Source organism: Physella acuta, unplaced genomic scaffold, assembly GCF_028476545.2.
Source record: "Physella acuta isolate Inbredline_101_S28 unplaced genomic scaffold, ASM2847654v3 ptg001978l, whole genome shotgun sequence".
Classification (NCBI taxonomy): Eukaryota; Metazoa; Mollusca; class Gastropoda; family Physidae; genus Physella; species Physella acuta.
In genome coordinates this window covers 106,553-234,346 of record NW_026733483.1, presented here as the reverse complement: position 1 = coordinate 234,346, position 127,794 = coordinate 106,553, and the positions used below count along the sequence as shown (strand labels likewise).

General features: G+C 40.0%; 3 protein-coding genes and 1 long non-coding RNA gene across 4 annotated transcripts; 2 read left to right on the top strand and 2 right to left on the bottom strand.

The window, feature by feature from the left end:
* The first annotated feature begins 6,210 nt into the window (after positions 1-6,210).
* On the top strand, positions 6,211-49,685 carry LOC131931479 (equilibrative nucleobase transporter 1). The gene is made up of 5 exons (XM_059288290.1): positions 6,211-6,658; positions 7,005-7,196; positions 44,685-44,901; positions 48,451-48,655; positions 49,405-49,685. Exons 1-5 carry the CDS (start codon positions 6,300-6,302, stop codon positions 49,683-49,685), a joined length of 1,254 nt encoding a protein of 417 aa, XP_059144273.1. The 5' UTR covers positions 6,211-6,299.
* LOC131931472 (uncharacterized) lies at positions 11,733-15,026 on the bottom strand. Its single transcript, XR_009384299.1, has 3 exons — positions 14,942-15,026; positions 14,446-14,519; positions 11,733-11,859 (listed from the first exon to the last, which is right to left on the bottom strand). It is a non-coding gene; the product is annotated as an uncharacterized LOC131931472 (long non-coding RNA).
* Positions 49,686-51,566: 1,881 nt separating the features above from the next.
* LOC131931471 (equilibrative nucleobase transporter 1-like) lies at positions 51,567-62,599 on the top strand. Its single transcript, XM_059288282.1, has 5 exons — positions 51,567-51,780; positions 57,723-57,909; positions 60,061-60,181; positions 60,459-60,720; positions 61,417-62,599. Exons 2-5 carry the CDS (start codon positions 57,746-57,748, stop codon positions 61,581-61,583), a joined length of 714 nt encoding a protein of 237 aa, XP_059144265.1. The 5' UTR covers positions 51,567-51,780; positions 57,723-57,745; the 3' UTR covers positions 61,584-62,599.
* Positions 62,600-65,766: 3,167 nt separating this feature from the next.
* LOC131931478 (uncharacterized) lies at positions 65,767-123,007 on the bottom strand. The gene is made up of 24 exons (XM_059288289.1): positions 122,793-123,007; positions 116,888-116,989; positions 112,336-112,445; positions 111,255-112,163; positions 106,824-106,895; positions 105,738-105,816; positions 104,130-104,251; positions 102,680-102,755; positions 97,711-97,851; positions 97,180-97,315; positions 93,067-93,137; positions 91,132-92,479; positions 81,384-81,545; positions 80,951-81,037; positions 78,220-78,338; positions 77,912-78,016; positions 77,320-77,400; positions 76,764-76,906; positions 76,523-76,630; positions 72,999-73,173; positions 72,559-72,677; positions 71,410-71,486; positions 69,234-69,284; positions 65,767-68,112 (listed from the first exon to the last, which is right to left on the bottom strand). Exons 4-24 carry the CDS (start codon positions 112,136-112,138, stop codon positions 68,003-68,005), a joined length of 4,266 nt encoding a protein of 1,421 aa, XP_059144272.1. The 5' UTR covers positions 112,139-112,163; positions 112,336-112,445; positions 116,888-116,989; positions 122,793-123,007; the 3' UTR covers positions 65,767-68,002.
* Positions 123,008-127,794: the final 4,787 nt, after the last annotated feature.

Genomic DNA, 127,794 nt, shown 5'->3' with positions numbered 1-127,794 from the left:
AGTTCATCAATAGTAAATGAAGTAGAATTCATCTAATTCAATGACTTTGGCATACAGGAGGATGATGTGGTCAGCGCTTTGCCCAACCGCCTTTGTTTCTTTAATGTGAGCCAGGTACCCATCGGAGCTGAGTTGACTCAGGAAAGTCTATCAGTTTTATGAGAAGAAACTATTAACATTCATCCTCAAAACATCGAAGTTTGACCATAGAGATTAGACACTGAGATTTGCTTTTACTTGATTTTACTTACAGACCTATCCATATGTTCTCGATGTGTTTTGTTACTGTCAAATCAAATTACCAAAACTAAAATTCTGATACTTTTTTTTTATGAAGAGCTTTCCTCCCATCCCTAGGTAGATGGTGAAATATTTGCCCCCCCCCCCCCTATCAATACATTCAACTTTATCCTACAGTAAATCAACATTTTATCAACAAACACATTTATCTTTTGCGAAAATCTCACTTAAGTTATTGAATCTTTAATAGCCGCAAACTCACTAAATGTATCAAATTTATTTTTTTATCAGCCATCCCACTAAATCACACATGACCATCTGTTTAGCAAACACCACCCCCACCCTCCCTCGTCTATCCCCTCCCCATTGAACGCATGCTTTACCTTGACCTTGCCGTAGTTTAATTACTTTCTTGTTTGTTGTCCAATTGGAGCCCCAGCCATTAAGCTTCATCAATATCAGATGAATTGATCTGTGAATGAACTCATCGGATTTCTGCGCGTGTAGCCAGGGCACATCTTGACCCACCAAACACAGGGCCTCGTGTGGGCTCAGTGCACGGGTGGGTGAAGGAGGGGTTTACTGTACCGGGATATAGAAGAACTGTACCGGGGTATAGAAGAACTGTACCGAAGTATAGAAGAACTGTACCGGAGTATAGACCGGAGAATAGAAGAACTGTACCGGGGTATAGAAGACTGTACCGAGGTATAGAAGAACTGTACAGGGGTATAGAAGAACTGTACCGGGGTATAGAAGAACTGTACCGGGTATAGAAGAACTGTACCGGGGTATAGAAGAACTGTACCGGGTATAGAAGAACTGTACCGGGGTATAGAAGAACTGTACAGGGGTATAGAAGAACTGTACCGGGGTACAGAAGAACTGTACCGGGGTATAGAAGAACTGTACCGGAGTATAGAAGAACTGTACCGGGGTATAGAAGAACTGTACCGGGGTACAGAAGAACTGTACCGGGGTATAGAAGAACTGTACCGGAGTATAGAAGAACTGTACCGGGGTATAGAAGAACTATACCGGGGTATAGAAGAACTGTACCGGAGTATAGAAGAACTGTACCGGGGTATAGAAGAACTTACCGGGGTATATAAGAACTGTACCGGAGTATAGAAGAACTGTACCGGAGTATAGAAGAAAAGTACCGGGGTATAGAAGAACTGTACCGGGGTTCACATAGCAAATGTATACATTTGTTAGGTCCACGAAGATAGGTCCCGTAGGTCCCAGAAATATGGTCCCAAAGCGGGTTCCAGAGGTGTGGCGAGGTCCTAGAATGGAGGTGAGGTTTCTTCGTAGAGACGAGGTCAGATAGGTGTTGTTGGTGCCAAGCTTTCAGTAGTATACACCATTGAGCTCTGTTAAAGAGGCACATCCTCGACCAAGTGGAAGTTTTAATAAGGTATTTTTTTAAAATTCAAAACACGAACACATCTTTTAACAAGGTAACTGTGGTTTTTGACCTATGAAAAAAGCTACACATAGCGCAGATTGCGATTGTCATTTCTTCTACCTTATAAAAATAATGATGTAGAAATAAATATACACCAGTAACTCTACCCTTGACAAGACTAGAATCTAGATCCGATTTATTTTAACGAAATGTGGGGCAAACTGATCACTTTGTCAGCGATACTGACAGACACATTACAGTCGTTCTGTTGGTCAACTAAACAGACAGTTTTGAAGACAGTCTACAGACACATGTCTTACAAGACAGACACATTACAGTCGTTCTGTTGGTCAACTATACAAGACAGACAACAATCGGTCGAATGTCATTGATGTTTGTATCACGTGACTTACGATCACGTGCTCATTATTTACTGGCTGTAGCAGCAATGTCAAGGTGCAGGGGTGCTGTCTTTATTTTTGTGTAACCTGTCAGTGTGGGTTATTGAGTGGTGGTAAATCTAATGGTTGGGTCACTGGTATAGTGGTGATAAGGGGGTTAGAACAAAAGGGGGTAGATGGAATATATGGGGGGTCTAGAACAAATGGGGGTTGATGGAATATATGGGGGTCTAGAACAAATGGGGTTGATGGAACATATGGGGGTCTATAACAAAAAGGGGTTGATGGAACATATGGGGGTCTAGAACAAAAGGGGGTAGATGGAACATATGGGGGTCTAGAACAAAAGGGGGTTGATGGAACATATGGGGGTCTAAAACAAAGGGGTTGATGGAACATATGGGGGTCTAAAACAAAAGGGATTAATGGAACTTTGACGATGTAGGGTCTAAAGCAAAAGGGGGTTCATGGAATATAAGGGAGTCTAAAACATAAGGGGTTGATTTAACATTTTATTGAATGGGTGTAAATCTAATGGGTAGGTCACGGGTACACTGGGGGGGGGGGGGAGAGTCTAGAACAGTAGGGGCTGATGGGATATATTGCGGGGGTCCATAACAAAAGGGGTTGATGAAACTGGTGATATGAGGTGGGGTGGGAGGGACGTTTGGGATTAGCCATAAATTACAACGGCGTGTGTGTTGAACATGTTGTAAACATGATGAAACAAAGGAAGTGAGGTGGGGATGGACTCAACATCAGATACGGGGAGGCGTGGCAAACAAGATAGGGGGTGGGGGTTGAGCTTTACTGACATGTAGGGCGAGTCTAATTAGCGAGGGGGCGTATAATACAGCGACCAGACATAAAAAACAGAAATAATGGAATATCAGGTATAATCAGGACACCTCCATGTTTGAAGTGTTGGCTACTGGGGGAGCGGGGGAGGAGGGTGTGGGCAGCTGAGTGAGACCAGGACATTGTAAAAGATTGCGCAACAACCTGAAGGTGTGACATTTAGTGATGACGCCACTTGACATAAGGAGATGACACTAATTGACATGACACTGACCATTGGCACTACCTGACCTGGCACTGTCTGGTAGCCACAATACACGGCTAGACACTGCTTGACGTGACCAGAGTTTCAGGGGGGGGGGGTGGCGAGGGGCATAGCTTTTAACAGTGTCGTCACCCCCCCCCCCCCCCCCCCCGGAAACTTTAGGCCGCCCCCCCCCCCCCCCCCCCAGAAAATTTCAAGTGCCTCCACCGAAGAAAAAAGTCTGGAAAAACACTGGACGTGACACTATCTGTCGTGACGCTGGATAATGTGCACGTCATGACGTGACACTTCCTTGCGTGACAATAGATCACGTTAAACTGAATAAAAGTTCATAACACGTGACAAATCTAAAAATAAAAGTTATCTCCATTTCAGGATACTGCTTTACAAACTTATACAAACTACTGCTTTACAAACTACTGCTATACAAACTTATACAAACTACTGCTTTACAAACTACTGCTTTACAAACTTATACAAACTACTGCTTTACAAACTTATACAAACTACTGCTTTACAAACTTATACAAACTACTGCTTTATAAACTTATATAATCTACTGCTATAAAAACGTATACAAGCTACTGCTTTATAAACTTATACAAAATACTGCTCTACAAACTTATATAATCTACTGCTATAAAAACGTATACAAACTTCTGGTTTATAAACGTAAGGTGTTTGAAAATATCACGTTTTTATAACCAGTGTCAAGGTCAGTAGCAAATCTGTCGCATTGATTTCTGGGATTAAAGCTCAATTCTATTTTTTCTTTCTTCTGTTTCATTTGTGTCGCACACAGTCCCTCTAAGCGGTAAAGGCGCTACGCTTTCTCAAGAGGAAACATGTGTTTTTTTTTTTCTTAATGGCAAAATGTTTTGACACAAACCCGGAAAATTAGTTTTTTTTTTACTTCTGTAGTTTGGAGGAAAAATAATAACAACACAAAAATACTCAACATAACGATTTCAGTAGAAATTTTAAAAAATAAAAACAACAACACTTAGCTCTAATTTTGTGTTGAAGCTGACAGATTGAACGGGATCTGACGTTCAACTACTGCCCGTTATAAATGTCTTCGTTAGCCGCCGCCATCTTTAACCTCACCACGTGACAGTAATTTCCTGCCCGTCACCGCCTCGTTTCTAAATCTAAATCTAAAATCATCCCTCAATCTTCTTGTGTTCATTCTGTTTTTGTGTTTTTGTTTTAGCCCGGATAAATTATCTCCCCTCGCGAGATTTGTAGATTAACGAGGCCACAAGACTAGACGAAGTGAGAAAATCTCATCCAAAATTGATAGATACACACTCTACAAAGTATATTCTCAACCTCACCACTACACTCAACAAGATATATTTTCAACCTCACCACTACACTCAACAAGATATATTTTCAACCTCACCACTACACTCAACAAGATATATTTTCAACCTCACCACTACACTCAACAAGATATATTTTCAACCTCACCACTACACTCAACAAGATATATTTTCAACCTCACCACTACACTCAACAAGATATATTTTCAACCTCACCACTACACTCAACAAGATATATTTTCAACCTCACCACTACACTCAACAAGATATATTTTCAACCTCGCCACTACACTCAACAAGATATATTTTCAACCTCACCACTACACTCAACAAAATATATTCTCAACCTCACCACTACACTCAACAAGATATATTTTCAACCCGACACTACACTCAACAAGATATATTTTCAACCTCACCACTACACTCAACAAAATATATTCTCAACCTCACCACTACACTCAACAAGATATATTTTCAACCTCACCACTACACTCAACAAGATATATTTTCAACCCGACACTACACTCAACAAGATATATTTTCAACCTCACCACTACACTCAACAAGATATATTTTCAACCTCACCACTACACTCAACAAGATATATTTTCAACCCGACACTACACTCAACAAGATATATTTTCAACCTCACCACTACACTCAACAAGATATATTTTCAACCTCACCACTACACTCAACAAGATATATTTTCAACCTCACCACTACACTCAACAAGATATATTTTCAACCTCACCACTACACTCAACAAGATATATTTTCAACCCGACACTACACTCAACAAGATATATTTTCAACCTCACCACTACACTCAACAAGATATATTTTCAACCCGACACTACACTCAACAAGATATATTTTCAACCCGACACTACACTCAACAAGATATATTTTCAACCTCACCACTACACTCAACAAGATATATTTTCAACCTCACCACTACACTCAACAAGATATATTTTCAACCTCACCACTACACTCAACAAGATATATTTTCAACCTCACCACTACACTCAACAAGATATATTTTCAACCCGACACTACACTCAACAAGATATATTTTCAACCTCACCACTACACTCAACAAAATATATTCTCAACCTCGCCACTACACTCAACAAAATATTTTTCTGGAGATATTCTTCTGAACTAATGTGCATTGTTTGTTCAAACTTGTGTTCAATAATTCCTCTTAATTTCCTAACACAATGACTCAGTCACAACTTCTAACCCCGAGTACCGTTCAATTTTTCAGTACACAGGAGAGGCACTCGTGTAACGGAATACTATACATACATACATATATATATATATATATATATATATATATATATATATATATATATATATATATATATATATATATATATATATATATATATATATATATATATTTCACTGCGTATCTCCACTATCCCTGACCACACGCTTCCACCTTCCATTCCATGATTTTTCTAGTTTTCAGAAAACTTTATCACAAAGCCTAAAAAAGGATTTATAAATATTTTCTGACCTCTATTTATACAGATTATTTTCTATTTTTCTACAGAATTCTCAATATTTTCTGACCTCTATTTATACAGATTATTTTTCTATTTTTCTACAGAATTCTCAATATTTTCTGACCTCTATTTATACAGATTATTTTTCTATTTTTCTACAGAATTCTCCATCCCGGAAGTTGTGCACACCACGTCATCAAAACGTCACTAATGGGTTTTCATAAACCGGAGAGGTCCCGGTGTCACGTGACTGCCGGACGAGATCGTCTGCTACCCCATCAACATCCCCTCATATAGCCCTCACCCCCCACCTCCCACACACGTGCACCACTCACCATGACCCGGAAGTGCTCCAAACGTCTAGCCGCCCTGGTCTGGGCGCTGCTAGAATGCATGTTCTTCTCCTCCGTGGTACTAGGCTGGACCTGGCTGTCCATCGTCCTCCAGAAGGACGGCTACTTCCCCGAGTACTGCAACGCCACCGTGACCAACGTGACGTCACTTCCTGTGTCCACAACGGTCAAACCCAAAAGCCCGTGCGTGAGTCGCCGGCCGAGGACCCCAAACGTCAGCCGGAAGTTGGATGTGAGTACCACTACCAGGGCGAGTGATCTGCCCTTTGGTGAACACGGGATTTCGGATTTACGAATAGATTGGGATATGCTAATCCTAAGCGACACCAGGATTCTAAACAGGTAATTAATTATGCAGTTCTTCTATTTTAGAAGGTACTTTTTTTACTTAATCAATGGGCCAAGAAAATTATAATAGTAAGTCGCAGTGTATTGACTGGACCTAAATCTAACCCTTTTATCAATATCTTTTCCCTTCACGCCAAAGACACTTGGTGCAAATGAAGTAGAGTTCATCTGTTTCAGTAAACTTTTTTTCCTAACGTTTCCCTTAAAGTTTGATTACCCAACCATAACACTGAACATACCCGGTACAATAACAATATTTACAAGACACCAACACCACTCTCAAACCCAATCATAAACAAAGTTAATGTGGAATCTTCAATCCAAACTCTTACATCTTCAGATTGAAGCGCGCGGAGCCTGACGCCAACCTGACGTCACTGAGCGCTAATGACGTCATCGATCTCACCGGTCACTGCCGCGAGAAGCTGCGCGTCATGTTTGCTCTGGTGCTCATCATCCGGGACCTGCTCACCTTCCCGCTCGGCATTTTCTACGACAAGTACGGCACGACACGGACACGTCTGCTGACCGTGTGAGTACTGACAACGTCCTAACAACTTGTGCGAGTAGTGACTAGGTCCTTAACAACTTGTGTGAGTAGTGACTAGGTCCTTAACAACGTGTGTGACTAGGTCCTTAACAACTTGTGTGACTAGGTCCTTAACAACTTGTGTGACTAGGTCCTTAACAACTTGTGTGACTAGATCCTTAACAACTTGTGTGAGTAGTGACTAGGTCCTTAACAACTTGTGCTAGTAGTGACTAGGTCCTTAACAACTTGTGCGAGTACTGACTAGGTCCTTAACAACTTGTGCGAGTAGTGACTAGGTCCATAACAGCTTGTGTGAGTAGTGACTAGGTCCTTAACAACTTGTGCGAGTAGTGACTAGGTTCTTAACAACTTGTGTGAGTAGTGACTAGGTCCTTAACAACTTGTGTGAGTAGTGACTAGGTCCTTAACAACTTGTGTGAGTAGTGACTAGGTCCTTAACAACTTGTGTGAGTAGTGACTAGGTCCTTAACAACTTGTGTGACTAGGTCCTTAACAACTTGTGTGACTAGGTCCAACTTGTGTGAGTAGTGACTAGGTCCTTAACAACTTGTGTGAGTAGTGACAAGGTCCTTAACAACTTGTGTGAGTAGTGACTAGGTCCTTAACAACTTGAGGGAGTAGGTCCTTAACAACTTGTGTGAGTAGTGACTAGGTCCTTAACAACTTGTGTGAGTAGTGACTAGGTCCTTAACAACTTGTGTGAGTAGTGACTAGGTCCTTAACAACTTGAGGGAGTAGGTCCTTAACAACTTGTGTGAGTAGTGACTAGGTCCTTAACAACTTGTGTGAGTAGTGACTAGGTCCTTAACAACTTGTGTAAGTAGTGACTAGGTCCTTAACAACTTGTGTGAGTAGGTCCTTCACAACTTGTGTGAGTAGTGACTAGGTCCTTAACAACTTGTGTGAGTAGTGACTAGGTCCTTAACAACTTGTGTGACTAGGTCCTTAACAACTTGTGTGACTAGGTCCTTAACAACTTGTGTGACTAGGTCCTTAACAACTTGTGTGACTAGGTCCTTAACAACTTGTGTGACTAGGTCCTTAACAACTTGTGTGACTAGGTCCTTAACAACTTGTGTGACTAGGTCCTTAACAACTTGTGTGACTAGGTCCTTAACAACGTGTGTGAATAGGTCCTTAACAACTTGTGTGAGTAGTGACTAGGTCCTTAACAACTTGTGTGAGTAGTGACAAGGTCCTTAACAACTTGTGTGAGTAGTTACTAGGTCCTTAACAACTTGAGGGAGTAGGTCCTTAACAACTTGTGTGAGTAGTGACTAGGATCTTAACAACTTGTGTGAGTAGTGACTAGGTCCTTAACAACTTGTGTGAGTAGTGACTAGGTCCTTAACAACTTGAGGGAGTAGGTCCTTAACAACTTGTGTGAGTAGTGACTAGGTCCTTAACAACTTGTGTGAGTAGTGACTAGGTCCTTAACAACTTGTGTGAGTAGTGACTAGGTCCTTAACAACTTGTGTGAGTAGTGACTAGGTCCTTAACAGAGTAGTGACTAGGTCATTAACAGAGTAGTGACTAGGTCCTTAACAGAGTACTGACTAGGTCCTTAACAACTTGAGTGAGTAGTGACTAGGTCCTTAACAACTTGTGTAAGTAGTGACTAGGTCCTTAACAACTTGTGTCAGTAGGTCCTTCACAACTTGTGTGAGTAGTGACTAGGTCCTTAACAACTTGTGTGAGTAGTGACTAGGTCCTTAACAACTTGTGTGACTAGGTCCTTAACAACTTGTGTGACTAGGTCCTTAACAACTTGTGTGACTAGGTCCTTAACAACTTGTGTGACTAGGTCCTTAACAACTTGTGTGACTAGGTCCTTAACAACTTGTGTGACTAGGTCCTTAACAACTTGTGTGACTAGGTCCTTAACAACTTGTGTGACTAGGTCCTTAACAACTTGTGTGACTAGGTCCTTAACAACTTGTGTGAGTAGTGACTAGGTCCTTAACGACTTGTGTGACTAGGTCCTTAACAACTTGTGTGAGTAGTGACTAGGTCCTTAACAACTTGTGTGAGTAGTGACTAGGTCCTTAACAACTTGTGTGAGTAGTGACTAGGTCCTTCACAACATGTGTGATTATGTTTTACCATATGTTTCACCATATGTTTAACAAATACAGATTTAAACTCTGACAGATTAAATACTAAATTTCAAAAACGAAATTTCTTCATAACACTTCCTATTTATTTCTATTGTAAAAAAAAGCCATAAGCCTATGCAAACACATACTCATACACAATTAATGCTACTGCTTATTCTAAGTTCCGAGGTTCGCTTTAAAAATAATACAACATGCATCTGTTATATTGAAGTATCCATCTCGTCATACAGAATATTCCCCTATTCACGTAGCTCCAACATACAACGATACTTCACTCTCTTCAAGATGGCGGGCATTGAATTTATTTCCTCAACACTTACAAAAAATATGAGCGCCATTTTCGATTATAATCAGATTTTTCTGCCATGTCAGGACATGTCAACAATGCTTGACATTTAGGACATCAGAGTGATGCACTCTGGGATAATTTCCTTTTTTAGTGCGGGGAATTTTAAGGAAATAATGAAATAAAATTCCAAGAAATTTATTTTCTGATATTTTGTATTAGACGTGTTACGTTTTTCAATTTATAGCTAGTTAGGAATAGAGGAAAAGTTAGTTAAGATTAGAGAGAAAGTTAGGATTAGAGAGAAAGTTAGAGAGAAAGACATAGTTAGGATTAGAGAGAAAGCTAGTTATGAATAGAGAAAAAGCTACTTCGGATTAGACAGCTACTTAGCTACATTTCATTTTTTATTTAATATCCGTGTCCACTTTAGTCAGAAAGTTAGCCTAGTTTGTACGACGAAGCTAGTGGGGAAACAAACTATGCTTCGACTTGTTTCAGATTTTTTTTTTCACAACCAAACATGTTTTTTTTTAATTACAAACGTATTTTAAAGTTAAACCTTCTGTTTGGGTTATTTGTATGTGGGCGTGTTATTTTGTCGAAATTAACAAACAACTCTATTTTTAAAAAAACGGTGTAAAATGTTATATTGTACTGTTGAAGGCAAAACGACAAGTTTAACAATTTAAAATTTCCTCAAGTTCATTAATTCATATCTTCCCAATGGCGCCTCTGGGTCTATATAAAGTAGCAAAATTATGAGGTTTAAAGAAACCTTATCTCCTTAAATAGGGAAAAAAGCTATACTTGTGTTATTTTCTTATATATATATATATATATATATATATATATATATATATATATATATATATATATATATATATATATATATATATGTGTGTGTGTGTGTGTATATGCGTGCGTGTGTGCATACATGCGTGTGTGCATACATGCGTTCGTGAATGCGTCTCTGAGAATCTTATTTACTTCTTGTTGAATGAGTTTTGAAAAATATTTCTAGCATCTACATATCATCAAGCGACTTGTTCAGTTCAAATTTCCTCAAACTTTTGTTCTTCAGTTTGTATACAAAAAGAACTGCGCACTAAATTCACCACACAATGCGGTATAGATATTCTTTATTTATCAACGCACAGACTGTAGTTCGGCATCAATACAACACCACTTGGGGGTTTCAATGACAAGGCATAAAATATTCGAATTTTCTCGTAACCAAAACCTATTTTGTTATACCGCTGAGCAACGATTAGGGGGAGGGAGAGATGGTATACATATAACAGCGACTTAAAGGTGTATTGAAAAAAAGAATGAACAAAAAATATTTTCCATCGACGGACTCAACATGTTGTGTAGATGAATTCCTACTTATTTTCCACCCACAAGACCACTTCTCCGATAGACTTACTATTTCATCAGTCGGCCATCCCAATTGTCCAAATGTTGTCTCTAAACTACATTTTGATCTGCCCTCCCAATAGTCCAAAAGTTTCGCCAAACTATATTTGGATCATCTACCCACTCACCACTTCATTTAACATCAACTGTTATACATTACCCTCCACCCCCCTCCCCCCCTCCCCCTTTTATCCACGAATGTTGTATTCAGTTCCCTTAATTTCCATAACCCACTATATCCACTACCCTTATAATTAAGTGCTCTTTTAATCCCTTCCTTCGCTAATTCACTATTTTATCCAATATATAACCCACTACCCACCCAGTTATCTATTTTCCGTCTGATCCACTATCTCTCTTATCCACAACTACAGTAATCCCCTACCCCTCTAATCCCCTACCCCTCTAATCCACTAATCCACTACATCTCTAATCCTCTACCCTCAAATCCACTACCCCAATAATCCCCTATCCCACAAAACCCCTACCACTCTAATCCGCTAATCCTCTAATCCACTACCACTCTAATCCACCCCCTCTAATCCTCTAATCCACAACCCCTATATTTCAGTCCCCCTATCCGACGCCCGCTTCTCCGTCTCCTCTGCCTCCCTCTTCCGTCTATCCAGCCTCTTCTGCTCCCTCCTCATCATCTTCAAGCACGTCTTCATTTTCCTCCTGTTAACCAGACAACGCACGTGCTTTATGAATAGGGCGAATGTCCAGATGAGCATGAGCACACACATGAGCATCTCACACCCAAACAGTAGGATGTAGTAGTCGAAGGAGCTCTTGTCTTCCTTGCTCTCCATCACAATAGCTGCAGAGGCATAGGGGGGGGGGGTTAAGGTATACATACATTGATAGACTGAGTTACTTGAACATAGGTAGTGAGGGGGGTGGTTAAGGTATACATACATTGATAGACTGAGTTACTTGAACATAGGTGGTGAGGGGGGTAGTTAATGTATACATACATTGATAGACTTAGTTACTTGAACATAGGTGGTGAGGGGGGTTAGTTAATGTATACATACATTAATAGACTTAGTTACTTGAACATAGGTGGTGAGGGGGGTTAGTTAATGTATACATACATTAATAGACTTAGTTACTTGAACATAGGTGGTGAGGGGGGTGGTTAAGGTATAAATACATTGATAGACTTAGTTACTTGAACATAGGTGGTGAGGGGGGTAGTTAATGTATACATACATTGATAGACTTAGTTACTTGAACATAGGTGGTGAGGGGGGTTAGTTAATGTATACATACATTAATAGACTTAGTTACTTGAACATAGGTGGTGAGGGGGGTTAGTTAATGTATACATACATTAATAGACTTAGTTACTTGAACATAGGTGGTGAGGGGGGTTAGTTAATGTATACATACATTAATAGACTTAGTTACTTGAACATAGGTGGTGAGGGGGGTTAGTTAATGTATACATACATTAATAGACTTAGTTACTTGAACATAGGTGGTGAGGGGGGTAGTTAATGTATACATACATTGATAGACTTAGTTACTTGAACATAGGTGGTGAGGGGGGTTAGTTAATGTATACATACATTAATAGACTTAGTTACTTGAACATAGGTGGTGAGGGGGGTTAGTTAATGTATACATACATTAATAGACTTAGTTACTTGAACATAGGTGGTGAGGGGGGTTAGTTAATGTATACATACATTAATAGACTTAGTTACTTGAACATAGGTGGTGAGGGGGGTAGTTAATGTATACATACATTGATAGACTTAGTTACTTGAACATAGGTGGTGAGGGGGGTTAGTTAATGTATACATACATTAATAGACTTAGTTACTTGAACATAGGTGGTGAGGGGGGTAGTTAATGTATACATACATTAATAGACTTAGTTACTTGAACATAGGTGGTGAGGGGGGTTAGTTAATGTATACATACATTAATAGACTTAGTTACTTGAACATAGGTGGTGAGGGGGGTTAGTTAATGTATACATACATTAATAGACTTAGTTACTTGAACATAGGTGGTGAGGGGGGTTAGTTAATGTATACATACATTGATAGACTTAGTTACTTGAACATAGGTGGTGAGGGGGGTAGTTAATGTATACATACATGAATAGACTTAGTTACTTGAACATAGGTGGTGAGGGGGGTTAGTTAATGTATACATACATTAATAGACTTAGTTACTTGAACATAGGTGGTGAGGGGGGTAGTTAATGTATACATACATTAATAGACTTAGTTACTTGAACATAGGTGGTGAGGGGGGTTAGTTAATGTATACATACATTAATAGACTTAGTTACTTGAACATAGGTGGTGAGGGGGGTAGTTAATGTATACATACATTAATAGACTTAGTTACTTGAACATAGGTGGTGAGGGGGGTTAGTTAATGTATACATACATTAATAGACTTAGTTACTTGAACATAGGTGGTGAGGGGGGTTAGTTAATGTATACATACATTAATAGACTTAGTTACTTGAACATAGGTGGTGAGGGGGGTTAGTTAATGTATACATACATTAATAGACTTAGTTACTTGAACATAGGTGGTGAGGGGGGTTAGTTAATGTATACATACATTAATAGACTTAGTTACTTGAACATAGGTGGTGAGGGGGGTTAGTTAATGTATACATACATTAATAGACTTAGTTACTTGAACATAGGTGGTGAGGGGGGTTAGTTAATGTATACATACATTGATAGACTTAGTTACTTGAACATAGGTGGTGAGGGGGGTTAGTTAATGTATACATACATGAATAGACTTAGTTACTTGAACATAGGTGGTGAGGGGGGTTAGTTAATGTATACATACATTGATAGACTTAGTTACTTGAACATAGGTGGTGAGGGGGGTTAGTTAATGTATACATACATTGATAGACTTAGTTACTTGAACATAGGTGGTGAGGGGGGTAGTTAATGTATACATACATTGATAGACTTAGTTACTTGAACATAGGTGGTGAGGGGGGTTAGTTAATGTATACATACATTGAAAGACTTAGTTACTTGAACATAGGTGGTGAGGGGGGTTAGTTAATGTATACATACATTAATAGACTTAGTTACTTGAACATAGGTGGTGAGGGGGGTTAGTTAATGTATACATACATTAATAGACTTAGTTACTTGAACATAGGTAATGAGGAGTTGCCGACGTATGCATACATGGACAGACTTGGACAATAAAAAGGGCATAATTTGGGTGGGGTGGGGGCGGTAGCTAATGTTTACACAAATGTCAACTCACCTGAATGATTCAGGTACAAATGTCAACTCTACACACGTCAACTCACCTGAATGATTCAGGTACAAATGTCAACTCACCTGAATGATTCAGGTACAAATGTCAACTCACCTGAATGATTCAGGTACAAATGTCAACTCACCTGAATGATTTAGGTACACATGATGTAACCGATTGTCATCCTCCATTACACATCCCAAGGCCGCGCCCTTTATACTGATGATAGGGATGGGTAAACCACCCGAAATAAGGCATTACTTACATTGACGTAGTATATATATATATATATATATATATATATATATATATATATATATATATATATATATATATATACATATATATATATATATATGTGTGTGTGTGTGTGCCTGTGTGTATCTGTGTTTAACTAAATAATTGATGTACTCATCAACTTAAAATAATGTATTTAATGACAAAAAAATCGTATAACACTAAATTAAATATAACACAGCGCAAAGTTTTCCCCTTGAGAAAATTAAATTAAAATCATGCTCTAAGTTTTATAATTTTGTTAAGTATCTCACTTGCCCAAAGAGCTTAGAAATTTTTTTTAATACAGATATATATTTTTAAACTTTGGCCTTTAGCCTTTGAACTTGAGTCTTTGAACTTACCCACAGGAAAAGTTTTGGTTGATTAATCCCCCTATAGGCAGGTAGTAGATCAAGACGGTAGCACCTTGCCTTGTATCCACCACCGACCCAGATTTCTGACGTTAGAAAGTTGCAGCAAATTTAGTTTTACAAGCTTTCACTAACATCACAATGTTTATCTGTTTCTATTTCTTGTGAGGTGTCTATTTTGTTTCAATGTTGGTGTATTCCTACGATAATGATTTATTTCAACATGATATTGCTATCCGTGATAGCCAAGCATTAATATCTAATTTTCAATGTGACTGAAATGAAATTAGGGATTTTAAAAACGAAGGAATTAGCATGTTAAGGTTAGTGTGTATAATGGTAAAAGTGATGTCGGTTAAAATATACTAAATCGAATTAATGAGCGTCTTGTTCCTTTACTGTTAATGCAAAATAAAACGTGTGATTATTTTCTTAATTTACGAAAGCCTGTAATATTATTTTTTAACTAAATTATTAAATCAAAGTAAATCAAAAAAGTTCCATGTGAAGTTAGAAAACCTCCTTTGATCTCAATAACTTTTCCCCGTCTCAATATTTTAACAAGATCTTTATCGCTTCCAACCATATCTTATTTTTATCATCGCCCTTACATTGTCGTCGTCACGTCTTCACAAGTCATCATCAATCGTATCTATTTCCTGTTCCTGCTTAACACAAAGACCTTTGAACCTGTCATCATTTATCATCCATTGTATCCTACACGACATCATAAGTATCTTCGAGAATTATCTGACTAAACTTCCTTGTGGCTTTGTCTAGTTATGTTAAAAATAAGATTATAGCCATATCTGGCTTTGTCTAGTTGTGTAATAAATAAGATTATAACCATATCTAGCTTTGTCTAGTTGTGTTATAAATATGATTATAGCCATATCTGGCTTTGTCTAGCTGTGTTTTAAATAGGATTATAGCCATCTCTACACTTGAAAACAGCTTGCACGTTTGCAGCTGATATTCAAAAATGAAGATTAAAAAGTACTTGTCTAGTTTGTTAATAGCTGATTTTAATAAATACCAAATATCACCTTACCCATATCGTTAAATTGACCAAATACCACCTTACCCATATCATTAAATTGACCAAATACCACCTTACCCATATCGTTAAATTGACCAAATACCACCTTAGCCATATCGTTAAATTGACCAAATACCACCTTACCCATATCGTTAGATTGACCATCGGCTGGCCCAGAAAGGTCGAGTTGTAGAGATAGCACTTGACGATGAGGGTGCCGGAACTCCGGTAGATGGCCGTGATTTTCAGCATCAGCCGCCGTGATGGGGGAACTGTCAACCGGAATAAATGCCGGCAAATGTCAAAGGTCAACGTGTTTATGTGATTGGTCGAGCCGGGTGCACAGAGGTGATGTATCAGTTCTTATCTTGGATTGGATAGGGTAGAAATAGGGCGATAAAAAAACTGGCACAGGCCACGGGGGCGAAGTTTGAATTATGGCAACATCTCAAGGTCCTTTGTGAGAATTGGGTGTAGGAAATGTTCAAACTACTGCGATAGATTTAAAGTGCGTTTTAACATTCTACTGTGCATGCGTGTTTAGTTGCAGATCTACAATGTTTTAGAAGCCATCAGTAGTGTAGCTAGGTCGGGTTTCACCCGGTGCGGTACTTCGTGGTGTCACCCTCCGCCCCCAAGAAACAAAGTATATATAATTATATATATATATATATATATATATATATATATATATATATATATATATATATATATATATATATATATATATATATATATATATATATATATATATATATATATGTGTGTGTGTGTGTGTGTCTGTGTGTACATTCTCCCCCCCCCTCACCAACATAACTCCCACCACCCTCACCAGCCACCTCTAACCCGACTGGTCATCCCCACCCCAAGAACTCACCCCACCCACCGCCATCAATTATCGATAATCTTACCGACTAACCCGACTGTCATTATTTATTGCTCTATTATTATTGTTTCTCCGTTCAGCCTATATTTTTATTTGTCTAAAAGTAATGTTGTTTTTCAAAATAGTATGTTTAGATTTGCCAGGCTAAGGAAACACTATCACTTAGAAATGTTTAAGAATATCTCATTTCTAGTTTACAGTAAACGTCATATGTCTGGTAGTGTGTAAGGTGAGCAAACACGACAAACGAACATGTGACGTACGGACTGACGACACAAAAAGTCATGTGACGTAATGAGTACTGAATGACGACAATTAACATTTGACGGAACGATGTACATACTGACGATACAATAGACAAGACGTAATAATGCACTGACTAACGAAAAAAAAAACGTGACACAATACTGTACTAGCTGGTGAGATGAAATATGACGTAATGATGCACTGACTGATGATGTAAAGGTGTGATGTAATGATGCACTGACTGATGATATAAAGGTGTGATGTAATGATGCACTGACTGATGATATAAAGGTGTGATGTAATGATGCACTGACTGATGATATAAAGGTGTGATGTAATGATGCACTGACTGATGATATAAAGGTTGGATGTAATGATGCACTGACTGATGATATAAAGGTGTGATGTAATGATGCACTGACTGATGACATAAAGGTGTGATGTAATGGTGCACTGACTGATGATATAAAGGTGTGATGTAATGATGCACTGACTGATGATATAAATGTGTGATGTAATGATGCACTGACTGATGATATAAATGTGTGATGTAATGGTGCACTGACTTATAACATAAAGGTGTGATGTAATGGTGCACTGACTGATGATATAAAGGTGTGATGTAATGATGCACTGACTGATGATATAAAGGTGTGATGTAATGGTGCACTGACTTATAACATAAAGGTGTGATGTAATGGTGCACTGACTGATGATATAAATGTGTGATGTAATGATGCACTGACTGATGATATAAAGGTGTGATGTAATGGTGCACTGACTGATGATATAAATGTGTGATGTAATGGTGCACTGACTTATAACATAAAGGTGTGATGTAATGATGCACTGACTGATGATATAAATGTGTGATGTAATGATGCACTGACTGATGATATAAATGTGTGATGTAATGGTGCACTGACTTATAACATAAAGGTGTGATGTAATGGTGCACTGACTGATGATATAAATGTGTGATGTAATGATGCACTGACTGATGACAGAAAGGTGTGATGTAATGGTGCACTGAATCTAATATATAAAGCTCAGTTCTGTAACGTGTGGCAAAAAACAAAAAAGTTTGTCGTTGACACTTCTACGGATTTAAGTGTTAGATTTTTTATCGTGCTCAAAGTCTAAATGTACGAGTCGAAAAATTACCATTGAAAGTCTTTAAAAACAATTTTCATTCTATTTACTTAGAAGAATAATTTTCAATTATGAACGCGACATAAAATTTTTAAAAAGTGTATCGACGTTTATAAAATTTCTAAAATTGTGTCGGAAATGTATTGACTGCAAAGTTACTTCCCTTTAATGAAAAATAAATCCTTAAGAAGAGAGAATTAACATTTTATTACTTTGTTTTTGGTGTTAAGAAAAAAAAAAAAAATTACACAATTAGCGGGGATTGATTAAGTGCAATGTCGTTAGGTATTTTTAACACTGCCTTTTATTTATTCTATACACTGAACATACTGTTCAATAATTATTATTTTTTTTTTAAATCAATAACATTTAATAAGCCAGGTCCTACAAATCATATACGTTTATTTCTTTCCATTTACGGATAAGCTTGGAGTATTATCATTTTTGTTCACTAAATTGAAACAGGCGCGTCCGCCGGCGCCCCTGCACGGTTTGATTTGGCACCCTGGGCTATCATGTGAGCGCTATGCTGCATAATTTTGTTTTAAACAGTGCGATAGACTATGGATAAGAAAGGTTACTATAGTCTTTAAGTGAATCAAATCCGGGCGTCCTCCGGCACCCCGACAGGGTGCTATTTGGCGCCCCGGGCCTTCCGGTGTACGCTATGGTATCTACGTTCGCGTGAGTTCAAAAGACTATAAATAAGTTATGCACTATAGGCGTTTACTAAGTTCAATCAGGCGGTGACGTCATGGTGCGTCCTCTGGCGCCCAGACAGGGTGCTTTTTGGGGTCCCGGGCCTCCCGTGTTCGGTTTCGCGCCTACGTTCATTAAAGTGAGTGCAAAAGACTATGAATAAGTTGGGGTACTATAGTCGTTTATTAAGTTGAAGTAGGCGATTCAGCCCCATGAGCACTTTGCGTTTATATTCGCGTTAGTGTTTTCTTTGTGTTTAGGTTGGGTTTGCGTTAGTGGTTGCGTTTTGATTTGGTTCGTTTTTGTTCTTTCTTTTTTCGTTTTCGTTTGTGTTTTATTTTCATTGGGTTTGTGTTTGTATTTGTGTTTGAGGTTGGTTTTGCGTTTGGATTTGGTTTGTTTTCGTTTGTTTTTTCTTTTGTGTTTTTTTTCTTTGGGTTTGTGGTTGGTTTTGCGTTTGTATTTGGTTTGTTTTCGTTTGCTTTTTCGTTTGTTTTTTTCTTTGGGTTTGTGTTTGTGGTTGGTTTTGTGTTTGGATTTGGTTTGTTTTCGTTTGCTTTTTTCATTGTGTTCGTATTGGTGTTTGTGGTTGTGGTTGGTTTGTTGTAAGTTTTTGTTTTCGTTTGTATTTGTAATTGTGTTAGCGTTATGTTTGCGTTTTGTTGTTTTGGTTTTGGTTGGTTGTGGCTTGGGTGGGCAATGCCGGGTTTATGATGATTACTAAACACACAGGTGATGGTCTTTAACAGAAGGGTTTTTCACAGAAGCCAGAGCAGGGCCTGGCCGGGACGGCTAGTGATGATATAAAGATGTGATGTAATGATGCACTGACTGATGACATATAGGTGTGATGTAATGATGCACTGACTTATAACATAAAGGTGTGAGGCGTCAGTCAGCAGCAACTTCTTGTCATCAAACTGCGTCAACACTGGCCGGATCTCGTCAACAAGTTCCGTCAACTCTGACGCTTCTTCTGTGAAATGCAAGGCAACTTTTCAAAACACAAAGCCCATTGTTAATTTAATCCTAACATAATTGTGTTGCCAAGTCGCTTTCTCGGCGATTTGTTTGCACTACATCGTTCCCCTACCTCACACAAAAGTCATATAATTCCTTCCCTCACACAAAAGTCATATAATTAATTCCCTCACACAAAAGTCATATAATTCCTTCCCTCACACAAGTCATATCATTTCTTACCTCACACAAAAGTCACGTGATCCCCTTACCTCACACAAAAGTCACATAACCCACCACCCCATATAAAAGTCACGTGATCCCCTTACCTCACACAAAAGTCACATAACCCACCACCCCATACAAAAGTCACGTGATCCCCTTACCTCACACAAAAGTCACATAACCCTCACCCCATACAAAAATACCGTGGTACCCTCACCTTTCAATAGACTTATGTTTTCATGTGCCGGTATAATATAGTTGTCACTAATTCTGAAGAGCGTGTCATTCTCTTGCTTCCAGTCATCCAGTTCTAAAAGAAAACATCACTTGTTATTACTGTTACCTATGGGGTAGTTTCTATAGCACCTAACACTTTTCATATCTGGCCATGTGTTTTCTATACTGTAGTACACTTGTGATAGTTTGTACATCAACGTACACCTTTCATATCTAGCCATGTGCTTTCTATACTGTAGTACACTGGTGATAGTTTGTACAGAACCTAACACCTTTCATATCTAGCCATGTGCTTTCTATACTGTAGTACACTGGTGATAGTTTGTACATCAACGTACACCTTTCATATCTAGCCATGTGCTTTCTATACTGTAGTACACTGGTGATAGTTTGTACATCAACGTACACCTTTCATATCTAGCCATGTGCTTTCTATACTGTTGTACACTGGTGATAGTTTGTACATCAACGTACACCTTTCATATCTAGCCATGTGCTTTCTATACTGTAGTACACTGGTGATAGTTTGTACATCAACGTACACCTTTCATATCTAGCCATGTGCTTTCTATACTGTAGTACACTGGTGATAGTTTGTACATCAACGTACACCTTTCATATCTAGCCATGTGCTTTCTATACTGTAGTACACTGGTGATAGTTTGTACATCAACGTACACCTTTCATATCTAGCCATGTGCTTTCTATACTGTAGTACACTGGTGATAGTTTGTACAGAACCTAACACCTTTCATATCTAGCCATGTGCTTTCTATACTGTAGTACACTGGTGATAGTTTGTACATCAACGTACACCTTTCATATCTAGCCATGTGCTTTCTATACTGTTGTACACTGGTGATAGTTTGTACATCAACGTACACCTTTCATATCTAGCCATGTGCTTTCTATACTGTAGTACACTGGTGATAGTTTGTACATCAACGTACACCTTTCATATCTAGCCATGTGCTTTCTATACTGTAGTACACTGGTGATAGTTTGTACATCAACGTACACCTTTCATATCTAGCCATGTGCTTTCTATACTGTAGTACACTGGTGATAGTTTGTACATCAACGTACACCTTTCATATCTAGCCATGTGCTTTCTATACTGTAGTACACTGGTGATAGTTTGTACATCAACGTACACCTTTCATATCTAGCCATGTGCTTTCTATACTGTAGTACACTGGTGATAGTTTGTACATCAACGTACACCTTTCATATCTAGCCATGTGCTTTCTATACTGTAGTACACTGGTGATAGTTTGTACATCAACGTACACCTTTCATATCTAGCCATGTGCTTTCTATACTGTAGTACACTGGTGATAGTTTGTACATCAACGTACACCTTTCATATCTAGCCATGTGCTTTCTATACTGTAGTACACTGGTGATAGTTTGTACATCAACGTACACCTTTCATATCTAGCCATGTGCTTTCTATACTGTAGTACACTGGTGATAGTTTGTACATCAACGTACACCTTTCATATCTAGCCATGTGCTTTCTATACTGTAGTACACTGGTGATAGTTTGTACATCAACGTACACCTTTCATATCTAGCCATGTGCTTTCTATTAAATTCTATGCTGTTGTACACTTGTGGTCGGCTGAAAGTCTCAAGTTCGGTTCTCTGAGCTTGAGGTGGATAAAGAATTCTCTTAGTCCAACTATGACTTTAGCCTGAGTTCACTCAGCAATGACGGGTACCTGACTTTAGCCTTAGTTCAGTAGCGTAGCGAGGGGGGGGGATGGGGAGGTGGGGGGCGGGGGGACATATGTCCCCGGGTGCCGACCTTAGGGGGCGCCAAAATGTGTTGAAAAAATAAAAATGAAAGCTTGAGGGGGTTGCAAATCGAAATCTTGAGGAGGTGTGCAAATCGAAAGTTTGAGGGAGGGGGGGTGCAAATCGAAAGTTTGTCCCCGGGCGCCGGGAAGGGTCGCTACGCCTCTGCCTGAGTTCACCCAACTATGACGAATACCTAACTTTAGCCTGAGTTCACTTAACTATGACGGGTACCTGACTCGAATCATAGTTCACACAGTTCGAGTGAAAGTAAATTCTGGTGGTAATAGTGCCTTACACACACATACGCTAATTTCAAAGAAACTCGACTTAATCTACCAAAAGGTCTTTTCAGTTTGAAATGGAACTTAGAATCTACATAGCAAGCAGTTTAAGTGTCTGATTGTTGGCTTTAGTCTCGGTAAATTTTGCCAGGGATTATCATTCTATGTTTAGGTGAGAATGCTAAATATAGTTGGTGACGATTTATTTTAAATACGCGATTTAAACTGGGCTATCCCACCTTTCTGTACTTAGATACATCAGGAGAATGTCAAAAACAACAAATAAATTCAATAAATTGTTAGCAACAATCTTATACTTTGGCAATTTTTTTTTCACTGACTAGTATTTTTACGAATAAAACTGATGAAAATATAAACCTCTACAGCAAAGTAGGTGTTAGCTGTATTTTAAGCGAACGTCGTATAGCCGTACCTTCATCAAGATCTTCTTCTTTATCGTCGTTATCTACCAGATTAATAGCGTCTTTACGTAGCCTCAGGAGGGGTGTATCATCGTTCTTAGGGTCCTGGGGAGGTGGGATAAAACTACCAGAGGTACGACAACAATACCAACAACTATACCCCTCTCCCACCACTACAATGAAACAAATCCCAACCTTCTATTTTCGTCCAGAGTTCTGTCTATCAGTCCACTTGCCTTACAGCCACTATTAAATCTATCCTAATCCCAACTAAAACCCAACGAATCCGGATTAACAATCGCATGCCTCAGGTGCGATTTTCGTCCCCAGCTTGATGCCCACAAGTAGCACGAACATTAAATATCGCTTTCCATTAATTCCTCGCTACAGCTGGACAGACGGACGCCGAATCAATAGACAACAAGGGGAGCTAACGCAAGGATTAAAAACAACAACAGCTACTAATGGATAACATATTTATCCACAGAAAACGCCTGCGTTCGAGGATAACATTTTCAGGAATAACTAATAAATACGTTCTTAAATTGTATAGCACAAATATTTATCAGATATATTAAATAAATTCTTTTAAAATTCATTACTCCCTCTAAAAATAACAAAAATTGCTTCCCTTTATAATTAACCAAACCATATTTCTCACATTTTCTTAATTCCCCAAACCTCATTAAACACGTCCCAAATAAACAAAAACAATTAACTGTCTGAACTAGTTTGTAATTTTAATTAACGGATTAAAATGTGTTAAAAAATAAGAAATATTTTATTAACGGAGTAAAAAAAATTCATTATTTCTTGCTCCGTCCTTGAAGGGAAAAATTTAATTTGCAAACATGAGACTATTTTTATGAAGAAGCCAAATCGAATACATTAAGCTTGGTATAGTAAGGGGCGCTACTCCAGCTCTCGAGTTAGCTAACCTAATCAAGTGAAGAAAAAATACATTTCGTAAACACATTTTTAAGACAGGGAGGTGCATTAAGACCCATTTTGGCTTTCAGCGCAGGGATTGGGGGTTAAAGGTTGCAGAAAGTTAAAGCAGGTCCTCTTGTCGTTATTCTAACAGTTGGAGCTGGAACTGGCGCTTACGTAGTTACAAAGGCAAATGTAACAATACAAAATACAGGCTATCAGTTGAAGGCAAATTTAACAATACGGGCTATGCTATCAGTTGAAGAAATTGCTAGACACGGGTGTAGTAACTACACGAATTTACACAGTGGTGATGGATGTTGGGACATAAGGTCTTCGTCAGCAAGAAACACTGGCACTTTACATTGACACTTGGCAAAGATGTTTTACGAATATCTTTAACAGACACTTTACCGTAAGACTATACACTTAAGCCTAACTAAAACCTATGTGACATTGAAATGTCAGACACGTCTTACTCGTGTATAGTGTTATTGTATCGTATCTTTGTAAACCTCGGAAAATAAAGGGATGTTTTAGTCAGCATTTTGCCCAGCCGCCTCCTTTTCTTTTACGCTAGCTTGGTACCCATCAGAGCTGGGTGGGCTCAGGGATCTGGTACCCATTAGAGCTGGTTTGACTCAGGGATCTGGTACCCATCAGAGCTGGTTTGACTCAGGGATCTGGGTCTGGTACCCATTAGAGCTGGTTTGACTCAGGGATCTGGTACCCATCAGAGCTGGTTTGACTCAGGGATCTGGTACCCATTAGAGCTGGTTTGACTCAGGGATCTGGGTCTGGTACCCATTAGAGCTGGTTTGACTCAGGGATCTGGTACCCATTAGAGCTGGTTTGACTCAGGGATCTGGGTCTGGTACCCATTAGAGCTGGTTTGACTCAGGGATCTGGTACCCATCAGAGCTGGTTTGACTCAGGGATCTGGTACCCATTAGAGCTGGTTTGACTCAGGGATCTGGGTCTGGTACCCATTAGAGCTGATTTGACTCAGGGATCTGGTACCCATTAGAGCTGGTTTGACTCAGGGATCTGGGTCTGGTACCCATTAGAGATGGTTTGACTCAGGGATCTGGTACCCATTAAAGCTGGTTTGACTCAGGGATCTGGTACCCATCAGAGCTGGGTGGGCTCAAGGGATCGGAACTCGAGCTTTTCGGTTTAGCAGCCGTACGCTCTACGACTCAACCAAGCCGTCACATATTTCCATTTTTAAATAAGGATTCACTGTTATATCTAAATATATCGGTAGTTTCGACATTTTCGAAGCGGTAGTTCATTAACCTACATCGGCAAAAATAACTTCCAAATGAATCCTTCGTTTTCAACCATACCGACTAATTCATGACCCCCATTCATTAACCCGTGGTTCTTAATTGTCATGCATTATCAACAATTTATTAACCCCGATTAATTAACCACAGTTTGAATCCAAACTTTGCCAGGCTCCACCATTAAATTACAACTCCAACAAAATATCGATTCCCTCTGACATAGAATCGAAACGGTCATAGGGCGGTATCGATCGCATTCCGGAAATAGACGGCCGGACGATAATTTACAAGTTTGACCTAGTGAGAAACGATTGGTCAAAAATTTCGGTCTGTCACAAGAATAGAACAATACATTGTTAAGAAGTAATCGACACAAGTATAGAACAATACAAAGGTAGAAAGTAATCGACACAAGAATAGAACAATACAAAGGTAGGAAGTAATCGACACAAGAATAGAACAATACAAAGTGGGAAGTAATCGACACAAGAATAGAACAATACAAAGTGGGAAGTAATCGACACAAGAATAGAACAATACAAAGGTAGGAAGTAATCGACACTAGAATAGAACAATACAAAGGTAGGAAGTAATCGACACTAGAATAGAACAATACAAAGTGGGAAGTAATCGACACAAGAATAGAACAATACAAAGTGGGAAGTAATCGACACAAGAATAGAACAATACAAAGTGGGAAGTAATCGATACAAGAATAGAACAATACAAAGGTAGGAAGTAATCGACACTAGAATAGAACAATATGTGTTGTGTATGTGTATGGTGTGAAAAAATGTTTTGAAGCCAAAATGTCAGAATTTTCGGAATGCCCTACTGTAGCATTAAAATCTATATATATAATTCTCTTCTTCGAGCCGTTAGAAAACAAGCTGCAAACGCTCTCCCTACCTCCCCACCCCTACATGGTTTTAGTGAGCTGTGTTCACTCTAAATGTTTACAAGCAGAGCCAACGATTTTAAACGTAGGGGGGGGGGGGGGGGGGAGGAGGGGGGAGGGAAGGAAGGGGGGGGGGTTATGGTCCTTAACGAGCTACTTATAGTGTTTTAAAGAAATATTTTCAGTGTCAGCGTTGGTACTGTCGAATTCACAAATTATGAATTATTGAAAATTAGAAACAACTAAATAGCGGCGTATGTTATGCCGTGGGCCGGCTCGTATATAATAATTCTCTTCTGGAAGCCGTTAGAAAACAAGCTGCAAGCGAGCGCCTTGCAGTCCCCTCTCTTCCTCTCTATCGCTACCATCCCCCCCCCCCCCCGACCCCCACCCCCCTCACATGGTCAGGTGAGTTGTAGTTCACGCTGTTTACATTTTACAATCGGAGACTGGGTTTGGTGACGGCTATTAGGGGCAGATAAAAATTCAGTTTGAAACTATTTTAAACTTAGAGGAGGTAACTAAGAGGAAGCTGCTTTCACGGGGGGGGGGGGGGGGGGGGAAATGGGGGTTTAGTGTTTTAAAGCAAATATTTTCAGTGGCAGCATTGGTACTGTCGAATTCACAAATTATGAATTACTGAAAAGTAGAAAAAACAACTAAATAGCGGTGTATGATACACCGCGGGTCGGCTCGTTATCCTTAATTAATCTTTCATAAACCTAAACTTTAACATAATTTTTTTTCAAGCTACATTTACCTTAAGCAGACGAATACAACTCGACTTCTAACATTATTGCTTATTGTAAAATGTATTACAACCTATTTAGTGAATGGTGTTCTCAACACATTAAGCAACGACCTTCAACTTTCAAACGACCTCTGTGCTCATCTATCCCGCACAAGGAACACCTCACCACCCCACAATGACGTCAATCCTCCTTCCCTGCAACGTCTTACTCCATCGGCTGATTTACGGCCATATCACGTGCCACGTCTTCGGCCGTCTCATGTGTCCGTCTGTTGCATGTAATGGTGTGTCATGTGTGTGTCTGTCTAATTGTTGCTATATGTGGCGTGTCCGTCTGTTGCTATTTGTGGTGTATCGTGTGTGTCCATCTAATTGTTGCTATATGTGGCGTGTCCGTCTGTTGCTATTTGTGGTGTGTCGTGTGTGTCCATCTAATTGTTGCTATATGTGGTGTGTCCGTCTAATTGTTTCTATTTGTGGTGTGTCGTGTGTGTCCGTCTAATTGTTGCTATATGTGGTGTGTCCGTCTAATTGTTTCTATTTGTGGTGTGTCGTGTGTGTCCATCTAATTGTTGCTATATGTGGTGTGTCCGTCTAATTGTTTCTATTTGTGGTGTGTCGTGTGTGTCCATCTAATTGTTGCTATATGTGGTGTGTCCGTCTAATTGTTGCTATTTGAGTCCGCCTGTCTAAATGTTTAAGGATAAAAAAAACTCAAGAAGAAAATTGCTATTTTAAAAAAAAATTCCGCTAAATTATTTTCTTGGGAATAAAACACGCAAAACCACACTTCTTACTTGAGCGTTGTTCAAATTATTCCACCCCCACCCCCACCCATACCCCACTCGTTTCCCTCTAATTGTGCCCATAAATCGGGCATTTATTTTGGCATTTACGAACCGATTTTTCCATCAGCTATCATGGCCGGAAAAAACATTCTATGATATCTACTCTGTGGACACCCCTCCCCCCACACCATCTACACACAAATCCTTCACCACCACACATACCCCACACACCCCTACACAACCACACACACACACACTCCATAATCATCTGTCCGTGTTGGAAACGATGTCAATAATTTTAAAAATTATCCATACACAAAAAACACAACAAAGCAATTCTTGCCCATATACCAATTGTTTTTTTTAACACAGAGGCGTAGCGACCCTTCCCGGCGCCCGGGGACAAACTTTCGATTTGCCCCCCCCCTCCCACCTCAAACTTTCGATTTGCACCCCCCCCCCCCTCAAACTTTTGATTTGCACCCCCCTCCCTCAAACTTTTGATTTCCACCCCCTCAAACTTTCGATTACTTTTTCCAACCCATTTTGGCGCCACCTAAGGTCTGCGCCCGGGGACATATGTCCCCCCCCCTGCCCCCCCCCCCCCCCATTACTACGCCTCTGCACCGTCCTGAGGTGGACACCAACATTTATCGCCCTTACCTACTTTTCTAGTTAAAGGATCTTAAAATTATAATAAAGAAAACACGCTACCAAAACGTTAACACAATTCAACTTCTAATTTCATTGACGTCAAATGCCGACAGAGAAGCTTCAGAGATCGATTCAATTATTGTGTGCATAGAGCGTTCTTTTGTCTATTCCTAGATTATCTTTCGTGCCTTAAGCGTGCTAGAAATACGGGGTGAATTGTCTCCCTTGCTAATTGCACCACACAATACGATATTGTCATATGTGATAATTGTGTCAATGTTTCAAGTGGTATTGTCACATGGGCTAATTTTGTCAAGGATTTAATTGATATTCTCACTTATGCTAGATTTGCTAATGTTTCTTGTGATATTGTTATATGTGCTAATTTTGTCAATGTTTTAACATAACTATGTATCGTCGTTGAAGCTGTTGGTTGATCCATGCATCAAAACAACCACAGACCTATAAATAGGCTTCTCCAACATGCACCACAGCGTGAAGTGCGGATTGTGTGTAAACAAGAAAATACTCAAAAGTAGATGTTAGATGTCAACATAGAGCTAATTATATTATTTTGGGAAAATGTTAACCTACTGTAAATTCGTGCGTCATCCAAATAGAATAGCGACTAATTATGTCATCTCTATAGTAATATAAATTCAACATTCATCAATACCAAATACGCCAGGCAAGAATAACATAAAAAAACGTAAAAGTTGCCATTGTTTAAGATTTTAAAAATTTCAAATAACAATCATCAGAACAAACGTAAGTGTCAAACATACCTCAGTACTGGCGAGACTACAAGTTAATTGGAAAAACAATTAGCCACCTTATGTGTCAATTATAAACAGTTAAACTATATTGTAGGTATATCCAGCTTTGAGAATTTTAAACATACTTCGACATGTTGATGGATTGTTTTTTTTTTAAATTACAAAATTAATCTCAATCTACGCATCATGACAAATCATGACGCATCATGACAAATTTTGATAGGTGTAGTTTTAATAGAAAATGTAAAAAAGTAAAACATTATGATGCCTTTGTTTTCATACACCCATATTACAGCCTAGAATACTCAAACACACACACAGACACAAACACACACACAGACACACCTCCTATATACACACACCTCCTTCACACACAAACACACATACACAGACACGTACACATACATACATAGCCACACCTCCTGTATACAGACACACCTCCTTTACACACACAAAGTCACACATACACAGACACACACACAGATACACACACATAAAGACACATTCCCGCACACACACACAGACATATACACATACAGACAAACAGACAAACACACCACCTACCCAAACTCCACCTTGATTGAGTACCTCCCTTCAAACGACACCTGCAGATGGCTCACACTCAACTGCGGCAAACTCTCAGTGCGTACGGCGTGCATCTCTTTATGCAGGTTGCTACCAAAGATATCCTGGAACGAAACCAGACCAGACGACTTGACCGAACTCTTTCTTACAATACTCGACCGTTAAATCAGTCTATTAGTAGAACATCAAATCTTTCTGATGAATCAGACGAACATAAAATCTTTTCGATCAATCAGGTGAACATCAATTTTTTTTTATCAAACGTCGAACATCAAATATGTACATATACCACTGTCTAGTTTTTGCATATTTCACTCTCTGTATGATACATATATCACTGTCTATATTTTACACATGTTACTGTATGTATGCTTCATATGTCACTTTCAGTATGTTATAAATGTCATTGTCTGTATGTTGCATATATCACTGCCTGTATATTATATGTATATCACTACCAGTATGTCACATATATCACTATCTGTATGTTACATATATCACTGCCTGTATGTTACATATATCACTCACTGTATGTTCCATACAAGACTTACTGTCTGAAAGTTGTAGACACCAATCAACACATTATTCAGAAACCACCTCACACCCTTCAATGTGTATTTCTCCTAGAGAAATTAATTGAACATAAAATAAATAGCACCGCAGACAATGATTCAAAAATGCTTTAGTTCAAATTTATGAGTGTAGAATTCGTCAATTTAAACTGTACATAACTTTCACACACGTACACGACTGTACAACCTGTAAATAAATATAACACTTCTAAACGTCTGTCACATCTATAAATAACTCTTACACCTGTACATGAGAGTGCGTACCTTAAAGTGACTGTTGACATGTACAAACTGCCAAGCGAAATCAATTTTCCCTCCGTAACATTGAGATATTTTTGGACCCGGCTTTTCAGTAAAAACTGTGGGATAAAACACACATAACAAGAACAAGCAAATTGTTTCATGAAAACAAGGATTTTAAAACTGTTTTACATTTACCTTTGTGACTAAAACCCATCAACCCTACTAAGGCCATTACTGTAATTAGCCTTGATTAAACGCTACGATTCCCGCAAATTAACGACCCATTCCTCACCATCCCCCCCCCCCCCCCATTCCCCCATTTTTGCAAGGTACAATTTCATATCTTATTTGCACCAGAAAATGCCGTATATAATTTTTGTTTCCGTCAACTTTTTATCACAGAACACGCTTTCCATGATTTTATTACAGTTGTTTTAAAACAAACGTATTAAAATTTAATTTAATCTCTTTCAGCAAGCTAAAATTCAATTTTTATGTAACATCGATTGCTTTTCTGTATTCCATACGCTCAAGCGGTCTAAAAATAACATTTTGAAAAATGTAATTCCTTGATCTAAAACCACGTCTTTAAAAAACCAAATATTGGCTTTTCAGTCGCGATAATACTCTCCAAACAAAACGAATTCTAAGCTACTACTCTCTAACCGCCCACCAAGAAATCTCGGGTTAAAGGATAGCCTCGACCACAAAACGTTGCGTAGAGCGGGGCAAACGACGGCATTAGTGAACCTGCCCCGGGGGAAATCAAACTCCCCGTCCCCGATAATGGTTCGCCGTATGCCAGGCTACGTCATACTGAGGGGGGGGGGGGGCGTTAAAACATGTCGGTTGTAATATTGCAATTTTTGAAATTGTCGTACGGCATGTTTTTAGATTAAACAATGGAATCAATGGAACCAATTTTGTGGTAGTGTGTTTGTAGTAAAGTTCCCTGTTCGAGCCTAATGGTCTGCGGTACAGTGAAGTAGAGTTCATCTGTGTCTGTGACCTCGGCATATGAAGGGATAGTATGGTCAGCATTAAGCCCAGCCGCTTTTATTTTCTACTTACTTGAACTCATGTTCTTATATGACACTACGGGGAATGGCAACTCTGGACATAGCAATACTTTTTAATCAATTTTTAAACTTTTTAATATAGAATAGAATCTCATGGAAAAAAGAATTGCACACCTGATGAACTGCAAACAATGCGCGTATAATTGTGCGGGCATTAGTACTTTATAAATTCATATGCATTTTTTGAGAGATCAGAAATAGTGTAAAGTACTACTTTCGGTCACCGGAAATTACTCAAAACTTTACAGAAAACCGAGAATTGGATCTTTTACTTACACTTTAAGTTTCATCTATCTATCAGACACAGTAGGCCTACTGAAGTTATAGGTTTTTGAAAATTGAAAGAAAAATAAGTTACGATTCCGGTTACCAGAAATCGCTGGCAAGTTGAAACAGAACTATGAATTTGATATAATACTTATTTTTGAAATTTCAACATACCAGCTCACAGACACACACACACATACACACACATACACACACACACACATACACACACACATACACACACACAAATAGACATACAGACAAGATTACAAAATTAAGTTTTTCCGACTCAGGGAGATCGAAAAAGTCAATTTGTTTTCACGATTACAATACTTCCTCTATACTCCGTATACGATAAAGTAACAAGCTGAAACAAATCATCGAACTCTAAAACAGATTAAACAAAAGGTCTAAATCTAAATTAAGTGAAACAAAAGGTCTAAATCTAAATTAAGTGAAACAAAAGATCTAAATCTAAAATTAGGTGAAGCAAAAGATGTAAACCAAAAACTACATGGATCAAAAATTTAATTCTAACTCTAGCTGGAGCTAGCTTGACATTTGAACAAAGCCACTACAGCCAGTACTTACCAATCAGCTGGGCTAAGCGACTATCTTCTGTACGGGAATCGATACCACAGCTTAATCGATGCTGAATTCAAATCAAAAGTTAATTAATTAGTGAGGAAAAAAACGAAAAAAAGAAATTGGCAATTGTTCAGCCGTAAGTTTTACACGATCTTTTTACTGTGAGGAAACCTATGGATCACTCACTCTACCCTGTTAATGATATGCGAATCCCCTACCCAGTCATCAACATATGGGGAAGGGAAAAAAATAATAAAATATACTATATCGTACTGTGAACACTGCTGCCCACGGCGCTCAAGGTTCGATTGGGTACTTCACGTTTTCCTAACATTGAAGTCAGTGGTGGCCTACCAAATGTGAATCACCAGAACCGAGCCATTACAGTATGAGACTGTCTTAACTGTGTCCCTGTTAGGTTGCTGTGCCCACACAGTCTGACCAGTAGAGCGGACATTTCCCCACTTAGCCTAGCCAATGACCGACCATGATAGGCTTGAAGTTTAGAATACATGACAAACAAAATGTCTTTCTAGACTTAAAGACAAGTAATTAAAAAAAGTCTAGTGACAATTTTAGCGCAATTTCCTTATGTTATCTTAAAATAGCTCTGTCGTAGCGTAAATCAAGAGCAGGGTTAGTAAAACCATTGGTTAGGTATTAAAACGTTTTTTATTAATTACTTTCTCGTATATACGTAGTATAGAGAAAGTATTGTAATCGTGCAAAAAAAATCGAGATTTTTACAAATCTCGACGTTTTACACCTCACGGATACGGAAAAACATAATTTTGCAATCTTGTCCGTATGTCTGTGTGTGTGTGTGTGTCTGTGTGTGTGTGTGTGTGTGTGTGTGTGTAAACACGATAACTTGAGTACCATTACAGCTAGGTTGATGAAATTTCATATATAAGTATTTTATCAAAATCGTAGATCCGTATCAACTTTTGAGCGATTTCCGATAACCGGAAGTGGTACTTTTTCTACTTTGAATTTTTCAAAAGCCTATAACTTGATTACTATTTCAGATAGAGGAATGAAATTTCACCTGTAAGTAAAAGATCTAATTCTCTACCTTCTGTTAAATTTTGAGTAATTTCCGTTGACGTTAAGTACTAATTTACGCTATTTCCGATTTCTCAAAAACGCATCTAAATTTATAAAGTACTAATAATATTGCGCACCATTATGAACATCTTTATTCGGCGTTCGCTTGGTGCGCAATACTTTTTTCTATGAGATTCTATTCTATTTTAAAAAGTTTAAGTATTTAAAATAGATTAAAAATCATAACTAGATCTATACCCCGAGTTCCCATCCCCTGTTGTTTTATATAAGAATATTCGAAAAAAGTTTAGGGGATATCACTCCCGGTTTATTTTTTTTTCAGTATTTTACATGTTTTATTTACAATAGAGTAACATGACTAAAAACCATTGCGCGCCTAGCTACCGAACGTGATGTCGCAGCCATTGAACGTGATGGCGCAGCTATTGAACGTGATGACGCGTGTGGTGTGGTTGGATACAATGCCTACTAATTCGGTCCAAATTTTAATTAATTCAAAAACATTTTGTGACCGAACGAAAAGATATTTTTGAAAACTCTTCGGCAATATTGTTCTAAATTATGGCAGGAATCGATTGGTACATGTTTCAAGTCGCTAAGTGGTCTGGTTGCCGAGATATGGGCCAAAAGCTGCATTTTTTCGAGGGTTTTTTTTTTGGCTTTTCCGGGAAATCCATGAAAGAAACCCGGAATTTTGTTGGCCTATGTTCATCCTATTAAATTGCTTAACATATTTGCTTTTGGAACTAGTCCTCGATATTGCTTCGTTGAGGAGGAGATACGACTTAAAGCTGCGGACACACATCCATCCATACATTCCCAGAAAAGACGAGTTAATAAACGCAATTCTCCAGAATGGAAATTGCGCTAAAAAAAATTTAATACCTGGGTGTCCCAGAGCTACTAGTATAAAATTAGTTTCATAACCTCAAATTAATGGCATTATGGAGGCACTAATATATTATATCATAAGACACCACATTAAGGGATTTATAAAGGAATGATATAATGTGTCATAAAACACCATTAAAAGACACCGGTATAGTGTATCATAAAACACCAAATTTTAAGGCATTATGAAGGCACTGGTATATTTCATCATAAAACACCACATTAAGGGCATTATAAAGGCACATGTATATCTCATCATACATAGCGTCAGTTTCGAACTCGTGACTTTCAGTTTAGTAGGCACGAGGTCAAGAAATAGACCACGCTTTATACCACGCACTGGCATTGACCACAAGGAGAAAAACTCCAGTCACCACAGGCTGGCGATAGAAAGAGCAGTACATTAGTCTAGTGAAGAACGGCCACTAGGGACGCTAGACGTAGCCGTCACTGATCAGTTAGACGCATCACGTGACTCCCGGTCTGACGTCCCCCATCGTAAACAGCTGCAAGTGGCCAGTGTTTACATTAGCTACATACGTCATCTCTCCCAGGGGAGACCACTCTTGTGATTAGGGCAACTGACCGGATACCAGACGACTCGGGTTCGGGTCTCGTGGGGCTGTAGGGATATCAATATTGATATCTGGCCGTCTCTGTAGACACGATCATATCAGGACTGGTGTCATTACATCAGGACTGGTGTCATTACATCAGGGACTGGTGTCATTACATCAGGGCTGGTGTCATTACATCAGGGCTGGTGTCATTACATCAGGGCTGGTGTCATTACATCAGGGACTGGTGTCATTACATCAGGACTGGTGTCATTACATCAGGAGTGGTGTCATTACATCAGGGCTGGTGTCATTACATCAGGATGGTGTCATTACATCAGTACTGGTGTCATTACATCAGGGACTGGTGTCATTACATCAGGACTGGTGTCATTAGATCAGGGACTGGTGTCATTACATTAGGACAGGCGTCATTACATCAGGACTGGTGTCATTACATCAGGACTGGTGTCATTACATCAGGACTGGTGTCATTACAACAGGGCTGGTGTCATTACATCAGGACTGGTGTCATTACATCAGGACTGGTGTCATTACATCAGGGACTGGTGTCATTACATCAGGAGTGGTGTCATTACATCAGGAGTGGTGTCATTTCATCAGGATGGTGTCATTACATCAGGATGGTGTCGTTACATCAGGAGTGGTGTCATTACATCAGGACTGGTGTCATTACATCAGGACTGGTGTCATTACATCAGGATGGTGTCATTACATCAGTACTGGTGTCATTACATCAGGATGGTGTCATTACATCAGGACTAATGTTATAAGTTCTGGTGTCATTACATCAGGACTGGTGTCATTACATCAGGACTGGTGTCATTACATCAGGATGGTGTCATTACATCAGTACTGGTGTCATTACATCAGGACTGGTGTCATTACATCAGGCGTGGTGTCATTACATCAGGGCTGGTGTCATTACATCAGGGCTGGTGTCATTACATCAGGACTGGTGTCATTACATCAGGACTGTTGTTGTCATTACATCAGGACTGTTGTTGTCATTACATCAGGACTGTTGTTGTCATTACATCAGGGCTGGTATCATTACATCAGGACTGTTGTTGTCATTACATCAGGAGTGGTGTCATTAGAAATGGTGTCATTACATCAGGACTGGTGTCATTACATCGGACTGGTGTCATTATTTCAGAGATTATCTCATTACATCAGAACCTGGTCTTATTACATAAGGACTGGTGTCATTACGTGAGGATATGTGTTCTAATCTAGATTGGTATCATCCCATGATTGACATCATCGTAAGAGGATTAGTATCATTAGAAGATTGGAGTTACCCAATCATGATTGATATTATCATGTCCATCTTCTGTTACTAGATCGTTACTGCGTTAATCTTTGAAATTATTTCCCTTTTGTTTCGTAGACTTGATGTAATTTATGTATAGCAGACTACGAAATAGAGCTGGAAAAACGTTTACCAAAAGGAACGAAGATACACATACATATATATATATATATATATATATATATATATATATATATATATATATATATATATATATATATATATATAAAGAGATTTGCCCTTTGACTTCTCTACTCACACGTTTGTAGGAGGGAAAGCTAGGGAAGCGGTAAATCATTGAGTAAACCGTTTTTTTCCTCGTGTGTTTCATCATACAGCCACACCAGGGGCCAGTTGCCGTCTGCTCTGTCTCAGGACATTCAAACCAATTTTTGATCTGACATTCCTGGAACATGGACATTCATGGATCATGGACATTCAAACCAACTTTTGATCTGACATTCCTGGAACATGGACATTCATGGAACATGGACATTCCTGGAACATGGACATTCAAATAAACTTTTGATCTGACATTCCTGGAACATGGACATTCCTGGAACATGGACATTCAAACCGACTTTTGATCTAACATTCCTGGAACATGGACATTCCTGGAACATGGACATTCAAACCGACTTTTGATCTGACATTCCTGGAACATGGACATTCCTGGAACATGGACATTCAAACCGACTTTTGATCTGACATTCCTGGAACATGGACATTCCTGGAACATGGACATTCCTGGAACATGGACATTCCTGGAACATGGACATTCAAACCAACTTTTGATCTGACATTCCTGGAACATGGACATTCAAACCAACTTTGATCTGACATTCCTGGAACATGGACATTCCTGGAACATGGACATTCCTGGAACATGGACATTCCTGGAACATGGACATGCAAACCAACTTTTGATCTGACTTGTGTGACATATATGTAAACTATGCAACGTTGTGGGAAAACCTAAAACATATATCATATGTTTGACCCAACATTTACTAATTGTTTCAATTACGCGTACATCAATTCCTACAACAGTGACATTGATCAGATTTAAACTTTCTATAGTTCGGAACTACATTTATTGAGCAATCAACGTGTAAATAGCTGATACAGGTGTAAATAACTGATACAGGTAATAGTAGGTAACACAAGTGAAAATAGATAATAAATGTTTATATAGGTATTGCATGTGTAAATAACTTACACGTGTGTAAATAAATAACACAAATGTAAAATAGATAATAGATTTGTAAATAACGAATACATGTGTAAATAGCTAATCCAAGTGTAAATAGGTAAACGATATACCTTTGTATTGGTACCATTGTCTGAGCGAAAGTAAAAAGGTAATTTAATAATCGCTGTGATGTCTTCATTTTCTGGTCTAGGTATGTAGAAGTATGTGGATGGAAACGTTAATATGTTGTCTTAAAGACTGTCTAGTTTTCCCTCTCTCTCTCGATATATATATATATATATATATATATATATATATATATATATATATTAATGTATATATATATATATATATATATATATATATATATATATATATATATATATATATATATATATATATTAATGTATTAATATATATATATATATACATTAATGTATATATATATATATATATATTAATGTATATATATATATATATATATATATATATATATATATATATATATATATATATATATATATATATATATATATATATATATATATATATATATATATATATATATATATATATATATATATATATATATATATATATATACATATATATATATACATATATATATATATACATATATATATGTATAAATAAATATATATATATATGTATAAATAAATATATATATATATATATATATACATATATATATATATATACATATACATATATATATATATATATATGTATAAATAAATAAATAAATATATATATATATATATATATATATATATATATATATATATATATATATATATATATATATATATATATATATATATATATAAATAAATAAATATATATACATATATATATATATATATATATATATATATATATATATATATATATATATATATATATATATATATATATATATATATATATATATATATATATCAAGTACGTTCGCACGAGTTTGTGAGCTAAACTTTATATCAGTGGCGTAGCGGGGGGGGGGGGCGGAGGGGTACATATGTTCCCGGGCGCCGACCTTAGGGGGCGCCAAAATGGGTTGGAAAAAAATTAAAAGCTCATTTTAGCTGCAGTTAAGAAATATGGGGGGAGGGGCAAATTGAAAGTTTGACCCCGGTCGCCGGGAAGGGTCTCTACGCCTCTACTTTATATTGCAATGAACAGCAGATTCCATAAACACACATAAACAGCGTTTCTTGGTGTGTTTTATTTACATTAATAGGGGCACGAACAAAAGCTATAATAACTAAAATTATATCGTTTCTTTCATAACAACTTTAAAGATAAGCCATGTATAAAATATTAAAATGAAACGTATAATATCAGGCTTTAAACACACACAAAATAGAAAATATGTGCCTAACAACAGTGCTATGTCGGGACACTACTAACTATATTTAGTAACTCGGTGAGTTCCATGCTAATTGTAACGAGTTAATTTATTTAGAGTCAACTCCCCTACTAGCTCCGCTCAAGTCGCGACGAATGTTGAAAACAAAATGAAGCCATTTAGTGTGACTCCCCATACAAAAACGTAACTGTTAATCGAATTATGAAATATTCCCATTTAAGTTAATTTAATTTCACGTTCTGAATATTTCTAACCGGAAATTACAATGTATAGAAAGAGGGTGAAGGACGCTGACGACACCTACATAATTTTTGACATTTTTGTTTTTTAATTTATTTTTAAGCGTCGAATTTTAAGTAGGCCTACTTTTATTCAGTTTGTAATAAGTTATTCTTAAAGAAAGATTATTTTTATTATTTTTTAATTGCTAGTTCGTCTACAATACATTACATTATTAAGGTTTATATTTCATACATGGTTTATCTTCTTTACTTTCAAACTTAGCTTTGAAAAAAATGTAGTACAATATATTGTTCAATCCCTCCCCCCCCCCCCACCCCACACCCACACACACCAATCATGATTTAAATACATCGTCGGCTAATCAAAACACCGCTTACATTAGAAATAAAACAAATAGACCAATCAAAACACCGCTTACATTAGAAATAAAACAAATAGACCTATCAAAATACTGCTTGCATTGCATAAAAAAATTGGCAAATCAAAACACTGATTACATAAAAAAATAAAACAAATAGACCAATGAAAACACCGCTTACATCAGATGGCACCAGACGTTGTAAGGCTGCTGGACGATGGGTGTGACGGGGTCCATGCTGACTGTGGCGGAGCTAACACGGTCTGCACCTGGGTTAACCATGGGATACGTTAGTCACCTACAACCCTGAGAGGGGGGGGGGGGTGTTATAGGTGCTGTTGTATAGGATACATAAAGTTTGAACTTGATACATAGCCTACATATGACGCATATTTTTAACACTTTATCTACCTAAAAATTGTTTATATATAAATATATGCGTGTGTATCTGTGTAATGCTTACGTATGTATGTATATACGTATATACGTAGTAAGTTACGAAAACAAACATGAGCACGTTATTAGTTCAGACAATTTTCCCCCACCCCACAACCCTCCCAATCCACCCCCTCCCAATCTCCCCACTCAATCACAGATGCATATTTTTAGCTCCGCCGATTGAGCAGCATTTTATTGCTCCCGTGTGGCTCATGCATCTACGCCTGTGACGGGGATCTAAAAGTGCTGCCACATCGCTGTCGTACTCTTAGCCCAGGGAGCTCAGGTTAAAAGCCAACAACTGGAGCTGACGTGTTAAATGGAGCTTTAAAAAATTGCGCTTGTCCCCGGGAACACAACTTTGTGGCCAGAATATCGGAGAGATTTGCGTGTGATGTTTTTACTGAAGTCGTCTGTAGTAACTTAGTCAAGATAATCGGCGTATGAGAAACGTGGATTATGTGGGATATGAAGTGTTATCTAGAGGGTGCTCTTAAAGGAAATAAAATTAATTTAATTTAACGTAGCAATAAAAACAAAACGAATGTATACGAAATTGTAAGTAAATTAAATCAAAATACATTTGAGTCAAAATTTATTTTGTAACAGCCTAAAAGACATTTCAGTGGAATTTTGATTGTAACAGCGCAGACGTAAAGAAATTTGAGATTGTAAGATTGGTATACAAACGAATAAAAGAACTTAGTTTGGGCACTGACAACTTACCAAAAGGATTTTACAGTAGCGACCTCCAAAGTGACTGTCTTAGAATGAGGCTTAACATACAAAACGCGGAGTCGATTGGATAGTTTTAACTTTCTAAGACCATTCGTGATGGAGCTACATATCAGCTTTGTGTGGTGTGTTGCTTGTGTGTGTTACGCTTGATTTAGTTAAGACATTTTCATGCTAGTGTATAAGTAGTGCTATCTTGGTTGTCACGTGATATTAAGTCACAGAAAGAAGAAAAATAGAAAACTGGCTTATTCCTTTCGAGGGGAAATAATGGCCAAAAAATAAAAAGAAATGGCCCGTGTCTATCTAGCTCTGGCCGATAAAGTAAATGTACATGTTTTGTGGTGGGCACTAAATGTAGTCCCGCCATTTAATCAATGGGTATCACCACCTCTCCCCAATTTAATCAATGTGTATCACCACCTCTCCCCAGTTTAATCAATGGGTATCACCACCTCTCCCCAGTTTAATCAATGGGTATCACCACCTCTTCCCAATTAAATCACTGGGTATCACCACCTCTTCCCAATTAAATCACTGGGTATCACCACCTGTTCCCAATTAAATCACTGGGTATTACCACCTCTTCCCAATTAAATCAATGGGTATCACCACCTCTCCCGTTCATAAAACCAATTTCCAGAACCAACCCAAATTTTAACGTGGATTCACGTCTTCTCGCGTGACTTCTTCTCTCAGCAGATGCACACTATACGTTTATAAATGTGTTTCAGTATAGTGCTAGGAATTTTTGTTTTTCTGCTCTGGATTCATTAGAACCAGGTTTAGCGTTATTATCAAGTAAAATAAAATTACCCATTGGGCAGGCGAAGTAGAGTTGTATCTGTTTCTTTAACATCAGCGTATTAAGAGATAGTGTGATCAAAACCATGCCAAGCCATCTTCACTCTCGCTAACGCGAGTCAGGTACCCATTAGAGCTGTGTGGACTCAGGGACGACCTACGGTCTCAAGCCCCGGAACTCCAGACTTTCGAGCTATGATTATCATTAAGATCAGGATTTTGTTTAGTACAAGGGTGAGGACTCTATTGAAATTGTAATAAAAACAATATGAAAATTCTGCTACTCATAAGTCGAGTGCCATACATGACGCCAAACCTGGCAATGTGGATTCAAGTCGAGGAGCCTAACTTACCCACTGTCCACATTAGTAAAACACAACATCTTTTTATTCTCTCATGCATTTCAAGTGGGGTCGATTCTAGACTTCTATATTCTTTTCTGATGAAAGCTAAAGTAATATTCAAATTGTACTAACGACCAACTCACCATAAAATAGACACAACAAAATTCGTATCAACTGAAACATGACGAATCTGTGTGATGATTGTTTACGTTTGTTGATCGAATAAGCCGCCACAAGACCAACACATCTGATGAATGACAACAATCTCAGTGTTCTTATTGCTAAACATGGCGGAAACGATGCACTTAAAAACTTTAAAGAGCAATTAAAATAGATTACGAAACTATTGAGGGAATATTTTATTTTTAACACAAATAAATCAACTTGTCTATATTTGTTGTTTTATTTGTTAACGCTGTTATAAATGATTTTAAAATGTAATGAATATTTTTAAAAGGTTATTGTCTGTTAATTTGGGCTTATAAAAGAGAACAAATCCAGTTTTATGATAAAAAGTTGTATTTATGAATAACGTGAATTCGTGGTAAGGTCTATTAAGTTTACAGGACACATTGAGGGGTTCTAATCCAGCCAAACTGCTGGTGCTACAATATATGGGATGTTGTTCCACCTGTACAAAAAGGATGTACACTATCGTACACTAGCCAGCAATCTGTACATATATACCACACAACAAAAAACCTAGAACCTCCACACAACCTACCACACATCAGAAAACATAAACCTCCACACAACCTACCACTTGTACAAAACCAAAAACCACCACACCAGCGATGAGTTATTTCCCTTGTGTTAACCATTTCTCGGCGTCATAAACTTTTTTATGACTCAACCAAGCGCAGATAACTACACAAATATCTTTAGTAGAGCATATAACTCTACGCACTTTTTATATTGAACATTGGGTAGGGGAAATAACTACAAAATTCCTTCAGGTGTTTTTTTTTTTTTTTTTTTTTTTTTTTTTGCAACTGGTTGTGATTGAATGCATCTACTGGGTGCAACTTTCTGCTGTGTCTATAGACTAGGTAAAATGTGTTTTTATAATGAAGCTACAATATGTAGGCTAGCTTAAAGAAAAATATAACCTACTTAATTTATGAATTTTAAAGAAACTTACTGTTTGTTATTATTTATTCAATCTAATCCGTAACAAGTTATCCTAAACTTAATTACATTTTTACCGCTAATAGAATATTATTAATAGCAGATCTACCGGTATATTATTTGATTTTATTATAACTTTTGTATTCAGGAAATAATTTAAATGTAATAGTTCCCCGACGTATGAAAAAAAAGCTTGGATTTTTTAATTTTTTATTTTTAGAATTCTTCAGTTTTGTAACTCTTGGTGATTTTAAAATATCGAAGCGAGGCCTTGAAACATCGCAGTATTTTTTTCAACACGGGAACCTGTTCACAAAAGTTAATTCGGTTGCAAAAGTTATATTTTTCCCCGGCTAACGAGATTTCGATTTTTAATCGAGAGAGACCGAGACTTACAAGTCCCACATCGACACTTTTTGCTGTTAGTTTATAGACTAGACATGGTGTGTCTTACATTGACAAGACCAGCTTGATCAAAGATGTATTGTCTACCAACATTGCGATTGTTTTAACGACAGACTTGGGAGGAATCGTTCCCGCACTTGTGTGTTCGATTGGTTCGTTTTACGGGGCGTTAAAACGAGGCTGCCTGTGAGTGTTGACTCGGGATAAAAACCATCCAGTAAACACGGCAATAAAGGGGGGGGGGGAAGGGGGGGGGGGGGCGAACTCCTCCCAAACACGGCAATAAAGGGGGAAGAACTCCCAATCTGTAGATCGATGGATTGTGTGAGTCAACAGGGGTTTGGTTACTGACGGTTTCAGTCGGCTTCGACTTACCAGCCCCTTTTTCATGTCTCTCCATCCTCACCCACAACCCCACCACCCCGAAAAGTACCTGAAAGAAACTCTGGTTGAGCGGGAGTGCATTCGACTGCTAACTTGAAAAGTCCCGAGTTCAGATCCCTTGGCTAAAGAGGCTCTTAAAAACACAACTGCTACATTGCAAATTGTTCTTGTGATGACAAAGATCATGGAAGCAAATCGAAGAAAAACAAGTTAAATAAGATAAAATAGGTCATGTAGTGACCAGTAAGTCTTTATTTTGTTGTAGGAAATCCCCTCCAATAATATATAATTAAGAACAAAAAAGAAGATACATAAAATATATACTTTAACCAGTGTTCCGTTCCACCCCCGGAATGTTCAAGTGCATCCCCACCCAGGATAAAAATTTCTGAAAGACCCCCCCCCCCTCCCCCTGTTTAAGTAAGTTCACGTTACAAACCATATTACAACACATAGGCTACTACATCTATAACACAGCCCTTCTCTTTCGGCAAGCCACTCATCCATTTTGTTGTTTCTACCTATCAATCATGTGACAAATATTTTTGTTCCAACACAGTACTCCGTGAATGATATACCGAAGCCTTTTCATCCATTGTATATCAAAGTTAATTTTTAAATATATGGGTATTTATATTTTCTCATTATGTGAATAGAATCAATATGATGAATACGTATAAAGTTGTTTGAGATAACTTTGTAAGGAAATCACCTCTTTGTTTGGGAGACCTTTGTATGAAAATCACCTCTTTGTTTGGGAGACCTTTGTATGAAAATCACCTCTTTGTTTGGGAGACCTTTGTATGAAAATCACCTCATTGTTTGGGAGACCTTTGTATGGAAATCACATCTTTGTTTGGGAGACCTTTGTAAGGAAGTCACCTCTTTGTTTGGGAGACCTTTGTATGAAAATCACCTCTTTGTTTGGGAGACCTTTGTAAGGAAGTCACCTCTTTGATTTGGAGACCTTTGTAAAGAAATCACCTCTTTGTTTGGGTACCTCTGATGTTCGAAAACACTTGAGTAGAAAAACTACAATCAACGTGTAAAACTAGCAGTGTATTGTTAATGTCACTGTTCTTTTTTTCCCTCAGACTGACCTTTGCCCTTGGCACCCTAATGATGACCTTCACCAGCAGCAGCGTCCCCTGGCTGGTGGTGCCGGCTCTGGCACTGACCGGTGTGGCCGGCAGTGCCGTGTTCCTCACCAACCTCCAGACAGCCAACCTGTTCGGCCGGAAACGTCACATTGTCATCTCCCTTTACGTAGGGGCAGCTTACTCTAACGGCATCATAACATGGCTCATGCAGGTAGGGAAACGTCACATAGTCATCTCCCTTTACGTAGGGGCAGCTTACTCTAACGGCATCATAACATGGCTCATGCAGGTAGGGAAACGTCACATAGTCATCTCCCTTTACGTAGGGGCAGCTTACTCTAACGGCATCATAACATGGCTCATGCAGGTAGGGAAACGTCACATTGTCATCTCCCTTTACGTAGGGGCAGCTTACTCTAACGGCATCATAACATGGCTCATGCAGGTAGGGAAATGCCACATAGTCATCTCCCTTTACGTAGGGGCAGCTTACTCTAACGGCATCATAACATGGCTCATGCAGGTAGGGAAACGTCACATAGTTATCTCCCTTTACGTAGGGGCAGCTTACTCTAACGGCATCATAACATGGCTCATGCAGGTAGGGAAATGCCACATAGTCATCTCCCTTTACGTAGGGGCAGCTTACTCTAACGGCATCATAACATGGCTCATGCAGGTAGGGAAACGTCACATAGTCATCTCCCTTTAGGGGCAGCCTACTCTAACGGCATCATAACATAGCGCATGCTGGTAAAGTTGAATGAAAGGTCCTTGTCGGCGTCATATGTCCTTCTGGCACGCCAGGCAAATGTCCTAGTTGGACAACAAAAATAAGCTTACATTAACTGATCCCACCACAGCTAGGCCAGTATTTTTACTTTTCTCTCTCTAACTAAGATTGCTTGTAGCTAATACTCACTAGTATACGTAAAACCAGTGTCCAACGAAAATCTTATTCGAGAAACATTGAGAATGAACAATTTGATGTTATGTGTATTCTGTCTCCATTGTATTATATTACCTTCAGTGTATTACACTACCCCCACTGTATTATCTCAATCATATTCATGCTTTCCTACAACCAAACAACACCAAATACTTGGGACTTATTTCCTCCCACCACTAACTAGTCCCTATTATTAATTCATACTGTTGAGAAACCCTGCTTTCATTGAACCGGAAGTGACTTAGAGGCGGCACCAATTTGCTCCCAGACTTACAGTAATCCCAGCCTTCGTGTCGTCTGCCAGACAATATCGATGTTGGTGAAACTAATCTCCCGGGGAACAAATATTTGGCTTAGATTGGAGCCACCGACACCCCGGGGCAGGATTTCCTACTGCTACAAATCTATACGGATTATCGTTATTTATTCAAAGTTATTTCCCCTGCCTATGCTAAATTGTCCACTCATACATGGTAGTACTTCCTGGGTGATATATATATATATATATATATATATATATATATATATATATATATATATATATATATATATACGTGTGTATGTGTTTGTTAACATTACATATTTTATAAGGGAAGATGAAGTAGAGTTATTGTATTCCACTGCCCTCGGTTAAGACTAAAGTCTACAGTCAGCACAATACCTAGTCCTCTAAACTTTCCTGGACATGAGTCACCCATCAGACCTGACAATCTCCTGCCGACTCGACCTCTGAAACCTTGAACCTTTCATGGATGTGTCACCTTTGGTCTACCACAACCTCGACCTCCTATTCTCGTCTGTTCCAAGCCGTCTCTTGTCTTAGAATCTGCATCTCTAGAGTCTGTCATTATTTCACACCACTAGTGGGTGGATAACCCAGGCAGTCTCACCCTATCCCCAGTACCGTCGTTGGCCGGATGTTTCATGATACACCTGGGATAGCCTTCATGGTTTCCTCATTGACGATAGAAAGACATATCCGTACTTCACACATTTCAACATCCCTCTGCTTCACGTGGGGTTGGGTTTTGATTGTCAACCCGTTTATTTACCTTTGCGTTCAACAAAAATATCTCTCCATCAAATTACTTTAAATGTTGTATAACGTCCTACAGTAAGGGACAGTAAGGGACAGTAAGGGATAGTAAGTGACAGCAAGTGACAGTAAGGGACAGTAAGGGACAGTAAGGGACAGTAAGTGACAGTAAGGGACAGTAAGTGATAGTAAGGGACAGTAAGTGATAGTAAGGGACAGTAAGGGACAGTAAGGGACAGTAAGTGACAGTAAGGGACAGTAAGTGACAGTAAGGGACAGTAAGTGACAGTAAGGGACAGTAAGTGATAGTAAGGGACAGTAAGGGACAGTAAGGGACAGTAAGTGATAGTAAGGGACAGTAAGGGACAGTAAGTGACATTAAGGGACAGTAAGGGACAGTAAGGGACAGTAAGGGAAGTAAGGGACAGTAAGGGACAGTAAGGAACAGCAAGGGGCAGTAAGGGAATGCCGTGGTCGGGTGGGAGAGCGTTTGATTGCTAACTCCAAAAGTCCCGAGTTGAACGAGCCTCATCCACCAGTGTTTATCGGGACGGTGAACGGAAAAAAAGTCACAGGAAAAAAAAAACAGAAAAAAAGTCACAGTTTTTGCTAGGAAAAAAAGTCACAGAAAAAAAGTCACAGTGGAAAAATTTTATCGGAAAAAAAGTCACAGAAATAAAGTCACAGAAAAAAGTCACAAAAATCTTTTTAGAAATATTTTTTATTAATTTGTTAAGAATTGTAAAATTGTGTATGTTTATTGTTGTGGGTTGTATTTTTTGATAGCGTAAATTATTTATAGACGTTAAAAGCATTATGATTTATAGCAATTGTAAGTAAAAATACTCTAAGATAATTAACATAACAATCTCAAATTTTGTTACGTAGTTAAATACGCGGTAGAAAAGTTAATTATAAAAGAAATTTAGGCACATTTTGCCGTAGGCTATTCTCTGGTCGGCCTCTCCTCAGTAGTCATTGTCCGAACATTTTTTGTGTTGTTGACGTTATGCGTCAATGACTCCCTTTGAACCTTGTCGGCTTTCTGTTTTGATCCTAAGTTTGTAATGAGCGTGATAAATGTGGGCAGTAAAGGTGGTTGAACTAAACATAACTATTGTTGCCATGAGTTGAGGGCAGCAAGTCAGATGAACTTACCATTTCACGGTAATTTAATATTTGTATTTAAAAAAAAAAACACGATGAAAAACGTGGACTTAGGAGCATTCTATTAAATGCTACTAATCTTAAGTTTAAAATAATTACAATCGACATACTTCATACTAAATATTTTTAGATGAATTATAAAAATTCCTATGCGTATACAGCCTACACACATTACATTACATTTAATTAATCCTAAGTTAATTTGCACTCTCTAAATATTTAATACATAAAAGCATTAACAAATATCATGCAAAAATATATTTGTGACTTTTTTTCCTGTGACTTTTTTTCCTGTGACTTTTTTTCCTGTGACTTTTTTTCTGTGTTTTTTTTCCTGTGTTTTTTTTCCTGTGACTTTTTTTCCTACAATCCTGGGGACAGTAACCCATCTAGAAGAGAAACTTCTAAAATCAAACAACTGCTGCCTTGCGGGTAGTTCTTGGGTGGACAAAGACTACTGAAGGAAATCATGAAAGTAAAGCAGGCTGATGTCAACGGGCCATATAGCGTATAACATGTTGATATAGTTGTGTTGGGGGAAATCAGCTCTAATATATATATATATATAAAGAATGTTTTTATCCCCCCCCCCACTCACCCACCCCCAGCTGTTCCACACCATAGGTGTTGACGTTCAGACGTCCTTCATGTTTCTCACCATCGGTATCGTCCCTATGCTCGTCTCCACCGTGGCCTTCTTGCCCAAGACAAGGATTCCCTGGCCACTTCCGGCAGACTACGGCAAACGGCGCAACCAATCGCTGGACGAGGCCATGTTACGTAAGCAGAGGGCGTGGCAGAGGCGCATGTCAGGTGAGTTGGGGCCTCGGCTCCACCTTCTTTTAATAAAATTGATAGTCTACACTAATTACCTATAGAAAATACATGTATAACTGGTAGCAGTAATACAATTTGAATTCATTAATTATTTTATATCGTAGCTCTGGGTAGATTGTCACGCTGTTGTCACACATAGCATACAACTTGTCACGTCAGCTTCAGCTTCACTGGTTCACGCTTCACGTCTCTCAGTCACACTTCACGCGTTACACGTGACTTTTGTCACGTTTTGTGGCAAAATTCTAAAAATACTCAACAAAATCGTTAAAGAATTATTTTGCGTTAAACGCTAACCCCACTCCGTTTCTCTTTTTCTGCATCTTATGTTAACTTAACTCTATTCAAAATCATAATCTTAAACATTAATTTCCAACATTTTATAATAACCTTAATTACCGTACTTCATAACCCTAACCCCCACCCAAAACATTTCGAAAAGAATACCTCTTCTATGTTAAAAGTACGTCTAAACGTCTTATGATTGAATTTTTTTTATTTGACAAATAATCGTGAAACGTGAAGCTGAAACAAAACAAAAATTGTGTAAATAGGTCCCACTTCACACATACAATGAATCAATGCCAGGTTACTTTAAAAAGTTCATTGATAATTGCTAGCTAACTTTATTTGTATTTTAACAATCTAGTTTTAAGCTAGAATAAAAAACATTAAGACACGCATGACCTAACAAATTCCCTCCCACCTCTCTCGATCTTCTATAGAAGACCTTGACCCCGACCTTGACCCCCACATGTACCCCGACTCCTCCCCACTTACCGATTACGCTTCGACAGAGGCTGGCGTCACTCGGTGCCGGCGCCCCCCGCCCAGGTTTTCCCCCACCGCCGTCCAGCCGCTGTTCGTCTGGTCGCTCCTGTGGTTCGGCATTCACAAGCTGCATGAGGCTGTCTTTGAGATGAGGGTCGTGGAGATAGCCGGCCTGGAGATTATGGGACCACTGGGTGAGTTGGATTATCTCTTAGATTATGGGGGCACTGGGTGAGTTGGATTATCTCTTAGATTATGGGGGCACTGGGTGAGGTGGATTATCTCTTAGATTATGGGACCACTGGGTGAATTGGATTATCTCTTAGATTATGGGACCACTGGATAAGTTGGATTATCTCTTAGATTATGGGACCAGTGGGTGAGTTGGATTATCTCTTAGATTATAGGACCACTGGGTGAGTTGGATTATCTCTTAGATTATGGGACCACTGGGTGAGTTGGATTATCTCTTAGATTATGGGACCACTGGGTGGGTTGGATTATCTCTTAGATTATGGGACCACTGGGTGAGTTGGATTATCTCTTAGATTATTTGATCACTTGGTGAGTTGGATTAACTCTTAGATTATGGGACCAATGGGTGAGTTGGATTATCTCTTAGATTATGGGACCAATGGGTGAGTTGGATTATCTCTTAGATTATGGGACCACTGGGTGAGTTGGATTATCTCTTAGATTATGGGACCAATTGGTGAGTTGGATTATCTCTTAGATTATGGGACCACTGGGTGAGTTCGATTATCTCTTAGATTATGGGACCACTGGGTGAGTTGGATTATCTTAGATTATGGGACCACTGGGTGAGTTGGGTTATCTCTTAGATTATGGGACCACTGGGTGAGTTGGATTATCTCTTAGATTATGGGACCACTGGGTGAGTTGGATTATCTCTTAGATTATGGGACCACTGGATGGGTTGGATTATCTCTTAGATTATGGGACCACTGGGTGAGTTGGATTATCTCTTAGATTATGGGACCACTGGATGGGTTGGATTATCTCTTAGATTATGGGACCACTGGGTGAGTTGGATTATCTCTTAGATTATGGGACCACTAGGTGAGTTGGATTATCTCTTAGATTATAGGACTACTGGGTAAGTTGGATTATCTCTTAGATTATGGGAGCACTGGGTAAGTTGGATTATCTCTTAGATTATGGGACCACTGGGTGGGTTGGATTATCTCTTAGATTATGGGAGCACTGGGTGAGTTGGATTATCTCTTAGATTATTTGATCACTGGGTGAGTTGGATTATCTCTTAGATTATGGGACCAATGGGTGAGTTGGATTATCTCTTAGATTATAGGACAACTGGGTGAGTTGGATTATCTCTTAGATTATAGGACCAATGGGTGAGTTGGATTATCTCTTAGATTATGGGACCACTGGGTGGGTTGGATTATCTCTTAGATTATGGGACTACTGGGTGGGTTGGATTATCTCTTAGATTATGGGAGCACTGGGTGAGTTGGATTATCTTAGATTATGGGAGCACTGGGTGAGTTGGATTATCTCTTAGATTATGGGACCACTAGGTGAGTTAGATTATTTCTTAGTACATGGGTGTCACTGATTAAATAGGATTATTTCTTAGATCTTGGGGCCACTGGGTAAGGCGGATTATCTCTTAGAACATTGGACAATAAACCGGATTATCTTATGTATCATGGCTGTCACTGGTTAAATAGTAATTCTTAGATTATGGGACCACAGAAATAAGTCAGATTATGTGGCCTCCGGGTAATCAGGATTATGGGGCCACAGGATAAGCCAAATTATCTGTCAGATCTTGGGGCTACTGGTCAGTAGCAATTTAATGGAGCCTAAATGCATTATAGAAGCACGATTTATGTACGTGGTTTAGTTGGCTCGAAAGCCTTGAGCTCGTATCCTGAAAATAAATTCCGTAGCCCACCAGTTCTAATGGGTACTTGACACACGTTAGGGAAAGTAACGGCTTCTTAGTATAGTGCTAACCACACTATCCCTTTATATACTGAGGTCACGAAAAGGTCAACTCTACTTCATCTGCCCCATAGACCGCCAGGACAGGAAAGGTCAGTTTTAAAGCGCAATGATAGTGGGTCTAAAATAAATAAGCTCTCAGTTTAATCCGTTTAAAAAACGAACCGATGATTTCAATAATCTCCAACAAGTCGCCTGAACCTCTTTCTCCCTCTCTCTCCCTCTCTCTCCCTCTCTCTCCCCAGACTTTGAGACTTACTTCGGCGTTGTGCAGCTGTTGGCGCTGGTCTCGTCTCCACTGGTGGGGGTACTGATAGACCGGCACTACGTCAGGGAACTGGGTAAGTCATCAGTTCTAGGGGTTCCTGATAGACCGGCACTACGCCAGGAACTGGGTAAGTCATCAGTTCTAGGGGGTTAGACCGGCACTACGCCAGGGAACTGGGTAAGTCATCAGTTCTAGGGGGTCCTGATAGACCGGCACTACGCCAGGAACTGGGTAAGTCATCAGTTCTAGGGGGTTAGACCGGCACTACGCCAGGGAACTGGTTAAGTCATCAGTTCTAGGGGGTTAGACCGGCACTACGCCAGGGAACTGGGTAAGTCATCAGTTCTAGGGGGTCCTGATAGACCGGCACTACGCCAGGGAACTGGGTAAGTCATGGCACTACACCAGGGAACTGGGTAAGTCATCAGTTCTAGGGGGTCCTGATAGACCGGCACTACGCCAGGGAACCGGGTAAGTCATGGCACTACACCAGGGAACTGGGTTAGTCATCAGTTCTAGGGGGTTAGACCGGCACTACGCCAGGGAACTGGGTAAGTCATCAGTTCTAGGGGGTCCTAATAGACCGGCACTACGCCAGGGAACTGGGTAAGTCATCAGTTCTAGGGGGTTAGACCGGCACTACGCCAGGGAACTGGGTAAGTCATCAGTTCTAGGGGGTTAGACCGGCACTACGCCAGGGAACTGGGTAAGTCATCAGTTCTAGGGGGTTAGACCGGCACTACGCCAGGGAACTGGGTAAGTCATCAGTTCTATGGGATCCTGATAGACCGGCACTACGCCAGGGAACTGGGTAAGTCATCAGTTCTAGGGGGTCCTGATAGACCGGCACTACGCCAGGGAACTGGGTAAGTCATCAGTTCTAGGGGGTTAGACCGGCACTACGCCAGGGAACTGGGTAAGTCATCAGTTCTAGGGGGTTAGACCGGCACTACGCCAGGGAACTGGGTAAGTCATCAGTTCTAGGGGGTTAGACCGGCACTACGCCAGGGAACTGGGTAAGTCATCAGTTCTATGGGGTCCTGATAGACCGGCACTACGCCAGGGAACTGGGTAAGTCATCAGTTCTAGGGGGTTAGACCGGCACTACGCCAGGGAACTGGGTAAGTCATCAGTTCTAGGGGGTTAGACCGGCACTACGCCAGGGAACTGGGTAAGTCATCAGTTCTAGGGGGTTAGACCGGCACTACGCCAGGGAACTGGGTAAGTCATCAGTTCTATGGGGTCCTGATAGACCGGCACTACGCCAGGGAACTGGGTAAGTCATCAGTTCTAGGTGGTCCTGATAGACCGGCACTACGCCAGGGAACTGGGTAAGTCATCAGGGGCCCTGATAGACCGGCACTACGCCAGGGAACTGGGTAAGTCATCAGTTCTAGGGGGTCCTGATAGACCGGCACTACGCCAGGGAACTGGGTAAGTCATCAGTTCTAGGGGGTTAGACCGGCACTACGCCAGGGAACTGGGTAAGTCATCAGTTCTAGGGGGTCCTGATAGACCGGCACAACGCCAGGGAACTGGGTAAGTCATCAGTTCTAGGGGGTTAGACCGGCACTACGCCAGGGAACTGGGAAAGTCATCAGTTCTAGGGGGTCCTGATAGACTGGCACAACGCCAGGGAACTGGGTAAGTCATCAGGGGCCCTGATAGACCGGCACTACGCCAGGGAACTGGGTAAGTCATCAGTTCTAAGGGGTCCTGATAGACCGGCACAACGCCAGGGAACTGGGTAAGTCATCAGTTCTAAGGGGTCCTGATAGACCGGCACAACGCCAGGGAACTGGGTAAGTCATGGCACTACGCCAGGGAACTGGGTAAGTCATGGCACTACACCAGGGAACTGGGTAAGTCATCAGTTCTAGGGGGTTAGACCGGCAATACGCCAGGGAACTGGGTAAGTCATCAGTTCTAGGGGGTCCTGATAGACCGGCACTACGCCAGGGAACTGGGTAAGTCATCAGTTCTATGGGGTCCTGATAGACCGGCACTACGCCAGGGAACTGGGTAAGTCATCAGTTCTAGGTGGTCCTGATAGACCGGCACTACGCCAGGGAACTGGGTAAGTCATCAGGGGCCCTGATAGACCGGCACTACGCCAGGGAACTGGGTAAGTCATCAGTTCTAGGGGGTCCTGATAGACCGGCACTACGCCAGGGAACTGGGTAAGTCATCAGTTCTAGGGGGTCCTGATAGACCGGCACTACGCCAGGGAACTGGGTAAGTCATCAGTTCTATGGGGTCCTGATAGACCGGCACTACGCCAGGGAACTGGGTAAGTCATCAGTTCTAGGTGGTCCTGATAGACCGGCACTACGCCAGGGAACTGGGTAAGTCATCAGGGGCCCTGATAGACCGGCACTACGCCAGGGAACTGGGTAAGTCATCAGTTCTAGGGGGTTAGACCGGCAATACGCCAGGGAACTGGGTAAGTCATCAGTTCTAGGGGGTTAGACCGGCACTACGCCAGGGAACTGGGTAAGTCATCAGTTCTAGGGGGTTAGACCGGCACTACGCCAGGGAACTGGGTAAGTCATCAGTTCTAGGGGGTCCTGATAGACCGGCACTACGCCAGGAACTGGGTAAGTCATCAGTTCTAGGGGGTCCTGATAGACCGGCACTACGCCAGGGAACTGGGTAAGTCATCAGTTCTAGAGGGTTAGACCGGCACTACGCCAGGGAACTGGGTAAGTCATCAGTTCTAGGGGGTCCTGATAGACCGGCACAACGCCAGGGAACTGGGTAAGTCATCAGTTCTAGGGGGTTAGACCGGCACTACGCCAGGGAACTGGGTAAGTCATCAGTTCTAGGGGGTCCTGATAGACTGGCACAACGCCAGGGAACTGGGTAAGTCATCAGTTCTAAGGGGTCCTGATAGACCGGCACAACGCCAGGGAACTGGGTAAGTCATGGCACTACGCCAGGGAACTGGGTAAGTCATGGCACTACACCAGGGAACTGGGTAAGTCATCAGTTCTAGGGGGTTAGACCGGCAATACGCCAGGGAACTGGGTAAGTCATCAGTTCTAGAGGGTCCTGATAGACCGGCACTACGCCAGGGAACTGGGTAAGTCATGGCACTACACCAGGGAACTGGGTAAGTCATCAGTTCTAGGGGGTTAGACCGGCAATACGCCAGGGAACTGGGTAAGTCATCAGTTCTAGAGGGTCCTGATAGACCGGCACTACGCCAGGGAACTGGGTAAGTCATGGCACTACACCAGGGAACTGGGTAAGTCATCAGTTCTAAGGGGTCCTGATAGACCGGCACAACGCCAGGGAACTGGGTAAGTCATGGCACTACGCCAGGGAACTGGGTAAGTCATGGCACTACACCAGGGAACTGGGTAAGTCATCAGTTCTAGGGGGTTAGACCGGCAATACGCCAGGGAACTGGGTAAGTCATCAGTTCTAGGGGTCCTGATAGACCGGCACTACGCCAGTTCTAGTATATAGCGGTCGGTGGGGGAATATCTGCAGTTTCTAGTCAATATCTGGAGAAGTGTTTAGACAATATCTGGTGGTCTATCAACGGGTGTTTGATCACAAGCGCTGTGTCCGGCTTTGATCATAGGTGTGATACAATTAACACGATTTTATACATGTTTCCTGAGAGTACGTTAATAGAAATTAACATGTATTTAAAAAAAAGACAAGAACTATAAAGGCTGGTGCTAGGCCTCATAGATTTATTTTAAATATAAATGAAACACAAATAATGCGTGTAACGTTTACCTATCTACCAGCCAGATAGATGGTGAACGTCCCCGGATTCTTTTTTCGGGGTTATATGCAAATGACTTACAGCCTAAATGAATGAACACTAACTCAACAACACACTAGGGCTCGAATTCGACGCCTAGGGAAAACTAGTGATACTATTGAAGTTAACACTCATCCAATCTGCATACAACCTTTAATAAGCGAACACAGTTGTGGCAGAACACAAGGTTAAACTAGATAAAATATTTAATTTATAAAATAATAAAACCCAACTTACAAAGCGTAAGAAAAAACACTATCACAGATTTCAACACTGTATAAAAATAGCCACAGGTCACACAACACTGCTATAGCTTCATGAATCACTTGGCGACAAGTAATATTATACTAGAAGACTAAAACAACTTAAGAAAGCATAGCACACACAGGACTTAAGTTCTCTCACGTTCAAATGGTCAGAATCTATTGCCGGACAATATGGACGGCCTGGTCTTAATAGACCGTTTGATCAAGGTAGACTGCCACGTGTTGCGAGTGTGCGGTGCAGTTAAAGACTTATGCAACAGGGGAGGTTATCCTCAACTCATGTAGCCATTGGTTGGGATGGTCATCTGATCAGAATCAATCAATCAGATCTTAATGGAAAATTTCTGGGTCCTAGACACCCTTAATAAGACAGTGGAAAAACCCCGGTAGTTGCACCATCAATCCATATAAGGTATTATACAATGTCAAAATAAAAATGGAACCTGACTCGACCTAAGTAGGTCACATGCGACATATAACAAGTTTCACAAATAAATATTATAGATCTACTTGAAAATACATAGCATATATAAAGGATAAAAATGATACAAAACTTGCCAACAATATAGTCAAAGATGTAATACATAAAATGGTTAACTAATTGACAGATGTGCTATAGCACGCAAATATGTCAGTACATCTGTTTGACCATATGTCTGGACAGCACGTTGTACTTTTTTCGTGCAGCATCTTGTATCGCTTCTCAGCTGGGTAGCTTGCTCTGCGACACCTTGCAAGAAAGTTGTCTTTTGCCGTGTGCAGTCCATCTGTAGACCTTCAAGGAAACGCCACATTGTTGGGTGACTACATTGGAGGAGAGACTGAAGACTGTAATGCCATCTTTCACAAATGTTATTTGTTCGTGCTACACCATCGCCAATCGCGTGCATTTGATTCCAAGTTTCAACTGGAAACAAAACACCTGAGATCAAAGACCCTATGTGGACAAAACGCCTATGATCAAAGCCGGACACAGCGCTTGTGATCAAACACCCGTTGATAGACCACCTGTGATCAAAGACCCTCTGCTGAGAAAACACCTGTGGTCAAACCCCCTATGGTCAAACCCCCTATGATCAAATCCCCTATGGTCAAAGCACCGCTATGGTCAAAGGCCCGCTGTGGTCAAACCCCCTATGGTCAAAGCCCCTATGGTCAAAGCTCCGCTTTGGTCAAACCCCCTATGGTCAAACCCCCTATGGTCAAAGCACCTGTGGTCAAAGGTCCTAGGACCCTTTAGTCTATAACTGGAATACTTATTCAGTAGCTGGGGACTCTAATCAATAGTTTGTGCAAAAATTCGATTTAATGAGATTAAATGAGGTTTTATTCATTAAAAGTTAAATCTAATAACTTTAATTCAAGGATTCGAATCAACGAGATCTGATTCCTCGAGTGTTCTTAAATTCAGTGACTTTAATTAGTTTAATTAGACGAGTAGGGTACTCAGTTATTACAGTCAGTATCTGGGACGTTAGTTCAACTGTTCTAGGCTCTCCTACTTGAACCACAGACGTTTAGAACTCTGGGGTGGCGTTCTTGTAGAAAAAATGTGTATGAACGATACGCTTTACAATCTCTTCTTTTTGTACCGAGTGTATGGGCATGTAAAATTTATGTGTATATTTACTTTCATCTAACACAAATGTGTAAGTTTATATACATGTAACACTGATGTGTATACGCAGTGGCGTAGCCGGGATCGTCTCAACGGGGGGGGGGGGGGGTTCCAATTTTTACCCGGGGACAAACTTTCGATTTGCACCCCCCCCCCCCCTCAAAATTTCAATTTCCCCCCCCCCCCCTCATACTTTATATATATATATATATATATATATATATATACCGAGGGGTCTATGGGGGGGTTTATGACCCCCCCCCTAACCCCCCCCCCTGCCTACGCCACTGTGTATAGGTATCTACACCTATAAGCATGTCGTCAATCTCACCCCCCCCCCTGTGTCCCACCAGGTACAACGCCAGCCACACAGCAGATGCAGCGGATCGTGCCCGCCATTGTGCTGACGTCACTGCTGGCCGTGGTGGAGCTGGGCGTGGACATGCTGGAGGAGAGGTCATCCAAGGCCATCTCGACCCTCTTCAACGTCCTTCACAAGGTCTTTACACAGACCACCATGTGCGCCTTCATCATGCACCTGTAAGTAGTAGATCCCTGTAAGTAGTAGGTCCCTGTACGTAGTAGGTCCCTGTGAGTTGTAGGTCCCTGTACGTAGTAGGTCCCTGTAGGTAGTAGGTCCCTGTAGGTAGTAGGTCCCTGTGATTTGTAGGTCGCTGTACGTAGTAGGTCCCTGTAGTAGGTCCCTGTAAGTAGTAGGTCCCTGTAGTAGGTCCCTGTAGGTAGTAGGTCCATGTAGGTAGTAGGTCCCTGTAGTAGGTCCCTGTAAGTAGTAGGTCCCTGTAGTAGGTCCCTGTAAGTAGTAGGCACCTGTAAGTAGTAGGTCCTTGTAAGTAGTAGGTCCCTGTAAGTAGTAGGTCCCTGTAGTAGGTCCCTGTAAGTAGTAGGCACCTGTAAGTAGTAGGTCCTTGTAAGTAGTAGGTCCTTGTAAGTAGTAGGTCCTTGTAAGTAGTAGGTCCCTGTAGGGTGTAGGTCGCTGTAAGTAACATGCACCTGTATGTAGTAGGCACCTGTAAGTTGTAGGTCCCTGTAAGTTGTAGGTCGCTGTAAGTAGTAGGTCGCTGTAAGTAGCAGGCACCTTAAAGTAACATTCATCTGTAATAGGAGGACGTCTGCAGACACCACCAATAGGAAAACTGACACTCGTCCTCAGAACATTCCCGACACCAGTCCATTGGAAACTTCCTCTAGCCACGTCTCTAAGAATTTTTCGAATAAATAAAAAAAATATATTATGTTACTCAATCTTAAGTGTTTTAGATTAATAACCTTTCGCATCACAATTTACATCAAATCTTTGTTGGAAACTTGGAAATGAATAAGACCTTTATATCTTTATAGCTAAAAACATTTGTTAAAATTATCAAATAACCTTAAAACTCTTTTAGCGTAAATACTTTTAAATGAAAATATGTGTTTAAAAATTCCGGAATAAACTGAATTTTGTTTTGGCAAGAAAACTTGGCCGAACACGGGGAAAAAACCTGGCCTAATATTATTCTTAGCCCCCATTGATCTGCCGCTAATCTCGTTTCTCTCGCCGCTCATGTCTTCACGCCGGCCATGTGTTTTTGGGCTGATTCAATTCACACTTTGGGCCCACGGTGAGGCTTCAACAAGAATGTGATTTACCCAGCTGGCCAGTAACGTGGCCCCAGATCTGGCCAAGGAAAACAAGATTTGGCCACCGGGATAACCAGGATTTACATGTCTTAGAGGATCTTGAAAGATCTTCTCCTGACAAAGTAGTACGCGTCCTTCAATGCATTTCCTAAGCCTAAGTCGTGGTTCTAGATTTAGAAACTTTGTGTTGGGTAGACAAAGGGGTAATACAGGTCGTACAAGCCGAAGGTTTTAATCTCGTGTCTTGGAAAATGTTTACAAGTACTCGCAACTCATAAAAATATGAGCATCAAACACTACAATGACAACCACACACATCAACCCCCACATCCTCACACATCAAAACCAGTCAACCCCACAACATCACACATCAACCCACACAACCTCACACATCAACCCACACAACCACCCACATCAAAACTATTAAACCCCACATCCTCACACATCAAAACCAGTCAACCCCACAACATCACACATCAACCCACACAACCTCACACATCAACCCACACAACCACCCACATCAAAACTATTAAACCCCACATCCTCACACATCAAAACCAGTCAACCCCCACAACATCACACATCAACCCCCACAACCACACACATCAACCCCCACATCCTCACACATCAACGCCCACAACCTCACACACCGAAACCAGTCAACCCCCAAAAGATCAAACATCAACCCCCACAACATCACACATCAACCCCTACAACCACCCACATCAAAACTTTTGAACCCCCACAACCACACTCATCAACACCAGTCAACACTGACAACCACACACATCGACATCAACTATCACTCACACACTGACAACCACTACCAACCTCACACATCAAAACCTTAACCACACACCACAAATCTCAATCACTACCAACAATTTAACACTTTGAGACAGACAGCGCAAAAAACAACCACACAACCACACACAACCACACATTTTTACCCTGACGACAAAACATTAAAGAAAGAAACCACCTGACAATACCGCCCTAGTGTTTTTGCGTCCATCCAAGGGTTTCTAACTTTTTATTTTCCATCTCCAGACATTTCAATCACCAACATTTGGGCAAGTTGTACGGCTTGACATGCGCAGTCAGCGCTGTTATTGCAGCCTTTCAGTTTCCGGTGTGGACATTTTTGGTGAAAAAATACAGCATGCTGCCGGTATGTTCTAGTTACATAAACACACACACACACACAAACACACTCACTTATATGTATATACATACATATATATATATATATATATATATATATATATATATATATATATATATATATTATATATATATGTATATACATATATAATATACTGTTTGTGTATGTTTATACCTACAAGTCTGTAAACATGTAAACATATACACATTCTCGTTCATGCGTACACGTCCAATCATTCCTGAAGTACTTACAACCTCCCCCCCCCCCATCCCGTCACACCCAGGCGCACGTGCTGCTCCTGATCCTGTCCCTCGTCTCGTTTGTCCACGCCCTCAACACCTGGGACCACTGCCGGAAGCGGCTCGTCCTTGACCAGTCTGACCACTCGAGCGAGAGGTCATGCCGACCCAACCACAACCCCCCGTCCGTGCACATTGAGACAGACGACATCAACCTGCCCAGCAACAAGAATGACGTCAGTGAAACCAACAAGGTCATGTTCAGTGACGTCAACCACGTCAAAGAAATACCTCACCAAAATTCTGGTAAAATTATCTTCTTTTTTGTTAGCGTTAGTTGATGGCTACATCGTTGGAATTTATAAAACCTAAGATGTTTTACCAATGACTAAGTAAAATCTGAAATGATATGCCAATGACTCAGTAAAAATCTGAGTTCATTTGCTAATGAGTTATTTGAACCTAGGATAATTTGCCAATGACTTAGTAAAACATAAGATGATATACCAATGACCTGCGATGAAATATCGTTAACTTTTAAAAGCCTAATTTAATATCAAACCTATGACTTAACTAAAACTTTAAAAAATTGTATGTGTCATTGAGGCTAACGCAACTAGTGTTGGAGCTAATAAAGAACAGATGGGTTAGTTAGCGCTGAGACTTGTTTTAGTTTTATGTGTGACTAATCATCTGTGTCTTTCAAGTTACATCATCACATTTAGACCTTTTATTCTCGGGCAAATATAAAATGTAGATAGTAACGCAGTTTCTTTTACTATACGATTCTGACCTTCTTTAGGGTTTCAATATCACATCTGGTACCCATAAACCAAACAATATCTCTAATACTAACACGAGTCCCTACCGTAAATATAACAACACTACTCACCACTTAATAAACCAAGCTCTATCTTTAACCCTAACCTACCAGTCCCTACCGTAACAACTCCACTAACCACAAACTAGTTCTGACGTCACTTCCTGCCTTTCTCCCCCCAGTTACCATGGAGATGTCTGCCGTGGGAGGCAGGAACGGTCAGCCTCGCGTCATCCTCGAGACCTCCATCGACGACGACGAGCCGGTCGTTAAACCCAGACAGGCGGAAGACGAGTACGACGAAGAAGAGGAAGAAGTCATCAACTCTCTAGACCTGATCCGCATCTAAGCTGGAGGTATGGCTGTCATCTCCTCCACCACAACACCACGAGTGGTGCGTCTATACCACAACACAGCAGGCGCTATATCACAGCGTGTAAAACATCACCCACTAGAAGGATAGAACATATCCCATTCAAATGTCAAAAAATCGTTTTTGGCAGCAAATAAAAGTCAAAAGGAAGAGATTTTTTTAGAACGTCGTTACCGGATATGGCTGATTCCGTTCTTCCGTGTTTGAACATAGTTTATATCATAGACAATACCAAGGGGGACAAATATCGTTGCTCCAGATCGTAATAAACTATCTGATATCGCAATAGTGTATGACGTTATGGAATCACCAAATAGCCCAACACAATGTCTTACAGGATGTGGCCATCTAACTACCTGCTACAGCAAACTATGGACTCACCAAATGCCGTAACATTGTGTGTTATGATCTAAGATCATCTACCCAACTGCTACAACTCCACACCCAACACCACAACAAACCTGGATATCCCCCCTCCCTCCCACCAACGTCTTCTAAAACAGGTGTACAACATTTAAACTCAGAACAAAATTAGCCACCAGAATTCACAGCACCAAACAAGTTATCGGACTTCAGATTTTGGAAGACATTTGTCAGCTATCAACATTCAATTCGCTTCGTCCAAGGTTCGAACCCTGATCAAAAGTGTACTGTTTTATTGATTACTTTATTGATCAATGGCCTAATTAGGTCAAAGGTCAGAAGATGTATCCCAGCTGTATTGGTTTGAAAACCAACTGACCAAGGTCACGTTAAACTACCAGACTACCTGACATATCTTATAATAAAACATGATGTACATAAGTGGGTCTTAAAAAGCAATGCATTATCTTAATATTAAAGCGATGTATTTTTAAAATCATTGAAAGTTAACATACTCATCTGCGTGTGCTTCAAATCTTCTTACATGGGTAATCTGTAATTAAAGTTCATTTGATTGTGTTTATTTTACACTGTAGGCCTATGGATTGCGTGTTGTGTAATTATTATTTTATTTTATTTTTGTAAATAAAAATATAGTCAATTTTTAATTTTAAAAATGTTATATATTGTCACGACTAATGTGTAACTGGCAGAGTTATTTAGAACAAGCAATCTTTGTTTTGTTTTTTTAAAAACTAGATTTTAGAAAGTAATAATTTTCTTTATATCTGACGATATATTGTAACTGTTTAAAAAAATATCTTCTGTCAGAACTAGGATAAATTTGTCTGCATATATGAAATTGTCTCCTGGGATATTGTAGCCAACGTCGTCTCCTGGGATATTGTACCTCGTCTCCTAGGATATTGTACCTCGTTTCCTGGGATATTGTAGCCAACGTCGTCTCCTGGGATATTGTACCTCGTCTCCTGGGATATTGTACCTTGTCTCTTGTGATATTGTACTTCGTCTCCTGTGTTTGACAGGACATTGGTCACTATGCGAGTCATACATATCCAGTATTTGCTGCATATCAACATGAGTCTACACAATTCTCGATTACTTGATGTTCAGCTGAAACAACATGTGCCTTTAACCATAACGAATGGGAGGTTTCAGCATATTCAGAACAGCGTCAACTGCAGGATACGACTCCACAGCTAGCGTCAGCTGCAGGATATGATTCCTCGGCTAGTGTCATTAGCTGCAGAATACGACTTGACAACTAGCGTCATTAGCTGCAGAATACGACTTGACAACTAGCGTTATTAGCTGCAGGATACGACTCCACAACTAGCGTCATTAGCTGCAGAATACGACTCCACAACTAGCGTCATTAGCTGCAGAATACGACTTCACAGCTAGCGTCATTAGCTGTATGATTCAACTTCACAGCTAGCTGCTGGGTTATTCATAGCATTAACTGTAGTGTAAATACCTGCATAAATGCATGTCATGTTGCTATGTATCAACACACGCATTCAATTAATTTGAGATCTCTGAACAACTCCAAATACCAACAATCCAATGTGTTCTTATGATTACCTTGTACATAGAACATTGTTTGATTTGACTTTGTTTTAGTTTGATACAAACTTACTGTTACATTCTGCTACTGTGTGTGTTTTTCAATTTATATTGTAGTTTTATCCTCGCTTCTTTATTTTGTATTAATCCTAATTACTAATTACTCTTTGAAAAAAAATTATTTCTATTGATTTCAGACGCACAATCACGAAGCAATAGACGATAGCATTGTTAGACTATTCTTGAATGGAAGTAAACTCAAAATATTGCATTGCGCTAACGTGCGCATACAGACAGAGGCGTAGCGAAGGGGGGGGGGGGGGAGCGGGGGTGCGGACCATTTACGGGTGACACCATTTACGGGGGTGACACCATTAAGTGCCGCACCTGGTGACACCCGATCTCGCTACGCCACTGCATACAGCCTAAAGCTGACGTCATTGTTGGAGCATTCACCAGTCGGGCTAAAGCCAATGGGCTAAAACGGGCTACAAAAAGGGGCTACAATAAAGGGGGGCTATAATCCCAGGGCTAAACTAGCTAGATGTAGCTAACATAGAGGGGCTACATCGGGGCAAATTGAGGGCTTTATACGATGAAGAGAAACTTGTCACAACTGTTAGCCCAAGGAGTTTGGATTAAACAAACTATACTGGATCTGGCTCTAAGATATTAACACGACCCCCTACCCGGACACTTACTCCCAAGTATATCCCCTCCCCAACATAACCCCCCACCGCATGATAAATATCGGTCTTTCAAGGATACTTATTATATATGAAATCAATAAAGTACTTTCGTTAGGAATTCGCTAACCCTTAACCTAACCCCAACCATAACATTTCCTTTTGATTAGGGTTATTAAAAAGTTAAAGTACATACATTGTTTAGTGTATATACCAAGGTGTATATATGTAAATAATTTTAAAAACAAACTGAACATTTCAGTACTCATAAGCCAACACGGTTTGTATGATTTTAAGTATTTAAAATATACATTTTAAAATAACTGATACTTTTTTAATTATCTGTTTAAATTGATTCTTTATTTTAAATTTATAATCTGTTTGAATGGTTGTCAGTTTCGCTGTTATAATATATTTGAATAAGCGTCAATTTTAACGTTATATTCTGAATAATTGTCAAGTTTAAAGTTGCAACAAGTTTGAAGATTACACATTTTAACTTTATATTCTAAATTATTGCTAATTATAACTTTATATTCAGAATGATAGCTAATTTTAACGGTATATTCTGAATGATTATTAGTTTTAATGTTATAATATATTTGAATGTTTGTCAATTTTTAACGTTATTGTCTGTTTGAATGATTGCTATTTTAACGTTATAATCTGTCTGAATGATGTTTCCTATCCTCAGATTTGACATTTAGTGTCTATACACCTACCGTCGCATACAACATGTTTTCTATTGTTATGTAACCGACTCTATTTACTGTACATACAGACTTGTTGTCCCCTATATTTGTTTCGCTTTTTTGTTTATTGTAACAATTAAATTGAGTACTACGTCAGTAATTCTTGTGTCATTTCTCACTGCATTCGTTGACTTTTTGTCCAAAGTATAATTTAGTTAACTGACAATATTGGATGTTAATGACAATATTTGATGGATGGATAAACTTGACGTTTGTAAGATCGACAACGTTCAGAAAATTATGCACCGATTGTTTTTCTTAAAATAAATTTTAAAAATTTAAACTTATTTTCCATGTAGTGACTTGGATATGATTTGGATTATCAGTCGTAAGAGCAAACACTCGGCACGCAAAAAGAACACACATGAGCAAAGAACAAATACAGATAAGAGAATACATGGACAGATATATCAGAACATGACAAGCAATGCTCTCTTTAAGGTAGGCGGTCACACGGCCACGCGTTTGATCTTCTGAGGAATTTGAGAAAACAAACACATAAACGTGGCTACAAACTAGAACACCTGGTGGCACACCTGAGGACACACAACAAACACACAACAAACACACAACAAATACAACGGATACCCAACAAACACACAACAAACACACAACAAACACACAACAAACACACAACAAACACAACGGATACACAACGAACGCACAACAAACACACAACAAACACACAACAAACACACAACAAACACACAACAAATACACAACAAACACAACAAAAAATAACACTAAAATAACTAATAACATCTGTTTATAAATAAATGTATTATCGTGTGGACATCACTACGTCATTAGATTAAGTATAAAACAACATTTGTGTTGCGTGATATGTTTGTTTTCAATTGGAATGTGTAAATGGCAACATAATATTTATATAAGATGTTTTCAGACAAAACATAAGTACATATCACATAATTAGTCAAATGGGAGTATATGATTTATGCACCTGACTTTAGATTACTTTATGATAACAAAAAAAATAATGAGTCATACACTTCATCACATACAAACCAGAAAGTTTTCTCAGAACTACAAATTGTGTGTTCATCTCATTCATTGTCTTTTCTTTGGTCACGTCATTTTTATGGCCCCTAGGGGAGCAAGGGGCTGAAGCCACACCTTTCCAGGGGAGCAAGGGGCTGAAGCCACGCCTCTGTAGGGGGGCAAGGGGCTGCAACCACACCTCTCCAGGGGAGCAAGGGGCTGAAGCCACACCTCTCCAGGGGAGCAAGGGGCTGCAACCACACCTCTCCGGGGGAGCAAGGGGCTGAAGCCACGCCTCTGTAGGGGAGCAAGGGGCTGCAACCACACCTCTCCAGGGGAGCAAGGGGCTGAAGCCACGCCTCTCCAGGGGAGCAAGGGGCTGCAACCACACCTCTCCAGGGGAGCAAGGGGCTGAAGCCACGCCTCTCTAGGGGAGCAAGGGGCTGCAACCACACCTCTCCATCGGACTCGGTTTTTAGCGGCTCTGTCTTTGACCAAGTCGTTAACAAAATAAATCCGCTCTTTGTTACATTAAAGCATGGCTGTCATTACATTTACATCAAGAAAATATTAGAATGTTCATATACATTTTGTATACATGTATACAATTTATAACAATGTAAAACGTGTATATTATATGTATACAATTATATAACAATGTATGACACACGTTGTATAACAATGCCAGACGAATACATTATATGATAAAGTAAATAAATTAAAATATTTAAGATATTTAATGTGACATCTGGGCTTTCTGAAACTTTTTAGCAAAAAAATGGAAAGTTCCCTATTTGAACCTGACAGTCCATGGGGGAAATGAAGTAGAGTTCATCTGTTTCTGTGACCTCGGCCGCCTGTACTTTCCCTAACGTGAGTTAGGCACCCATCAGATCTGGGTGGACTCAGGGACGTTCTACTGACTTGAACCCAGATTCGAACTCGAAACTTTTGGGTTAGCAGTTTAACGCTCTATCGCTAGGCCACGCCGTCCCAAAAGCTATCTGTATTAGCACGATAATTTTTGTACACGTTTAAATTGTGTAAAGAAGTCAGTTTTATTCTCAGATTAACAACTAACTAAAGCTATTTTAAAATATATAATTAGTACAAGTTTTTTTTTAGCTTTTAGCTTAGAATGAAGTTAACTGGTTTTCAATTTCAGAAGTTTTTTTTTTAGTTTTCTCATTGTATACAGCGATTTTGCCTTAAGTTAATCTACAACCTCTTACTAAAACTAAGATGAGTATTAACATTTTAACAGAAACACAAATTGCCATTCGCACATTCTTTGAGTAACAAGCATTTCCGTGAATGAATTGTTAACAATTGTTATCACAGTAACCCCGCATCTGTTGTTAAACATTGATATCACAAAATGTCAACAAATTATTATCACAACACACACTCATCAGTACAAACTGATCTCGTCATTTCAGCAACATCAAATTGCAACTACAACTCACAAACATCAACTTGCAACTACAACTCACAAACATCAACTTGCAACTATAACTCACAAACATCAACTTGCAACTACAACTCACAAACATCAACTTGCAACTACAACTCACAAACATCAACTTGTAACTACAACTCACAAACATCAACTTGTAACTAAAACTCACAAACATCAACTTGTAACTACAACTCACAAACATCAACTTGCAACTACAACTCACAAACATCAACTTGCAACTACAACTCACAAACATCAACTTGCAACTACAACTCACAAACATCAACTTGCAACTACAACTCACAAACATCAACTTGCAACTATAACTCACAAACATCAACTTGTAACTATAACTCACAAACATCAACTTGTAACTACAACTCACAAACATCAACTTGCAACTACAACTCACAAACATCAACTTGCAACTACAACTCACAAACATCAACTTGCAACTACAACTCACAAACATCAACTTGCAACTACAACTCACAAGGTAACACAACATCGTAACATTTTTACACATGTAACAAAAACAAACGGCCCAAATCATCTGTGATTGGCTGTAGGAACACCACGTGACGTGTGAGCTATTCTCGTCTGCTGCTCTATCTCCCCGTCCAAATCTTCCAGATCTTTCCGCAGCAGCTCGTTCAGTTCTGTTGGAGAAAAAACTTTCTGCTTATAGTGGAACAACTTTTTGTAAAACTTACCCAGTATATTGAACTCAACAATATGAATACATGGGTAGAAATAGCTTATAACAGGTACAATCATTCACTCTAATTAGAATGTTTAAAACATTTGCTTGGTGATAAAAATGACAAGTTTCCACTTGCTTTATACAAACGATTATTTACGTAAACATATATTTAGTATTATCAATGTTAATAATGTTGCTAGTAACTAATGTTAGCATGAGATTTTATCATAGAGATTTCTAAAGTTATTTATATAGAAGCAGTGTCTACCTACACAAATGCACCCCCACCTCTGACACCAATGCACCCCCACCTCCTACACACATGCTCCCCCCCACCTACTACACCAATGCACCCCAGCTCCTACACCAATGCACCCCCACCTCCTACACACATGCTCCCCCCCACCTACTACACCAATGCACCCCAGCTCCTACACCAATGCACCCCCACCTCCTACACACATGCTCCCCCCCCCACCTCCTACACACATGCTCCCCCCCCCCACCTACTACACCAATGCACCCCAGCTCCTACACCAATGCACCCCCACCTCCTACACCAATGCACCCCACCTCCTACACCAATGCACCCCACCACCTACACCAATGCACCCCACACCACCTACACCAATGCACCCCAGCTCCTACACCAATGCACCCCCACCTCCTACACCAATGCACCCCACCTCCTACACCAATGCACCCCAGCTCCTACACCAATGCACCCCCACCTCCTACACACATGCTCCCCCCCACCTCCTACACCAATGCACACCCCCCCACCTACTACACCAATGCACCCCAGCTCCTACACCAATGCACCCCCACCTCCTACACCAATGCACCCCACCTCCTACACCAATGCACCCCACCACCTACACCAATGCACCCCACACCACCTACACCAATGCACCCCAGCTCCTACACCAATGCACCCCCACCTCCTACACACATGCTCCCCCCCCCACCTCCTACACCAATGCACCCCACCTCCTACTCCAATGCACCCCTCCCCACCTCCTACACCAATGCACCCCCCTCCTACACCACAGCAGCGTATACCCCAGGATGACCTACCTGTCTGTGATACCTGTGACAACTTCCGGTCAAGTGGACGATGGGAGACGACTGTGGATGGAAACCAAAACAAAGGTCACGTGGGGCAAGATGAGACGCTAACTTTGTGTGGGAGATTATATCAATGATTTTTTTAACATCAAACACTCTTTTAATTAAAATGGATACAAAAATTCGAAATATGAAACATAATTAAAAATAAGAATCATGCGAAACAATTTTACAAACATTAAATCAATCTAAAGACTCCATAAAGGAGAGACACATCAAATAAATGATTTTAAAAACAGAAAAAAGGCGTAGAAATAAATTGAAAGGTCTATTTAGTGAGAACTAAAAACATTGCTATAATTTGGACCAGGTCTGTCAAATTTGTGTTTGTTAACAAAAAACACCAAGTTGTATGGTAAAAAAAAAATATTCAAAATAAAAATTACATTAGTTTTTTTTCGCCCCGCTCGACTTGTATTACCTGATGACCAGTAAGATTTTAAAACTCACAACTGGCTAAAATTATGCATGTAAATCTACTGATCAATTTAAAAAAAAACAGATTTAATGAAATACGTCAATGCTCAGCTACAATTTCCCACCTCATTTATTTGGGCAAACATATGATTACAATGGGAAAACTACTTGACGGTGAAACTGTTTTATTATTTTAAAAATATCCGATTGGAAAAATATTATCGGAAAAACGTATTTGTTTGTATCAAGAAATTTAATAGTTCCTGAAATCCATTGTAATATTATTTGATTGTAGGCATATCTGATTGTAAAAAAATTCAAACTTTAAAAAATGTTTTTGGTTAAAATAGTTTTGGTGAAAATATTTATCAGTCAATAGGGGATAAAATAGCTTTGGTATAGTTGTTTGAGCGGAAAGTGTGATTAGGTTAAAAAAAAGTAAAGAAAATCTTATTTAAAATATTTGGTCGTAAAATATTTGGCGATAAAAAGTTGGACAGTAAAAATACTAGCTAAATAATTTTGGTGAAAAGAATTCAGTAAAAATAGTAAACACATCAAATGATGACCATCGTGCCCACAAAGATGGCGACGTAACTAACGTTAAAAGCCACAGATTTAAAAATGTGTAGATCTAAATGTGAATTCAAGTTGCTGTACATTCAAAAGTGATAATATTATAAGCACTGAAAAATGCTTGCGTATATAAAAAAAATTGTGCTCAAGGAAAAAACCATGTAAATTCAAAACTCACGAGAACATCAACTTTAAACATCGTAAGAACATTAGAATTTAAAAACATGAGAAAATCAACATTTTTTTTATCGTGAGAACATAAAAAATTAAAAACATAAAAACATTAACATTAGAAATCGTGATAAAATAAAAATTTAAAAATACATGAAAATATCAACATTAGAAATCGTGAGAAAATAAAAATTTAAAAATTTAAAAACATCAACATTTTTTATAGTGAGAACATGAAAATTTAAAAACATCAGAACATCAACATTAGAACTCGTAAGAACATTATAATTTAAAAACATGAGTCAATCAACATTTATTATCGTGGGAATATTAAAATTTAAAAACATCAACATCAACATTAAAAATCGTGAGAACAAGAAGATTTAAAAACATGAAAAATCAACATTTATTATCGTGAGAATATTAAAATAAAAAAAAAAAACACGAGAACACCGAAATTGAATGTCACGTGGCTGACCTGGGTCTCCCATCTATAGAAATCCAAATGAGCCAGATAAAAATGTTACAACACTTCAGTAAAAACAGACTGAATAAAACGTCATACAACACAATGTAAAATGTAACAACATAAAACACATGGGTTTATTTAACCGCTGGTGTCATGTACATAGAGACTGAATTATCATGATAAAAACATCATAAGGGGGGTATAGATATTTACACTTTATCATACATGCAGGATATAAAATCTAGGAAATAGTAGACAAATCTGCGTAAGTTAAGGATTAAGTGAAACAATAATTTATTTAGGAATGTAGAAACAGACACAATATAAGACAAATGGCTTTGTAATCAAACAATGTAAGACAAACGAATATGTAAGCACACAATGTAAGACAAACGAATATGTAAGCACATAATGTAAGACAAACGAATATGTAAGCACTCAATGTAAGACAAATGAATATGTAAGCTCTTACATGTAAATCAAAGTTCTTACCTCCTTGTCTAGCGACCACCGGCTGCCGTGGTGACGTACGTTCGTTGTTGTAGTTTGTCTCCACGTACTCGATAGGCCTGGAGTGTGGGCAATGTTTTGTTTCAGAGATCATTACACAATTTTAATTGCTTTTTAATTAGGTTACACAATTTTAATTGCTTGCTTATTAGGTTACACAATTTCAATTGCTTGCTAATTAGGTTAACACAGTTTTAATTGCTTGCTAATTAGATTATACAATTTTAATTGCTTGCAAATTAGGTTACACTATTTTAATTGCTTGCTAATTAGGTTACACAATTTTAATTGCTTGCCAATTTGGTTACACAATTTTAATTGCTTGCCTATTTGGTTACACAATTTTAATTGCTTGCCAATTTGGCTACACAATTTTAATTGCTTGCCAATTTGGTTACACAATTTTAATTAATTGCCAATTTGGTTACACAATTTTAATTGCTTGCCAATTTGGTTACACAATTTTACTTGCTTGCCAATTTGGTTACACAATTTTAATTGCTTGCCAATTTGGTTACACAATTTTAATTAACTGCCAATTTGGTTACACAATTTTAATTAATTGCTAATTTGGTTACACAATTTTAATTAATTGCCAATTTGGTTACACAATTTTAATTAATTGCCAATATGGTTACACAATTTTAATTAATTGCCAATTTGGTTACACAATTTTAATTAATTGCCAATTTGGTTACACAATTTTAATTAATTGCCAATATGGTTACACAATTTTAATTAATTGCCAATTTGGTTACACAATTTTAATTAATTGCCAATTTGGTTACACAATTTTAATTAATTGCCAATTTGGTTACACAATTTTAATTAATTGCCAATTTGGTTACACAATTTTAATTAATTGCCAATTTGGTTACGCAATTTTAATTAATTGCCAATTTGGTTACACAATTTTAATTGCTTGCCAATGGGTATTTATTATTGATAATGAGCTTTTTCTATAAATTCCTGTTCTATGAATATACAAATGTAATAACAAAGTGCTGTCGTGTATCACTTACTGTATTAATTTTTTTTGTACTGAAACATAGTAGTATTTACAATTTTGTAACGAAGGCACTGACATACCCACTCCGATATTGGCACGTGATATGTAGGTGAGTACTTTACCTGGGTGCTGGTCTGGTCACGTGGTCAGACAACCTGTGAGGGGGCCGCATGGGTTGGTTGTGGGCGACAGGTGATACATTTTTGGGTGGCCCAACACCATTTGGACCAGAGACACCAATCTGTTGTATTCAAATATTCATTTCTCGTTACTTAAGGTATTGATACATTATATATATAAATATGTATATATATATATATATATATATATATATATATATATATATATATATATATATATATATATATATATATATACATATACATATATATATATATATATAAATATATATATATATATATATATATATATATATATATATATATATATATATATATACATACATTCGTCGCCTATTTACAATAGAAAAGATAAGGCGTCACATTAGAAAAGATTTGCCCACAAACCCCGTTTATTGACTGGTCAGGAAATAAAAACTTACAGGACGAAACACGTTGCGATTCGGAGGACTGTTGTATCCAACACTCGAGCGGTTGGGCGGACTGTTGTATCCAACATTGACGGGTGACCCCCGGGGGGATATGTCTTGCTGACCGTAACCGTCGTGTCTCCGGGGGTCGTAGAGCGCCCAGGTGCCAGGATTTTCCGACATCAGCCTGCCGACATGACACAAGGTAACACATTGGGTAAGTCAAGAATGTGTTGAGCAGTAGCGTATGCAGGGGTGGGGGGGGGGGAGTAGGGAGAGCAGCCGCTCCCCCTCTGGCCATTTTCAGCAAAGTGGCGCCTTTTTGGAAACTTTTTAAACTCAGTTTTAAACAATGATTTTTGTTAGAAAATTATTTTCGGTTGTGACAACTAAAGTATTACAGCATAATGAAAGTTTTTTTTAAAATCAGTGTTGGTATAAAACCACGATTTTCTATATATTAGATAAACATTCGGAATAATAGCCTACATTTAGCTAAAAGATCGGTCTTTTAGTTCAGATCGTACATTTTTTAATTAACAACTGCTTTTTGTGTTCTTTAAAGATCATTTTTTAACATGGTGATCAGGTATGGGTTAGATCACTATATTGCTCACACACCTTTTTACTATGTCTATGTAAATCACAAGATTTCTTTTCATGCAGCATTTAAGCATAATTGTACTAGTCTAGTAGCGTCTACGTTTACAACACGTATTAACAGCTGTATCATTTTATCATTCTAAAAATAACCATTACAATGCAATGTTTAAAACCTCTATGGGTAGTACCACTTGGCAAGAGGAGTGTTAAGTTTAAGGCAACTGTATAATGTATTTGCTTAAGAATAATTGATCTAGAAAATATTATACATAAATCTTCACACATCATTACTTTATATATACAGTTTGAATCGTGTAATTATTTTTTTTAAAATTACAATACAGACACAAATACAACTGATGTGGCACCTCTATTTAAATTTACTTATGTGCAAACTGCGTAGCGGTGGGGGGGGGGGGGGGAAATTTTGACAAGGTCAACAACGCCATCACGATGAAGTAGTAGTATTATGACAGTTTGGGCGATAGTGATTACGACTACAAATTATATGAAACAGTTACAACCCCCCTCCCCCCATGGACCCCTCTGTAAAGAAAATTATTGTCATAATACCACTTCTACTTATTTAAATCTATTTCTGAATCAGTATACATGTGTAATTGAATATGTATGTTTAGAACAGTCATCTAAAAACTGACGCTATGTTCACTCTGAGTTGGTTATTCCCGTCCCCGTCCCCGTCCCTCCCCCCACACACACACCTCACCACCACAATTGTGTAGAGCGACATTAATGTCACACCTAGGTATGCACTGGGTTGGATGATTGTCCTAAAGTGACCGGACAGTGGTGAATGAAGTTGACCCCCCCCCCCCCAACCCACCCGAACCCATCTGTTAAGTACATTGGGGAAAACGCGTAATGGTGTACCAAAGTACCATGCCGCCAGAAAATTAACTTTTTAAACGTAAAACTCTGTGAATATTGTTGTTGCAATTACCAGTAAAAAGGTGTGTGAGCAATATAGTGATCTAACCCATACCTGATCACTATGTTAAAAAAATGATGTCTAAAAAACACAAAAAGCAGTAGCCAATTAATAATTGTACGATGTGAAATAAAAGACCGATCCTTTAGCTAAATGTAGGCTATTATTCCGAATGTTTATCTAAAATACTGAAAATCGTGGTTTTATACCAACACTGATTTTAAAAACTTTCATTATGCTGTGATACTTTAGCATTTATTATGACAATATATTTAATTCTGATTGTAGACAAAAAAAAGTTTGTAAACACGAATAGTGTTAAACAACTGTATTATACTTTAAAGTAATTATTGATTTATTTTGACATGTGTAATTAAATGTGTAGATATATACATATTTATATTAAGAAAGTAGTTATTTCCCCTATTTCGCTTGTCTTAATTAATGTCCCAGGAATTATTATGTAAAAAAATTTTTTTACAAGAATTACAAAACAGATTGTGTTGCGTTCATTGTTTTTGGTTGTAGTGTGTGTATATATTTTTTTTTTGTTTTGTTCAGATTGGTACATTTTTTGCTTTGTCGGCCTACATTGTGTGTTTTTTCTTATTTCTTCAGAGTGCTACTATCAACTTATTTTACATCATACCGAAGTAATGAGCTAGTAATTATATATATATATATATATATATATATATATATATATATATATATATATATATATATATAAATTCGGCGCCTCTTTTTGCTCTTTTCGCTCACCCTACAACGAAAACCTGGATACGCCTCTGGTGTTGAGGTTCTACGTCAAGTTTCTCTTAGATAACCTGTGTACTGGCCACATAGTCTCTCAACACACTAAGTCATAATATCACTCACTATGGAACTTTGAGTGTGTGAACAAACATTATCAAATGACACACAGCTCTGTTAAAAGGAAACTTGCGGGTTTTTTTTTTCACAAAAACTAAAAATAAAAGCAGCAATGATTAATTTTGTTTACAATTCTGTCACTGTTTTCTTTGTTCTAACATGTTTCCTGTTTTTATTTCAACCTTCATTGGTAGTTTAGTCTTGCTGGGTGCGGTCAGGAGAAGCATCTCATCAATCTACGCTACTGCTTCTAGTTTCTCTCCCCTTGTCATTCAACCATTCAAGTCTCACTCACCTCTCTACCCTCCCCACCCTCCAAGTTTCACTCACCTCTCTACCCTCCCCACCCTCCAAGTTTCACTCACCTCTCTACCTCCCCCACCCTCCAAGTCTCACTCACCTCTCTACCTCCCCCACCCTCCGTCTCACTCACCTCTCTACCTCCCCCACCCTCCAAGTCTCACTCACCTCTCTACCTCCCCCACCCTCCAAGTCTCACTCACCTCTCTACCTCCCCCACCCTCCGTCTCACTCACCTCTCTACCTCTCCCACCCTCCGTCTCACTCACCTCTCTACCTCCCCCACCCTCTAAGTCTCACTCACCTCCCTACCCCCCACCCTCCAAGTCTCACTCACCTCTCTACCTCCCCCACCCTCCGTCTCACTCGCCTCTCTACCTCCCCCACCCTGCGTCTCACTCACCTCCCTACCCCCCACCCTCCGTCTCACTCACCTCTCTACCTCCCCCACCCTCCAAGTCTCACTTACCTCCCTACCCCCCACCCTCCAAGTCTCACTCACCTCTCTACCTCCCCTACCCTCCAAGTCTCACTCACCTCTCTACCTCCCCCACCCTCCAAGTCTCACTCACCTCTCTACCTCTCCCACCCCCCGTCTCACTCACCTCTCTACCTCCCCCACCCTCCAAGTCTCACTCACCTCTCTACCTCCCCCACCCTCCGTCTCACTCGCCTCTCTACCTCCCCCACCCTCCAAGTCTCACTTACCTCCCTACCCCCCACCCTCCAAGTCTCACTCACCTCTCTACCTCCCCCACCCTCCAAGTCTCAATCACCTCTCTACCTCCACCACCCTCCAAGTCTCACTCACCTCTCTAATTCCTCCACCCTCCGTGTTAAGGTCTCATTTTCTCTGTACAAAATCTGCTGCTCTCTTCTGGAACTTTCTTTCACCGAATGCATCTCCGAGTTTTCCGCCCTGGAAAAAAAAATCAAATATTTAGTTTCATATTCGAAACTATTTAAGGTCCGATCCCTGATCTACAACAAATATATTGTGTAGCCGGAAGTTACCTCTGGGACACAACAATTATTGTGTAGCCGGAAGTTACCTGAGAGCCTCGTTCTCGATCATGTACTCCTGCAACATGTCGTAGAGCCCAGTCTCCTTCTGCGTCTGCTCCTTCATGAACTTCCGGAACTTTTCGTCGTTTTCTTTTTGCAGTTGTCCCTTTGGTTTGGCCGGGAAGTCAAGCTACATTATAACAAGAGAGAAGTTGTTTTTTTTTTTTTGTAACAGTCTAGACGTACGCGGTAAGCATTTCATTCCTAAAATATATTTAACCATATTAAAATGTCAAATTACCCTTTCGAACCTGGCGGTCAATGGGGCAGGCGAAGTAAATTTTACCTGTTTCTATGATTTCGGCATATGATGAGATAGTGTGGTTGGTACTATGTCCAGTCGTCTTCACTTACCCTAACGTGAGTCAGGTACCCATCAGAGCTGGGTGATCTCAGGGACCGTCGTTGACCCTGTCTACCTACCTGTTGACGTTACTCACCCAATCTACCTACTGGCTGACGTCACTATCCCTGTCTACCTACCTGTTGACGTCACAGTCCCTGTCTACCTACTGGCTGACGTCACTATCCCTGTCTACCTACCTGTTGACGGAGGTAGTGATTCTCCTGACGTAATATCCTCACTTCTTTCTTGAGACTTAAGATGAGTTTTTCACGAGGGTCCTAAAATAAAGAAATCAATCAAACTAATCAATCAATAAAATCCAATTATTGATTACTGTCGCAACCGGCAAAACAAAACAATCTTAAAAAACTGTAATTATACATTTTACCAATCACAATTTTTTTAAATCAACAAGGGACGTAATTAATTTTGACACATGGATTACCTCCCCTGTAAATTAAATTATTACCATGTTGTAGGCATAGGTTGTATGTAGCAACTCAACGTCCCTACAGTAAGCTGTCACTAACGTAACAATCACAGTACTAACATAATGTCCAAGCTATCCATACCTCTCAATACTCTATAATAACCTACAGACCATCCATGGTGTAGGTGAGGTAGAGTCTTTCTGGTTACAGGATTCACAGCTATGTATGGCAATAATGATCGAATACCAAAGTAGAAGCTACTCACCATCTGGTATGCCAAAGTAGAAGCTACTCACCATCTTGTATGCCTAAGTAGTAGCTACTCACCATCTATTACGCCAAAGCAGAAGCTACTCACCATCTTCACCGTGGGTTTAGTTTTGATCTTCTTCGCCCGACTGGCGTACCGTAAGGTGTTTAGGGTCTCAGTCACGTTGGAGGAGGAGGGGGTGATGCAGGCAATCTGGTGACAACGTTGGGAAATATATCAGCGGTATTCCGTTGTTCTCAACTCATTGTTAAGGTAACATCAATACCTCGACATGTAATTAAATTGGCCCCTTTACCGTAAAACTCAAAGGGATCCCATTATCCATTATTAAAGATAAACGAATACCCACCACCCCTCCGGCCCAACACAACATTAACATAAACCCTTCAACTCACCATTAAAGTGATACCATTACCCCCTAAGCTGTCTGACAACAGTTTGGTCAGCTTGCTGTCCCTGTACGGGATATGACCTTGACGTTTCTTGGAATCACACAGGTGAGAGATACAGTTACCTGTGCAATTGTTTGATAGAGAGAGAGAGAGACGTGGATTTTGACATTTTTAAAAAATAAAACTATAAAAACTAATTGTCTAAAAGGTAAGCCCAAGACTCACCTAAACTAACACTGTAAGCAGCAGACTTACCTAAAACTAACACTGTAAGCCCAAGACTCACCTAAAACTAACACTGTAAGCCCAAGACTCACCTAAAACTAACACTGTAAGCACAAGACTCACCTAAAACTAACACTGTAAGCCCAAGACTCACCTAAAACTAACACTGTAAGCCCAAGACTTACCTAAAACTAACACTGTAAGCCCAAGACTTACCTAAAACTAACACTGTAAGCCCAAGACTCACCTAAAACTAACACTGTAAGCCCAAGACTCACCTAAAACTAACACTGTAAGCCCAAGACTTACCTAAAACTAACACTGTAAGCCCAAGACTCACCTAAAACTAACACTGTAAGCAGCAGACTTACCTAAAACTAACACTGTAAGCCCAAGACTCACCTAAAACTAACACTGTAAGCAGCAGACTTACCTAAAACTAACACTGTAAGCCCAAGACTCACCTAAAACTAACACTGTAAGCCCAAGACTCACCTAAAACTAACACTGTAAGCCCAAGACTCACCTAAAACTAACACTGTAAGCAGCAGACTTACCTAAAACTAACACTGTAAGCCCAAAACTCACCTAAAACTAACACTGTAAGCCCAAGACTTACCTAAAACTAACACTGTAAGCCCCAGACTTACCTAAAACTAACATTGTAAGCCCCAGACTTACCTAAAACTAACACTGTAAGCAGCAGACTTCCCTAAAACTAACACTGTAAGCCCAAGACTCACCTAAAACTAACACTGTAAGCCCAAGACTTACCTAAAACTAACACTGTAAGCCCCAGACTTACCTAAAACTAACACTGTAAGCCCAAGACTCACCTAAAACTAACACTGTAAGCCTAAGACTCACCTAAAACTAACACTGTAAGCCCAAGACTCACCTAAAACTAACACTGTAAGCCCAAGACTCACCTAAAACTAACACTGTAAGTGCAAGACTTACCTAAAACTAACACTGTAAGCCCAAGACTCACCTAAAACTAACACTGTAAGCCCAAGACTCACCTAAAACTAACACTGTAAGTGCAAGACTTACCTAAAACTAACACTGTAAGCCCAAGACTCACCTAAAACTAACACTGTAAGCCCAAGACTCACCTAAAACTAACACTGTAAGCCCAAGACTCACCTAAAACTAACACTGTAAGCCCAAGACTTACCTAAAACTAACACTGTAAGCCCAAGACTCACCTAAAAATAACACTGTAAGCCCAAGACTCACCTAAAACTAACACTGTAAGCCCAAGACTTACCTAAAACTAACACTGTAAGCCCAAGACTCACCTAAAACTAACACTGTAAGCAGCAGACTTACCTAAAACTAACACTGTAAGCCCAAGACTCACCTAAAACTAACACTGTAAGCAGCAGACTTACCTAAAACTAACACTGTAAGCCCAAGACTCACCTAAAACTAACACTGTAAGCCCAAGACTCACCTAAAACTAACACTGTAAGCCCAAGACTCACCTAAAACTAACACTGTAAGCAGCAGACTTACCTAAAACTAACACTGTAAGCCCAAAACTCACCTAAAACTAACACTGTAAGCCCAAGACTTACCTAAAACTAACACTGTAAGCCCCAGACTTACCTAAAACTAACATTGTAAGCCCCAGACTTACCTAAAACTAACACTGTAAGCAGCAGACTTCCCTAAAACTAACACTGTAAGCCCAAGACTCACCTAAAACTAACACTGTAAGCCCAAGACTTACCTAAAACTAACACTGTAAGCCCCAGACTTACCTAAAACTAACACTGTAAGCCCAAGACTCACCTAAAACTAACACTGTAAGCCTAAGACTCACCTAAAACTAACACTGTAAGCCCAAGACTCACCTAAAACTAACACTGTAAGCCCAAGACTCACCTAAAACTAACACTGTAAGTGCAAGACTTACCTAAAACTAACACTGTAAGCCCAAGACTCACCTAAAACTAACACTGTAAGCCCAAGACTCACCTAAAACTAACACTGTAAGTGCAAGACTTACCTAAAACTAACACTGTAAGCCCAAGACTCACCTAAAACTAACACTGTAAGCCCAAGACTCACCTAAAACTAACACTGTAAGCCCAAGACTCACCTAAAACTAAGACTGTAAGCCCAAGACTCACCTAAAACTAACACTGTAAGCCCAAGACTCACCTAAAACTAACACTGTAAGCCCAAGACTCACCTAAAACTAACACTGTAAGCCAAGACTCACCTAAAACTAACACTGTAAGCCCAAGACTCACCTAAAACTAACACTGTAAGCCCAAGACTCACCTAAAACTAACACTGTAAGCCCAAGACTCACCTAAAACTAACACTGTAAGCCCAAGACTCACCTAAAACTAACACTGTAAGCCCAAGACTCACCTAAAACTAACACTGTTAGCACAAGACTCACCTAAAACTAACACTGTAAGCCCAAGACTCACCTAAAACTAACACTGTTAGCACAAGACTCACCTAAAACTAACACTGTAAGCCCAAGACTCACCTAAAACTAACAAACTTTTGTTGATGCTGTTGGACTCCACCATACCCGGCCCGCCCGTGGACGTTGAGTCCCTGACCTTCTCGCTGCCTGGGGATAAAAATATCGTTTGGTGACGTGGCAGAAGGCGGGAAACAACATTGGTATCTGTACTCAAACATCACAAAAACAAGTTTTTAACATCCCCAACTTTTTAACCAATTTATATAAGGCTAAAATTTTATTTGCAAGTTTTAGAATAATACCTTGAATAAATATTTTATTAATCACTGAAGTTGGCTTCGATCTACATAACTGGAAAGTTTTCTTAACATAAAAACGTACACACAAAAACATACACACAAAAACATATTACAAATACAAATACACACAAAAACATAATACGAATACAAATACACACATAAACATAATACAAATACAAATACACAAAACATACCAGCTAGGTCAACGAACGATAACTTCCCGCGCTTTGTGACGTAAAGATTGTCGTCTTCCGGTTCCGCTTGAGTCTCCGAGTCGACCGTGACCGTGAGGATGCTGTGGGACCGGCTGGAGAACTCGTTCAGCCCGTGGGATCCGGTCTGTCGGTTCCTTAGCCCTGGGGGTGCGAGGTTAGGGGGAGAGGGGGGGGGGGGGCGTTATCAAGCACGTCAGCTTTGTGTTTAATACAGGGATAATACCAGAGGAGTTTCTTTTAGACATTTTTTTCTCAGGGGGGGGGGGGGGGTGTATTTGAAACGTCCAGGTCGGGAGCTATTTCAATTATTATAGTACATATTAACATTCTTATTGTACTTTTTTAATTTATGGCGGAGGGGGGGGGGGGCGAGGGCGATTGTAAAAAAAATATTGTAATTTCTAAGTTGTTGATTAAGACCGGGAATGAATAATGAACATAGCAGAATGGTGAGAGAAATAATATACAATTTATTTTATGTTAATATTAATTGTATCGTCTACATATATTTTAAAATTATAAAATAATGTAATCATAATATAAGAAATACATAAAATAATTGTACTAAAGGATCGTGCCCACACTATGTAACACATTAAGGACCACACACTTGACCCACCCCACCATATAACGTCATCATAAACCGTTACGATTAGTCACCACCATGCATCTTTTCGGGGGCGCTCCGTCTCCCCCCTCAGAAAATTTAAAGCCCCCCCCCCCCCCATCCTCCCAACCCGGAGAACAAAGTCTGGAAGAAACACTGACTACCACCACCTCCCACAACAAAACGTTCTCATATTCTTCGCACGAGGCCGCCACATAACTAAAGAATTGCACATACAAGACAATTGGAAAAATGACATGTGTAAATTATAGATCATCAAAACTGACAAAACAAGAGCTGTAGATCACGTTTCAAATATCGATCTCACTCTATGGTAGAGCGCCTCGAGTTCCAGAAATAACATTTTAACAAGTGGCAACATTTGTTAAAATAGTGAAAATAAAACAGAATTGTTAAATAGCCAGACGGTGCATCCCCACCTCACACCATATAACACTAAATTAATAAAACAATACATCACCACCCCCGCTGTTTATGTTATAATTTGTGCAGCGTTCCTTTTATTTAAACCACCCGTTACAAAAAATTGTCAAACAATTATAAATTACTAGACGAGACTATTATAATTATCTTTGAAAAATCTATCAAAATCAAATACAGTAATGTAAATAAAAGTTTTTAGGATTAAATTTTCTTATAGTCACATGGCCCAAAGTGTTTTCCCCCCTTCATTGAAACTGATGCCACCCTCTAGCCCCCCCCCCCCCACCCATACCTTACCTGCCCCTCCACTGAAAGTGTTCTGTTAGTACGAGTCACCAGAAAAGCGAATAATAACAGGTTCAATACAATACAAGTACAGTGTAGCTGAATAATCACAACATAACGTAATGCGATAATAACACATTGACAGCACAACATAATGCTATAATAACACCACCAAATCAATCTACAACACAAAAACATCCGAACATACCCCCCCCCCCACACTCACCTACCGATATTTCCTCTACGTATCCCCAACAAGTCTTTTCGCAAAGTAATTCAAAACCCAACATAATTCGATATATTCCAACAAAACCCAACATAATTCGATATATTCCAACAAAACCCAACATAATTCGATATATTCCAACAAAACCCAACATAATTCGATATATTCCAACAAAACCCAACATAATTCGATATATTCCAACAAAACCAGCATAATTCGATATATTCCAACAAAACCCAACATAATTCGATATATTCCAACAAAACCCAACATAATTCGATATATTCCAACAAAACCCAACATAATTCGATATATTCCAACAAAACCCAACATAATTCGATATATTCCAACAAAACCAGCATTATTCGATATATTCCAACAAAACCCAACATAATTCGATATATTCCAACAAAACCCAACATAATTCGATATATTCCAACAAAACCAGCATAATTCGATATATTCCAACAAAACCCAACATAATTCCATATATTCCAACAAAACCCAACATAATTCGATATATTCCAACAAAACCCAACATAATTCGATATATTCCAACAAAACCCAACATAATTGGATATATTCCAACAAAACCCAACATAATTCGATATATTCCAACAAAACCCAACATAATTCGATATATTCCAACAAAACCCAACATAATTCGATATATTCCAACAAAACCCAACATAATTCGATATATTCCAACAAAACCCAACATAATTCGATATATTCCAACAAAACCCAACATAATTCGATATATTCCAACAAAACCCAACATAATTCGATATATTCCAACAAAACCCAACATAATTCGATATATTCCAACAAAACCCAACATAATTCGATATATTCCAACAAAACCCAACATAATTCGATATATTCCAACAAAACCCAACATAATTCGATATATTCCAACAAAACCCAACATAATTCGATATATTCCAACAAAACCCAACATAATTCGATATATTCCAACAAAACCCAACATAATTCGATATATTCCAACAAAACCCAACATAATTCGATATATTCCAACAAAACCCAACATAATTCGATATATTCCAACAAAACCCAACATAATTCAATATATTCCAACAAAACCCAACATAATTCGATATATTCCAACAAAACCAGCATAATTCGATATATTCCAACAAAACCCAACATACTTCGATATATTCCAACAAAACCCAACATAATTCGATATATTCCAACAAAACCAGCATAATTCGATATATTCCAACAAAACCCAACATACTTCGATATATTCCAACAAAACCCAACATAATTCGATATATTCCAACAAAACCCAACATAATTCGATATATTCCAACAAAACCCAACATACTTCGATATATTCCAACAAAACCCAACATAATTCGATATATTCCAACAAAACCCAACATAATTCGATATATTCCAACAAAACCCAACATAATTCGATATATTCCAACAAAACCCAACATAATTCGATATATTCCAACAAAACCCAACATAATTCGATATATTCCAACAAAACCCAACATACTTCGATATATTCCAACAAAATCCGACATAATCCGATATACTAGGATATAATCCGATAATACGAGGTAACGCTATGTAATCTTAAACAATCATTAGCAATACTTTACAATAAAATACTGTCAAATACAGTCAAATACAAACAAATACAAACAAAGCCAAATACAGTCAAATATAGTCAATTACAATCCAATAACCAAATACAGTGAAACACAGTCAAGTACAGTAAAAAAAAAATCTCAACAAAACGAAGCGCATCAACAAATCTTATTCGACCATTTGCACCAGTTGATAACTCACTTCTGTGTGAAAACAATTTTTAAATGGGCTGATCAAAATCGAAAGTCGAATCTAGCATTTATAAATTGTAAAAAAAGTTTTTAAAAATGTCCATCTTCAAATGTAGGAAAAGTAGGAAATTTAGTAGGACTTAGTTCTGTTTATGTTAGTTCCAAAAAGAAACACGTTTTATTTAAATGTCTATTCATACAGACCTAGGTTGTGTCTATTTTTTACAGAAAAACCTTAATTTCAATTAAACGCAGCGCCATTTTAAAATTATGTATCTATTATCCCAGTATGTCATCATTCATTGCCCCATCAGAGAGTGTAAAAAATCAGAATTTTATTATGTCGCTGTTCGCCTTTCAAACATCCAACTCGTCGTATTGATGTTCGATAACTCTGACTAAAAAAAAAGATCCAATCAGGAACATAGCTCTACCCGTGTACGGTCGATAGTTCGATGGAGATGTTAATTCAAAACAAAGCTCTCTTTCCTTTCAGTCTAAAGCCCGGGGTTGTCGCGGCAAATGGTAGGGGCCCGGCAAACTGGGTTAACAAATGGTGGGGCCAGTCAGACTGGGCCAACAAATGGTGGGGCCAACAAATGGTGGGCTACAAATGGTGGGCCAACAAATGGTGGGCCAACAAATGGTGGGCCAACAAATGGTGGGGCAACAAATGGTGGGCCAACAAATGGTGGGCCAACAAATGGTGGGGCATCAAATGGTGGGACAGACTGGGCCAGCAAATGGTGGGCCAACAAATGGTGGGCCAACAAATGGTGGGGCCCGGCAGACTGGGCCAACAAATGGTAGGCCAACAGATGGTGGGCCAACAAATGGTGGACCAACAAATGGTGGGCCAACAAATGGAGGGCCAACAAATGGTGGGCCAACAAATGGTGGACCAACAAATGGTGGGCCAACAAATGGTGGGCCAACAAATGGTGGGCCAACAAATGGTGGGCCAACAAATGGTGGGCCAACAAATGGTGGGGCATCAAATGGTGGGACAGACTGGGCCAGCAAATGGTGGGCCAACAAATGGTGGACCAACAAATGGTGGGCCAACAAATGGTGGGGCCCGGCAGACTGGGCCAATAAATGGTGGGCCAACAAATGGTGGGCCAATAAATGGTGGACCAACAAATGGTGGGCCAACAAATGGTGGGCCAACAAATGGTGGGCCAACAAATGGTGGACAAACAAATGGTGGGCCAACAAATGGTGGGCCAACAAATGGTGGGTCAACAAATGGTGGGCCAACAAATGGTGGGCCAACAAATGGTGGGGCCAACAAATGGTGGGCCAACAAATGGTGGGCCAACAAATGGTGGGCCAACAAATGGTGGGACAGACTGGGCCAGCAAATGGTAGGCCAACAAATGGTGAGACAGACTGGGCCAACAAATGGTGGGGCAGACAGGGCCAACAAATGGTGGGCCAACAAATGGTGGGACATCAAATGGTGGGACAGACTGGGCCAACAAATGGTGGGCCAACAAATGGTGAGACAGACTGGGCCAACAAATGGTGGGGCAGACAGGGCCAACAAATGGTGGGCCAACAAATGGTGGGGCAGACAGGGCCAACAAATGGTGGGGCACATAAATGGTGGGACAGACTGGGCCAACAAATGGTGGGCCAACAAATGGTGGGCCAACAAATGGTGGGACAGACTGGGCCAGCAAATGGTAGGCCAACAAATGGTGAGACAGACTGAGCCAACAAATGGTGGGGCAGACAGGGCCAACAAATGGTGGGCCAACAAATGGTGGGACAGACTGGGCCAGCAAATGGTAGGCCAACAAATGGTGAGACAGACTGGGCCAACAAATGGTGGGGCAGACAGGGCCAACAAATGGTGGGCCAACAAATGGTGGGGCAGACAGGGCCAACAAATGGTGGGGCACATAAATGGTGGGACAGATTGGGCCAACAAATGGTGGGCCAACAAATGGTGGGCCAACAAATGGTGGGCCAACAAATGGTGGGCCAACAAATGGTGGGGCCCGGCAGACTGGGCCAACAAATGGTGGGACTGACTGGGCCAACAAATGGTGGGACATCAAATGGTGGGACAGACTGGGCCAACAAATGGTGGGGCAGACAGGGCCAACAAATGGTGGGCCAACTAATGGAGGGGCAGACAGGGCCAACAAATGGTGGGGCACATAAATAGTGGGACAGACTGGGCCAACAAATGGTGGGCCAACAAATGGTGGGCCAACAAATGGTGGGCCAACAAATGGTGGACCAACAAATGGTGGGCCAACAAATGGTGGGCCAACAAATGGTGGGCCAACAAATGGTGGGCCAACAAATGGTGGGCCAACAAATGGTGGGGCATCAAATGTTGGGACAGACTGGGCCAGCAAATGGTGGGCCAACAAATGGTGGGGCCCGGCAGACTGGGACAACAAATGGTGGGCCGACAAATGGTGGGCCAACAAATGGTGGACCAACAAATGGTGGGCCAACAAATGGTGGGCCAACAAATGGTGGGCCAACAAATGGTGGGCCAACAAATGGTGGACCAACAAATGGTGGGCCAACAAATGGTGGGCCAACAAATGGTGGGCCAACAAATGGTGGGCCAACAAATGGTGGGCCAACAAATGGTGGGCCAACAAATGGTGGGCCAACAAATGGTGGGCCAACAAATGGTGGGCCAACAAATGGTGGGCCAACAAATGGTGGGGCATCAAATGGTGGGACAGACTGGGCCAGCAAATGGTGGGCCAACAAATGGTGGACCAACAAATGGTGGGCCAACAAATGGTGGGGCCCGGCAGACTGGGCCAATAAATGGTGGGCCAACAAATGGTGGGCCAATAAATGGTGGACCAACAAATGGTGGGCCAACAAATGGTGGGCCAACAAATGGTGGGCCAACAAATGGTGGACAAACAAATGGTGGGCCAACAAATGGTGGGCCAACAAATGGTGGGTCAACAAATGGTGGGCCAACAAATGGTGGGCCAACAAATGGTGGGGCCAACAAATGGTGGGCCAACAAATGGTGGGCCAACAAATGGTGGGCCAACAAATGGTGGGACAGACTGGGCCAGCAAATGGTAGGCCAACAAATGGTGAGACAGACTGGGCCAACAAATGGTGGGGCAGACAGGGCCAACAAATGGTGGGCCAACAAATGGTGGGACATCAAATGGTGGGACAGACTGGGCCAACAAATGGTGGGCCAACAAATGGTGAGACAGACTGGGCCAACAAATGGTGGGGCAGACAGGGCCAACAAATGGTGGGCCAACAAATGGTGGGGCAGACAGGGCCAACAAATGGTGGGGCACATAAATGGTGGGACAGACTGGGCCAACAAATGGTGGGCCAACAAATGGTGGGCCAACAAATGGTGGGACAGACTGGGCCAGCAAATGGTAGGCCAACAAATGGTGAGACAGACTGGGCCAACAAATGGTGGGGCAGACAGGGCCAACAAATGGTGGGCCAACAAATGGTGGGCCAACAAATGGTGGGACAGACTGGGCCAGCAAATGGTAGGCCAACAAATGGTGAGACAGACTGGGCCAACAAATGGTGGGGCAGACAGGGCCAACAAATGGTGGGCCAACAAATGGTGGGGCAGACAGGGCCAACAAATGGTGGGGCACATAAATGGTGGGACAGATTGGGCCAACAAATGGTGGGCCAACAAATGGTGGGCCAACAAATGGTGGGCCAACAAATGGTGGGCCAACAAATGGTGGGGCCCGGCAGACTGGGCCAACAAATGGTGGGACTGACTGGGCCAACAAATGGTGGGACATCAAATGGTGGGACAGACTGGGCCAACAAATGGTGGGGCAGACAGGGCCAACAAATGGTGGGCCAACTAATGGTGGGGCAGACAGGGCCAACAAATGGTGGGGCACATAAATAGTGGGACAGACTGGGCCAACAAATGGTGGGCCAACAAATGGTGGGCCAACAAATGGTGGGCCAACAAATGGTGGACCAACAAATGGTGGGCCAACAAATGGTGGGCCAACAAATGGTGGGCCAACAAATGGTGGGCCAACAAATGGTGGGCCAACAAATGGTGGGGCATCAAATGTTGGGACAGACTGGGCCAGCAAATGGTGGGCCAACAAATGGTGGGGCCCGGCAGACTGGGACAACAAATGGTGGGCCGACAAATGGTGGGCCAACAAATGGTGGACCAACAAATGGTGGGCCAACAAATGGTGGGCCAACAAATGGTGGGCCAACAAATGGTGGACCAACAAATGGTGGGCCAACAAATGGTGGGCCAACAAATGGTGGGCCAACAAATGGTGGGCCAACAAATGGTGGGCCAACAAATGGTGGGCCAACAAATGGTGGGCCAACAAATGGTGGGCCAACAAATGGTGGGACAGACTGGGCCAGCAAATGGTAGGCCAACAAATGGTGAGACAGACTGGGCCAACAAATGGTGGGGCAGACAGGGCCAACAAATGGTGGGCCAACAAATGGTGGGACATCAAATGGTGGGACAGACTGGGCCAACAAATGGTGGGACATCAAATGGTGGGACAGACTGGGCCAACAAATGGTGGGGCCAACAAATGGTGGGCCAACAAATGGTGGGCCAACAAATGGTGGGCCAACAAATGGTGGGCCAACAAATGGTGGGGCAGACAGGGCCAACAAATGGTGGGCCAACAAATGGTGGGGCAGACAGGGCCAACAAATGGTGTGGCACATAAATGGTGGGACAGACTGGGCCAACAAATGGTGGGACAGACTGGGCCAACAAATGGTGGGACATCAAATGGTGGGACAGACTGGGCCAACAAATGGTGGGGCAGACAGGGCCAACAAATGGTGGGCCAACAAATGGTGGGGCAGACAGGGCCAACAAATGGTGGGGCACATAAATGGTGGGACAAACTGGGCCAACAAATGGTGGGCCAACAAATGGTGGGCCAACAAATGGTGGGCCAACAAATGGTGGGCCAACAAATGGTGGGCCAACAAATGGTGGGCCAACAAATGGTGGGGCCCGGCAGACTGGGCCAACAAATGGTGGGCCAACAAATGGTGGACCAACAAATGGTGGACCAACAAATGGTGGGCCAACAAATGGTGGGCCAACAAATGGTGGGGCCAACAAATGGTGGGGCCAACAAATGGTGGGCCAACAAATGGTGGGCCAACAAATGGTGGGCCAACAAATGGTGGGACAGACTGGGCCAGCAAATGGTGGGCCAACAAATGGTGGGCCAACAAATGGTGGGCCAACAAATGGTGGGCCAACAAATGGTGGGCCAACAAATGGTGGGCCAACAAATGGTGGGCCAACAAATGGTGGGGCCAACAAATGGTGGACCAACAAATGGTGGACCAACAAATGGTGGGCCAACAAATGGTGGGCCAACAAATGGTGGGGCCAACAAATGGTGGGGCCAACAAATGGTGGGCCAACAAATGGTGGGATAGACTGGGCCAGCAAATGGTAGGCCAACAAATGGTGGGATAGACTGGGCCAGCAAATGGTAGGCCAACAAATGGTGAGACAGACTGGGCCAACAAATGGTGGGGCAGACAGGGCCAACAAATGGTGGGCCAACAAATGGTGGGGCAGACAGGGCCAACAAATGGTGGGGCACATAAATGGTGGGGCCAGGCACAATGGGCCAACAAATGGTGGGCCAGACTGGGCCAACACATCAGAAAGCGTTACACTTCACTAGACAGAGAGAATTGCTAATAGGGCGGTTATAATGGAGGTAAAACTACACACGTAGGCCTACACCATCTCACACTCAAACATCCAAACACACAGTGAGATATTTAAACCAAACTTAATTTAACCACGCATTTAATTACACACATTTTGAAGTGTTAGCGTTTCTACATTTTTTTTACAAATATTATTATCATTGAATAGTGTTCAAATATTATTTTAGTAGTTGTAATAAAGGTATAACATAAACTGAGAGCGGTGTCAACATTCGTCTAATTGAAGCCAGATATTGAAGTATAAATGTGCATAGAGCAGATGAAGTAGAGTTCGGCTGTTTTATTGCCTTGAAATAAGGGAAGAGAAGTTAATATTTAAATAAATGCATTTTTTTCATGACGATTTTTTTTTTTTTTTTTGCTCACTAAAAGAAATTATTAATTTTTAAAAATTATTTTTATTTAATAATTTATTTTTTGAAAATAAGCGTATTAGGAATTATGAATTCTATTTGCCTCATAAATAATGCCCTATCACATGCAACCCATCATTTTCAACCGATTAGGGATTTCTTATCTCTAAAACATAGACACATACAAACAACAGCCTTTAGAATAGCATATAGAACAGCATCTAGTTGACTAAAGAAGAAAATAAAGGGACATCACCTTGGTCATTAGCCTCTACCTCACTTGGCACCGGAAGTCCTATCTGAACATCCTCTACGTCAAACTGGAGCGGACCAACGAGTTCCCCCTCGCTAGTCTGTAGGTAAAACACGTACACGTCCCCGCCTACGTACTTGGCTTCAGCGTCCGTATCAATTGCCTCGCCTTCCGAATCCGCGTCACCGGAATTGTTCGAAAGTTCATGAGAGTTACGGTTCCTCAAAACGTACTGCACATTTCCGGTTTCATCTGTTTGAGATTCCTCTTGTTGTGGGGTGTCCCCGCCCCCGTATATGGGAGGCAATCCGTCCGTTTTGTTGATGTAGAAGGGTTCGTCCATGTTGTCGTCGGTGTGGTGGCCATCACTCTCCTGCTGGACGTGGGTGACGTCAGTCGGCAGGTTGTGTCGGCCTGAGGGCAGCTCGTCCTGGGGGTCCGAGTCGTACTCGGGGGGGTCGGAGTCGTACCTGGGGAAACTGTCGCTGGAATCGGACCTGGAGAGGTTGGACAGGTCTAGCTTGAAGACGTCACTGGGCGCGCTGTGGCTCAAGTTGTACCCGTTAGGGTTGGTCGTGGTCGACGGTCTTAGGCTGGCGAACGTTGGGTTGTGGTCCTTGTTTGGTGTTTTACCCAGCTCACCAGCTCGAGCTATATATACCTGGTTGACGCCCCCTGTGTTGCTCACTTCCGGTCTTTGATCGTTAACACGCTGATCAACATCCGGCCTTTGATTTATGACACTAGAGTTATCGTTCATTGAATGGGCGTGGCTTAACCTCGTCTCGTCGTGTTGAGCAAAAGGGTGTTTCACATTGTAATCACTGTAGTGCCTGGCTCTGTATACCGCCTGGTGGCGCTGGGCCCCGCGGCCTGTGACGTAATCGTACGAATGTCTCCGGAATTCAGGTTCTCTGTTTAAAGCCACATCGTTGACGTCAAGGTAGTTGTTTTGTTTCTGGACCACCGGATGCGGCTTGGAAACGCCTGGCTTCTCTGGAATCGGACTGTAGTGCTGGACGCTGGCGCTCGCACGTCTGACCCTGGGCTCCAAACTGCTGAAGGACGGTACGGTGCCACTGCGGGCACGGGTCATCTCTAGGTCCCGCTGGTGGGTCGTCTCACGAGACAGCATCCGCTGGTTGGCCGGCCAGGACGCCTGGAAGTTGCCGTGGACCGGCAGGTGGCGCTTCTTGCCCGGGTAGTTGGTCGGTCTCTCCTGGTCCCGTTTGCCGTTCATCTCGTTAATCTCGTTACCACGAGAAAACAAAACGTCACGAGAACAAAATGGCGGCTCACTTTGTATTCCGTTCTCAAAAATGACTAGATGGTTTTTGTGGGAAAATTTCTTCTATTGGATGATATTTTTTATTGTACTTTTCTCAGAGGATGATACTTTTGGAAGAATTTGTCCCAGAGATCTTTGTGGAAGAAATTATCTTGAAGTATGATATTTTTAAGAAAGTTTTTTCATGAGTATGATATATTTGGTACAGCGTTTCCCAGAAATGTTCGATAGATATTGAGACTTTAAGTTATCTGCTTAGACAAGATTTGATAAGGAAAGAATAATATGACCCATAGCACTTGTATAGTTGCCAGCAGTATCAGATAGAGGTTTGAACCTCTTGACTAGATGATATTAACCTGTATGGAATTGGTTGTTCTACTTCAGCTCGTCAGCGTTCAGATTACAGAAGACAATTTCCCACTGAAATCCGTCGAAAAGACTTTGAGCGCTATTTGTCCCTCTTCCATGAAAACACTTCACATCCTATTCTCTTAGGTTAGATCTAAGATCAATAGGACGCGAATATTTGTTGTGCACAAAACATCACGGAAACTGAAGCACTCTACTGCTCACTTCAGGTATGTCAACATTCTCTAAAGAATCGCACGACCGTCAGGAGTAGATTTTAAAATCCACTTGGCAATCACTTTCTTCAGTTCTCGCAAGTTCTCGAGTCCTCGGTCTCTTGCAAGCAACACTCCGTGAAAACCTATGTGTTCTGTTGTCACATTTGCATACACCACACCAATTGTTTGACAACTTGACACTAAATATACCATTCCCTGATGCGTGTTCTTTTAATAACTATCGTCTCTATTTTCACTTCTATTACCTCTACAACATCCACAGCGATAAATTGACTAGCTGATAAAATTTGCTGCTTTCCAAAACTTAACACGACACTTTGAAGAACAGAAAGGAGTAACTCAATATTCTGCTATCGAAAATTAAAACGATAATCCAACAGACGATCTTTGAGCTAACCACAACCTAACGATATTTTGACGAACTGAGAAAACGAAGTTGAACCACGAGTACAACACAACCAAAAGCCGCACCATCGGCCTACACTTCAGCACCAGACTAGCGTGCCACGCAGCGGACGCTAATGAAATGCCGCTTAAAGATATTGATTACCATTTAACGACTGGGCGACCCGTGGTACCTACATAATCAGGCGGGGATGTTTGTGTTCCCTAAAGATAGAACCACAAGGGTTACGGCTAAAGGGGGATTGTGTGGGGGTGTGTGGGGGTGTGGGGTGGAACAAACAATGCCTACGGGAAATGTGTCTCAAACATGTCTTTGTTTTCTCCACACTTGGGTTCTATTTATAGCTCTTTTGTTTTTCCGGTATTTTGTCGACGTGTTTACAAAGTTTAAAATAGATTTTTCAGCCTTGGTAGGTTTGTTGTTTCTACAAGTGCCATCGATTTTACCAACAGTTTTTTACCTCATGCAGAGTTTCTATCTCATCCGGTTCTTTAGTGGTCACTAGCTCGAGGCTGCGACCAGGGGTAGTTAACTCTACGCTAGGAACTTGAATCTACAACTGACTTTTAACTACCTGCTTCGGGAGATATATTTGAAGACGAGCATTTGAAACGACATGCAGTGGTGAATTGATGAAACTCTAGTGTCGCCTTAGGTTAAGGTTCCTTAGCTTAGAGTAAAGCTTACAATTGATGAAACTCTAGTGTCGCCTTAGGTTAAGGTTCCTTAGTTTAGAGTAAAGCTTACAATTGATGAAACTAGGGTCGCCTTAGGTTAAGGTTCCTTAGCTTAGAGTAAAGCTTACAATTGATGAAACTAGTGTCGCCTTAGGTTAAGGTTCCTTAGCTTAGAGTAAAGCTTACAATTGATGAAACTAGTGTCGCCTTAGGTTAAGTTTCCTTAGCTTAGAGTAAAGCTTACAATTGATGAAACTAGTGTCGCCTTAAGTTAAGGTTCCTTAGCTTAGAGCAGGGGTCTCCAAACTTTTCAGTCCGAGGGCCGCATTAACTATTAATTTTCAGTTCGGGGGCTAGTTTCTTCCAGGCATGTTTTCGATTTTTCTGGGTAAAGTTCCTCAGTCATCACCAACAAACGTTTTTCCGTGGACAAAAAGATCTCCGCGGGCCGGGTGAGAGGACCTCGCGGGCCGCATCCGGCCCGCGGGCCGTAGTTTGGAGACCCCTGGCTTAGAGTAAAGCTTACAATTCTCCTGTTGTGTGCTGTTTTCAATGAAGTCATGCATATCTGAAAAAAAAGTTGCTGGTGATTACTGCCATCGATTGATCGATCTTCTGAACTGTTGTATTGGTATTCATTCAATCGATCGGCTTGGGTTATCGTTCTTTTTTTTTCAATCAGACATTACAGTAATTTGTCGACTACACTTAAGCCAGGAATGATTAAGTGCTCTGCTCCTATATAGGTAGTGTAAATGTTGACAAATAGATACATTTGATCTTGATCTCCGTGTACTGTAGTTAATCAAGCGTGGCGACGGTAGAGTACTTTTTAAAAATTTCCGCAAAACAATTTTTACTTTGTGGCCGGAAATGACACTCCGCACAAGCTTTGTTGTGTGACTGGGATTTATATGGGCGCTTGTTACACGCCCTCCCCCCCTCCCCGCTCCACACACACAACAACACTTATAACTAAACTACCAATTAGTTTATTCCTATATTTACTAATCACAACTGAATGTAAACTTGATCAATTGATTTGATCCTAAATATATTGATCATTCAATTGACGAGTCAGTGATTTTCATAACAGTCCTGACTCTGACGTTACCTCCACGATACAGAAACCCTGATGACGCCACTGGCGAGAGATGGAGAATGACCAGAAGAGTCAGCGAGATATTTAGGATCGAGTGCTAACAATACATGACCAAGAATATTGATGTAGCACTTGTGTTTTGACTCTGGTGGGTCTCTGGACCAAAACATGTACACGTCATCGGTGGTATCAAATGGTCAACTACCACGTTAACTCGCACACAGTAACTCCACATAATAACCACTCATTCCAAGCCCGCATATTAATCCCGTACGCTAACCCCACACACTAACCCCGCACACTAGCCCCACACACACAATAACCCCACATTCTAACACCACACACTAACCCCACACATTAACCCCACACACTAACCCCACACACTAGCCCCACACACACTAACCCCGCACACTAGCCCCACACATATTAACCCCGCACACTAGCCTCACACACATAATAACCCCACATTCTAACCCCACACACTAACCCCACACATTAACCCCACACACTAACCCCACACACTAGCCCCACACACACTAACCCCGCACACTAGCCCCACACATATTAACCCCGCACACTAGCCTCACACACATAATAACCCCACATTCTAACCCCACACACTAACCCCACACATTAACCCCACACACTAACCCCACATACTAGCCCCACACACACTAACCCCGCACACTAGCCCCACACATATTAACCCCGCACACTAGCCTCACACACATAATAACCCCACATTCTAACCCCACACACTAACCCCACACATTAACCCCACACACTAACCCCACACACTAGCCCCACACACACTAACCCCGCACACTAGCCCCACACATATTAACCCCGCACACTAGCCTCACACACATAATAACCCCACATTCTAACCCCACACACTAACCCCACACACATTAACCCCACATTCTAACCCCACACACTAACCCCACACACTAACCCCACACACTAACCCCACACACATTAACACCACATTCTAACCCCACACACTAACCCCACACACATTAACACCACATTCTAACCCCACACACTAGCCCCACACACATTAACCCCACACACTAACCCCACACACTAACCCCACACACTAGCCCCACACACTAACCCCACACACTAGCCCCACACACATTACCCCGCACAGTAACCCCACATATGTACAAACGCTTATTCTCACTCTAGATCGAACTACTTGAACATGTTGAACTTCAACTTTTAACACTCAACAACAGAAAAACGCTAACCCTGAGTGTCGGCATTCCACAAAATCTTAATCACTAACTCTAACCCACATCGCTAACTCAACCTTAAACCTAGACTAACCCTTATCCCTAACCCAATTTTAACCCAACCTAATCCCAACCCAAAGTCAACCAAAACACAACGCAACACAAACCGTAACCCATCACAACACAATCAAAACCCAACCCTAATCCAATCCTAACCCAACCCTAATTCAACATAACCCTAACCTAACCCTAACCCAACCTTAACCCAACCCTAACCCAAGCCTAACCAAACCCAAACCAACGCAACCCTTACCCAACCCTAACTAAACCCTAGCCCAACTCTTACCAACCCAACCTAACCTAACCCACCCCAGACCCAACCCAGACCTACCCAACTCAAACCCAAACCTAACGCAGCCTAACCCAACCCAGCCCAACCCAACCCTAACCCAACCTTAATCCAACCCAGACCCAACCTAACGCAACCTAACCCAACCCAACCCAACCCTAACCCAACCCTAACCCAACCCTAACCCAACCCTAACCTAATCTAACCTAACCTAACCCAACCCAACCCAACCCAACCCTAACCCTAACCCAACCATAACCATAACCATAACCATAACCATAACCATAACCATAACCATAACCATAACCATAACCATAACCATAACCATAACCATAACCATAACCATAACCCTAACCCTAACCCTAACCCAACCCCAACCCTAACCCAACCCCAACCCTAACCTTCCTCCAGTACAGCCATCAGATCATCCAGCGTCTGACACTCCACAGTGAAAAGGTTCTCCACATAAAATCCTTTGTTCTTGCTCCACCTGACCGTCAGGTAGCGCCTCTGGCTGTTGTTCAATAAATCGATCACCTGCATCAAAAATTGATTGATTTTACCTGCTCGCCTATGTTTGAGATCAGCGAAAGATATCGTATGTTCAGTTAAAACAATGATAATCGATTATCTCGTTCGGATTGCTTTTAACAATACCTAAACACCCAACCCAGTATCGGTTACGCAACCATTGTTATACATTTCAAATGAACTTTTTCAAACCAGAGTTGTAGAACCTGCTTTTCCAACAAGGAAAAGAAAGGGAGGAAATTCTGATAAAAAAAACTCGATTGTAAAAATTGTGAACAAAAGCTGATCAAATCTAGCCAAGAAAGTTTACTCAGCAAAAAGGGGGAAAGTTATACAAACTAATTACGTCAACTACCTTTTTTTTTTTTTTTTTTTTTTTTTTTTTAAATTACGTCAGCTACCTGTTCGTTGTAGACCTCCAAGAACGAAGCCTTGACAATTTTCTGAGCGCCTTGTTTCTTCTTCAGCTGGAACAAATACTTGAACGAGCGCTGCATAAGTCCGTACATCTTGGGGTCAGGGGTCACTCCCTCGGTGTGAAACTATAAACAAAAGAAAAAACAGTAATTATTATCAGCCATCTGTATTTTTTAATTATCAGCCTTTAATCCCAAACTTACATTTTTATTTCCTGGTCGGTTTTAAATTACATAGCGACTTTCATGAGCTGAGAAATGTCTGAGGTTGACTTACCGCCCCTGATATACAGACTGATCGTTTGGCTGGTGCTATCTTCTATCTATATATATAATTCTCCTCTCGGAGACGCTAGAAAACAAGTTGTAAGCGCGCTCCCTACCACCCCACCCCTACATGGTCTGGTGAGCTGTGGTTAACGCTAAATGTTTACAAGCAGAGCCGGGTTTAGTGACGACTATTAGGGGCAGATAATTTAGTTTGAAACGATTTTAAACGTAAAGGGGGGGGGGGGGGGTAACTAGGTGGAGTTTACTTTAACGGAGGGGGTGGGAAGGAGGGGGGGGGGGGGTATCGTCCTTAACGAGCTACTAGTAGTGTTTTAAAGAAATATTTTCAGTGGCAGGATTGGTAGTGTCGAATTCACAAATTATGAATTACTGAAAAGTAGAAAAAACAACAACTAAATAGCGGCGTATGATACGCCGCGGGTCGGCTCGTATATATATATATATATATATATATATATATATATATATATATATATATATATATATATATATATATATATATATATATATATATATATATATATATATATATATATATATATATATATATATATATATATATATATATATATATATATATATATATATATATATATATATATATATATATAAAAGTCTCCTCTTGGAGACGCTAGAAAACAAGCTGTAAACACGCTCCCTACCACCCCACCACTACATGGTCTGGTGAGCTGTGGTTCACGCTAAATGTTTACATTCGTAGAGCCGGGTTTAGTGACGGCTATAAGGGGCAGATAATTTAGTTTCAAACGATTTTAAACTAAGGGGAGGTAACTAAGAGGAGGCTGCTTTCACGGGGAGGGGGGGGGTGTAGGGAAGGGTTGGGGGAAAGGAGGGTGGGGGTAGTATCGTCCTTAACGACCTACTGATAGTGTTTTAAAGCAAATATTTTCAGTGGCAGCATTGGTACATTATTACTGAAAAGTAGAAAATAAACAACTAAATAGCGGCGTATGACATGCCGCGGGTCGGTTCGTTATTGATATTTGTGCATGGAGCTGAAGAGCCGCATCTTGACATCAAAAGAGCCGCAGGTTGCCGACCCCTGTTTTATACAGTTATCCGTGTATGACTTTTTGAAAGACGTCCCTTAATTTAGGGGATCCAAAATTTATCTAAGATCTCGTAATACATCATGAAAATAATTGTATGTCCTCAAAATTGAATAGAAGTATGTTATAATAAAGTTACCGTTTTTAGACTTTCAAACAAAACATACAGTTTAGTATTCAATAAGTAAAATATATTGTTTTTACAAGGTTACATAGCTAATATAAAAGATTTATTATAATTATTGCGTAATGAAATTTAAAGCGTTTTATTGTGTTTTTCAAACATGTCTTAGATACACTTGGTTAATTTAGCTATTTTTGTGAAAGCTATTTCCCCTGAATACCAACTTTGGTGTTTGGATTTCAAAATGGGAGATAATTCGTTGCTTAACTTTACATTCATTTAAAATTCCTGCACCTTAGGTTGACCGCTTACAAATAAATACAACTTTAAGTTATTATTTGCTACGAGCCGACCCGCGACATATCAAACGCCGCTATTTAGTTGTTTTATTTTCTACTTTTCAGTAATTCATAATTTGTGAATTCGACAGTACCAATGCTGCCACTGAAAATATCTATATATATAATTCTTTTCTTAGAGACGTTAGAAAACAAGCTGTAAGCGCGCCTTGCAGTCCCCTCTCTTCCTCTCTAGAAAGTCTGGTGAGCTGTGGTTTACGCTAAATGTTTACAATCGTAGAGCAGGGTTTAGTGACGGCTATTAAGGGCAGATAATTTAGTTTGAAACGATTTTAAACTTAGGGGAGGTAGCTAAATGGAGGCTGCTTTCACGGGGGGGGGGGGTAGTGGTTGGGGGAAAGGAGGTGGGGGGGGGGGGGGGGGGGGGTTATCGTCCTTAACGACTTACTGATAGTGTTTTAAAGCAAATATTTTCAGTGGCAGCAGTGGTACTGTCGAATTGACAAATTATGAATTACTGAAAAGTAGAAAATAAAACAACTAAATAGCGGCGTATGATACGCCGCGGGTCGGCTCGTACCATATAACACACATACAACACACATACAACATACAATACAGACTGATCGTTTGACTGGTGCTATACCATATCTAACACATATAGCATATTATAAACAATGCCTTACGTAATCCTGACTATTCATGACACATCAAACATCATACCAAAATGTAATGTTTTTTTTTTTAAATTTTGTATTTTTAAAAAAATAAAAAATGTAATTAGTATAATTATTTTTTACTTAAAAATTTAAATAAACTAATTATAATTAAGAGGCGAGAATACTTTAAGTTAGCACATTAAACCAATTACCTTTTGCATAATAAAGTACTTGAACGATATGATTAAATCAATAGATATTAATCTCAGCATTAAAATTGCTAACAATTTTTAGCGCAATTTCCATACGGACAATTGCGATTATTAACTGGTCATTTCTGGATGGATTGATGGTTGTATGGATGGATGTATGGATGGATGGATGTATGTCCGCAGCTTTAAGTGGTATCTCCTCCTCAACGAAGCAATATCGAGGACTAGTTCCAAAAACAAATATGTTAAGCAAGTTCCATGGACGATTGTGGGCCCAAAAAAATTCCCGGAATTCCTTGCTGGATTTCCCGGAAAAGCCAAAAAACCTCGAACAAATGCAGTTTTGCTCCATATCTCGGCAACCAGACCACTTAGCGACTTGAAACATTTACCAATCGATTCCTGTGATAATTTAGACCAATATTGCCGAAGAAAGTTTTCAAAAATATCCTTCCGTTCGGTCACAAAAATTAATTAAAAACATTTAAACTGAGCATCGTGTAGGTTTTTAGCGCAAAGCTGAGGTTCGAAAGGATTTTACAATAGCGAATGAGCGGAGGTTCGAAAGGATTTTTTTTTCGACTGATACGGGAGGCTAGCCTGTCGCGACGTGGGATCGTTCGCGTCACTGCGCGCGGCAAGAGAGAGAGAGAGAGAGGGGCGAGCTACGCGTCGCTCGTTTTTTTCCACGTGCTAATGTTTACAAACAAATACTGATATAAACGTTGTAATATTTTTTAAACTGAGCATCTTGTAGGCCTACTCGTCCGTTGATATAGGTTATTTTTTCAATCTATAAATAATAAATATTTTTTCTATTTTGTTTTGAATTATTAAAACTACTTGTGTTGCATTATTTATTTGCTGAATATATGATTTATCTCGATTTAAAATTGTTATGGATAACATAAGGAAATTGCGCTTAAATTGTCACTAGACTTTTTAATAACTTGTTTTTTGAAATTGAAATACAAACATTTAGATATAAGTGCATTCAAAGAAATAACTAGATTACTATTATAAACAAAGAAAGAGATTTAACATAGCTGCCAACGGAACACAAATGTGATAGTTTACAATGCCATTGTTGTGAAGACTAAAATATCAAGTTTTTTGTGAACAACCGAGATAAACCAATACAATAGGCAAGTTGAGGTTCTAAAATGGTGACATCAAAGCTACCACTTACCACTTTAGTGCCGTTTTTCTGGATTAAAATGTATAAACTAAACAATGAAATAATACCAATTTCAAATATATACAAGATTTAAATGGAGCAATGCAAAGATTCCATTTCGAAATGTATAAGCTAAACTATGAAATAAGTTCAAACTAAACTAATTTTACTTTAAATGAATGAACAATAAAAGAATGCCACCTTAAAATGTATTAACCAAATAAATGTGATATTTTCATTTTAAATGTACATACTATATACATCTACACCTATATCACGACACCAACACCTACACCATGACGCCAACACCCACACATACACCAAGACCCCAACACTTACCCCGACTCCAACTCCTGCCCCGACCCCAAAACCTACACCGTGACTCCAAACACCTTGATACCAGCACCCACGCCATTTTCGTTAAGCAAATAATACAGGGGAGTCAACAACGGTATTTATGCGCTGTAGTATTTTCAGAGTAGCACCCCTTTTGTGTTTTTTTTTCGTTTTTTTTTTTTTTTTTTTTTTTTTTTTTTTTTTTTTGCCAACTGGATGAGTATAGTATAAGTCATCTGTTGTTTTGTGTAAACGAAATAGAGGGGTCAATTAAAATTTAATTGACCCCTCTATTTCGTTTACACAAAACAACAGATGAGAAATTATGTGTACCTTTGAGCTAACTGACTAGTGTTGTTTATCTTCTATCAAACTATCATTTATCGGATTATTGATTATACTGATCTCCAACTATAGTTGTTGTTTTTTTTCCGAACAAGTGTGTGTTTGGTTCTTGGTAGTATTGTAATCACAGGATTAGTTTTATGGTCAGAAATTAGGGTCAGGCCTATTGTAGTATTTGGTTTAGGATTTGTGCTGGAGATAGGGTTGGCGTTGACAGTAGTAAGCCAAATTTGTATTTAGTTTATCGCCAGTTATCTAACGCCCCGGTCCCCTGTTTTAAGATGAAATTGTTATGGCATAATCGAACCCCAATACCTACAACAAGACTGTATAACCTACACCAAGACCGCATTACCTACACAAAGACCCCAATACCTACACAACGACCCTATAAAACTTTAACTTTATCACCGGCCAATGTTTCAATTGACCTTGACCTACCTGTGCTGGAGGGCCTGTCATCGTGTGAGTTTTCCCACTCCCCGTCTGACCAAAAGCAAAGGCCGTGCACGTGTACCTGGACAATAAGATCATTACACAACAAATTGAGTGTTTCCCTAAATGGTATCTGATGTACTATTTCAATAAAAATATAACTGGTACTTTACGTACTATAAGAAACAGAAATTGTTCCGTGGATGGAAAAGAATAATAAAACAGACATTACCAAACAAACAAAGTCCTAAAATCACTCTATTATTTATTAAAAAATATTTTTCGAGACTACTGAAATCACCACCACATAAAAACTATCTACCTGTTCATGGCGGCCTCCAGCAAACCCTCCACAAACCTCCGACCCCCCCCCCATGTAAAACTCTTCTACTTATAGCGGACCATCAAATTCCCCCCTACCACCACACCCCAACATACCCACCTGCCTCCTCCCCCAGGTCCCCATCAGTCCACTACCCCATCCCCTACATAAAACCATATATCCATTCATTACGGCCTCCACTCCTACTCCAAACTCTATTCCCCCCTCCCCGCCCCACCTACTCCCTCACATACAAACCATGTGCCCGTTCATGGCGGCCTCCACCTACCCCCCAACCCCCTAACCCCCCAACCCTCACATAAACCCCTGTACCCGTTCATGGCGACCCCCACCCCCACACCCCCACCCCCGCCCCCACACCACGCCCCTGACATAAAACCCATGTACCCGTTCATGGTGACCTCCACCCCCCACCCCACCCTCACACCCCCCACCCCTCACATAGAACCCATGTACCCGTTCATGGCGGCCTGCACCCGCCCCCCCCCCCCCAACCCCAACCCTGACATGAAACCCATGTACCCGTTCATGGCGACCTCCACCCCCAACCCCCAACCCTTCCCCCCCACCCCACAAATAAAACCCATGTACCCGTTCATGGCGGCCTCTACCTACCCCCCCCCCACACACACACCCCCCACCCCACACACAAAACCCATGTACCCGTTCATGGCGGCCTCCACCTACCCCCCACCCCACCCCCACCCCACCCCCCCCCCCCATCCCTGACATAAAACCCATGTACCCGTTCATGGCGACCTCCACCCCCACACCCCCACACCCGCACACCCCCCCCCCCACACCCCTGACATAAAACCCATGTACCCGTTCATGGCGACCTCCACCCCCACACCCCCACCCCCGCCCCCCCCCCCCACACCCCTGACATAAAACCCATGTACCCGTTCATGGCGACCTCCACCCCCAACCCCCAACCCTTCCCCCCCACCCCACAAATAAAACCCATGTACCCGTTCATGGCGACCACCCCCACACCCCCAACCCTTCCCCCCCACCCCACAAATAAAACCCATGTACCCGTTCATGGCGACCTCCACCCCCACACCCCCACCCCCGCCCCCCCCCCCCACCCCTGACATAAAACCCATGTACCCGTTCATGGCGGCTTCCACCAACTTCTTGATGCCACAGTTCTCAAACACGTCCTCCTGACCGGCATCCGGCTCAAAGACGACGTTAAACTGGAAGTTCCGGATTGTTCCGGCATTGTTCACCTGACATGACATATGACAATAATTTCATGAAACATCTCACCTGACATGACATATGACAATAATTTCATGAAACATCTCACCTGACATGACATATGATAATAATTGCATGAAACTTCTCACTTGACATGACATATGACAATAATGTATTAATCACATCATCTGATATGCCATTGCGCAAAAAAATTATGCAAAATCTCATCTGACATTATATAAATAACACAGCAAGTTTTATATATTTCAGATGTGTATACAGTACAAAATAAAGATTTTAATAAAAATATAACAATTGATTTTTCTCGAAAATTAGATTCCCACTATTTACATTGTATTAAAATCACAATATTTATATAGTAGCCATTGGTATACCCTTACATTATGCAATTGTATTTTTTGTGTGAAAATTAGGTTAGGTGTGAGGTTTGTTATATAAAACTACATTAGTTGCATATAAGAAGGTCATATCGAGTTTTTAAGGGAAGTGGATGGAAAAATGTTTCTTAAATGTACACACACGTTATCCCTAAACTTATCCTTAAAAAGCAATAACAGAAACAAAAAAAAGCGTGGATTAATCATCTTTCGATGACGCTAGTCTGACGAGTTACTCTAGGCAATGTCATTGTAACATCAAGTTGCTAATGGATTTGTTTTATTACATACAAAAATCATGGCACTGTGTGAGCGCTGTTAGTGCGTAAACTGTCCGTACACAAGCTTGGAAAACAGCGCAACGGAAAACTGCCCAACGGAAAACTGCGCAACGGAAAACTGCGCACAAAAAAGTGCGCAAGGGCATTTATGTTTTCTTAAATCGAGCATTTATAGACATTAACATAGAATGACCACTGCCTTGAAGCCTAATTAAACACTTTTCCACGAAATATGACAAAAATAGTAAAATTGTATTTGCGCATTTTCCCGTTGCGCAGTTTTCATTTGGAACGACTTACAGGGACTTCTAAGTATCAAAATATCAGTCCTTAAAATATTTTGGAATAACTTACAGCCACTTGTAAGTACCAACATGTCACTGTTTTAAATATTTTGGAATGACTTACAGCCACTTGTAAGTATCAAAATGTCAGTGTTTGAAATATTTTGGAATGACTTACAACGACTTGTAAGTATCAAAATGTCAGTGTTTAAAATATTTTTGAATGACTTACAGAGACTTGTAAGTACCAAAATGTTCAGTGTTTGAAATATTTTGGGATGACTTACAGCCACTTGTAAGTATCAAAATGTCAGTGTTTAAAATATTTTGGAATGACTTACAGCGACTTGTAAGTATCAAAATGTCAGTCCTTAAAATATTTTGGAATGACTTACAGCGACTTGTAAGTATCAAAATGTCAGTGTTTAAAATATTTTGGAATAACTTACAGCGACTTGTAAGTATCAAAATGTCAGTCCTTAAAATATTTTGGAATGACTTACAGCGACTTGTAAGTATCAAAATGTCAGTGTTTAAAATAGAATGACTTACAGCGACTTGTCCCTCCCCAGGGAAGTCAGCCACAAACTTGTCTCGTCTACCGGACTCATTCGGGTTCAAAGGTCGAACTCTGTGGACAAAGGGACGCAACTCGCTCACCACAAAATTATTATACATTTGTTTCCCTTGAGTTCAATTCAGTTTTAACAGATGTTACTGCTAGTATCCATTTAAAAATACATTTTAGCAAGACCTGAGTATTCAAAAGTATATTAGTAAATATTAACCACATCAAACTCATAATCTACGGTAACTTATAACCTACCGTAACTCATAACCTACCGTAACTTATAACCTACCGTAACTCATAACCTACCGTAACTTATAACTTATAACCTACCGTAACTTATAACCTACCGTAACTCATAACCTACCGTAACTTATAACTTATAACCTACCGTAACTTATAACCTACCGTAACTCATAACCTACCGTAACTTATAACCTACAGTAACTTATAACCTACCGTAATTTATAACATACAGTAACTTATAACCTACCGTAACTTATAACCTACCGTAACTCATAACCTATAGTAACTTATAACTTATAACCTACCGTAATTTATAACATACAGTAACTTATAACCTACCGTAACTTATAACCTACCGTAACTCATAACCTATAGTAACTTATAACTTATAACCTACAGTAACTTATAACCTACAGTAACTTATAACCTACCGTAACTTATAACCTACCGTAATACAACGTTGAACACGTCGTCAGAATCATCCGAATTATCTGTTGTTGTAACCTACCGTAACCTATAACCTAACGTAACGTATAACCTACCGTAATACAACGTTGAACACATCATCAGAATCATCCGAATTATCTGTTGTTGTAACCTACCGTAACCTATAACCTACCGTAACGTATAACCTACCGTAATACAACGTTGAACACATCATCAGAATCATCCGAATTATCTGTTGTTGTAACCTACCGTAACCTATAACCTACCGTAACGTATAACCTACCGTAATACAACGTTGAAAACATCATCAGAATCATCCGAATTATCTGTTGTTGTAACCTACCGTAACCTATAACCTACCGTAACGTATAACCTACCGTAATACAACGTTGAAAACGTCATCAGAATCATCAGAATTATCTGTTGTTGATGACAGGGACGTTGAGCTCCTGCAGAAAGAGATTTTATTAATTAAAGAATATTTTTTTTGTGTTCTGTAAAAGCTACCGGCTATTAACATCATTATTTGCCTTCATGTTTCGCCTTTAGTTTTTACTAAACACTTTGTTTCTCTGTAAGAAAAACGTGATAACTAAATGTTTGTCAAGTACCGTTTGTGGTCGTGTTTGTATTATTACTTCACGAGAGAGGGGGAATGTAAAGAGAGAGGATACATTGTTAGAAGTCTTTTCTTTATTGCTACGTTTTAAAAACATAATGAATTCATAAAATAATTTTGTTTTAAATACACAAAAAAACTACAGTCTGAAATTTATTTTTAGATTTTAAATAGGATACGATAATCAAATATGTAAATATATTTAACCTTTATTAAATTGACCAAAATGCTTAAAACTCTTCTCTTTTCAGGTCAAAGACTATCTGTACTTGAGAGAAAACTTAATAACACGTAATTAGTCTATGCGAATACACTAAAAAATTGTACTAGAAAATCATCATCTTTGATCCCCAACGTATTTGTTAAAATATGTCCCTGTCCATCAGTTTTCTTCATCGCTGAACATTGTTTTATAAAACATTCATCGCTAATTATAGTAATTACTTCAGCAAATTATTTCAAGATCCCATTAAGGGTCTACTGTTTGACATATTTTGAGTCCAAGTGGGTTTCTTTCATCACCTTGATCAAACCCACGCTACCAGAGTGTTGAAAGATTTCCCAACTGCGCATGTCTTTACATACTTTTCCTCACTCATACATTCTGATCATACATTCATATCTAATCAATTTGTTGTCTACACATGTCACTCACATAATTTATGTTTGCCAAACCAGACATGAATTATTAATCGCAGCTCACACATATAAACAAAAGTAAAAGCATGAAATAGCCACGCTGAATGCACAAAAATTTGTGCGCGATAAAATGTAAAAAGTTGAAACAAAAGTCTTGAAATCGATCATATTTTTGAAGTGTTATTTCCTATTTAAAATGCGTGGATGTTGAAATTATACAGTGAGTATTATTAGTTTTTACAAAAAATCTAAGAGCATAACACCATATAGTAAGCAGTTGTTACTTTAATCGGTTTAGGATCATGATGGACATAGATAATGGTACCAGTGGCGTAGGCAGGGGGGGGTTAGGGGGGGGTCATAACCCCCCCCCCATAGACCCCTCGGTATATATAAAAAGTATGAGGGGGGGTGCAAATCGAAAGTTTGAGGGGGGTGCAAATCGAAAGTTTGAGGGGGGGGGTGCAAATCGAAAGTTTGAGGGGGGGGGTGCAAATCGAAAGTTTGAGGGGGGGGGGGGTGCAAATCGAAAGTTTGAGGGGGGGGGGGTGCAAATCGAAAGTTTGTCCCCGGGTAAAAATTGGAACCCCCCCCCTTGAGACGATCCTGGCTACGCCACTGAATGGTACTACTACTAGCAGAAAAATCCATGAAATTTATCTTCAAATCTAGCACCAACATTTGTTTGGAGTAAAAAAAAACATGTAGACCTATCATGAGTCCAGTTATTCTAGAACACTCGAATACCAACAGACGTGAACATACAAGAAGTGTCTACTTATCAATTGTTTTGTTTTAGATTAAGATTGAAAGTTATACATAGTATCCACCCAACAATTATTTTAGAATAACATTGGAAGTTACAAGTAGTGTCTAGATATCAATTGTTTTAGAAAAACATTTGAAGTTTATGGTATTTTAACTAAAGCAGATTTTTAGAATAAAAAAATTCATAAACAGATCAAAAATCGATTAATGAATCTGGTCAAATATTACATGGTAGTAAACATCAGGACTGTTTCGATTCTTACTGGCCAGAATATCTAACGTAGCCACGAATCGATACCCATTAACACACAATTGTTTAAAACGATACCAGTGTTTGTTATCCCCATGCTTTTAATCACTCTTTATTTAGATCATTTCAATCAGGTAAAAAATAGATTGATGTCCGCGAAACAGGTATTTGTACTGGTCAACTATTGATTTTAACGGGTTGTCGTTCAACGGGTGAGTTGAGATTTGAGGCCAACCATGTTACATCACTCTAAGGCTAGACAGACTGTCTATAATCTTACATCCACTTGAGGCTACCTTTACACCAGGTAGCCTACATTACAGCTTAAAGGTGTAAGGCAGTGCTGGGGGGGGGGGGGGGCGCTAAGCAAACAAAAAAATCGTAAGTCAAACTCCCATAATGTGAAAATGTTAAATGATCGAATGTAGATTTTTCAAATTGATTTCTAATCATGTCCTCTTCATGAGACTTCGATCCTCCTTGAAGTCACGGTGACGTCATTATAAGCTCACCTACCAAGCGCACATAAATTATTTAACGTTCTGGCTTTAATTAACTTGGTTAATTCCTCTTAAAGAACAGAACAGTTAAACTTTGATCGCATTGATTTTTTTCTATGGTAGAAGTTAACTTTGTAGAAGTTCTTTTTTAAAGCTAGATTGTAGGTATTAGTAATGATCTAAATTAAAACATTGTATTTTAGGTTCTTGCTAACCCGTACCATTTTGTGTTAATTGTTTGATAGAAAAGACCTGTGTTACTAATCCCACGTACAAAAGATAACGAAAGTAGCGGAAAAACCGACAAGCTGACGAGAGTTTTTAATTTTAAAACCCCACTAGAAGACACTGGTAGTTGATTGGTCAGATTACAGAACCTTACTAGGTCAAATGATAGGTTGGGGTACAAGTCGGGCTTTAGACCGTCAGGTTTTGTCTAATTTTAGCTAGAGGCGCTATAGTTAGATCTGGTGGGTACTGATATTCTCTAACACTAGGCAATACAAAGCTGTTAGAAGGTTGTAAAATCAGTGGCAGTTTTTGTCAAATTCCACCTTAGATCTTACAGTTAACAAAAGGATTTCTCTCGGTCGTTAGGATATTCTATTTGAACCCACTATTTTTTATAATAATCATTGGAAGTCATTAATGTTTAACTAATAATGATAAAACATTTTTTTAAAATAAAACCAGATTGTGATCAACTCAACATTGAAGATGGTGTTTATAAATATTGTATAGCTCAGTAAAGAGTAGATGTTTATAAATATTGTATAGCTCAGTAGAGAGTGGATGTTTATAAATATTGTATAGCTCAGTAGAGAGTGGATGTTTATAAATATTGTATAGCTCAGTAGAGAGTGGATGTTTATAAATATTGTATAGCTCAGTAGAGAGTGGATGTTTTTGGTGTAGGTGGTTGATATTGCTCAGGTCGTGTAGAGCTCACGATGAAGTGCCGGGCCGACTATGTGCGGAGTTTATGAGAGGTTAAAGTTTACAGCTGGTCGTTGTGGGAAACATTATTTTAGTGGTGAGAGCATAAACTTATGTGGGAGCTGGAAGAGAATTAATGTCGTAAACATACACGCATGCATACATACAAACATACAAACATACACACATGCATACATACAAACGTTGAATTATACACACATTTAGACATACACACATGTAATTGTACACAGACGTAAAAAGTATACACACATGCAGACATACGTTCAGACAGACACATATTCAGACATACACACATTCAGACAGACACACACACACACACACATTAAGACATTCAAACATACACACATGGAATCACGCTTGCATACACCCATGCACTCATACACACAGAGAATCATGCCTCACACACACACATTCACACAAACACACATGGAACCATACACGCTCAAATACTTACAAGCGTACACCTCGAAACATAGACGTACACACACACACACACACACACACACAACGCACACACTTACACAAGCAGTAGATCACTTATCAAGATTATTGTTAGGCGAACAATGAGCTTTCTACCACCATAAAGCTACATGAATAAAATAGGTTCAATAACTCGCTACTTTACACTGTTTTCTTCTATTCTAACCTTCTACCCCCCCCCCCCCACCCCCTCCCCCTCCCAGCCCAATAGTCCTGGCCAACCCGCCATCTTGGATCTCCAACAAACCAAATCTAATCTAGTTATGTTTTATCATAAGAAATACTGAAATCAGTCTCAAGAATAAAAGTGAATGTATTATGACACATTTTTCAAAATCCGGATAGGTGTGTAAAACTCAGTAAACTAATACATTTACATTTTGAAATACCAATAAAAACCTGTCGTTAACGTATTAAAACGAAAATGAGGCAGACAAGTATTTAGAAAGAATAAATAATCGAGTAAATAAGCTAGACAAGTATTAAAAAACAACTGACCAATCAAAATAAGTCAGACAAAGATACTAGTAACCCCTTAAAAACGATTGAGTTATGGACAAAACCAGTCCAATAAATGTAACAGCCAAACACCTACCCGAACACAGATCGGCCGTTCTTGCTGGTGAACTTCCTCCCTGTGGGCTCGTACTTGAACCCGTCCCGTCCACTCCCGTAGCGGTCCACCCAGCTGACGTCATCAAACATGTCCGAGCCGTCCCTAGTGGCCAGTACAGGCTCGCTGGCCGTCTTCCTCCACGTCACCGACCCGTTCCTCACCCCCTCGCCGGGCTTCCAGCTCCCCGGGGGGTCGCGTGACGTCAGAGGGTACACCTTGTCTACGGAGCCGCTGTGGAGCTGGTGTTGGGAAAGTAGGTCAAGGTCTTCGTTGGACTCCGGCGTGTTCAGGTCGGAGTGGTCTTCGAGTTTTTCTTTAAACGACACTTTTTTGTCGGGGTCACTGCCACCACTGTCGCGTGACCTGGGCAGCGGGGCGCCATTTTTACCGTGGTTGGGCGCCTTTGTTATAGGTTCTAGAACTTTCTGACCGTTAGACTTCATCCCTGGTTTGTCTTGAGGCGCCAGCTTGGCTATCTTAGACTGGTTGGCCTTATTCAAGTTCTGTTGGGTCGGTATCTTAGACCCTTGAGATGAAGGGTCATTAGATGACTTCTCCACCCCGTTTTGTGGAGTTATCTGTTCGTTGAAACTTGTGGGTCTTAATGCAGCGGGATTTTCCGTTCTGTTACCAGAAATAGATTTTGAAACCCCGTTAGTTTTAGGCGAATCATCGCTTCTCGCTCTATCCTTGCGAAACCTGGCCGTCTTCAGGCGCGGGTTATCGTGATGGGCGTCAGCCTCGTTCTCGTTGTTGACTTCCTGTTCGTTATCTGCTGCTTCTCCGTCTGGCTGGCTGACTGAACGGTTGACTGATGTGTTCGCTGGTTTGGTTTTGTTCGCTTTAGCTTTCCCGTTCTGCATGACCAAAGCAAGCTCGAGAGAGCAGCTAAAAAAACAAGTCAATTTAGAGATATAACTTATAAGCAACAAAATCATTTAAACTATAATTCGTTTTTTTTTTAAAATAATATGCACCGCAAATAATAGGCGAGTTTATGTAAGGGTAAAGAATTTAAAATATTAAGAGGGGAAAATAAAATATCAACAGCGATCTTTACCTTCAAACAAGCCACTGTCTCCACTACTGCAAGTAGCTACTGGATAGTAGTTGGATATACACAACAACAGGGGCGAGCATCCTTGTTGGATTGATTGTCGTGATTTCTTTCTGTTGAAATATTTCAAGTAGGCTGAGAATTTGACAACATTTAATATATTCAAATAACCAAACTAAAGGTTAACTATTATTAATTATTTATTACACTTTATAATGTAGAAATTAAATTAGCACACTCTAATAATAATTTGACTTATCTGATATTTTAGATATTGTCAACTAAAAATTTCTAATAAATGTTGAGAAGAGCCACATTATGTATTTTATCTGAGAGTCACACTAGGTTGATGGGCTGTATTATCTCCCTTTGTTCTACACCATTGTGACCGACCATATTCAAAACTAAGTGTTTTTTACCCGTGTCAGTAGGCACACAGTGTTAAGGCTAAACTACTTATGTATACGGTCTTTTATTGTAGTGTGTTGTTTCGATACCTACATACATATGTCATTCATACATTATAATAGAATTAATTCATTAAGTCTAATCAATAGGCGCACAATCTCTTCGTTAATTCAAAGTAGGAATCAATAGCTCCTATCTACAAACCTGTCAGATATATCTATTTGACAATTATTATCCAGGTATATCCATTTACATAGGAAAAAAAACAATTGATTGCGTCCCCTGATCTGTTACTCTTGTCTCCCCTAGTGATTCGCTACAGCAGTCTGTGACGGTCTAGCGTAAAACATGAGCATGTTAAGACCTTCCCGCGGGCTTATAAATTATGGAGGTGTGGAGATGTACGGGTGTGGGGCTACACGGGTGTGGACCCAAGGGGTGTCGGGCCAGGGGTGCTGTGTCAGAGGTGTTGTGGCAGGGTTGCTAGGCCAGGGGTGTTGGGCCAGGGGTGTTGGGTCAGGGGTGTTGGGTCTGGGGTGTTTTGGCAGGGGTGTTGTGACAGGGGTGTTGGGCCAGGGGTGTTGGGCCAGGGGTGTTGGGCCAGGGGTGTTGGGCCAGGGGTGTTGGGCCAGGGGTGGTGAGTCTGGGGTGTTGTGGCAGGGGTGTTGTGGCAGGGGTGGTGAGTCAGGGGTGCTGGACGAAGGTTGTTGGGCTATGGGTTGTGGGGTCAGCGTTTGTAGTTTAGTTTTGTTGGGTGCTTGGCAGATTGTTCGATATAGTCTAACTTCCGTTCAATATCAAACATCCCAAATGTATGAAGAGGTTTTTACTAGAGCCGCTACTTGAACCCTGACCCTAGCATTAGCAGGAGAAAAAAACAAAGCAAACTGATATTGTATTGTTCTCAGAGAACCGAAGACTAAACTCAGTGGAGCGATATTTAACGTTAAAAATATTTTACAAGGCTTGATTTGCTATTGTATCAGAAGCTCGCATTTTAGTGGTCAATTAAAAAAAACGTACGATGATTTTAAAAAAAAATTACAACAGGTAAAATGTAATCAGTTTAACTAGCCTTTTGTGGCGAGACGTATAGGACCACATACAGGTAGCACTAGCCTTTTATATAGGACCACATGCATGTAGCACTAGCCTTTTATAAATAACCACATACAGGTAGCACTAGCCTTTTATATAGGACCACATACAGGTAGCACTAGCCGTTTTTATAGGACCACATACAGGTAGCACTAGCCGTTTTTATAGGACCACATACAGGTAGCACTAGCCGTTTTTATAGGACCACATACAGGTAGCACTAGCCGTTTTTATAGGACCACATACAGGTAGCACTAGCCGTTTTTATAGGACCACATACAGGTAGCACTAGCCGTTTTTATAGGACCACATACAGGTAGCACTAGCCGTTTTTATAGGACCACATACAGGTAGCACTAGCCGTTTTTATAGGACCACATACAGGTAGCACTAGCCGTTTTTATAGGACCACATACAGGTAGCACTAGCCGTTTTTATAGGACCACATACAGGTAGCACTAGCCGTTTTTATAGGACCACATACAGGTAGCACTAGCCGTTTTTATAGGACCACATACAGGTAGCACTAGCCGTTTTTATAGGACCACATACAGGTAGCACTAGCCGTTTTTATAGGACCACATACAGGTAGCACTAGCCGTTTTTATAGGACCACATACAGGTAGCACTAGCCGTTTTTATAGGACCACATACAGGTAGCACTAGCCGTTTTTATAGGACCACATACAGGTAGCACTAGCCTTTTATATAGGACCACATACAGGTAGCACTAGCCGTTTTTATAGGACCACATACAGGTAGCACTAGCCTTTTATATAGGACCACATACAGGTAGCACTAGCCGTTTTTATAGGACCACATACAGGTAGCACTAGCCGTTTTTATAGGACCACATACAGGTAGCACTAGCCGTTTATATAGGACCACATACAGGTAGCACTAGCCTTTTATATAGGACCACATACAGGTAGCACTAGCCGTTTTTATAGGACCACATACAGGTAGCGCTAGCCGTTTATGTTGCACCACACACAGGTAGCGCTAGTCTCTAATTGACAGCTGTAACGGCAGGACCGTCTCATTATAACAAACATTTTTTATTTGTTTCGGTACCTGATCGAACGCCGTCACGTCATTGATCTAAAATTAAACCGGTTATTCCCGAGGAATGCTTTAGCTTGATTTTATCTTGAATCTAATTAAAACACACATAACAATAGCCAATCTATGAGACCTGTGTATGTCTTGTCAGGTTTATACATGTAGGTAACTAGAACAATTAACATTGATTGGGAAAAACTGCTGTCTCAAGGAACTCAATACAATTAAATTTTCTGAAAAATTGTTTTCGTAGGCCTGCATTGTAATCCATTTTCTTAAACTTAATCTGAAACGTTAACTAAATCATGACGTTACTTTTGTATTCTTTACTCTAAATGTGTATGTGTATGTGTATGTGTATGTGTATGTGTATGTGTATGTGTATGTGTATGTGTATGTGTATGTGTATGTGTATGTGTATGTGTATGTGTATGTGTATGTGTATGTGTATGTGTATGTGTATGTGTATGTGTATGTGTATGTGTATGTGTATGTGTATGTGTATGTGTATGTGTATGTGTATGTGTATGTGTATGTGTATGTGTATGTGTATGTGTATGTGTATGTGTATGTGTATGTGTATGTGTATGTGTATGTGTATGTGTATGTGTATGTGTATGTGTATGTGTATGTGTATGTGTATGTGTATGTGTATGTGTATGTGTATGTGTATGTGTATGTGTATGTGTATGTGTATGTGTATGTGTATGTGTATGTGTATGTGTATGTGTATGTGTATGTGTATGTGTATGTGTATGTGTATGTGTATGTGTATGTGTATGTGTATGTGTATGTGTATGTGTATGTGTATGTGTATGTGTATGTGTATGTGTATGTGTATGTGTATGTGTATGTGTATGTGTATGTGTATGTGTATGTGTATGTGTATGTGTGTGTGTGTGTGTATGTGTATGTGTATGTGTATGTGTATATATATATATATATATATATATATATATATATATATATATATATATATATACATACATATATATATATATATATATATATATATATATATATATATATATATATATATATATATATATATATATATATAGCCAGTCACTGTAGCCATGACAACTATCCCCCCTCCTCCTTTAGGCAACTAAAGTATTCCAAACTTTTTTGTTTTAGTTAAGCACAAGGATGAGCCACCAATTAAAACTTAATGATGAATTAACTGGACCGAATTAAATAACCTCAATAGAGTACACGAGTGCCCAGAGACTGGAGGGCTAGACATTTTTTACTGCTAGCTCTAGATCCTTGTGGTCTGGAAATTTTACAGCGCTGGAGGCGAGGCCTGAGAGTTTGGTCCAGTGTCGACCTGTGGTCAAGGGTCACACAATTCCCACTTGACCTGGCGTCAAGGGTCACACAATTCCCAGTTGACCTGGGGTCAAGGGTCACACAATTCCCACTTGACCTGGGGTCAAGGGTCACACAATTCCCACTTGACCTGGTATTAAGGGTCAAACAACTCCCAGGCGACATGAGGTCAAGGGTTAATGTGTGGTATATGAAGTAATACAAAAAAATAATAATAATAATCGTTAGAAGTTTTAAGTTTCTAAATCTATTTCAACTTGTTCGGCTTTAAAATAGGTCCGGAAAAAATAATTTTATTTAATAATATTAATACTCTTACAGAATAGATGTAGTAAAATCAAAGTATACTATAGCTAATCATTCATAAAATCATAATTTAGTTGAAATTTTGAATTTTGAAATATTAAAAATAACAAAACTTCTCGAATAGGCTTTTACACTTTTAGTGGGATTTTTTACACTGTAGATCTACCTCGCTTTTAAACAGAGTATCTAAACATATCTTAATTTAACACTTTGTATTATCAAGCCTTGCCATTCTTTTTAAACTGAGTCTATTTTATTTATGTTTCTACTTTATATTCTACTTGATGTACTTTCCACAAGCCTATGGTTCACACAACTACGTAGACACCAGTCAACTAACTTTACTCACCTTCAGTATTAGATCCTAGTCTTAGACAACACACATTCCATCCTCGCCAACACGGAGCTAAACGTGTGCTCTAGCTCCGTTTAACTCCCTTTTATAATACACCTGTAATTACCACAACACACGTTAATTATTTATAACCCATTCCTCTATACAGGTCACAACCCCGCCCTTGTCATTCATTAAATCAGATACCACGTATAAATAGACATACTGGTAGACACACGACCGCACGCCGTATGGATAGACAATTCCAGTCACAATGGCGTCTTTGTGTTGTCGTTACATCCTGTGAAGTTATTGGATACGACGCGGAACTTGAGCTGAATGGTGGGGCAAAAGACGGTTTTGTTTTTCTACGGCTGGGTCTCGGGCCTTAAAACTTATGTCTTTGTGTGCTGGGGGAGTTAATTAAGCGTCGATGTATTCAGTAGATTAGCGTGAGGTTACGAAGATCGATTGTATGAACGACGGTGTATCCTGCTTTAAACCGTCGTGTCGTGAGACGGCAACATTGAGGGTTAATGTACACGCTGGAACTGGAGACACAAGTGGTGCTTTTGGTTGATGGCGTTCTAAGTGGGGCATATGCAGAGTTTTTTTTTCAGGCATCTCTTATGGAAGAACGCCAACGCCCTCCAAACGAAATTGAGTTTATATAGAAAATATATACTTTTACCATGACCGACCCCCCCCCCCCCCCTCCCCAGGAAAATTTAGTCCGCCCCCAGAAAATTTCAAGCCACCCCCCCCCCACCCCTGGGGAGAAAAAAATCTGAAAGAAACACTGAACGTATGGTGTATGTGTTGTTGTAGCTGTATGGAGTTGTAGCGCTGTACAACACGTCGTTAAACAAATATATAACACACATGGGCCCTGTTAGGTGTAGCAAACTTATAAGCATACAAACGTAATCACACATGTGGAATAATATACACAGATATACATAGAAATTTAAGAATGGCACAAAAATACATAAGAACACAGAGTTTTTTTCAGGTATCATTGCGGGGGTGGGGGGAAGGTGATCCAGTACCAGTCTACTCTGTCTCCCCCCCCCCCCCCCCAAAAAAAAAATAAATTACATCCCGCCCCTCGCAAATGAAAAATGTGTAAAAGAAACCATGCACACGCACACACACGTACATACACACACACGTACATACACACACACACGCAAACACATGTACATACACACACACGCACATACACACATACACGCACACACACATGTGAAAAGACGGCTCCTGCAAGCCTACATGCCTACACCCTCAGTCCCAAATAAATGAATCGAATAACCATAAACACGTATGTACACACACACATACATACGTTTGATCTCAATTCTATTAGAACCAGCTTATAAATGCTTTCATTAAAGTATTGCGTGATGCCCCAGTACCCACTGTCAGATGTAAATGAGATTACCTTTATTTTTATACTAGAACTGATCGCTTTAAGTCCGTGTGTACAGGAACAACGAATGGGCCTCTATGTTGTCAAAAATAAAATTAAATTATGTGATACGGCCGTGTCAGCAACGCCGTGGTCACTAGGGGGCGGCACATTATAACAACACGCGCATGTTTCATGTGATGGCCTAGAGTCAGATTCCAAATCGTATTAGCCCTATGCATTCAATACATACAATGCATACAATACATACAATACAAGCTTCCCAGCCAGAGTTTCTTCCAGACATCTCTTCGGGGGGGGGGGGGGGGGGGGGGCTTTGCCCTCCCGAAAAAAAATTACCGCCCCCCCCCCCCCCCGAACGAAATGAAATTTATATAATTTATATAGAAAATATATACTTTTAACAGTGTCCGCCCCCCCCCCCCCCCCCCCGAAGAAACTCTACCGCCCCCCCCCCCCCCCCGAAAATTTCAAGTGCCCCCCCCCCCCCCTCCGGAGAAAAACGTCTGGAAGAAACACTGTTCCCAGCTATGAAGATCATACAGGGAGTCAAATAACTAATGATCGTGCAATACATCAACTAACACATGTAAATAACATTCTGCTGATGAAATGTGTAAGTTAGGTTGAGTTGAGTTAGTTAGTAAAGCTGAAAGTCTATCCTTTAAACTTGGAGTCAAAGATTCAGCAAATAGTAGTGCAATGGGAGGGGTGATTTAACTCACTCACAGGGTTATAGGGTTTGTTTTATTTTCTTATGTCTTCAGCGCGTACTGACAGAAAAATATCATATTGAGAAGTTACTATCCGGAGAATAGGTAATAACAGTTCATATATAAAAATCAAGGTATTTAAAAAAAGCTTTCGATGAATAGGTTTTTTTAATCATCCGTAATTATTAATCTTTTGAAATTATTCCTCCAAGATAGTGCCACTTTTTGAAAAACTCTTTACTTTTAAAATCACTCCCACCACCCCCACCCCATCACCAGTCCACACCCACTCAAGGCTACGCCTCTGGTAATAACCCACAATTAAAGAGTAATCCCGCACCCGATTCATTCTTTCTATTTTTTTTATTTCATTCTCTAGACGTTGGCTTACCAAAACCAACCCCAAAGAATGATCAAATGAAATATTCTCTTTGTTGTTGAACTGAACAAAGTAATTTTACGCCTGCTGCATCTTGACAAATTCCTCTTTAAGACCCGATCAACTGAGTGTACTCAGACACGCATCAGCCTGCATGTACAACAGTCTTAAGTAAGGCAAGCGTTTCCAAATATTATTGAATCTTATCCCATACCGAGAACAATTCAGCTCCTAGCGAAGTTAAATACAAGCACGATTAATGTATTAAGCTATTGAAGTTGAGTGTGAAGTTAAAAATAGAAACAATCACGATTAATGTATTAAGGTATTGAAGTTGTGTGGAAGTTAAATACAAGCACGATTAATGTATTAAGCTATTGAAGTTGAGTGTGAAGTTAAAAATAGAAACAATCACGATTAATGTATTAAGGTAGTGAAGTTGTGTTACACTGTTGTATTTTAATCCGGCCTTTTGGAAGAACAACAAAGGATCGCTTTACCCTGGGCATGCTAGTACATGGAAAGACTTTAACTTGCTGGAATATCGTGGTAATCAGGGTTTCTTTCAGGCATTTTTGCCAGGGTGGGATTATGGGTGGGGGGTCAAAGATTAAAGTATACATTATTGTATTTAAATTTTTGTTTCTACTTCGGCAGGGTCGTATTCCGAGGATGCCTAAATGAAATATTAATGGCAATACAGTAGCACACAGTGAACATATATTTACAACTTAAAGCCACGGTATAAAACGTGTTGCTACATACGTTAATATACAATTAGAAATGTAGATGTTCTATACGAGGTCGGTTTGAGAAGGAAATTAACTTTTAACATTCACATCAACTGCCGAGAGTTAATTATATCAGTTCAAAAAATGTAGGGTTAAAGATACTAGTATGAGCACTATCCGGGTGGGTATAGTGCTGACTACACTATCCTTTCATACGCCGATGTCACAGAGACAGGTCAACTCTACTTCACTTTCACAATGGACCATCAGGTTGCAAAGTGAACTTACGATCACTATTGCAATGTTACACACCAGGTTTTGGAAGGTGTTAGGGACAAGGACTTTAGAGTGGTTTCAGATGTAAATACAATGGATAAGTGTAGGATATAGAAACACTTTAGAGCTGTCCGTTGTTTTAAAAAATGCGGAAGTGATGGGTGTAAAATTACAATAGAGATTTTTTTTCAAGTAAAATTCTAACAGTGTCACATGTAAAAGCTATAGAGAAGTGTTATATACGTCGTATATTTCTAAGATAAACCTAACCTTAATCCGACGACTTAACCCCAGCCCTACACAAGCCCAAGTAAACATGCCAGAAAAGATACAATGTATCGCTGATCGCAGCGTCGACCTGAAGCGTCGCAGAGATAAAACAAGCCTGGCCACTTCCGGCTTCACGGTATTAGCCGGAGATATCCGGCCGTGTAGGTCAAGGCGTGTTTGGTTACAGAAACCTCTGGCACTTGTGGGGATCAGCAGGCAGACATGTCGAGTGTAGCAGGCGTCATAGCAGAGGCGGAGCGACCCCTCCCGACGCCCGGGGACAAACTTTTAATTTGGCGCCCCCCCCCCCCCCATATATTTTTTATATTTATAATTCAAAATAGCAGATAAAATTAGCTTATTTTGGCACCCCTAGGGTCGCCGCCCGGGGACAAATGTAACCCCCCCCCCCCCCGCCGTCGCTACGCCTCTGCGTCGTAGAGTACCCAACCGACAGATACAAGCGAGTGTGGGGGGGCGGGCGTGCTGCCCTGGACCTTTATCGAAGGGTAATGATGTTTGTTTAGTCAAATCAAGGGATAGTTGGGATTAACGTTAAACTGGCCGTCAATTCCCTGGGTTTATCTTTTGTTTCGGGATAAAGGTGCATTAGTGTGGGGGTAATTTCACGATGGGTAAGTATGTAGCACTGACGTCATTAGTGTTGTGAATGTGCGCAAACGTATATGCGTGTGAGTAGTTTCGATCATACATCTCTTCGGGAGTGGGGGGGGGGGGCAGTGTCCCAACGGAGCACGCCCACCATTCACACTCCCTACCCCCGGAAGAATTTTTTTAAATGTAGTTTATATTATAGAGAATAAATACTTCCGCCAGTGTCCACCCCCTGTCCCCCGGAAATTCAAGCGGCCCTCCCCCCCCCCCCACCCCCGCCATCAACTTCGAAAGCTTCGAGTACCCTACTCCCTGTTAAAAAAAAGTGTGAGTTTGTGGTGTCTGTGTGTGCGAGAGTGTGTGAGAGTTTGAGTGTATACGTGTGTGTATGTGTGAGTGTGTGGTTTGCTGTTTTGGGTGTCACGTGAGATGGGACACATCCAGTGACGTCATGTTTGTTACTGACCATTTGTTCTGTGTTACATAACTCTAGCTGAAATCTTCACCCCTTTACAAGGATTTCTTATTATAAAAACATAAATGTGCTTGCATAGCCTTATCTCACTGAACTATATACAAGAAGTGAATATTATAAGTTTTATCTTTTATATGATTGATGTTAAATAATTATCTGGCGCATCGAATTATTGAGTTTTTCTTAAACCTAACACTAACCTGTTTCAATGTCTCCACTTTACAGAAAAAGAAAAATCACGAATTAAATAATAACAGTATTAACATAGAGCCATTAAATTTTAACGATATAAAAATAGAGCCATTAAATTTTAACAGTATAAAAATAGAGCCATTAAATTTTAACAGTATAAAAATAGAGCCATTAAATTTTAACAGTATAAAAATAGAGCCATTAAATTTTAACAGTATAAAAATAGAGCCATTAAATTTTAACAGTATAAAAATAGAGCCACTAAATTTTAACAGTATAAAAATAGAGCCACTAAATTTTAACAGTATAAAAATAGAGCCATTAAATTTTAACAGTATAAAAATAGAGCCATTAAATTTTAACAGTATAAAAATAGAGCCATTAAATTTTAACAGTATAAAAATAGAGCCACTAAATTTTAACAGTATAAAAATAGAGCCACTAAATTTTAACAGTATAAAAATAGAGCCACTAAATTTTAACAGTATAAAAATAGAGCCACTAAATTTTAACAGTATAAAAATAGAGCCACTATGCACCAGTCTGTACCGACAAAACAATAACATTTTAAAGTCTGTATAGGGCCTGCTGTATATTCTAATAATAACAAAACATTCTGTCAAATTTAAAAAATCACAGTAATTAACTTTTTTATCCTATTAAAATGTTCCTAGAATTCAGATTACGAGTTTTTAACGATACAAAAAAAAACAACATTGCACTACTTTTAATAATACGATTACATACTTTACCTACACTATATAGGCCTACTTTTTAATCATATTTAAACTACATACTTTATCATCATACTTAAACTACATACTTTATAACCATACTTACTCTAAAATAGGCCACCTTGAACATAACCTATAACAAACAAAAAACCATCCAAAACTTCCTAAGAAATGAATTGTGTCGTTTCCTTATAAAATCCAATTACCGCATGCGACAGTTGCGAGAGTTGCAGCTAGTTGTTGCTGTGCCCACACTACTGTGATGATGTCTATGTGACGTGCGCACCACTGCAGGCTGTGCCAGAGCTACCTACAGACCTAAGCCCCGTAGATCCAGGTATAAACCACGGTCTCAGGGGGCCCACTCGGCCAGGTAGATAAATACACGGCGATTGTTGGCACACAATGGCGGGGACGTGGGATTAATTAGAACGATTAGTTGTTGAGTGGTTTACATACACCGCGTTTTTTGGTGCCTGGGTGTGTGTGCGTGTTTATGCGTGTGTGTGTGCTTGTTTGTGTGTGTGCGAGTGTTTATGTGTGCGTGTGTGTGCGTGCGCGCCTGTGTGTGCGTGTGTTTGCGCGTGTTTATGCGTGTATGTGTGTATGTGTGTGCGCGCATGTGTATGCGTGTGTGTGTTTGTGTTTGCGTGTGTTTATGTGTGTGTATGTGTGCGTGTTTGTGTGTGTGTGTGTGCGTGCGTGTTTGAGTGAGTGTGTAATATGGTGTGTTTTAAGGGGTTTAAAAAATGTAGAATATGTTTTCTATTACTTTGCTTTATATTGATGCAAATCACGAAGAAATATCCTTTAGTTATCTACAGAGGAATAGGTGGGTGTTAATGGCAGTCGATGGATGTGTTTTTGTCCTTCTGTCAAGACACACGACATTTAAAATGTGATATATGGTTTGTCCCAATATGTGATCAAATAGTTTCCTTATTACATAAATCGAAGTTTCTACTCCAGGGCTGTCTGTTACCCCCATATGTATGTGTAATAACAGCGCGTATATTTTTGTTGCATAGTTGCATTCAATATAAAATTTGACTACGTAACGAATAAAATGTGCAATTAAAAACCAATTTAAATACCTTGCTCTTAATAATATTTAAATAAACCGGTAGTGATCTCCCCTAAACTTTCTCGAATATTCTTATATAAAACAACAGGGGATGGTAACTGGGGATATAGTTATGATTTTTAATCCATTTTAAATACTTAAACTTTTAAAAATAGAATAGAATCTCATAAAAAAAACATTGCGCACCAAGCAAACGCCGAATAAAAACGCGTATAATAGTGCGCAATATTATTAGTACTTTAAAAATTTACATTAGTTTTTTGAGAAATCGGAAGTAGCGTAAATTACTACTTCCAGTCAACGGAAATTACTCAAAATTTAACAGAAGGTAGAGAATTAGATCTTTTACTTACATGTGAAATTTCATTTATCTATCTGAAATAGTACTCAAGTTATAGGCTTTTAAAAAATTCAAAGTAGGAAAAGTACCACTTCCGGTTATCGGAAATCGCTCAAAAGTTGATACGGATCTACGATTTTGATAAAATACTTATATATGAAATTTCATCAACCTAGCTGTAACGGTACTTAAGTTATCGTGTTTACACACGGACAGACAGACAGACAGACAGACACACACACACACAGACATACGGACAAGATTGCAAAATTATGTTTTTCCGTATCAGTGAGGTGTAAAACGTCGAGATTTGTAAAAATCTCGATTTTTTTTTTTTTGCACGATTACAATACTTTCTCTATACTACGTATATACGAGAAAGTAAAAACCACTCGTTCAAAAAATGTCGTGGTATGTAACACTACAGTACACCGCGCAACACGCAAACACACATTAACCCTCCACCCGCCACAGCCAGCAGTCTAAAAAATAAAGGGGCCGCTACTCGGTCGAGGCTATGAGCAGTCTGAAGAGGCAATTGAAAGACGAGCCCAATTTTAGCCTGAATAATTACCATTCAATCAACTGGTTCGAGTGCAATCAATACACAAGTATCATCGGCTTGATTGGGGCCTTGCGGTTGTACCCTGGAATTCTATGGACCATTCTTGACTCCAAGAGCGTGTTAGAAGGGTCTACACCCCTCCTCTTTCTGTAACTTTAAGAACTTGGGACAATATATTTAGTTGTCATTTTGTCAAACGTTTATGTTTTTCTTTAAAAGATTATATAGGGCCTAAATGTATGTATATGTATATGTATATATATATATATATATATATATATATATATATATATATATATATATATATAAATATATATATATATATATATATATATATATATATATATATATATATATATATATATATATATATATATATATACAGGAACCTAGCCATTATTTCTAGTCTCACAACTGTCATATACTCGCCACCCAACACTTTCTCGAATGTTGTCTCACACAACCGCCACCTAGAGCGACACACAATGTGTCAATGTACCACATGTGTCCTGACAAGCCCTATTGTTACACTGACAGGTTGGAGAGTGCTGATTCACCCATTAATTACAAACAAGAACTAGCAAGTGTGAAGTAACGGTTTTTCTGAACTTTACACTACATTGTGGCAACTCCACGCTGAACATTTTTAATCGATTGTGTGTGTTTTTTTAATTAGAGTAGAATTTCTCCATGAAATATTATCTTTTATCATAACTTGCTCTATTAGACTGATCGCGTTGCGTAGGCAGGACGTGTTTAAGACAGGATCAAAACTCCACATACCCTTGTTCCACATGTTAAGTTTCAGTTAATACAAATGTGAACCGTCCACCCCATAACAAACCCCTGCTACGTTTCTGGGGAGACCTACATGCCTAAATGCAATGTTTAAAAAAAAGTATTAAAATCTCATTTTCGAATGCATAGCTGAATTTTACACAATCGCTGCAAGGCTTTAGGTAGAGACTTAACTGGTTTACACATTGATTGTGCAACAGATAAATGAAATCAGTAAAGCGCAGTGTCAGGTACAAATCGTACACCCAACCTTTTCCAGCTTGGGGGAAGCGAGGGCGCTTTAAGGGTTCTAATTAGATTGTTGTGTAGAGAAATCGTGAGCACTTTCTTTACAGTTATACTCCTATAGGCCTAAATAGTGATGTATTTTTATAGAGCTAAAGAAAATTATTTTACTCAATTCTTTCTATGGCATAAAATCAGTGGGTTTTTTTTCATGATGCTTAGCAAATGACCATAAGGCGAAGGGGTCTCCAAAATACGGCCCACGGGTCGGATGCGGCCCGCGAGGTACTTACATCCGGCCCGCGGATGTGTGAACAAACATTTTCAAGAATGAAATACGTGAAGAATAATTTGATACACCCCTAAGAGATGCCTTGAAGAAACTGGTTCCCGAACTGATTTTTGATAGTTAATGCGGCTGAAAAGTTTGGAGACCCATAAGGCACAAAAACGAAATGGTTATTGAAAAACTTTTTTTAGCGTCTGGTCTTCATCATACGGCTTGCAATGAAATTTGTTTCCCGTGCATTATATATTCTCTGCAAACAGCACTACACGTCTATATTGTAAACCCGTTTAAACCTGTTTGTAACCCTCAACTTTTAAGAAGGTTGCGTTGATTTAAGGTTTAGTTTATGTAGACCTACAGAATTTTGACCATTTTAAAGTTTGCCGAATTATACAAGATTCAATTTAAATATGTAAGCCTACAACATTTGGATGATTTTAAAGTTGGTCGAATTGTTTCAATGTTTAAAATTGTAGGCACACTGTAGGGTAATTTGACGAAAGTTAGCCGAAACGTTTGAATATTTAAAATTTGTAGTTATATAGAATTTTGACGATTTAAAACTTGGCCCAAAATAGTATCAATATTTAGCCTTGCAGAACGTGCATCAAGCTGACAATTTAAAAGTACAGTCTGTGTATCGCCAAAATTAACTTTTTCGACTATCGATTAGCCTAATCGATAGCATCCGATTGAATCTGACATAGACATTGGAATCGACTTCGAGGCTAATAATCTCAGAGTTTAAAAATGTATGGGGGGGGGGGGGTGCGACTTACAAGAGGAGGGGGAACGTCGGGAGGACCAAGGGTGGGGGAGGCGTGCAGCCTAGGAGATAGGAGGATGGGTAAGCAGTGGAGGACGGGGGTAGGGGGGGGGGGGACGTGGAGGTGATTTCACATCAAGTCACAGGTCACGCACATCATGTACAACCTTTTCATCGCAGCATGACAGTTTTATCATAGAACAATTGCGTCTTGTAGGCCTGGGTGTTTTCATTGGCAGAATTGGAAGAAAACTAACTACAGCACTACAATAAATTACGTTCAGTAAGACAACCCACTGTCACCTTACTTAACGGAAACTGACCGTTACATGAACTTGTTAAGTAGAAAACTGACGTCTTTAATAATCTCTATCAGCCACTTTCACGCTGATATATATTAACCTCTTTACTCTAGCCAGTGAGCTCACACCTACAACGCCATACTGTATCCTTAGATTAGAGAGAGAGAGAAAGCCCCATTCTCCATAGTGCATATGCATTTAAAAAATTCAACAGCTCAATGAGTGTCAGAATAAACGCCTCATAATTTTAAACAAATTCACTGTATGTTAATCAAAATTATGGGTCTACGACAAATTCCCAAAAGTCACATTTCCCCGTGGGCCGTTTGTCCAAAGGCCAATTCGGGCAAGTGTCCATTCATGAAATTAGCCCTCGGGCAAGTGTCTTTCGGGAAAACATCCGGCTCCCAAAAATATCATTTGGCTGGTGTTAAAACTGTTGATCACATAGGCCAAGTGGGAATTGGGTTGATTGAAATGTGTGGATATTAAGTATATATGTAAAAATAATGTGTATAATACATATCGATGGTCTCGGTCGCAAACCGTCTAACTCCGAAAATGTAAATTTTACAGGAGAGATAAAAAACTGATTATTTCCTTCTCGATCGCTCTAATACAATTTTTTTAAAAAGATATCTCCGAAGAAACTCTCTACCGACTATACTGTAGCGTTTTAAAATTGGTTTTGTTGATATTTCCAAAATTATAGCAGGTTTAAAAAGATAGACGGTTTGCT

Bases quoted from the DNA above. Each gene is read 5' to 3' on its own strand.
- LOC131931471 (XM_059288282.1), top strand. From the start codon at position 57,746: ATGCAGCGGATCGTGCCCGCCATTGTGCTGACGTCACTGCTGGCCGTG. The intron at 57,910-60,060 runs GTAAGTAGTAGA...TTCCATCTCCAG, and splicing joins TGCGCCTTCATCATGCACCT to ACATTTCAATCACCAACATT. The intron at 60,721-61,416 runs GTAAAATTATCT...TTCTCCCCCCAG, and splicing joins AATACCTCACCAAAATTCTG to TTACCATGGAGATGTCTGCC.
- LOC131931479 (XM_059288290.1), top strand. From the start codon at position 6,300: ATGACCCGGAAGTGCTCCAAACGTCTAGCCGCCCTGGTCTGGGCGCTG. The intron at 6,659-7,004 runs GTAATTAATTAT...TTACATCTTCAG, and splicing joins GACACCAGGATTCTAAACAG to ATTGAAGCGCGCGGAGCCTG. The intron at 44,902-48,450 runs GTAGGGAAACGT...ACCCACCCCCAG, and splicing joins TCATAACATGGCTCATGCAG to CTGTTCCACACCATAGGTGT.
- LOC131931478 (XM_059288289.1), bottom strand. From the start codon at position 112,138: ATGCAGAACGGGAAAGCTAAAGCGAACAAAACCAAACCAGCGAACACA. The intron at 105,817-106,823 runs GTAGGTTATACG...CTTTGTCCACAG, and splicing joins GTTTTCAACGTTGTATTACG to AGTTCGACCTTTGAACCCGA. The intron at 68,113-69,233 runs GTAGGTCATCCT...TTTCTCCAACAG, and splicing joins GTCACAGGTATCACAGACAG to AACTGAACGAGCTGCTGCGG.